The following is a 144,179-nucleotide window of genomic DNA, read 5'->3' as shown; positions in this document are numbered from 1 at the left end:
CGACACCAGTGTCTGTAACAACTCATGAGCACATTTATTCTAAACAATGGCCAACAAAACCAAACAATTAAACAATCCAATAAATCAAACAAACACAATTTCCACAGCAAACAGTTACAATGAGTGTAGGTGTGTGTGAGTGGTGCATGTGTGACTGGGTGCATGGGAGAGAGTTAAGTTACTCTGAAATGAGTGAACTGGACAGCGCTTGGTCAGGAGTGTTTACATGTACCTGAGAGTGAGGTACTGGCTGGCAGGTGTGCAGAGGAAAAGTCACAAGAAGGAACTTGGCAGGTCAGAAGACCAAAGCGGGAATCAACCTAAAACACTGACTCCAGCACAACTTGACTGCAGAGCACTTCGGCAGGTCAGCAGGCTGCTTGCAGTTTCCCGTAACTCATGCCACTCCACATTAACTCAAGTAGCCCAGTCGCAAACGCCTTTATGGCCAACACTTTTTTCTCTTTTAATCAGTCCTTTTATCGTCTTTTTCTCAATCCTCAAATCACGTTCCTTATGCACAACACTTGCATACAAAAGGCAACCTTTTCACTCTGCCATAACAGCATACCAATTTTGCATCTTTCCGTTCGGACTTGCACTGGCACCACGCACTTCCACAAAATGCATGGTTGCAGCTCTGACGCACTTGAGGCTTCAAGGCATCCACGTTTTGAATTATCTCACTCACAGACTTTGGCTGCCCAACATCAAGATGTCATTCTCAGCCATCTGAGCAATCTAATGCTGTGTGTAAACCTAGACAAGAGCATCCTTTTGCCAAGGCAACAGACACTGTTTCTAGGAATGGAGCTGGACTTGCAGGCGATGTAGGTTCTTGTCTCCAGCTCGCATTCTTTCATTACGCCAGTGTCTAGCAATATTCAGAGTGGGACGTGTTCTCCCTGCAAGAACATTTCACAGGATTTTGGGGCTCATGATCATGGCGTCTGCTGTCATTCCCCTGGGCATGTTGCATGTGAGACCTTTTCAGTGCTGGATAAACTCCACAAAGGGACTTCAACCACTGACGCATGCTCTTTATCCCTTCAGAGTGACTCATGGGTGCTACCAAACTCTGTTGCCATGGAAATGGACCCACCTTCTGATGTCGGGTGTTCCATTGGGACAGGTGTGTTGCTGCGAGGTGATAACGACAGACGCCTCCTCCACAGGTTGAGGTGCTGTACAAGAATGTTGTCCAGCCTATGAAGTCTGGACGGACCAGCGGCAATATTGGCACATAAACTGGCTGGAGATGCTCACGGTGCTGCTGGCATTATTGTTTATCCTTCCGGAGATTCAGAACAGCCATGTCCTCATCTAGTCGGACAACAGGACGGTGGTGTCCTACATCAATCGCCAGGGAGGGGTGCACTCTCATGCCATGCTGAGGTTGGTATGTCACATTCTTCTGTGGGCACGGAACAATGTACTGTCTCTACGAGCCGTACATGTTCTGGGCCGGTTGAACTTGGGGGCGTATCTCCTGTCCAGACAGGGTCTGACACCTGGAGAGTGGACATTACATCCTCAGATTATGGAACAAATCTGGAGAAGGATCGGCAGAGTGGAAGTGTACCTGTTCACTTCGATCGAGTTGGTGCACTGTCCCCTCTGGTTTTCTCTCTCGCCTCCAGCACCACTGGGAATCAATGCAATGGCGCATCAGTGGCCAACAGCACGTCTTTACGCATTTCCACCAATCAGTCTGCTGCACGCAGTTCTGCAGAGGGTTTGGGAGGATCGGGTTCAGCTTCTGTTAATGGCGCCGTATTGGCCATATCAAGTATGGTTTTCGACTCTAGTCTCTCTCCTGTAAAAGGCGCCTTGGGAGATTCCAGTCAGAGCAAGCATGCTGTCTCAGGCATGAAGATTCCAGTCAGAGGAAGCATGCTGTCTCAGGCATGGGGCAGTATTTGGCACCACTGGCTGGACTTGTGGAAGTTATGGGTATGGCCTTTCAATGGGGCACTCTTTTGAATGATGGTTTATTCCCTGAAATGGTTGATACCATTCTAAATGTTAGAGCTCCATCAACAAGGAAGTTATATATCTTTAAGTGGTGAATTTTTGCTTCTTGGTGTACAGTGCGAAGTGAAAATCCAGTTCACTGCCCTGTCGGTACAGTGCTGGAATTTTTGCAGGAGCGTTTCAGGGCCAGGGTTGCCCTGACAATGCTTAAAGTCTATGTTGCCACTATAGCGGCTGAACATGCGCTTATCAATGGAGACTCTGTTGGTAGACATTCTCTTGTCTCTCGATTTATGCACGGGGTACGCAGGCTTAGAACTTTTTGTCCCGTCTGCATTCCATTATGGGATTTATCTGTTGTTTTAGAGGCGCTCTCAGGTGCTCTGTTCGAACCCTTGACAACAGTTACTGATACGTTTTTGGTTCTCAAGATGGCATGCCCTGTCGGTCAATCCTTTGTGTATGGATTTTGCACCAGGGTATACAAAGGTCATGTTAAGACCACGTTTGGGCTATTTGCCCAAGATTATTTCTACTTTGTTTCGCTCACAGGCCATTAATTTTCAGGCTTTCTCTCCCATTTGAGTCAGAGGAGCATGAAAGATGACATATGCTTTGCCCAGTTCAGTTGCTGCGAGTTTATGTTGACCGTACTAGCCAGTGGCATAAGTCAGAACAGTTGTTTGTGTGCTTTGGTGGCCGCAACAGAAGTGTTTTGGTGTCCAAGCAAAGACTGTCTCATTGGCTTATTGATGCAATTTTGAGTGCTTACAAAGCGCACAGTTTACCTTCACCTTTGGGTATTCGAGCCCATTCTACAAGGAGCACGGCATCCTCATGAGCTTTAGTTAGAGGTGCAACCTAGGAGGAAATTTGTATGGCGGCAGGGTGGTCCTCTCTGCATCCATTTGTTAGATTTTATAATCTGGATGAGTGATTGACTCCTGCTTCCCAGGTTCTCTCTGTTGGAATAGGAGTAAATTCATAATTCCTTTTTATTCAGACGCTTTAGCTTGCTTGTATGCCGCTATATGCTTGCCACACGGGCTTAGACTGTTGGCAGCTACTGTTCGCATGGCATGAATGTATTCGTTTCCACAACGATCATACGCAGCTCAAGTTCTCTGAAAGAGAACATCTTGGTTCGGGGGGGGGGGGGGGGGGGGTGGCGGCGTTGGGGGTATGTGACGAGGGTTGGGGGTAATTTTTTAAGTCATGATAATTCTCAAATGAAATGTATACACACACACACAACAGCTGCACACACACGAGCATACACACAAAAGCTCACATTCTGCAGCCCTGACCCGGTGGCAATGTATATTTAATCAAGACAAATTTGCCATCTTTCAAATCTTCATTCTTTTTGCATATAAGCAAAATTTATATTTGCATATAAAAAAAAAAAAAAGTTTGTTTGAAATGTTTACAGGCATCCCATCTGGATTTGTTCCATGAGGTTTTGATTGTCTATGCATCTATCTTTCCATTCTAAAGATATTCCAGTCAAATCCTACAGTATATTCAGTAATGGGCCAGGGAAAACGGGGGAAAATACAGGACAGAGCCCAAATGACATGCCCAGATCTTTGTACCAGAAGTCATAGTTTCTTTTTATGGACATTGACACCCACTTCCTGTAATCTCCCAATACTCGGTTAGGCTAAGTGTAGATTAATTTCACAATGAGGCAGACAGATTGCCCCTGTGCTGTGCATATAATAATCATCTGAAAATTGATTTCTATAACATCTCAATAAATACACATTCACTATTGTCCAAATTCAATTGAGCTTAATAGTAAAAAAATACAAATAAAAAAATAGATAAGGGTCACTCTTTCAAAGCTGTATCTATTGAGGTGTACAGAAAGGTGACAACCCAAAGGAGAAAAAAGTGTCAGGAATATATAACCATAGCATAGAATAAAAAATAAGTACCAGTGTGAATACAGGAAAGATGTGAGGCTCAGATTAAAACATTTATTCATATTTCAAGTGGAAACAGCCACGCTCTCTCTCTCTCACCTCACATTACTTGCATACAGGGTCAGGCAATAAATTGTTGACCAACTGTATAATGCATCAATGTCTGACTTGAAATAGTCAGAGTTCAAGTCTGCTCTCTCTGGAATAAAGAATAACCTGCTTTCTGCTGTGTTGCAATTAACATTTGAAAAGGGCACACAGAAAGAATAAAACCCTAAAAAAGGAGGAGAAGAAAGGATGCGAGCGAGGTCACGATGTGATTTAAGAGCCACAAACCTGAACACCTTTCAAGCTGCTAAAATTACTTGGAAGAGGCTCTTTATTTTTGCACAGTGATGTCAAGCATGAGGCACAGATAGATGCACAAACAAACCCACTGAACACTCTTCACCTTACTAATATAACAAGATAAAATTATATATTGATTTTCACCCAACAAATTTGATTATAAGATGTTGTCCTTGGGAAATGGGAATAGAAATAAAAATATGCATATACTGTAAGCCTACTAAAACAAATAAACATTACAGAACATAGTTTGTTTTTGTATGTTTGAAAATGCAACTTTCATGTAATTTCTGAGGAAGTGCTGTAATTTGGCCTTGTGTCATACAAAGACAAGGTTTGTTCTCTGAAAGTTGAGAAAGTACTTTGATAATCATCACTGAATTAATTGGTTTTCCCTTTGCTCAAAATATTATTTGAGGTCAAAGTGAATGTTTTAACCATATTCTTTTTTTCTTTTTTTTTCCTTTTTTTTATAGATATTCCAACAAAATAAAAATATCTTTGCAATTAAAGCAACACAAATGTGGAAGCTTTGATACCAATCTTTCATACCGATGAAAATGCAGCTTGGATGAATTCAAGGGCACTGTCTTTGTAATCTCAGTTACATATACAATACATTTTTAATCCATTGTATATGGACTAAAAAAGGGAATAAGAAGCATCATTTGTGAGTTGTTTCTGCCCCCCTGTGGTCAGAAAGTAAAACTGATCTTGCATTAAATTTACTACAGTAACTTGACCTTAAATAAATTAGTTATGGTCATAGAATACAATAATGGTGTGATACCCTAAACATCCTTCAGATTAGTCTTTTTTTCTTTTATTTTTTCAACATCTAAGAGAGAAAAAAAAAAAAAAAAAAACATTATTGAAGGCAGCAGATGTTACACCCCTGAAGAAGGAGAAAAGCAGACAATTAAAAGAACTGGAACATGACACAGTGCTGTTTTCTTGGCACATGGAAGTGTATTGATTTCAAGTCATTTTCAAATACATGACATGGACAAACAGGTAAGTATATGTAAATGTAACTCTTTGCAGAACTTATGCATTAATACATTAACGTTTCCTTTAACTCACTTGACACACTTTTGTTAAAAAAGACAGCTTCTCACAGTAGACAATATAAGCTCTTGAAAAATGAAATAAATCTTTTGTACAACCCTATGAATGGTATCTAATGTCACCACATGAATTTGAATATTAATGCTGAATAAATCATGAAACTTCTCCAATTGTCAATTGCGTTTTAAATACACTTTTCCTTAAAGGCTTCTCTTAAACGATGAATAATATGAACCAACACTAAAAAAACTGTGATTTCATACAAAAAATAAATAAAATAAAAAATAAAAAAATGCATTTCACATCTATCAATCTTTGTCTCACTATCTTTGACTTAATATATATATTTCATCATTATCAAACATCACACAATACAATAGAGATATTCGAGTTTCACCCTTGTTTTCCTCTGGTTCTAATAAGCATATATTGGCAGCAAGGCTAGCAATAACTTGCAAAACTGCTTTTCTCCGTGAATTTAACTTAATATCCTGAACATATGAAAACAAAACAATAACTTCTTTGAACAACAGGTGACTCAAGTTGTTAGACATTCAAAATGACAAAATTAATTAACTTTCTGTACCTGAAGAAGGTGAAAAATAGACAATTAAAAGAACTGGAACACGACACAATGCTGTTTTCTTGGCTAATGGAAGTGTATTAATTCCCATGCACGGCACACCTTGTATTAATTACCACATACAGCACAGTTCCCCCTCTACAGGACACTCCCGGAATTACATCAACCTTTTTCTACTCAATTTCAAACTAAAAGCACTTCAATCTTGTATAGAGATGACTTCTTAACCCATTTTTATTCAATAAATGAATTGTTAATTCTTCACTCCTTGGGTAAATCATATTGATTTCCTAACGTATTCCATAAGTTCCTTTGGTTATATAAATCATATTGATTTGATAACTTCTTCTATGAATTGTTTTGATTATGTGAATCATATTGATTTCATACCACTACACACTCCCCCTAAAAAAACAGATGTCATCCCAACATCAGAAGACTCAAAACTAATAAGCCTGGACATTCTGCTTAATTGTTTTTGTCTCTAGTATTCTTTGAATTTGACTAAGTTAGTGTTAAACACTTTCCTTTTTCAGGTTTGCTGCATGATCTACCACTAGTATCCATACATAAAGCAAGGCTGATAAAGTGGCATTGGACTTGGCCATGATGTGAATGCATGCTGTTCAATATAAGGGATATTGTGATATTGTTGAACTTTACCACTACAACTTGTGGTATAGCAAGTGGGAGTTCCAAGATGATCATAAGTGAAAAGTTTAGGAGCTCTCTCTCTCTGAGGCCTTGAATTTCTTTCTCCCATTTCAACAATATCTTGACATGGCTCAAGTGATGCTGGAGCCTCCTCTCTTACAGGTTCCAGCTCTGGATTGTCTCTTACTAACAGTTGTCTCAACTGTATCTTCCAGGCCACCTATAGACTCCATATGCTCAGTCTGGCTGTCCAGTTCAATTGTTTCCTCTTCCCTTTTGTCAGCGTCTCTCTCACACCCTTCCTCATGACGCTGGTAGATAGGCGAGTAGTAGCAACACATTTCAACATCCTTCTCATGTTCATCTTCCAGAGTCTCTTCAACGTCTTTGTTGTTTTGTTGTCTTTTTCTTTAGGCTGGTCTCTTATACATATTTTTCCACAAGTGGCAACTGATCCCACAACAGCAAAAGGTTATGGTGGAGTATCCTAGATCGTCCCTTTCCTAGTTCTGGCTTAACTTCATAGATTGGGAGATCTTTGTTAACTTGCCTCACAACAGTGTGGATGGTCTCTTCCCAATGGTTGCACAATTTGCTGGTGCCACCTTTAGGGGTCAGGTTCTTAACAAGTACATGGTCACCCAGATTCAAAACAGTGCTTCTCAATTTCTTATCATAGTGCTTTTTACCTCATACCGCTGCTTTTTCCATATTATCCCTTGATATTTCATATTTCATATGCTTCTTGCATCTGTTCTCTCCATCTCTGAATGCATTCCTGGCGGCTCACAGTATCAGTGCTTTCTTCTATCAGTGCTACTTATCTAAGTGTAGGAAGTCAACAGATACAAGCTCAAAAGGTTGTGTTGTGATGATATTCGTTAGAGGGGCACTTATTTCTTTACAGGGCTTCTTCTGTTTCAGACAAGGACAGCATTTTGCAACATAATGCTCAATCTTTTGTTGCATATGAGGCCAGAAGAAATGGTCCCTGATCAGCGATGTCGTACGCTCATAGGACCCCTTGGTGTCCCATCTCATCATGCAAATCTTTCATTGCAACTGCCTTGTATTTTTCAGGTAAAACCAGTTGGTTTCTAGTGGCTGATTTTCATTTCAGGATACCATCTTCATCAACATGGAGCTTCTCCCATTCACGAAGAAGACACCGACTCTGTGACGTGAGAGATTTCATTTGGTGGCCATGAGGTCCCATGTCAGTCAGTTTACATTTTATTACAGGCCCAATATGTGGATCATCCCTTTGGCACTCTTTTATCTCTGCAGCTGGAAGAGGTTCAGGTTTGTTCCCAGCTACTGGACACTGAACAGGCACTGCCCATGATGAGGTATTTTCCTGCACTTCCACAGCTTGTACGGTTGCTGCAACGCAGTCTGATGACAGCTCCTCTGTGCATTGCTCCATCATCGTTTCAATGTCTAAAGGCATCCTGGATAAACTGTCAGCATCAATGTTCTCACGGCCGGGGCGGTACTTTATTGAGAAGTGGAAATCAGCTAGTTCAGCTACCCACCTACACCCAGTGGCATTGAGTTTTGCACTGGACAGGACATATGTACAGTGCATCCGGAAAGTATTCACAGCGCTTCACTTTTTCCACATTTTGTTATGTTACAGCCTTATTCCAAAATGGATTAAATTCATTATTTTCCTCAAAATTCTACAAACAATACCCCATAATGACAACGTGAAAGTAGTTTGTTTGAAATCTTTGCAAATTTATAAAAAAAATCAAATAAAAAAAAAAATCACTTACATAAGTATTCACAGCCTTTGCTCAATACTTTGTTGAAGCACCTTTGGCACCAATTAATCAATTTGGCCTCAAATCTTTTTGAGTATGATGCTACAAGCTTGGCACACCTATTTTTGGGCAGTTTCTCCCATTCTTCTTTGCAGGACCTCTCAAGCTCCATCAGGTTGGATGTGGAGCGTCGGTGCACAGCCATTTTCAGATCTATCCAGAGATGTTCAATCGGGTTCAAGTCTGGGCTCTAGCTGGGCCACTCAAGGACATTCACAGAGTTGTCCCATAGCTACTCCTTTGTTATCTTGGCTGTGTGCTTAGGGTCGTTGTCCTGTTGGAAGATGAACCTTCACCCCAGTCTGAGGTCCAGACCGCTCTGGAGCAGGTTTTCATTAAGGAGGTCTCTGTACATTGCTAGTCTCCCAGTTCCTGCCGCTGAAAAACATCCCCACAGCATGATGCTGCCACCACCATGCTTCTCTGTAGGGATGGTATTGGCCAGGTGATGAGTGGTGCCTGGTTTCCTCCAGACATGACGCTTGCCATTCAGGCCAAAGAGTTCAATCTTTGTTTCTCATGGTCTGAGAGTCCTTCAGGTGCCTTTTGGCAAACTCCAGGCGGGCTGTCATGTACCTTTTACTGAGGAGGGCTACCGTCTGGCCACTCTACCATACAGGCCTGATTGGTGGAGTGCTGCAGAGATGGTTGTTCTTCTGGAAGGTTCTCCTCTCTCCACAGGGAAACGCTGGAGCTCTGTCAGAGTGACCATCAGGTTCTTGGTCACCTCCCTGACTAAGGCCCTTCTCCCCCGATCGCTCAGTTTGGCTGAGCAGCCAGCTCTAGGAAGAGTCCTGGTGGTTCCAAACTTCTTCCATTTACAGATGATGGAGGCCACTGTGCTCATTGGGACCTTCAATGCCGCAGAAATTTTTCTGTACCATTCCCCAGATCTGTGCCTCGATACAATCCTGACATCAGAGGTCTACAGACAATTCCTTGGACTTCATGGCTTGGTTTGTGCTCAGACATGCACTGTTAACTGTGGGACCTTATATAGACAGGTGTGTGCCTTTCCAAATCATGTCCAGTCAACTGAATTTACCACAGGTGGACTCCAATCAAGTTGTAGAAACATCTCAAGGATGATTAGTGGAAACTGGATGCACCTGAGCTCAATTTTGAGTGTCATGGCAAAGGCTGTGAATACTTATGTACATGTGATTTTTTCGTTTTTTATTTTTAATAAATTTGCAAAGATTTCAAACAAACTACTTTCACATTGTCATTATGGGGTATTGTTTGTAGAATTTTGAGGAAAATAATTAATTTAATCCATTTTGGAATAAGGCTGTAACATAACAAAATGTGGAAAAAGTGAAGCACTGTGAATACTTTCCGGATGCACTGTAAGAGGGTTATTATCACTGAATACTGTGAATGTAGGTGCGTAATACAAGTAGTCTCGAAACCTCTCTGTCACTAACCACTTGAGAGCAAGGAACTCCAGTTTTCCAGAATGGAGGTGGTAATTTCTTTCTGAAGCGGTAAGTGTTCGAGACCCATACGCAATTACCCAGAGATTCCCATCTTGCTTTTGATATAATACTGCACCCAAACCTTGGTTTGAAGCATCAGTATGAAGGATGAACGGCAATGAGAAATCGGGGAATCCAAGGACAGGTGGTTCAACAAGGCAGTCAATCAGCTTCTCCAAAATCTCCTGATGCTCTTTTTTCCAGACTATTGGTGTAGTTGAAGGTACTCCTCTATTCTCCATTTTCCTTTCTCTTGGTTTATGTCCTGCATTTTCTTCCTTTGGAGTACCCTTAATTAAGTCATACAGTGGTCCAGCAATTCTCGAGAAATCCTTAATGTACTGCCGGTAATAACTTAAGAGGCCCATAACAGTTCGCAGCTGCCCTACAGTACTGGGTCTCTTTTCCTTTAAGGCCCTCACAGCAGCCGTGTCAGCTGGGTCCACTTTGCTACCTTCAGCAGAAATAATTCTTCCAAGATAACGAACTTCTTGCTTGAACACTTCATACTTGCTTGATTTTAACTTAATGCTGTACCACCATAGCTGCTGTAATACCCTCCTCACATGGTGAACGTGGTCTTCAAAGGACTTACTGTAGACCAGGGTGTCATCCAGGTAGGGCATATAAATCTTGTCTCTCAAACCTTCCAGGCATTCCTCCATGCACCTTTGGAAAGCTGCTGGGGCATTCATCAAACCAAAATGGAATTCGTATCCACTCATATAGCCCCCAGGGTGTCACAAATGCAGTTAAGGGCTTACTTTCCTTGGCCATAAAGCCTTGATGGTATGCTTTACCTTAGCCTAACAATGAAAACCATGAGTTTCCACCCAGGCCATCAAGGATATCTTGCACCCTAGGGATTGGCTGTCGGTCAGGATGGGTTTTCTTATTTAACTCTCTGTAATCTACACAAAGGCGCATACTTCCATCCTTTTTTCTGACACAGACAACAGGTGATGCATAAGAGGATGTTGATTTTCCTACCCATCCCTGTGCAATCAGGTCATGCATGTATTCTCTGACCTCTCTATACAGTGGCTTTGGCACAGAGATATACGAGCAGGCAACAGGAACGGTACCTTTTAGTGATATTTTCAGTGTTAGGTTTTCAACACACCCAATGTTGTTTTCTGATTTGGAGAAGGAAGCACTTTCCTCTCTTAACATTTTGCGTACCATTTCCTTTTCAGGCTCAGTCAGGTGATTCAGGTCTACTGGAGGATCGAAATGTGCTGTGCCAATGACTGTTTTACTTGCAAGAACAATGTCATGATCTGTGGGATTCAGTGCATCAGTTATGATGTAAGGTGGAACACCTTTCTTTAACTGCACAAGTGTCTGCTGAAACTCTAGCCCTTCAGTCCATTGGGGATTGACATCAGGCTCAAACATCAGAGTGGTGTCCTCCTTCAGTGGGCTTATCTTTACTCAACACTCAACTTGTACAGAGGTGTGCTTGGGTACCATTACTTTCTCTTTTGGAGCTCTCACCACATACTCTTTAGATTTTTCAGTTCTTACAAGGTCTACGAAAGCTTGAATGTTGTTTGTCTCTAATTTTGGTAAAGCTGTTTTAACCATCTTTTTCAGCTGTTCTCTGCTCATTGGGTCCGCATTTCCATCTTTGCCTATAATCACTATGAGCTCAATGGCATTGTAACCATTGATTGAATGCCAGAGATGTTTACCCTTTGTCACCAGCATGGGGATAACAGGATCTCTGTTCTCACTGTCCTCCTGGTAATCAAAATGTGACTTCTATCCAACCAACATATGGTATGTTTTGTCCATTAGCAGCGACTATCTGAAGTGTGTCAGGGGCATCAATAATCTCACATTAGGTAAGACTTCACTTTTCCACTGTTCGTCAATGATGCATACCTGGGACCCTGTATCCCACAATGCTGTTGTTTTCACCCCATGTATGTAACAGTCAATAAGACATTGCTTTCCCACTAAAGTGGCCGTGCTTGAAGGTTTGTTTACTTTTGTTCTCACTTTGACATTTAACTCTTTCAAATCGTTGTGTCTGTTTGGCTTGTATTTTTTCTTGTGTTCGCCCCAGTGACTGGCTTGACATAACTTGGAGCAGTAAAGAGCTTTATGACATGATGTACACATTTTCAAATTATGGCCATTACCAGTCATGCTGCAGCACTAGCACTGTTGGTGGGACTCTAGCATCTGGCAGGTCACTCCCTGTCCCGTTGAAGCAACCCTCTCCCGTTTAAATGATCCACTCCAGATCAGTTCAAGCACCTTGCTCTACAGCCTGCAAGGAAATGTTCACTGCTTCCACATCTATAACAGTGGGTACAGTAATCATCATTGCCACTCTGCTGACAGTTTAAACATCTCCTCAGACGGCCCCTATTTTGGGTGAAGTGAGGTTGTGGTGCGAATCCTTGCTGAAAATGTGCTGTTCTACCTCTCCGTCCCGGTCCGTAATTAGGCCAGTAACCTGGGGGCATGTATTCAAATTGATTGACTGAAGCAATATTTTGCAAACCAGTTAAGGACAGGCTTTGATCTGGAGCAACTGCAGGCAGCTGGATCAACTCTCTGATCTGTGACACTTCAGCACTGAGATTCTTTAATAATGCCATGTCAGATCTGATTTCTTTGAGTTCATTTAATAAATCAGGATTGTTTGATTTTACTTTCCTTTTTTTTTTTGACAGTGGACTCAGTGGACTCAGCAGTGTGCACCACAACTGGCCGATGCTGGACTGTAGTTTTCTTTTTAGTTTGTCTCTCTGCCTCTGTCATGCATACAATGTTCAATTTCTCCAGCAACAGTTCATCACTTACATCTTTTTGTTGCAGGTACGGCTTGAGATCACCTCTTATGTAGTCAGTCTGCAGGCCAGTAAGAACAGTATGTAAGAACATATTTTGTACTAAAACAGGATCATACTTGAGGCTAGACTCAGCTTCCTGTGAGGCAAACAGAATTTTCTGCCTCAAATCTAAAGCATAGATTAGTAAGTTCTGAGGAGTCTCTTTACTGTCTTGAACCTCTGACATCAGTTGCTTGTATAGTTCCGTTGCACCCCTTTCCTAATAGTGGGAGTGAAGGATCCATCTCAATGTGGGCAGTGTTAGGTTTGCTTTCCCCTCCAAATAGCTGCGTAATTTCATGCCAGGGGCAATGGCTTTTATGACTGTATGAACAATTTCATAATCAGGAACATTCTTCTTGATTCCATTTTCAATCTGATGGGCCAAACTAGAGAAGCTAAATTTATCTCTTTGTCCTGGTTCTACAATCTGACCAGATATTTTAAACTCTTTTTAACACAAAAGTGATTGGGTATGATCTGGTAATGTGACACTGCTCTGTTTTTTTGGATTTTTTTTACTTTCTGTCTGAATTACATCTTTTGATTCACTCTGCTTTGGTTGCAATGGCAATTGTAAAGCTAACTGTAGTGCTTCAACCTGTTTTTTCAATCTTTTTTTTGTTCTGACATCTGAGTTGCATGTAGCTCTTTTTGTTGTGACTCTACTGAATTTTGGATTGCTGGTTGAATCTCAATTGGAATCTGAATTTCAGTGATTTTGTCTTTCAGATTAAGTAGGAAAGACATACCCTGGTCCTCAAGTTCCTCTACCTCATCCTTTTCGATATAGTTCACAATGTGTTCAATCAAAAATGAATGACTTTTTCCAACAACTTACTCAGGTCCAGTACCAGCTATGTTTAGAAAGTCACACACTGCAATTAAATGATCACTGGTAAGTGTGTAAAGTTTCCCAACTACTTCAAGTCTCAAGTCCTCTAAAGTGTCAATGTCTGTGATAATGACATGGTCTGTATCTGTGTGGAGCAAAATGTCTACTTGGCTGGGAGGAACTCGCAGTTATCCTGGTACTGATGAGGAACCTCAGATCACCTGCACTTCTGCCCGTCCTGTCGTTCGACCACTACACACTGCTGGCCTCCTGGATGGTGGAGGCAGAACTGGATGTAGGGTATAACACTACATCTGGGAGCTGGACCACCGACCATTTATCTTTGCTGAGCTGTGGTTGAAGGGCTGAATGTAGGAAATGGCACTCCTTCTTGCGGCAGAACCAAGGAACATTCAATTCCTTGCTGGGGCCTCCAAAATGTATCCAAAAAAAGAAGGGGAAAAATAGACAATTAAAAGAACTGGAACATGACACAGTGCTGTTTTCTTGGAGTATGGAAGTGTACTGATTTCAAGTCATTTTCAAATACATGACATGGACAAACAGTTAAATATATGTAAATGTAACTCTTTGCAGAACTTATGCATTAATACATTACCGTTTCCTTTAACTCACTTGACACACTTTTGTTACAAAAGACAGTTTCTCACAGTTGACAATATAAACTCTTGAAAAATGAAATAAATCTTTTGTACAACCCTATGAATGGTATATAATGTCACCACATGAACTTGAATATTAATGTCGAATAAATCATGAAACTTCTCCAAGTGTCAATTGCATCTCTTTCATTTTAAATACACTTTTCCTTAAAGGCTTCTCTTAAACAATGAATAACCTGAATGAACCAACACTTGAAAACTGTGATTTCGTACAAAAATTGTTCAAATTTAATTAGAATGCATTTCACATCTATCACTCTTTGTCTCACTATCTTTGACTTAATAAATATTGCATCATTATCAAACATCCCACAATACAATAGAGATATTCGAATTTCACCCTTGTTTTCCTCTGGTACTAATGAGCATATATTGGCAGCAAGACTTGCAATAACTAGTAATACTGATTTTCTCCGTGGATTTAACTTAATATCTTGAATATGAAAACAAAAACAATAACTTCTTTGAACAACAGGTGACTCAAGTTGTTAGACATTCAAAATGACAAAGTTAATCAACTTTCTGTACCTGAAGAAGGGGGAAAATAGACAATTAAAAGAACTGGAACACGACACAGTGCTGTTTTCTTGGCGCATGGAAGTGTATTGAGGCACATCTTGTATTAATTACCAAATACAGCATAGTTCCCCCTCTACAGGACACTCCCGGAATTACACCAACCTTTTTCTACTCAATTTCAAACTAAACGCACTTCAATCTTGTATAGAGATGACTTCTTAATATCATGGTTACTGGTGTAACCTCCGTTCCCTGATGGAGGGAACGAGATGTTGGTGTCGATGTAGTGACACTAGGGGTCACTCTTGGGAGCCCGAGACACCTCTGGTCTTTGATAAAAGGCCAATGAAAATTGGTGAGTGGTATTTGCATGCCACTCCCCCGAACATACGGGTATAAAAGGAGCTGGTATGCAACCACTCATTCAAGTTTTACGCTGAGGAGCCAATATAAGGTCCGGCCATTTCAGCGGGTAGTTCAGCATTGTGGCAGGAGGGATCAACGTCTCGTTCCCTCCATCAGGGAATGGAGGTTACACCAATAACCATGACGTTCCCTATCTGTCACTCACTCGACATTGGTGTCGATGTAGTGACACTAGGGGTCCCTATACAAAACGCCACAAGGCTGAACTGTGTTACGTGAAATGGCGGTGTGTGTTGGGCACATTTGCTGTGTGCCTCATAGCCAGCACACCAGGTCGACATGTAACCTCCCCCAACACAGTTATGAGTGTCGAACGGCCCTTTCTGGGGACAAGTCAACTACCCAAAGATAGAGACAGGCTTAACCCAGTCGTGGCCTCTTTTCCCCTTCTCTTTTTCCATTCCCTAAAAAAGAAGGGGGATTATCCGACTGGGCCGCCAGGTCTAGTCGGGGGGTGTCCCTCCCAAGGGGAGGACACCGCGGAGACCACACCTCGCCCCAAGAGAGGTGGAGATATTTAAGTGGAAGAATATGTCACATGGTCTTTCCAACCATGTGGAGAGCCTTCAAGGTAGATCCTGCCCAATGGGGAGGAGTTACTACAACATGGAGACTGGGGCAGAGGGGCTCTGCCAAAGGAAGATGCAGTTTGCCAGCAGGGAAACGAATTAGCGGAAGATATAGATCGCATGGGGTTAGCCTTACAGGGAACCGCCACATGCAGAGCACCTACCCCAGAACCGGGCTCTTAGTTAGCGCGTGTACTGGGCCAGCAGCGAGTCTCTCCGAAAACTCGACTGCCACAGGGCTCGGAGGAAGTCAACAAGGGAACAAATTTTGTGAAAACTACTGGGAATTAACAGCACAAGTATTCAGCTCAAAAGGAGGTGGAAGGTGCTATGTGCAAGCGATACACCCGGCCGGCTATCCCGGGCTTATCCGCTTGTTGCGTGCCACTACCTGGGACGAAACCGGTTCCACCCGGAGGTTGTAGAACCTTGCAAAGGTGTTGGGTGTTGCCCAGCCCACTGCTCTGCAAATGTCTGTTAGAGAGGCACCTCTGGCCAAGGCCCAAGAAGCCACTACACCACGGGTAGAATGGGCTCGTAGCCCTACTGGGGGCGGCATGTTTTGTGTGAGATATGCCATAGTTATGGCGTCAACGAGCCAGCGGGCGATCTTCTGCTTGGAGACAGCACTTCCTTTCCGCTGTCCACCAAAAGCAGACAAAGAGCTGCTCAGAGATTCTAAAGCTCTGCGTACGATCCAAATAGATGCGTAAAGCACGCACCGTCACAGCGACGACAGGGCTGGGTCTGCCTCCTCCTGGGGCAGCACTTGCAGGCTCACCACCTAGTCCCTAAAGGAGTGGTGGGAACCTTGGGCACATAGCCCGGTCAGGGTCTCAGGATCACGTGAGAGTAACCTGGACTGAACTCCAGGCACATTTCGCTGACAGAGAACGCTTGCAGGTCACCTACCCTCTTGATGGAAGTGAGCGCAGTCAGGAGGGCAGTCTTCAAGGAGAGTGCCTTAAGCTCGGCTGACTGCAAAGGCTCAGAGGGGGCTCTCTGTAGACCCTGAAGAACTACAGAGGTCCGATGAGGGAACGAGGCGCGGCCTAGAGGGATTCAGCCTCCTGGAACCTCTAAGGAACCTGATGATCAGGTCGTGCTTCCCTAAGGACTTACCGTCGACTGCGTCGTGGTGTGCTGCTATGGCAGCAACATACACCTTCAAGGTGGAAGGGGACAGCCTCCCTTCCAACCTTTCTTGCAGGAAGGAAAGCACTGATCTGACTGCACATCTCTGGGGTCTTCCTGACGGGAAGAACACCACTTAGCGAACAGAAGCCACTTCAAGGCATACAGGCACCTCGTAGAGGAAGCCCTAGCCTAAGTGATCATGTCTACCATCGCAGGTGGGAGACAGCTTAGGTCTTCCACATCCCATTCAGGAGCCAGACATGGAGATTCCAGAGGTCTGGTCGCAGGTGCCGGATGGTGCCCCTTCCCTGAGAAAGAAGGTCCTTCCTCAGGGGAATTTGCCGGGGGGAGCTGTCACGAGGAGCGTGAGGTCTGAGCACCACGTCTGGGTGGGCCAGTAGGGTGCTACCAGGATGACCTGCTCCTCGTCCTCCCTGACCTTGCACAGGTCAGTGCAAGCAGGCTCACTGGGGGAAACGCATATTTGCGAATGCCAGGGGGCCAGCTGTGTGCCAGCGCATCTATGCCGAGGGAGGCCTCGGTCAGGGCATACCAGAGTGGGCAGTGGGGAGGATTCTTGGGAGGCGAACAGGTGCACCTGTGCCTGTCGAATCGACTCCAAATCAGCTGGACCACCTGAAGGTGGAGTCTCCACTCTCCCCTGAGGGTAACTTGTTGTGACGGCACGTCCGCCGTAGTGTTGAGGTTGCCCAGGATGTGAGTGGCTTGCAGTGACTTGAGGTGCTGCTGACTCCAGAGGAGGAGACGGCAGGCGAGTTGTGACATACAACGAGAGTGCAAACCACCTTGGTGGTTGACATATGCTACCGTTGTCATGTTGTCTGTCTGAACACGTGCTTGCCCTGGATCAACGGCCGAAACCTCCGCAGGGTGAGCAGAATTGCCAGTAACTCGAGGCAGTTGATGTGCCAATGCAGTCACGGACCCGTCCAGAGGCCAGCGGCTGCGTGCCCGTTGCAAACAGTGCCCCAGCCCGTTTTGGAGGTGTCTGTCGTGACCACGATGTGCCTGGAGACCAGTTCTAGGGGAACACCTGCTCGTAGAAATGAGAGGTCTGTCCAAGGGATGAAAAGACGGTGACAGACTGACGTAATGGCCACGCGGTGTGTCCCATGGTGCCATGCCCATCTCAGGACTTGAGTCTGGAGCCAGTGCTGAAGCGGCCTCATATGCATCAACCCGAGTGGGGTGGCCACCGCCGAGGATGCCATATGCCCCAGGAGCCTCTGAAAAAGTTTCAGTGGAACCGCTGTTTTCTGTTTGAATGCCTTCAAACAGGCCAGCACCGACTGGGCACGCTCGTTCATAAGGTGCACCGTCAAGGAGACTGAGTCCAACTCCAAACCAAGAAAAGAGATGCTCTGAACCGGGAGGAGCTTGCTCTTTTCCCAGTTGACCCAAAGCCCTAGTCGGCTGATGTGTGAGAGCACCAGCTCCCTGTGTGCGCATAACACATCTCGAGAGTGCGCTAAGATTAGCCAGTCGTTGAGAATGCGAATGCCCACCTCCCTTAACGGGGCAAGGGCAGCCTCTGCAATCTTCGTAAAGACACGAGGAGACAGGGACAGGCCGAAAGGGAGGACTTTGTAGTGATACGCCTGACCCTCGAACGCGAAACGCAGGAAGGGTCTGTGTCGAGGAAGGATCGAGACGTGAAAGTACGCATCCTTCAGGTCTACCGCCGCGAACCAATCTTGATGCCGGACGCTCGCTAGAATGCGTCTTTGCATCAGCATCTTGAACGGGAGTCTGTGTAAAGCCCGGTTCAGTACTCGCAGGTCCAAGATTGGCCGCAACCCACCCCTTTTTTCGGTACGATGAAGTAGGGGCTGTAAAACCCTTTCTTCATCTCGGCTGGAGGGACAGGTTCTATTGTGTCCTTCCGTAGGAGGGTAGCGATCTCCGTGCAAGGTAGCAGCGTTTTCATCTTTCACCAAGGTGAAGTGGACACCGCTGAACCTGGGTGGATGCCCGGCGAAGTGAATCGCGCAGCCGAGTCGGACGGTCCGGACCAGCCCTCCTGACGGATTGGAAGGCGCAAGCCATGCGTCCAAGTTTCGCGCAAGGGGGACCAAAGGGACGACGTCATCAGATGTACCGGCAGGTGGGGCCTCGCGGTGGGGCGGAGCTCGAGGTGCCACACCACGTCATGGCCGTGCTGAGTCTAAGGACATCGAAGCACTTACCTGGCTCCTTGTGACCACCCCCGGAACAGCCTGGGACAGGGGAGGAAGAGGCTTATCCTCGTGACCCGTGGAGACTGTCACATCGGGGGCAGATTTGTGCCACAGCTGGGCACTCAGGGGCTGGAGACCGCCGCTGGAGCGCCAACCTGCCAAATGGAGTGGTGGACGGTGGTCGTGATGCCAGCTGTACACACTGGATACGTGACCCAGGGAACAAGGAAACCGCTCTTGCTGAGCTCTTGAGTACTGCAGCCACTTGGGCATGCAGTGCAATTAAATGCAAAAGGTAACAAAAAGATGAAGATCTGCTTACCAGCTCCAGAGCAGCGGGTTTCGTTGTCCCTGGGTCGCCCATCTCAGGGGTGCTTTGAAGCCTTTCACGGGTTCTGGGCGGCCGTGAGATGGGTGGCGTCTGCTTCCTGCAGTGGGCTCCACGCCAGGGCCGGGCCGAAGGGGCGTGCTGCGGCGGAGCCGGTGCAGTCACCGCAGGGGGACGCCCTTGGTGATGAGTAGACGGGGTGCAGGATCTTGAGCCGTGCCGGGGCAGGATATGCCGGCTAGCATCCATCTACTGCTCTACCATCGAGAACTGCTGGGCAAAGTCCTTGACGGTGTCGCCGAATAGGCCCGCCTGGGAAATGGGGGCAGCAAGGAATCGTGTCTTGTCGGCCTCCCCCATCTCGACCAGGTTGAGCCAAAGATGAAGCTCCTGGACCACTAGTGTGGCCATTGTCCGCCCGAGAGACCGCGCCGTGACCTCCGTCGCTTGGAGAGGAAGGTCGGTCGCCGAGCGCAGTTCCTGCATCAATCCTGGGGCAGAACTACCCTCGTGCAGTTCCTTTAGCGCCTTGGCGGACTTGCAGGAGAGCCATGGCATGCAGGGCGGAGGCGGCTTGTCCAGCGGCACCGTAGGCCTTGGCCATCAGAGACGATGTAAACCTACAGGCCTTGGACGGGGGCTTTGGGCACCCGCGCCAGGTGGCGGCACTCTGTGGGCATAGGTGCACCGCGAGCGCCTTTATCCACCAGGGGATTGCCGAATAGCCCTTGGCCGCCCCACCATCGAGGGTAATGAGGGCGGGGAAGCTGAAAAGATCGGGACCGGGCTCTAAAAAGTGTCTCCCACGACCTTGTAGGCTCTTCATGCACTTCCGAGAAGAAAGGAACGGGGACGGGACGTGGCTTTGAGCGGCGCCACGAGCCCAGGAACCAATCACCGAGCCGCGAGGGTTCAGGGAAGAGCGGTGAAATCCACTCTAACCGACGCTCGCGGCTGCCCGGGAAAGCATGTCGTCATCTCCGCGTCAGCCTGTGACTGGGTGATCGACCCCGAAGGGAGGAGCCCAGTTGAGGCTTCCGACTGGATGAGCCCGCTCTCCGATGCTGCGCTCGAGAGCTCATCACTTTCGCGGGCTCTGAATAAGAGGTCGAACTCGCCGTGAGACGAGCCGGAGGACTCATCTGGAAGCCCGATCGGGGCAGACGAGCATGCTGGGGAATGGGAGGTCCACGGGGGGATACCGGGCAGAGGCGGTCCCATTGGGGCCCCCAAATCGCCCCCAGTGCTAGCCGCGCTGGCCTCAAACCCGTGGGTAAAAGGACCGAGGCGGGAGCCTCTGGGGTGGCTCACTTTCTTACGAAGGCAAGCCGCGACCGCAACGTTGCCATGGACATATTCTCGCAATGAGAACATGACCGTCCACGAACGCTGTCTCCGCGTGAGCAGTGCCCAGACACGAAAGACAGTGATCGTGACCATTAGAAGGCGAGAGATAACGAGCACAACCAGGAATAACACACAATCAGAAAAGCATCTTTAAAAAGACGCGTCTTTAAAAAGACGTTCCATGTGTGCACTCTTTTAGAGAAATATGTACTGTTTTAGAGGAGAAAAATGCTCTTTCAGAAAATATACTCTCTAGTTTTTCTGCCGATGCGCCCAGGGGCGTTCTCTGCAGTGCACCAGTGCAGAGGAGGGAGAAGCCGCTGAAATGTGCCGTCAGATCCAGCAGAGGTGAATGAACAGTAGTATTCAGCTCAATGAGCATGACCGTTCGGCTCCGAAGAGAAAATCTGAATGAGTGGTTGCATACCAGCTCCTTTTATACCTGTATGTTCGGGGAAGTGGCATGCAAATACCACTCGCCAATTTTCATTGGCCTTTTATCAAAGACCAGAGGTGTCTCGGGCTCCCAAAAGTGACTCCTAGTGTCACTACATCGACACCAACGTTGAGTGAGTGACAGATAGGGAACCCATTTTTATTTAATAAATGAATTGTTAATTCTTCACTCCTTGGGTAAATAATATTGATTTCCTAAAGTATTCCATAAATTCCTTTGGTTATATAAATCATATTGATTTGATAACTTGTTCTATGAATTGTTTTGATTATGTGAATCATATTGATTCCATACCACTACACAGACAGATTTGTAGTAGGCAATTGTATGAGGCAATATATATATATATATATATTTTTTTTTCCAATTTAAACTTTCTACTTTTAGAGAGTTATAACATAATAAGTATATTGTAAAATCTACAGTATAATCAAATATTAATGTTGCATTAGGTAAATATATGCCTTGCTGTTTTCAGACAACAAACAACCCCTTTCAAATTAAAAAATAAATAAATAAAATAAAATCGTTAATCTGTTCAATAAGTATCCTTATTATGTTGTTATCAGGTTGAAGCTCACATTTCTAAGATATGAAACCATTAATCAATAAACCAAAGTCCTATCCGTGGAGACTTTCCCCAGAGCAGACCAATAAATGAGTTACAGATTTTCGCTTCGCGGTATTTGGGGGCACAGTTGGTGTTCAGGTTAATACAGCTGGTAATGTATCACAACAGAGCATGCATGCATTCAAAATTACTACAGAATTCATTATCAAAAGATTCTTTATACATGACAAAGGATGTCTTCTTTGATAAACCTTTTTAAAATTATTATTTCTTAAATTATCCTTACAGGCAGCACCAAACTACATCAGTCCTGACAGATCTCCTTAAGCCACTAATAAACTAATAATGTATTGATGACACTTTATACTTCCATTTGTCATTAACAAACATTTAGTGTAGGTATGCATAATTATTAACAGATTAGTAGCTAGTTCATCAACATTTAAATCTTTCAAATCAAAATTTCATGACATTAATAACTACATTAATGTATTTTCAATTTTAATTGTCTTTTACATACAACAGCTCTCCGTGATCGCTACTTCACTACTAAAGTGAGGAAATAGCTTTAAACAAACAACTTCAGCATTACGGCTCATCACAGCTGTGAGACACAACAGACTGATTGATTACAGAACTCAAGGCGCTTACCTCTTACTGGAGTTTCCACATTAGATACACACTGTTTAAAATGGCAGAGGACATTGCGGTTTCTATAGTGATCGACTCGCACCGGCTACTGCGAAATAGAGAGGAATACCCCTGCTTGGACAGTTATTTTACCACTCAGGAAGCTGATCTTCAGAAAGCTGACAGCATCTCTGCTTGGGAGTGGCAACAGGTGATCGCACACACTCCGTCTCTCTCTCTCTCTCTCTCTCTCTCATACACACACACACACACACACACACACACACACATCCTTGTTTATCCAATAACTTGTTTGAAACAGCACAAGCCGTGATACTATTTCTGAAGTGACATTTTTGAATTACTAACGGAGGCTTAGACACATCATTTGGTTTGAACCAGCAACGGCAGATTCTGATCCGCCGTGTAATAAAGTAGTTCCATGCACAAATGCGTTTTTATGACCGTACTCAGTTTTTCCAAATTTTTTAAAATGTACTTGTTCATTGAGCTGTTGTATGTAAGCAATATTACACTTGCAATCATGCTATATGGCCCTAAATCAGCATTGCTGTGATTACCTGTGGCCTCGTGCCTGTGGTCGAATCACAGCAGTGCTGATGTAGGGTCATATCGCACTCTTGCTTGTGTGATATTGCTTAAATATATTATACACTGGTGGAATAATGTGGATTATTATTATTATTGAAATATTTTGTTGTTGAGTCCCCTATTTGGATAACTGGTAATGCAATTGATTATATGTATAGATGTATATTTTATGGATATATCAATATTTATTTTGACCTAGCTTATGTGTGATAGGTACAACTAACAATGTATTTTGCTGTGGTTCATAAAATCCTATAAACCCACACTACCCAGTTTGCTGAGCCTGGCTGGACTTACCTGCAAAGAGCAGGACACTTGACAGATGGTGAGAGTTATATTGCACTGACTGACGAGAGAGGAAATCCAACGATAATTACTGAAACGATGGTGAGACTTTAAATAGATCTTCAGAACAATGTACATTTATTCCAATGTTTTCTGTATAATGTATACACATTCATATTCTGTTTTGCTTTCTTTTCCAGACCCATGACCACTCATTGTTTATAAGACCTCATCTATTTCCCTATTATGTCACAGCCCAGAATGTAACATTTCATCTAAAAGGATCTTTTGTAAGTGTTGTTGCTGTGGTTTAGATGGTTTTATTAAAATAAATTAAATGTAATGACAGTAAATTACATTTATGTAACACTATGGAATAACCTTTTTAACAGGCTTCAATTAGTGAGCTGCAGGTGTGGCATTCAAAATTTGATTTCAAGACAATGAACACTGTAATTTTCCGAAATCTCAAGCCTATTAAATTAAGTTTATACACAGGAAATTAGCTATTAGCTATGACACTAAAATAATTTTGTTTGTGCTGTGCAACAAACAAAATGTCATGACTTGAATTCTTAAATCTTCAGACCGACTTTAAGATGTTACAGTGGTGGCCAAATATATTGGCACCCTTGGTAAAAATAAAAAAATCTTTTGATCTTTCATTCAAAAAATTTACAAAAATCTAACCTTTAAGTAAAACAAATGAAAGATGGGAAATATCTCATTATTAAATAAATATTTTTCTCCAAAACATGTTGGCCACAATTATTGGCACCCCTAGACTTTCTTATGAGTAAAATATATCTGAAGTATATTCCCATTCATATTTTACATTTTTTAGTGCACCTGGGTGACTAGGAACATGGAATTGTTCAGCCATATCTTCCTGTTTCACAGGGGTATAAATATGAGGTAACACACAGGCCAAATTCCCTTAATCATCAATCACAGTTGGTTAGACTAAAGAATATAGTTCTGATGTACAGCAAAAGGTTGTTGAGCTTCACAAAATGGGAAGTGGCAGTAAGAAAATAGCCAAAGCATTGAAAATTGGAGGTTGGAAATTGCCTGAAAATTGGAGGTTGCAAAAAGTATTGAATAAAAGGGTGCCAATAATTATGGCCAATGCATTTTGGAGAAAAACTTTTTTTTTTTTTTTTAATAATTAGATATTTTATTAGATATTAAGGTTAGATTTTTTTTTTTTTTTAATGAAAGATCAAAAGGATAAACAATTGAGATTTTTTTCACAGCCATCTTTGCAAATATTTGCCAAGGGTGGCAATATTTTTGGCCACCACTGTATATATTATACTTTTGTGTGTGTGTGTGTGTGTGTGTGTGTGTGCAAATGTCTTATTTGCATGTGGGAAAGAAAAAAAAGTTCTGCAATTTTTTAAAGCAGTTTTTTAAGTGTGTTCAGTATGTTTCACTTTATTTTCATAATCCATTGATCCATGACACATCAATGATACAGTATGATTTTTCATTATATGAACCCTTAAAAAAACAGACTGATCTCACAGTAAAATTGGAAACAGTAAGTTGACTTTGGCAGATGCTATTTGCACCATGGTGCTAATAATGTTATTTGCTATTTACACCCCAGTGCAAATAGTGGCAGATACTATTTGCATCCATATTTAAATACTAACATACAGTATATGGGCATCACTGCAGTGTGTTTATTGCAGACTCTACAACAACCCCTACCCCTAAACCTAACCTTAACCCTTCCTTAGAAAAAATAACCTTGGTTTTACTACAGTGACCATAGTTTCACCATGGTATTTTTTAGTAAAATTATAGTAACCACAAAATTAACCATAGTTAATGTATTGCATTAAAACTATGGTTTCTCCCAAAAACATGGTAACTACAATATTGCTATAGTAATACAGTGATGCAATCTACACACAAGCAATGACGAGCCATGGTAACGAGTGTGATCGACAGACCCCGCCTCCGGATCAATCCCTTCTCTGCACTCACCGACATCACTGCGATGAAATCAACATTTATATTATAAATTATTTTTATTTATGTTTCTCCCCTTTTCTTCCCAATTTGGAATGCCCAATTTCCAATGTCCTCTATATATATAAGTCCTCGTGGAGACGTAGTGACAATCCGGGTGGCGGAGGATGAATCTCAGTTGCCTCAGTGTCTGAGACCGTCAATCTTATCATGTGGCTTGATGAGCACATGAGTGTTTACCATCGCCAGTTTTGAATCAAAAATAAAGATGTCCGATCAAAAATGAATCACTCATCTGAGTCGGTTCTTTTAAATTATTTGGTCACAGGTGATAGGAAAGGAGTCTGAATCGGTTCGCGATTCAATCTGAGTGACTCAGAAAGCTAGCACGCACGCTGCTGAATCATTTGTGCATGCTTTCAATTGCCAATAAGCTCGCGGAGTGTTTTATAACACGGAAAATAAAGATAACGCTGGTTGCAATGGATCTACAATCCATGGAAACGAAACTTGCAAATGCATCCTATCGTTTGCCAGTGATGAAGAAGGTCTTTATAAATTTCAACACGTTTGCAGTTTGTAAACGATTTCTGCAGGTAAAAACATTTTCCAAAAAAAGAGTATCAAAACATGTATTAGCCTACACAAAAACACATAAGTACCTTGGCATTACCATGTATTTTGGACATGTACCATTACCTGGACGCTCTATGTTAATACAGTGGTAGGCTATATGAATATGGTAATCATATAGCGAAGTACCATGGTATTTTTTTAATTACTTTTAAGCACCATGTAAATACAATAGTATATGAATATGGCAATCATATATCAATTTACCATGGTAGTAACATGGTATACTTTGAAGTACTTTGAAGCACCATGCAAATACAGAACGGTACATAGATATGGTAATTGTATATCAAAGTACCATGGTATTACCATCAGATACCATTAGATATCCCATTGTTATTGCCCAGATGTGCTCTCACACACACACACACACACACACACACACACACACACTCACATGTTGGTGCAGCTATCATTATGAGGACTCTCCATAGACATAATGATTTTTATACTGTACAAACTATAGATTCTATCCCCTAACCCTACCCCTAAACCTAACCCTCACAAAAAACTTTCTGCATTTTTACATTTTCAATAAAACATCGTTTAGTATGATTTTAAAGCAATTTGAATTATGGGGACACTAGAAATGTCCTCATAAACCACATTTATAGCATATTACCCTTGTAATTACCAGTTTGTAACCTAAAAAAAAAAGTCCTTGTAAACCACTTAAACCTGCCCACACACACACACAAGAAATTTGGTCTATTCTGTAATTCTGTGTCTAGCTGATGTATTTCTGTATTATACAGATGAATATATAGATGGATAGTATACTGTATGTACGCAGAGTTTTAATGCAGGAATGTACAAATGGTGTTCATTTGAATACACTGAGCTGAATGAGTCTTTCTGTAATTGATCTCTGGGGAACAGGGATGTCTAGGCCCACTGAACCCATATTTCCACCAATTACAGATGCAGTCGCTCTCCAAAAACAGAATCAGAGTTCACATCACAGTCAGAACCCAAATGCTACTGACATGACCTCACAAACCCTGAATGCAAACAGCTACACTAATGTACCACTGAGCACACAGCACAATTGTTCTCTCTGTCTCTCACTTTTGCTGTCTGCCAGTGTTTAAATGACAGCTAACTGAGTGCTTAGAGAATGGGTATAGACTGGATGACAAGAAAATGGAAAACAGTATGCCAAGATTGCCAAATGGAGGTCAGTCTGACAGAGGCAGGACTTCCAGGAATAAATATAAATCATCATCAAGAATTAACAACAAAACAGATGTTGCCAGGTATGTAGGACGTGGCAGCCTTACTCGGTTCAGACCCAAAGCTGTGGTGATGGAGTGGCTGGGAGTTAATTACTGATTACCTCTGGGGCCGTTTTTCACTATAACAGTGTGCATCCCACGTGACCCACCTGTCTACAGATTGTGTGATTATGATGGCGATGTCATCGACGGCGTATTTTATGAGGAATTACAAAAAATATTTGTGAACAAAAACAAGACATTTAAAGTGGAAAAAATTTTAGACAAGAAGATACAAGGCCAGAAAATGTTAGTGTTGGTTCACTGGCTCGGATGGCCTGCAAAATCCGCATCATGGATTGACCAGAAAGAGTTGGTTGATGTACAGAAGCCATAAAAACAAAAGACCTACATAGGTCGCACACATTCATGTAAAAACCAACCATGACTGAGGATGGATTTTATGTCACGCTGCCCTGCAACGCCTCGTTATCTGTTTATCCGGAAAACCGCATATCTAGTTATACAACCAGGTTAGCGAGAACTATAAACCTAAAAGGAGGATGGCAAGTTGGATTGATCAAATTTGAATATCCTTTGTCATGGTACACATTTAATGAGGAAGATGCTGCATTCATTCTCAACTATGGTGAAACAACGGCGACAGACAGTGAGAAACACATCACCGAATATCCTGTTGAAGGCAAAGAGATAGAGATTTTCATCAGCAGTGATCAAAAGATATCAAATGTACCTTACAGGTTAAAGACTGGATATTATGATGACATTGTTTTTTTGATCAGGGAGATCAACGCAAACCTGCTATAGCGGGTGAGTCTTGGTAATGACCATGTTAAAAACAAAGTGTTTCTGAAAGCCCCTCCGAAGACGTCACTGACATTTTATGGAAAGTTGGCTAATATTTTAGAATTAAAAACCAGGGGTTGCTATAGAAACTGGTAACCAAACTCATGAAAATCATAGTGTTGGGTACAAGCCTGTGACGTATGCGCCCTATCAAGCAGACATAAATGGTGGGTTCTACACCATGGATATCTACACGGATATTATAGAATATCAATCAGCTGGTGATCATCATGTTCCGCTACTAAGGTGTGTACATATAGATGGTAAGAATAACAAGATTTTTAGTGTTAGATATGACAGACTGCATTACGTATCAGTTAATAAATCGTCCATCACCGAGATAACCATACAAGTGAAAGACGATCAAAATCAAGATGTACGTTTCAGTTACGGGAAGGTGTGTGCTAAGCTACACTTTAGACCTGTGAAACTATTTGTTTAAAAATGGCATATTTCAACAATCCAACGCCGATCCTATGCGTTATGTGGCCTATTACCAGAATAAGGCCGGCAATGGACTCCCCAGCTATGCCGGGGGCAGGGTTATGTATGGAGCTGGTTTGGGGGGGATGTTTAGAGGACTCTTTAGAATGGCTACACCATTGCTAAAACGAGGATTTAGCATAGCCAAGCCACATCTTAAATCAGCTGCAAAAAAACATACTAAGTGACATTGTTAGCAACACATTATCATGGTCTTTTAATAACAACAGTACTCAAGACGGATCCGGGCTAATGGTGATGGCTCGCAAAAGAGCATCTAGGCCGTCAGGGGTGCGGAGGAGTGGCCAAACGCAGAAGAAAACAAAACATACACCTAAGAAATCGTCTGTCGTAAAACGCAAGCGCAAGGAGACAACAAAACGTGCTACATCAAAAAGACCAAAGAGCTCTGTTAAAACAATATTTTAGATCATAGCTTTACTACACAACATGTCAGAAGAGTGTTTAAAAACCGAACTGGATCTGTTCACAGTGCCATTGACTCAAACCGCTATTGAAAAAATACTTATATAGAAGTACCACCATTATCAGCGATATCGGACTCAACTTCTTTGGAGTTTTTTATCGCGGGGACTGGAGAGGATTATGTAGACCTAAACAACACATTGGTGTTTTTGCGTCTCAAAATCACTAATGCTGACGGCACAGATATTGCAGACGGAGCTCCAGTGGGTCTTATTAACTATGCAGGGGCAACAATATTTTCACAAGAGGATGTGTCGCTTGGAGACCGTCTTATATCACAGAGTTCTGGCACACATCCTTATCGTTGCATAATAGAATGTCTTACCAATTATGGTAAAGACGCCCTTGAAACGCTTTTCTCTGCAGGGCTCTTTTACAAAGACACGGCTGGACATATGGATGTGGCAGACCCCGCTGGACGTAATTGCGGTCTGACAAAGAGATGGCGTTTACCAACGGCAGTAATGTGGTTGAGTTACTCGCACCCGTTCACAGTGATATTTTCTTTCAAGAAAAGCTGATGCTTAACGGGGTGGACATTAAAATTCACATGACGAGAGGTAAAGATTAATTCTGCTTGATGACGACATGGTAGCCTATAAACTAAACATCCTGTCAGCCTCGCTATTTGTGAAAAAAGTGTCTGTATCACCAGCCGTGAGATAGGGGCATGCACAAGCACTGCTCTCAACAACTGCCAAGTACCCCATCAACAGAGTGTGCCTGAAAAACTTCTCAATTCCTGTAGGCTCACGTGTCTGCAATCAAGAAAACTTATTCTTAGGAACTCTACCAAAATCTGTTGTTCTAGCGATGTCTGATAATGATGCGTTTACAGGATCCTATAATAAAAACCCATTTGCATTTAAAAACTATGACCTAGTATTTTTGGCCATTTATCTGGATGGACAACAGCACCCAGTGAAGCCTCTGCAGCCTGAATATGAAATTGGTTCTGCAGTGCGGGAATTTTACCAGTTAGCGTTGGCTTCTGGAAAGCATCTTAAAAATCAGGCTCTATCTATTGATAGGGAGGACTTTCTGCATGGCTATACCCTCTACGCATTCAATTTCACACCAGATGAGGAGTGCAGTCAGCACATATCGCTTATCAAGTCTGGAAATATTAGACTAGAAGCTCATTTTTTAGACAACCACTACTCCGAATGATCAACTTAATTGTTTATGCCATATTCGACAGCATCATCGAAGTGTCAAATCGCCGACAGATCCTGGTTGATTACTATTAATATGTAAAAATGGACACTGTCCAGCTTACGACTATCATGGATAAGATCTCATGCAACATCCATTTTCTCGGTGTACTCCCATGTGACTATCTACTAAAAGACCCTTTAAGAAAATTACCATCAGTGGTTATAATCAACACACATCCTTCAGGACTCCCAGGTGAACACTGGTTAGCCATCTACATAAATGAGGATGGTATGGGGTGTTTTTCGACAGCTTTGGTAATAAACCAGATTACCTCTGTTTTCCGCCGATTATCAAAAACTTTCTAAACCGCAATTCTAGTGAGGTACAACATTCATCAGTGCAAGTCCAAGATTTTTCATCAGAGACTTGTGGTCAGCATTGTGTGTTCTTTCTCTGCCACATGGCAAAGGGGTATGATTATGCTTTTGTGTTAAAGCTGTATACCAATGATTTTATTAAAAATGACAAAAAGGTGTCAGCTTTTGTGAAAAACTCAAACTAAAACAATCTCATTGTAATGAAAAAGTGTGTTCAATGTGTTCAGACAGGTGAAATGTTTATGTCTTATGCTTAATATTTTCAATAAACAACTAAAGACTTTATTATTCATACATCACATTCATCAATACAGATAATAACAAGATCAAAACATGAGAACACAGAACATACAAAACTCTGAGATTAAAAACTTAGCCACTGACTCTAGTCAAGAGTGGGTGACTTGAATACATGGCCATCTGAATAATTTGAATGTGCTGATGGCGAACTCGGGTGCACTTTCTGTTTTTTACTCTTCTTAGATGAGCTGGTTATAGATGGTGTTGATTTGGTTTTGAAAGAGTTAATTGCGTGTCTGACATAATGATTTGGTACCATTGAGTATGGTATGTTTAAAGTAGCAAAAGCCTCCAGAAACTCATTCCATCCAACAGGTCTCCATGCATCAGCAATCTTTTGTGGAGCCGTGATACCTTTAAATCGAGCATGTGTGAACCAGGGATTGCTCTACCTTTAAACACAAACTCGCCCGACTCAGCCCAAGAAGTGACATCTTTCATTTTAGACATTTTATATAAAATGTAACAAACGTTTTTCACACTCCTCTGTGGAAAATTCTTTAAAATGTCGTCCACAACATTATCTAAAACATTATTACATCACATGTACGCATTGGTGGGATAAACTGTGAAAAGCAGGGCTCACACTTAAAATCATTAACATAAATACACCATAAACAATCATTGACATCCGACGACTGGCCAATACATTCCAGGAAGATCTTGTCCAAACATGTTCTTTAACATGTCCGGACTATCTTCTACCTGTCAATCAGGGGTGACAGGGGGGTCATAAATCACATGTCATACATACCTGTCAATCAGGGGTGACAGACAGGTCATAAATCACATGTCATAAATCAATCAATTTGACATTTTGACACATAGTATAGGTTATAACTACTCAAGTTACATCATCATAATCCAACCACAGCTCTGCATGAGGAAATGGCCACGTTTTCTGGGCCAGAAATGTTCATCTTGGTATCAAGCATTATAACATGGGCTATTATTTGTTTTTTAAAAAAAAAAAACATTTTATTAAAGATAATATTGTCAAATACTATTTAACTTACACGGTTAGGATACTGTAAATTTCATGAATTATATTATACAATAATCAGAGCTCTACAGCGCGAGCGTTTTAATTGCGTTTGTGAGTGAAAATTACTGCTTGCCAATGCAGAAAATTATTTGGGTGCACCTGAGCGAGTTATAGCTGATCTAATGCCTAAAGTTATTAACTTATTATTGCAGCCTACCGTCAGAATAAAAACTCCCTAATATATCTTCCCTAATATACCAAATACTTTTAAAAGAGGCGCGTTAGTTATTTTTGCATTAAAATCGGCGTTTTTCACTCTCACATGGCTGCCATCGCTGTCCTTTCCCTCTCTCTTTCTTTCACACGCATGCAGAGACCGAGGGAGAGATAAACCATGTGAAGATGGTTTAAGCGGAGTTTCTTGCTTATTTTTTATGTGCCAAAATTACAGACACCGTTTTAAATCATGCAAGATTCTGAGAAAAAATAGCGAGTCAAATTAAAATGTGCAAATCCATAAAATGTGCGATAACAGTGAACAGCATGTCAGCGTCCTCGTCTAACTCAGCGTGATAAGCAAAATATCAAACATAAAAAAATAAAGAAAAAAATCATGAAATGTCACTCTACCATGCAGATTCTTTGCACAACAGCGTGAGGACGACGTGCACCAAATTTACAGTGTTCTGCTTTTAACACAGGTGCGCTGGCTGTCACGTAGATGAGTGCTTGTGGGTTTGTTTTTCTTGGATCTTCAATTGTCATGAAAATTCTATAACATCATAATCACGCACTGCGACACTGTAAAAACTCTTAAAGGGGCATACCTTGTTGGTGCTTTATAATGAGACCATTAAGCAGCTGCACGGCTCTGCGTCAATGTGTAATAGACCAGTAGAAATGTTAACCACTAGAAATGTATCAAGTATCATGCCTATCGCGGTTATGCAAAATCCTTGGCAAAGCACGTTCCCAAAAATCATTGTATTAGAATCATAATTTTGCATTTCTCACAGCCATCGATGATGCTCTCTCGGGCACGCACACAAACAAACACATAGTGCGCGAGGAGAGAGAGCGTGCATCCATGGTGTGAGAAATGCAAAATTGTGATTAATACAATGATTTTTGGGAATGTGCATTGCATAACCTTTGTATATGCTGCATGTGTAGATATACAGTATATAAGTAGAGGGGGCTTCAAGGTAAAAAGTTTGGGAACCACTGGTCTGGCTCCTATTTTCATAGAAAAACAATTAAAAAACAGCATATACAGTTGCAGAATTGCTTCTTTCTGGTAGTTTATGTCATATAAAATATATTAAAATTGTATAACTTTCATGAATAACCCATTAAGCATTATTGCATTATACAACGCTTAATAGACAGTTAAAACTGAAAATACATTAATGTAGTTATGAATGTCCTGAAAATTTGATGTCCTGTAAGTTTGATTTGAAAGATTTAAATGTTGATGAAATAGCCACTAATCTGTTAATAATTACTCATACCTAAAGTATGTGTTTTTTTTTTTTTAATGGCAAATGGAAGTATAAAGTGTTATCAATATATTACTAGTTTATTAGTGGCTTAAGGAGATCCGTCAGGACTGATGTAGTTTGGTGCTGCCTGTAAGGTTAATTTAAGAAATAATAATTTGAAAAAGGTTTATCAGAGAAGACATCCTTTGTCATGTATGAAGAATCTTTTGTTAATGAATTCTGTTGTAATTTTGAATGCATGCATGCTCTGTTGTGATACATTACCAGCTATATTAACCTGAACACCAACTGTGCCCCTAAATACCGCTAAGCGCAAATTATACATTTTTAGGAGGATTGGATGACCAAGATGTAATCCGTATAATGAGGGACAAACTCTAGACCAAACACTGTATGAACAAGGGCTTTGTTTTGGCATTCCGAAGACATTTGAACAGGCACAGGAGCTATTTATCAGTAAGAAATGTACTCATTCTTCTTTTAAGTGATTCATTAATTCATGATTCTGATATGTAATGCATCCGTTTTGATTTGCTGCATGATTATTTAAATATTCAACAGGTGAGGAAGAGCCTGAAGAGAGATCTAAACATGACCAAAATATCATCCCAGGTCTGTAACTTCTAAAGTATAATGCAGATTAGAATATCTATCTATCTATCTATCTATCTATCTATCTATCTATCTATCTATCTATCTATTTATCTATCGATAATCGATGTTCAGTTTAATAATGGCTTTAATGTTGCCAACATTTGTGAATATATTCTTTAACTTTGCACCCATAGAACGAGAAAGGTTTGAGTGCATTGCTTAAATTACATGTTGTTTGAAATCCAGCAAAGCTTTTTATGTGGCTCTAAAATAACTATGTTAATAAAACAAACACCTCTCTTTTCTTCAGAATTTGTTTTCACTCTTGATGCCACTGATCCAGAAAAACCGTGTAATGAAGCTGCTCGAGAATCTTGTAGAGGGAACTTCCTACACTCCACAACAGTTCCTTCAGTGCTTGGCTGGTTTCATGGAGAGAAATGTAGAGGATGAGTCTGTGCTTAACTACTTTGAAGACCTTGAGATTCATCCTGAGCACATTGGTAAATTTTAAGGAGTTAACAGAATCCTCTTTTAAAGGACAATAATCCTACATATATTGAATTAGTACAAATTTCTAAATTTGTCCCAAAGATTATTTTCCAAAGATCCATGTTGAGTTGGGGTACTCGAGTTTTTATGGAATTTTAATGGACTTGGACTTGTCATAGACTTGAATGCATTTTTACTCAGACTTGACTCGGACTCGAGCCTTTGGGACTCAGTATTTTTTTCCGAGTCCAGCTGAGTCCATGACATTTGTGATGCAATGAAAAAAAAAATAAATAAATAACAAAAATAAATTTATGAATACATCTCTGTCTGCAGGCAGCTGTATTAGCCCCTGAAGTCGTAGACGGAGCCAGAGCTGTTTCACTGTGTTTAAGCAAACACATGCACACAAACATATGCACGTGCAATGGCACACTCATCAGTCAACCAATACACTTGAATGTTACTACAGAGACTACTGTATAACATCGACTTGTGCTCACATTGCAGTTTCATCTTGGTTAAAAACTTAAAATCAAGAACTTCATTGAGTCAAGTCACCCACATCATGTCTCTCACAGTTTACTAAAAACAGCATATCGAAATAAAAATACACAAAAATAGTATTAAAATTGGATATTAAGTCTTTTTAGGTGTAATGTATCTACACATAGTCTTCTGTAGTCTGTTGTGGTCCATGCAGTGTTGTCAGCTTGAACTGGTCCATAATAGCTTGATGAATTAACTGTGTAAATTTTTAAATAGTCAGGGAAAAAAAGCATTATTGCTAAAGCAGACAGCAACTCTAAACAGATTAACAGCATTGATGAGCTGCTTAAAATACATTCTTTTACAGCATTTGTCCACCATTCACAACATTCAACCATATTTTGGGCAGTGAAATGTTTTGTTTATAATTTAATTAGAGACTATACAATAAATGTATTTTGTGTATGAAGCTAAATTTCATGTTACGAGATGAATTTAGTTGGTTATGACGTTTTTATTTTAAATATTTTTTTTATTTTTTTTATTGTAAACGACCGGGAAACTTATGCACATCTTTTTTAGCTTACATCTCTTACACTTTTGAAGTACAATTCTGTTAAATTTATGACTCAGAATCATTATTCTCCATGTTTATGTGGTTAAAGAAGAACTCAATGAAATTTTCTTTGGTTTGAATTTAAAGATTGCAGACTGATTGCAGACCAACGCGGCTGCCGCTCAAGAAAATTTAAATTATTATTTATTTATTTTTTTTATCTTCTGTGGCAGCAGCTGCGAGACGCACACGAAAGCATCAGGGATTTAGGTACACCAGCAGCACGTAGAACTGCCCTTCATTGTGCGGTTTCCCGCAAATTAACTAGAAAATCACGTCCGTGAAGACATGGCCATAATATTATCAGCTTTTCCAGTATTTTTGGATGTAGCATTTGCAGTCAAATCGTGAGATGTAACTTCTCAGCGAGTGCTAATTACTACTTGTGTTGACTCATTTGTATGTACTGTATTTTCTCAAATCAGTCGGCAGATAGAGAAAAAAGATTCAGAAAGAAATCTCGTATAGACTATTATTTCTTTAGATAGGGATAATTTTAAATAAAACTAAATTAAATTGAATTGACAAATTGAAAATGAAGTAGAAATAATAACTAAATTAAAATTCAAAACATAATAACCTTGGTTGTAATGACTAACGCAGCTTTCACTTTCTTTAGTCTATGTTTGTGTGGATGGGAAAACAACAAATAACTGAAATGTCCACAGAACGCAAAAAGGATTGTGTTGAAGGACAGTTTTGTCTTCATACACCTAAAGCGTATGCTTTCATTCTGAAATCACTTTGAAGTTTGTTCAGCAGGATACTAATCAAAATATATATATGAAAGGCAACAGAGGTGTTTTTGTTACATTTATATTGACAAACTGTTTTTCTTATTTGTGAAGTTTAAAATAAGCTTAAAATATTGATGTTGAGTTTACAGTTACAGTTTTAATTCAGATTCATGAACAGATTCATTTGGACTCGGAATCGACTCAGACTCAGCCTGTTATGAACTCGATCTTGAGTCCGACTCGGACTCGACTAAGGTGGACTCGAACCCAACACTAGATCCATGCATTGAAGGAATAGTGCACCCCAAATTAAAATTCTGTCATTATTTACTCACTCTAATGTTGCTTCAAACCTGAATGACTTTCTTTCTTCCATGGAACACCAAAGGAGAAATTTCAAAAAGTCTTCACAGGGTTATAATTAATGTGAATAGTCAGCCCAGTCTGTCATCGTAATGAGTCATGCACCATATTCACTTCATTAGGCAAATAAAATCTGTGAAGACTTTTTTCAAAATTAAAAAGGAAATGACAGAAATTAAATGTTTGGGTGAACTATTCGTGTAAAGGTAATGTCTTTCAGCATTGTTTTATTTCTTTCAATGGCTCAACATAGCAACAGTTAGCATGTTTACATGCACATTCTTATACCGATTATGCTTAAAGGAATAGTCAGTCCCACCAGAATTTTGCAGCACTTTTTCCTGATGATTTACTCACCCTCCTGGCATCCCAGATGTGTATGACTTTCTTTCTTCTGCGGAACACAAATTAAGCTCTGTAGGTCCTCACAATGGAAGTGAATGGGTGCCAAAATTTTGAAGCGCCACAGTCCACATAAAGGGAGCATAAAAGTACTTCAGACGACTCTGGTGGTTAAATCCATATCTTCAGAAACGATATGATAGGTGTTAGTGAGAAACAGATAAAAATTTGTATCATAAATTCTCCTCCCTGTCCAGTAGGGGGCGATATGCCTGAAGAATGTGAATCACCAAAACAGAACAAGGAGAATGTGAAAGTAAAAGGAAAGTGGAGATTGACTGAACAGGGAGGAGAATTCATAGTAAAAAAGGACATAAATATTGATCTGTTTCTGACCCATACCTATCATATTGCTTCTGAAGATATGGATTTAACCACCTGTCATCTGAAGTACTTTTATGTTGTCCTTATGTGGATTTTGGAGCTTAAAAATTTTGGCACCCATTCACTTGCATTGTGAGGACCTACAGAGCTTAAATATTCTTCTAAATACCTTAATTTGTGTTCAGCAGAAGAAAGAAAGTCATACACATCAGGGGTGGCATGAGAGTGAGTAAATCATGAGAGCATTTTCATTTTTAGGTGAACTATCCCTTTAATACTTCTTAAAATATTTAAGAATTGAGTTCTTCCATTGACTTTCTGCAAAAATGTTTGGAATTTAAAATCTAACTGCTGATTTCTCAACTATAATTGGTGAGTCTAAGTCAAACTTGATTGACCTGCACAAATCCCAGAGCTGAACCCCATTTAAGATCTTTGGGATGGATTTAAATGCCGATTGTGAGCCAGGACCCATCGCCAAACATCAGTGCCTGATCTCACTGATGCTCTTGTGTCTGAAAGGGAGAAAATCCCAGCTGCCATATTCTAACTTTTAATGGATGAATGGATGGGATTGTGCATAGAAAATGCAAATCTAGTTTATTTTTATTTATTTTATTTTTTTTCAATCCCCTTTTTCTCCCAATTTAGAATGCCCAATTCCCACTACTTAGTAGGTCCTCGTGGTGGCGTGGTTACTCACCTCAATCCGGGTGGTGGGGACAAGTCTCAGTTGCCTCCACTTCTGAGACAGTCAATCTACGCGTCTAATCATGTGGCTCATTGTGCATGACACCACGGAGACTCTGCATGTGGAGGCTCATGCTACTCTCCGCGATCCACGCACAACTTACCACGTGCCCCATTGAGAGCTAGAACCACTAATCGCGACCACGAGGAGGTTACCCCATGTGACTCTACCCTCCCTAGCAACTGGGCCAATTTGGTTGCTTAGGAGACCTGGCTGGAGTCACTCAGCACACCCTGGATTCGAACTTGCGACTCCAGGGGTGGTAGTCAGTGTCAATACTCACTGAGTTACCCAGGCCCTGCAAATCTAATTTATTATCTTTTGTCTGAATGGGAGAAAATCCCAGCTGCCATGTTCTAACTTTTAATGGAAAGCCTTCCCAGAATATTGGAAGCTGTTAGGGAGGACTAACTCACCATTAATGTCAATGGTTTTGGGTGCCCACATACAGCACTTTTGACCATATAGTGTATGGATATTTTTAAAAATTGTGTACTGTGGTTGGGTGGGCATGAGTGGATGGGCTTGTGCACAGAAAATGCAAATCTTTTGTATTATTTTGTGTTTTAATCAAATGATTCCCAAAAATATACCATAACTGCTCGTTTATGAGACTTTTGTGTGTGTGTGTGTGTGTGTGTGTGTGTGTGTGTGTGTGTGTGTGTGTGTGTGTGTGTGTGTGTGTGTGAGTGAGTGTATTATAAGAGTCAGCATCTTGAGGAGGTGAGGAGACAAGAACATGACCTGTTGGAATCTCAGTCAGTGCCTCACAGAAACTACCTGATGAAACCTAAATTCCAGTAAAAAAAAAACTAAAATAAAAATAATAATAATAATAATAATAAAATAAAATAAAATAAAAATTTATTTTTCAGGCTAAGTACCTTTTCAAAAATAATCCTGAAGCATAATTAAACATGGATGTTTTGGACCTGGGGTGCCAGCAGCAACAATAACTTCTGTTGTTGTTTCTTGAGATTATTATTTAAATTTTAATGTTATTTTAAAATCTATATCTTTCATGCATGGAGGAGTCATTCAGCCCATGATTACAGTCAAACTACTGTATGCTCTTGTTAAATTCAATGGAAATCAAATGGGAAAAGTGGAACAACAACTAAAAATTAAAAACTTGATGCACTAAAGCTGCTAATTAGGGGTTCATTTATGTAATGTACTTGCTATTACTTAATAATAAGGAAAGGTTGTCTATCATGTCATGATTACTTCTGCTTTCAAAGGATTGATGTTACAAATGGCAGATAATTAACACACACTATCTAATTTTTAGAGAGCACATAATTACATTAGTAGAGCAAACAAAATATTACATTTCAGGAAGTACTGTAGTTCTTTCAATTCACTGTTTAGAGACTGAACTTGCCCCTTTCAAAGTTTTTTCTTTCTAAGTTTTACAGACACAAATAATCCAAGGAGACAGATGATCACAGTACAGTTAATACAACGCAAAACAATTCTAAGGAATAAAAAATACACAAAGTGTGCAAAAGTCCAATTTTCCTTGGGCTATAACAGAACACCAGTGCGTGAGGAATTATATAGTTAACAGCAGCAGAATGTGGCAATAAACAGTAAACAGGGCTGAAATTTGCAACTAGGCAAGTGCAACGATAATAGATGTACAGCCACTAAAGATGAGATTGTGTGTGACAGAGCACAGGTGCGTGAGGTTAGGCAGATATATTGGCTGTCTGTTATATGGATGGCCCAGGGGTGGAAACTGTTTATGAATCTGTTTATCAGCACTTTTGATGTTGCTCAAACTTAATTGGAGTTTTGAGACATCGGCCCTCTGCCTGTATGTCAGTATCAGGCTTTTCAGTTCAGGCAAACATTAGTAATCTGAGATTATTATCAGAAGTTATTGTTTATGCCATGTTTAAAGGGATAAATGAACTATATTTTATTGAGCATGAACAACTGGGAAGAATCAATTTAATGGAAACCATTTTTAAAAACTACAATTATTCCAAGAATTTGGTGGATTACTGAAACTACCACTAGATGGCTCTCCTACCTAAGCAATATAAGACATTTGGAACCTGTCCTTCAGCACGAGTTGACCACAAGTGCTACCTTAAACAGTAGCTTAAATTAATTATTAATTCATGTATGTTAAACAATTAGGCCTAAAGAGTATCATAACAATTGCAAACTTCAGTAAATATCACACTTACTGTGCACTTTGTGTTTGATTATTGATGTTGTTTCTCAACTATATTTTTATGTAATGAATACCTATTGATTATGTTTATGTAATCTAATAATCAAATATCAAGAGCTAAATTAACTTTGTTAGTTTGAATACAGAATCCTCTGTGACTGTTGTGTTTACTCCTGTAACTTCATTGTCTGCAAACAGTCAAACAAAACCTTGTCTGGAAAAAAATATCTGTTTTGTTGCTTAGGAACGGTTGTGTCTCAGTGGGGGTCTCCTTGTGAATATCATTATGTTCCCTTCAATCAACAACAATTACACCTTTTTTTTTTTTTTTTTTTTTTTCTTGTTTGCCGATATTTATCAATGGCAGCACTCACTTGCAGGGCCTGAAAATGTCTTTTTATCGATTAATGGGCAGAGTCTGGGATTACAACTAACTTTGTATCAAAAGAATATTTTAGATGTCTACAAAGAAAGGTCTTTTCTGGTCGACCAACTAGAAGAACATTAGCTAACGTAAAACACATAAAACGCTTGCTGATTTGGTCGATACATTTTGTTGATGTTGCCCATAAAAAGTTTCAATATTGTTGTGGCTTTGTCAATACCATCAAAAAAAAAAAAAAAAAAAAAACATAAATACAAAATAAATAAATAAATAAATAAATAATAAAAAAGAATGAATGAATGATTGAATAACTGAGAGAAATAACAATTTAAAACAAATTGTTCCTTCCATTGTCTTAACGGGTCAATTTTGGCCCGTATGGGACGAACCAGTTGTGACCTTTCACATTCTGACTTTCTGGATGTTATACAGCTCTAAATAGTTTCTTGTACATCTAAGAATCAAATTTGACCTAAAAAATATTTCATGTGTTCAATATGTTCTCAAATTTATTCCCTAGCCCCATTCTGTTCTCCAGCTTCCACACTTGCTCCACTGGGAGCTGCATTTCCCCCCGCAAATTGCATACTTTCCTCTCAAACGGGGTTTGTGCACACATGTCCACAAACCCAGAGAGAGTATTTTTATTTAATTTATTTTTTACAGTTTTGAACAAGTAATATGTTAAATAAGTTTAAGTTTACTAACATGATTTATAGGGTACAGTGTGACCAAATGCCCCCAATGATAATAAATACGTAAATAAACTATTGCATAAATTTCTCCTTATGCAATAGTTAGATGAATAGTTATTTTAGACTGCAATAAATTGACTTTAGAGGGGGAAAAAAATAGATTTGCTGCAATGGATGTGCAAAGTAGGCCCATTTTGACTGCTGAAAAAGATATAGAGATTCATTATGGAAAAAGCTTAGGCATACACTAAAATTGTAACTCTAAAATGTTCACTATTTCTTCTCTACAAGCAGAATAAATCTGTATATCTATCTGTCTGTCTGTCTGTCAGTCTTATATATTTATTTATTTATACGATGGACGAGTCGAAATTTCCAGTGGCAATGTCACGCCACAAATGCGCTTAACTTTTATTAAACCCGGAACATTCCTTGAACTAACTACCTCCTTGAACACTCCCTGACTGAAAGAGCGAACGAGAGAATAACGAAGTGGAAGAGTGAGCTGTTTTTGCTGTAACAATACTACAGCACTGATATGAGATTCATTATGAAGTTGAAACGGGAATGCCAGAGGACGCGGCGCGGCATGCAGCGGAATTGTACCCAGCGAGTCCGCACCCCGCGACTGATTATGTGCAGGATCATGTTGACAGGGGGAGATGAGATGCAGCCACACATTCAGCAGGGATGCTGGGTGCTTAGGCCGGAAATTCATCAAAACGGGGGAACACCTCCAAGCAGTGTGCGTCAGACGGTGCATGCGTGCTCTTCACAAACTGTATATCGCCCCTTTGTAAAGTCAAAGGAGATTTCTAGTGATCGATGACAGATAGGAAGGGGGTCAGGAAGAATAATGTTCATTAATTAATGCTGTGGACTGTCTCTATAATTTCTTACCTTGATGTCAAACTAATATAAATTATACATTCAACCTCTGCAACACATTTGAACCTGTCATTGCAGCTTTAGATGGCCTACTCCTAATGTATAAAGTTAGGTAGTCTATACTGTAACTATAATCAAAAGAAGTACTATAAATAGGCTACACACTGGGAAGTAGTCACAAAGGTTATATCTCAGTAACTAAAAAGTTTGGATTCAAAAGTCCAGTTGCAAAATGCTTGTTTTCTCTATCAGTGGTTTTGTGTGTTGGTTTTGAACTAGAGCACACCTTAAATTTCAATTGACTTATGGTGGGATTTTTTTCATTAAAAAAAAAAATAAAGGTCAATTTTAAATGAAACATTTGTTTCTGTTCTCAGTAGGCTACGTGGGAAGTTTCCATAAATGTCAAGTCAGGGTAAAGTGTCACATGTTTTTTAATTGTTGTAATTTTCTACAATTTATAAAGATTTCTGCAAATCAAAACAATGGTTGATATTTTTGTATGCTACCTTTTACATTTTTGCTGTTTCATTAATTACTTTTTTTTTTTTTATCTTTCAATTTCACTAAAAATAAAATATTTATTTAATGGCAGGTTCCCAATGAAACAGTTTAAGCCATATAGTGAAACAACACGCCCTGCTTTTCAATGCAAGTTAAAGGAACAGTTCACCCACAAATAATAATTAACTTCAAAACATAATCACACCAAGCAGACTGCAGATGCATAGATTTATAGTGAAAAGGGGGGTTTTGTTCTGTTTCTCACCCATTGTATCACATCAGAAGACGTTAACCCACTGGAGTTTTATGAATTACTTTTATGCTGCCTTTATGTCTTTTTTGGAGCTTGAAAGTGTTAGACCCCATTGACTTGCATTGAATGGACAATACACCTCGTATCTCCATCAAAATATTTTCATTTGTGTTCGGCAGAAGAAAGGAAGTCATATGAGTTTGAGACAGCATAAGATTGAGTAAATTATGAGAGAATTCTTTTTAGTGAACTATTCCTTTAAATTAACTGTATTGTGCAATGATGGTGGAAATGTTCTGAAGAATGTCTGTCTGCGAGACTTTTAAGGTATGTGCCAGTGCAGAAATTAATTTTTTTTAAAAATCGACAAATAAATATTAACTACGGTAAAAAAGTTGGACAACTAGCCCCGATGTCTCCTAAATAAAAAATATGTATAATAGAAAACAGGCTTCCAATACCCGCCTGTCAGTTGCTACCAAATTCTCACTAACAACTGCCCCTGCCCATTTTTTTGGGCTGAATTGTTTTGTTGACATTTTATCTTTGAGTACAGCCGTACACACTGCATCACTCCCAGTGTCTGTGCATCTGTTTCCGGGCTGGTTCCCAACACCCTTGCGATCAAGTTTCAAAGTCTGTTTGTTCCAGAGCCGGGGTGGGTTGAAGCTGGCTGGGCGATGTTCGGCAGCGGAGTTGGTGAGATGGAAGCCTTTGTTAAAAACATCAGGTAGAGCGCGACTATTGCTCCCATGCTGTTCTGTCAATCTGCCCCTGCCCCGTGCTGAGAAAAGAAGGGGGGCAGACACCGGTGTGGGGCAAGCCTCCATGAGACCCAAATCACGCAAGATGAGTAAAGATCGTCCCTGGCTAAATACAGTTATCCCCCCTCATCTGTCTTTAAGAAGTCTTTGAGTAATTTGGGATTTGCCAAGAAAAGCATTCAAATCTGTGAGTGTTCAGTACTGTAGGTTTTGATATGCAATGTGTGTTGGTGCTGAACAATACTCAGTTCTTTCATTTTCCTATTTTAGAACAGCCTTTCATATCTGGAGGAATATCAAGTAGCATTTATATATATATACAGTATTAAAGAATGAATCAGTAAACACCATTAATTGGTTAGGCTATAAATTAATGCATGTTGTTGGAAGAATTAAATATAATTGATTAAAAAACACAAACCATAAGCACTGCAATTAAAGAGGAACTGTTAAAGGAAATTTAAATCAAATTTACAAACTCTCTGTTCAAGCTCCTATTTATTGCTTTTCAGAAACTAAAAAAAAAACAAACAAAAAAAAACAAATACCTTAAGTTTACAGACACCGTTTTGTAATGCAGCAGATGGTATTTCACCTGAGTTTCATTCACACCACCTATATTTACTGATATAACTTTTATGTGACTTCACAATGTAAACCATTAGAAATGGGGGATACAGCGATTTTTAATACGGTTCTGCACCGCAACGTGTTAATTTGATGTTGGCTACTGTTGGATACTGTAACACATGTAAACTGCACAAAGGTAAATCCCTGCTTCTTAAATTTAACCTATGTTCTCTTCCCACACATTGTGATTTTCTCCACCGCAAGTAAACGATACATGCAAGAGAGTTTGAGGTGCTCGGCGATGTTGTCTTGTCATCCATGCGTTGATACGGTACATTAGCAGATGCAGGCAGGGAAGAAGCCTCATACATAAGTGTGAATATTAGGGTAGATGGAACCCGAACAAACAGGATTTACAGCACACCTCTGTATCAACACAGATTTAGTCAGCGTCACCCTCCAGGTACACAAGAGAAAAGAAAGTCTTCGAAGCAGTTCTCTTCATTTCTTGATGATTCACATTGGGAGTGGGCTTTCGAAATTGCTTTATGGAAATTGGAGGAAACCTCGGCGGGAACATTAGCAGGAAACAGCAGGAGGGCCACTGTTTCATTAGGGAGAGAGGCTTCGGCTTTATTACTAGGATTTGGAGTTTTACGGTTATCATTATTTGCGATAGAATTGTTATGCTTATATGTCTTCTAGTCAGCTGTTTGGGTGGGGTTGCGAGGTGGTCTCGCTGCAGTTGGGTGGGCTTGGAGGAGCAGGCTGCAGAGCTGTACCCTTGGCGGCAACTGCGTTCACTACGCACAGATCTGAAATCCTGCTCAGTAGCATTTTCTGCGTTTCAATCAGGAACTCCTCCTACAAACAACAGAAAATTATATACTCTTAAGTGTGCTGCCATACAAAGGCAAAACCCAGTAACTACACATTTCATAGAAAATGAGTTATAACCAGGCCCAAATGAAATCTGCAAACTTCTTTGGCATTTTCTGTGCTAATTTTGTTTAAAAATCTGTAGATTTCTGTGGAATGGATTTAAACCACCACACTAATACGTTTTTGATTGAAAATGCATTAATTTAGCTAAGTTTATGCCTCCCATCCATTCTGGAACTGCATTTTACTCCACAAAAAATGGAGTGTTTCGAAATCACAAATCTTTTAAGTTAACAAATCTTTCTCGTTCACTTCCATACATTGACTCAGATTTCTCGTTCACTGACGTCTCTCCTTTTGGAAGTCAATGAGCTATAATTTGAAGCACAAGACTGCTTTTGTGGCTTTTCATGCCTGTAATTATCACAAGCCAATAGCATTCAAGTGTGGGCCTTGAGGCAGCATATCATTGGTTCGACTCCTGAATGAATACGCCCCTTTACTGAACCAGTCGACTGGGTCATTTGAGTCTGAATGAGATGAGACGTCTCATACATGAACTAACTGAATGTACTGGTAAACTCGTTCGAAAATTAAATGAATCACTCAGTCATCTTGTTTGTGAATTAGGGTCTGCTGAACAACTGAACGAGAGGAGGCATGTTGTTTGTTCAGTTCAGAATGCGAGTCAATCGCGTTCAAAAAGGAGAAAAAAGGGTGAAAAACATAATCCCCAATTTATGAATGTGTAAAAATGACTGAAGACCATACAGTTAAAATTACATGAATTACAAATGGAAATTTTTGATTTGGTACACTGTGTAAGATATTATTAGGCTTTTCTTGAACTTTTTCAATGTTTTGGTAAAAGTTAAGTCCAGCATTTGACAAAATATAGGAAAATAAGATTTACTATTTATGGTGAAAGTGGTTATTGTGTTTAAACTCCATTTTTAAAGCGTCTTCATACATTTGTAGACATGCAAATTCCATTTGTGTTGCTCTTAAAGAATTACTTTTGAACAAGTCAATAGCATCAGAGTACTGGCTGTGAAGGAGCATATCATTGGTTTGACCCACTGAAGGAATACACCCTTCACTGAACCAGCTGGTCATTTTATTCTTGAACGAACTGAATATACTGGTAAACTCATTCGCGAACTAAATGAATGAATCAGTCATCATGAACAAGGTTTAGGCTAGTATTGTTGTCTTTTTTATATAACTTGATAAAAAGTTGTGCTCAGCAGTTCACCGTATGATAGATTTGTTGTCATTTGTGGGGAAAGGCTTATGATGCTTAAACACTGAGTGCTCAAGTTCTTAGTTGAATTGTAGATGTGAATTGTAATAAAGGATAATTAGACTTGTTCTGTTTGTGAATGACTGCTTTTGGTTCATGCAATTACTTAAAGAAGGTCATTTGGTGCCATCTACAGGCACAAAGGCGTAACTTGCAGAAATGGTCAATGAACGAATCTGAATGAATCTTTTTGGTAAACGGAATCAAAAGAATTGAGTCACTGAAATTAATCAAAATCACCACCAATAATTACCACATACTTTGGAAAATGATGACATTAGGAAATTGAAAAAGGGTTACTGTGGATGTAGCCATAAAGCTGGCGCCACACTAGCAGACTCAAAACATCTAGATTTTGTCAGACTGTCACATATGCAGACTATTTTGCTGTGCCTCCGCTTTCTGATTTCATTATTAATTTTAGTATAAGAGAAAAACACAGGAAAAATGCTTGGTGACAGAATCACAATGTATTACAATCAGTGCTTGAGATTATATGCAGCTGAGTGCGATCACAGATGAAAACTTTCAGATCAGCTTGATGTCTTGGCAGTTCTCCAATAAAAGAAGAAGCGCAATGGTCTTTTGAAGAGAACACAAGAGCCCACCTCTGCAACAGAAAGATTTTTTCTCTCATGTTGGGTTCTTTTTTTCCTGTTGCTGGAACCATTAATTCAGCAGGTATGGTCAAGTGATTAACGACCTCTAGCTGGTAGACACTAATGCACGCTTCATCTCATTACGCCTGGCCAGCAACTATGTAAATGAATCTCACACCTGAAAATCACTGGAAAAATCGGCTAGTGTGGCGCCAGCTTAAAGGAATTCTCCAGGTTCAATACATGTAAAGCTCAATCAACAGCATTTGTGGCATAATATTGATTACTAGCATTAATAATTTCAACTTGTCCCTCCTTTTCTTTAAAAAAAGCAAAAATCTGGGTTACAGTAAAGCACATACAATGGAAGTGAATGGGGCCAATCCGTAAACATTAAAATACTCAATGTTTTAAAAGTATAGCCACAAGACGTAAACAATATGAGAGTTAACATGATTTTATCAGTGGCGGGCCGTGCATTTAAAGTATAGGCCTTCAGTGTGATTCATGCCATTAAGAAAACACAGTTTCACAATGAATAAGAAACCGTATGCCTTTGGGCGTCATACATTATGTCACAGCTAACTAGTAATACCACTTGACATTTTAAAAACATGTCCACGCATGAAAAACACTTAATGCTCAAGCAAGCCTAATTTTAACTGCAGCATGACTGTTTTGTGAAATGAACGTCTCCCGAACAGACATTCAAAAATCATAATTTTTCATATGAATCTATCAAGGAGGTCTATAATAAAAATCTAAACCTGGAAAAATTTATACCAGCAATACCAGCAGTGATGACAGCTGACTCCTCAGCAAGATCTGGAGCTTTTCGCTCATGAATTACGTACATCACTTAAAAGGCCTCAACGGACAGATCCTAAAGATCACACCCACCAAGAACAAATAAATCAATCTGACTGGCTGATGAATCTGACAATCTGACTTTGTTGCTCATTCATTTGCACTGTTGAGGGATTCTGTGGAAATTCTGAAGGCCTGAGGGGGTGGAGCTCAGACTCACGCGCTGCTTCGGCTAATAAGCTTGGCTTCAGGCATGCGATTTGTGAAGCAGTTATCATACTTTGCTTGTAAGCATCAAGTAGTAAATTCTGACTGGATAATTTTTAGTTTTTCTCTATTTGTTTGTAGATTAATTAAGAGTGGAAAGGGATTAAAAATACATTGGCAAAAAGGTGATTGAGAATGAAAGGATGAAAAATATTGATTTATTTGGCATGTTAGGCCAGCAGAGAAGGCTTTGATGGCCCTGAGAAATCGCCACTGGATTTTATGATGTGATAAAATCACTTACAGTAACTAACCTTTTCTGTGTGAAGCTATATACAATTTTACAATTTTGTTGCATTACGATTTAACACCACAAAACCTGTAATCCCTAATCTTAACATTTTTGCCTTTAAACACTGCAAAAAAAAAAAAAACAAGAAAAAATGGGCCCAATTCACTGCCCTTGTAAGTGCCTCATTGTAAAATCGATTTTTTTTCTTTTGTGGCCATAATGCCAATTTCAGGGTGTTGGTGTAGTTACTGTGTTTTGACTTGGTAAGGCAGTGTAACTTATTCATATGTAATGTGATAAAGTCCTGTTTTATGTATTTCTACATCAATGTTCCATCTGACATGACTTCGCCATTAGCCCAAATGGAACTGACATATGAGTGAAGAGAAATGGAAGGGATGTATAGTTAGCATGCAGACAGCATTTCTGATATATGGCTTCCCCGTAATGAATTATCACCAGGGACGATCAGGCCTTCGATGCCACTGGTGTGATTCATAGATGGGCATGGAACCGACGCTGTCTCATGGTGCCAACCTTCCGACCCCAGCGGAGCACGGTATGCTGCGGTGTACCATGCAAGCTGCCCACCCGCCTTACCGGGTGGGCCGTCTGCAGCAGAGCAGTTAATAAAGAGATTGATTATCAGCCTGTCAGGAAGTGACAGTTGGACAGAGCCACTCCACATGAATGACAGAGGGCATGCACTGCTCTCAGCAGCCCAGAGTGCCAGAACCAGCATCGCACCACCAGCACCTCCGCATCATGCCAACCTTGCTGCAGGGAGGAAGAGCCATTGCCTTCTGGAGCATCAGCTATATGGCTGCTGACTTCACTTCCTCTGCCAGAGTCAGAGTTCTACACCTCTGCCTGCTGCAGCCTCCGAACATATGAGCGACTGACTGCCGAACGTGCTCCAAACAACACACACGTACACAAACACTTTTAATGTGATGTACAACTTTGACACTAGACCATTCGAGTAAACATCTTGAAACTCTGTAGTAGTTAAGGGTAGGAGCGTGCATCTCATTTACACTCAGTAGGGAAAACGAAAAGGACATTTTCTTTACAATGTTATGTAATTGGAATTTGGTATTGCAGCACCGCTAATATTATTGTCTCATTTATGATCGATCAATTGCAATTGTAATAATTTGTGAGTTGCTATAGGTACAAGTGTTTCCCAAATGTAAATGTAATATTGTAATATTAATATTGAAATAATGTAATATTGATAATTTTTTAATGATTTCACAAAATTTAAGGGTAAGTGTCCATTCTGTTCCCCCCAGATCTGCACCCTTGGAGTGATCACATGCACTTATGAATCTTTAAGGAATAGTTCACCCAATAATAATAATAATAATAATAATAATAATAATAATAATCTGACACTAATTACAGTACTCAGCCTCAAGTTGTTCCAAACCCATATGACTTTCTTTCTTCCATGGAGAACATAGAAGCATATGGAGATCATCAAAGCAGCACGATATGGTTTGGTTGCTTCAGAAATTGTGCTTTTTATGTTTAAGCATTGATTAATTAAGGGTGTCTTTTTAACATCTCATATATACAGTATTTTAAAACACTAATGGTTAGGTTTAGGGGTTGATTTGGTAAGGATGTCTTTTTAAAACATCTCTGTGACAGTTCACTATTTCTCTCTTTGAAGGAGGAAGCGGGAGCTGGATAAACAATCCATGTAATCTTTTATTCACACACTTTTCAGTCTAAACACATAAAGCTTTGCTTTTCAGCATAACAAATGCACACACACACACAAGAACTCTCTCTCCTCTGGCAGTTTGGATTGCCTCTTATATCCTTCTCCAGCTCTCACTGCAACACAAAACAGCTGTTAGAGGTAATTTCCCACAGGTGTCAATCCTTACCGTTCTTCCTTTCTTGGCCTCACTCTCAACAGACGTCACTCGGCCATGCCCCCCTCTCCACATACCCCTATTGCCCGACTCAGGGCAGGGAGCCATCTGGGCTGTCCCCCCCCCCCCCCCCCCATTTCTGGAGAGGAAATCTGCTACAGCCATCTGCACCACCGGCCTGTGGACCACCTCGAACTTAAAAGGCTGGAGAGCTAGATACCAATGGGTGATCCGTGTGTTGGTATCCTTCATGCGATAGAGCCACTGGAGCAGGGGGTGGTCCGAACAGAGGGTGAAAGCACACCCCAACAGATAGTATCGGAGGGTGAGGACTGCCCACTTGATGGCCAAACACTCCTTCTCAATGGTGCTGTACTTAGTCTCTCTCAGCGAGAGCTTACAACTGATATACAGCATGGGGCACTCCTCCCCCTCCACCATCTGGGACAGTACCACTCCCACCCCCCTGTCCGATGCATCTGTCTGCAATATAAAAGGGAGAGTGAAGTCAGGAGAGTGCAATAACAGCCCTCCTTTTTGGTCTTAGGTCTCGGGCAGGCTGCAATCACTGTGGTTTTATCAATTTGGTGCTGCATCAGCCCATGACCCAAGTGTAAGCCAAGATACCATAATTTAACCTGCCCAGTTGCGCATTTCTTTGGGTTTTCTGTGAGTCCCACCCCTCTCAACAACCTCAGGACAGCCCTCAGATGCTGCAGGTGCCGCTGCCTATCATTAATGTAAATAATGATATCATCCAGATAGGCAGCGGCATAAGTAGTGTGCGGTCTGTGGATCCGGTTCATGAGCCGCTGAAACGTAGCCGGGGCCCCGAACAAACCGAATGGAAGGGTCATGAATTGGTGTAATCTGAACGGTGTAGAAAACACTGTTTTTTAATGGGACATGAGAGTTAAGAGGATCTGCCAATATCCCTTCGTTAAATGTCGAATAAAAACGAGCCGTGCCTAACAGATCGAGCAGTTCATAAATCCAGGAATGCATAAAATTTAGACACCACATTGACTTTTCTATAATACACATAGAACCGGATCGCACTGTCGCACTTGCAGCCAAAACCACCGGGCTGGCCCAGTCACTGTGGGATTCTTCTATTACCCCCATATCCAGCATGGCCTTTAATTCCTTTAAACAATTTTTTTGTGCTCGGGTAATCGGTAGGGATGACCACATACCACTACCCCTGGGGTCATCTCGATATGGTGCTCAATGAGATTAGTTCAACCGGGAAGAGGCGAGAACACATCAGAGAATTCTCCTTGCAACCTGGCAGCTTCGATGATTTGGAATGGTGAGAGGTAGTCTCCACAGGTGACCGGGGTGACTCGATCGGTGACTTTTAAGTTCACCTTCAGTCCGAGATCCTCCCTCTCCGGTACCACCATCGCCAAAGTCACAAGGACTGCCTCTCTCCATGGTTTTAGGAGGTTGAGGTGGTAAATCTGACGTGCTCCGCCTCTATCCATTCATTTCACCTCATAATCGATTTTCTCAAAGGGTCCTTGCCACTTGGCGAGTAATTTAGAGCTCTATTTGGGGAGCAATACAAGGACTTTATCTCCTGGTGTAAATTCTGGTAGCCGAGTACCCCTACTATACAGCTGGTTTTGATGTTCTTGAGCCTGGAGCAAATTTTCCTGTGTTAATTGCCCCAGTGTGTGGAGTTTTGCTCTCAGGTCAATAACGTATTGAATTTAGTTTTTGCTGTTTGAAGGTCCCTCCTCCCAATTTTCCTGTAGGACATCGAGCACGCTGTGCGATTGACGCCCGTACAATATTTCAAATGGGGAGAACACCGTGGAGGCTTGCTGGATCTCTCGTAATGAAAATAATAGGGGCTCGAGCCACTTGTCCTGGTTTCGTATGTGTTTGTGCATGAACTTACGAATCATATTTAAGTCTGATTAAATCGTTTGACCAAGCTGTCCATTTTGGGGTGGTAAACGCTGGTCCGAATCTATTTAATCCCCAATAATTTGTATAGTTTGCGTAGTGTACGTGACAAACGTAGTGCCCTGATCTGTGAGGATTTCTTTTGGAATCCCCACTCGCGAGATAATTCTGAAAAGTGCCTCCGCAACACTTCGTGCTGAAATGTTGCACAGAGGCACAGCTTCTGGACATCGGGTTGTGTAGTCCACCAGAACCAACACAAAGTGATGCCCATGTGCCATCCTCTCTAATGATCCGACGAGGTCCATACCAATTCTTTCAAAGGGGACCTCGATTAATGGAAGGGGGGGCAATGGCGCTCTTGGGGTGGCCAGCTGATTCACCAGCTGACATTCAGAGCATGCCACACACTGCCTGCGAACATCCCGTAAATGCCCGGCCAATAGAAACTGGTCATTAGATGGTTCAGTGTCTTTTCCTGCCCTAAGTGACCCACCATCAGAATGGGCCGTCTGGAATAACATTTCCCGACGGCTCCACAGTATTAATAATTGGGGTGTATCCTCCTTTGTCTGAGTGTCCTGCATCAACCGATTCTTGATAATTGAAAACTACGGATATGCGAGTGCAATGACTGGCTGTAGGCATTGACCATGAATCACTTTCACTTGATCAAAGGCATGCCGAAGGGTCTTGTCTCGCATCTGCTCCAGAAGTAAATCCCCTGCTGGGATTTCTCTAAGGGCTGAGGAAGCCGAGACTTCCCCCTCCCTAATGTCCTCCTGACGTGGACGTAGATGGCCCAGGGCACTGCCTCCCCAGCCAGCGAATCACACATCACACACCGAAACGTTTTGTTGCAGGACCCATCCACACACATCCCCCTTAATAAAGTTGTAAATGCCGGCCAATTTGTACCCAAGATTAGTGGATGGGAGAGGCAGGGACTAACTGCACTAACGGGTAATCGTGAATATCCCTGTGCACACACCTCACCTTCACCCGACGGCTTGTACCCAAAGCCTCGTCTTGAACCAGGTATTGGTGAATGGAGGTTTGGTTACAACCTGAATCCACCAAGGCTTGGACTGTACCCCCCCTTAATACAGGTATACAGTACACTCCTGCTCGATCTTGGGTGGCCTGTGGCACATCGGGGACCCGGACCAAGGTCTCCACCACCATTGTGGTGCATCGTCCTGGAAATGTCTTGGTTCCCTGCAGCTCCAGCAGATTGGCCCAGACTTCACGCCCACACCCGCGACAATGCCTGTGGGGGAGAGCGGAGAGGTTAAGGGAAAACTGGAAGATTGAATGGCCCATGGGACCGGGAAAGGTTTTGGGGTAGGAATTCCCCATTTCTGGGGAATAGGAACAGGATGAAGGGAAGGAGAGTGGGAGGGAGGAGAGAGAGAGAGAGAGAGAGAGAGAGAGAGAAAGAGAGAGAGAAGATGGCTCGCCGGCCCCCGAATATGCCACCATATAGTCCTCTGCAAGCTGGATCGCCTCATCCAGTAATGCCATGTGGTGGCACTGGACCCATTCCACCATCTCTTTCAGTAGTTGGTTAATCAGCTGCTTCAGCACCACCAGGTCGACTACGGCTTGTTGCAAGATGGCACGTTTCAAGTCCTGATACCCCAGGAGGTTGGCGACGGGTAGTTGTTGGGCTGCAAGTTGCGCTTCTCCTGACAGCAGCGGCAACAGGCGTACCGCCCACTGGGACTCTGGCCATCCCACTGCTTCCACCGCACACTCAAACAGCTCCACGAACGCCTCTGGGTCGTCCTCTGGCCCCAACTTGGCGAGTGTGAAGTGGGTCATGGTGGGAGTGGTGGCCTAGTTCGCGCCAGTGGAAGCCCCCTGGGGTATCAAGATCCATAGCCCCTGCCGCTCCTCTGCTTGAGCTTGAAGGATGACCTGGAATTGTTGCTCCTGTTCCTGGCGCAGCTCAAGCAAGTAGTTTCAGCACCATTGTGACTCCACTGTGGAGTCAGATAAACAATTCACGTAATCACACTTTTCAGTGTACAACATAACGGGGTGCTTTTCAGCACCACATAAAATACACACACTGCTTTTCAGCAGTTACATTAAACAAATTGACACACACAGACAGCGTCATGCATTTCTCTCTTCTCTGGCAGTCTGGATTGCCTCTTTTATCCCTCTCTAGCTCTCACTGCAACACAGAACAGCTGTTAGAGATAATTTCCCACAATCTTTACCGTTCTTCCTCTCCCGGCCTCACACTTTACAGACGTTGCTCAGCCATGCCACCATCTTCACAGTCTCATTTATATTTTAAAACACTATTGGTTAGGTTCAAGCAAAATTTTTAGGTTAGGAAGGTATGTTTTAAAAAAAACGATATCTAAAATTCACCTTAAAATTGCGTCTGAATATGACACCATTTTACTTGCTTTTGGTGCCCCCCAGTCAAGTCAATTTTTTTATTGCAAAAATGTTGTCATGTTCATGTAAATTTCATGAGACCAGGCTGAAAAAAAAGAACAACATAAAACCGCAATAAAAGCAGTCAATACGACTCATGCACTATTTTCCAAGTTTTCTGAAGCCATATAATCATTTTGTGCGATGAACAGACATTTAAGTTGAGAAACTGAAGTTGTTATTCACTCTTAAATCAAATCACTGATCAACTCCTGAGTGACAGTAGGCAGAGTAATCAATGACATAATTTACATTTTTGGGTGAACTATTCTATTCAGTTATTCTATTTTTATTCCAAACTTCTAATAATGCATTATTGTATTATTGTAAATATTTAGGGTGACAAGGCTTCTAAGCAGTTCTTAACAAATAATTAAATGGACATGAAATATCGACTATTTTATTATTTGCAAAGAATGAGATAGTAAAGTGATACAAGACACATAAAACTAGCAGAGACATATAGGAAATTGGTTGCTTGGGACAATGGTCATTTATTCTGTTTAGTGGTCAGTATACAAAAATATTGTACCACGGAATGCTGTGATTGGCTAGTCAGACTCAAGTATTCCAGAGAGCCAGCTAATAATCTCATTTAATTATATTTTGCCTTTGTTATGATGCTTCTTTGTTTGTTTTCTTCTTATTTCTTTTTCTGTATGCTTCAATGTATGGTGACCTCTACAAGTAAACATAACTGCTGACCCATTCAGCCTGTTGGAGTAGCTTGATTGTGGGACCATATGTTTTCATGCTCATGGATTAGCAACAGTGCATTAGAGAGTCAGAAGTGTCTTCCTTCTAATTAATGATTTAGCACCTCACAGGTACACACACACACACTTCTACGCTGCATCCGGCCCTGCTTTGTCAGTCCCCCGAATGAAGGGCTGTCTGTGTGCTGTGGCAATCTCACGACTGGCTTTGTTTGAAGTCACTCTTGTCTGTCTCTTTGCCAGTGCGCCTGTCTGTTGGCCGCGTCCCCCTTTTTTAATGAAACAGAAGCGTTAATGGAATCACTGGGAAAAGCAGGTGATAAAAGTCGATCCGTCGAGCACGCCTGTATCCTGAGTTGCTTGTGCACTGTTCAAACAGAGCATTGTTCAAAGACAATGCATGCAAAGACAAACGGGCTGCCGAAGGAATAAAAAAAAAAAAAGAGAGAGAAAGGGGAAAAAAAGCTGCTCCCTGTCTTCAAGATCAAAACAACTCTAAGGTAAAATATACAATGAAGGGCCCCCTGATCTGACAAGCATTTCAGATTAGAGGAAGATGCAGACTTTCTGACATGTTACAGAGAAAGAGAGAGAGAGAGAAAGAAGGAAAGAAAGAAGGAAAGCAAAATCAAGAGGGTAAACCATCAGGCTGCACAAAAGTTTGAGTAGAAACATTCTACTCTATTTGGGTCTTATGAATGCATGCATGTAACACTGTACATGCATTATAAATGTCATGGTCCATGACCCTCGAAGAGGTGAAAATATCCAAAATCATACATTCACAGACAACTTGAGAGGTAAACGCAGAATTTTGTGCATTGATTTTGGCTTTAATAAAGATATCGCACTCCAGCCTGACAATACGAATACGTTTTGGGCAAATGTTTTTGAAACGTCACCCTGGGATATCTGTGATCAAGTGCGTCGACAGACAAGTTGTCATTTTTTCATTGCGGGAAAAACGAAGTCATTTTCACACTTCATTGGCCATCACAGAGATCAATACAGTCCCCGGTAAGAGGAATATCCATCAGGATGGTGCAGAAGTGTCTTTAGAAACTAGGGGAAATGACAAAGAGGAGAAGGAGGAGGGAACACTTCACACCAGAAAAAGGGAAGCTGTATTATGGCGTTAGAAGGCGACACAGATGGACAAGAGCCTTTATGGTGGCGGCTTCTGCTGGCATGGTGCCACCAGCCCAGACTCCCTTTGTTTGCCAGGCTACTAAACTAATAGAGATAAAAGCAGGTTCCTGCTGGCCGGGAATTATAAAGTCATTAACAAATACAAATAAGGCTGAGATTGAAGTGGCAGTGAGAGGAGGCATTCTCAGACCAGCTGAGTCTGAGAGGAAGGACGCATTTTGGGGACTTTGTCCGAGGTTGGACGTCTCTGAGTGGGGACAACCAATGTGTAAACAACCCATCAGGACTGATGAAATACTGCTGACTTCCACTTCTACTAGTTGGTCTCTAATAGCAAAAATGTACTGTATATAAACAGTACTTGACATAAAATACTCAGTTTGACATCCTACGTTGTGACATGCTTTACTCCACCTAAAATGTCTTTTAAAAGCATTTTACTTATTCTTTTATAATTATTAACAAGCAATTTTGTTTTTTCATGAGCTCATATGAGGTTCTACATGGAATATTTGTACTTTGCTTTTTTTTTTTTTTTTTTTACAGTAAATGCATCAATTGCCTGTAAACATTTATGCAAAAACTGTGATAAACGTTGTCCTGCCTGTCCACAGCACCCATTTCTTGGCAGTTGTTTCTCTCTGTTTGTTTTTCCTTTTTCCCCTCTAAAATCTTTTAATTTCCATTTTCTTTTTATCTGCACAATAGATCCTCAGCATGTCTTTCTGTCTCTTGTGTAATCTCAATAATATTTAAGGTAGCCATTGCACAATGGCTGTGAAAATGGGAGTCATTTAAGCCCTTCTCCCCAAGCAGTGGTCTTGGCAGCTAAACTAGCTAATTTGTTCACTCTGCATTCCCTTGGACAGCCTTATAAATGGAGGCACTATCCAATTATTACAGGGGATAAAACTAGAGCTCCAGCAAACCATAGCAGAATCTATTACCAGCAAGAGTTTGTATATATGTGTGTGTGTGTGTGTGTGTGTGTGTGTGTGAGAGAGAGAGAGAGAGAGAGAGAGAGAGAGAGAGAGAAAGAGACTGTGCCCATATGCTTCAAAAACTGCTAAGCACAGGGCAGCTGACACATCACCAAGTAAATTTTGTGAATATTCTTCAACCTTCACAGCAATGTTTTCATTTATGACATATTGTAATAAATCATCATGACATTTAATCTTTACTTTACCTTAAATGTTGTGCCTAGAAAGCCCAACTATACATTCAAAATACAATAAAAAAAACTTGTAAGATATTTACAGATATATTGCTTGGATTAAAATTGTTATAGCCTACGACACCATTGAACATTTAGAAAGACTAAAAGTTTTCTTATGCACACATAACAAAGGAGTTTTTGGATTGGACATGGAATCATTGCCTATTCGTATGAAGCTGGCTCTGGGTTCATATCCAATGATGAAAAAAGGGTTACTTTTGAAACTCTCTGATAATTGGCTTCTTTAAAGCATCACATTTTTTAACAATGTCACTGTGGCTGGTGGATGACAATTAATCTGTTTTCCAGTGTTTTCTTGGCATCTGTGCCAATTACTTTATATGCTAATATATGTAAATTACTCAGCATTTGAGATGCCAGTAAAAACTATACTTGTAATGTAAATTATTTTTAATTCAGACAATACGATAAAAAAAAAAAAAAAAAAAACACACTTTAGAACATAAGATTGAGAAAGTTTTTTAAAAAATATTTTTAGAAAAGTGGGAAAAGTAAGACAGGAGCAAACCTATTATAGAAACTAAGCTCTTAAATGCTGTGTCGTGTTTTCAAAAAATAATTTCAGAAAATGAACCAACACAATCAGTTAAAGCTTTGCAACAGGAAGAATTTTTGAAACAATTAGCCTTGTTTGAGAATTACTGTCACTTCATTTATGAAAACAGTGCCACATTAACTAGAACAGTCAAACTGAATTTTTGCACTTACCATACATTTAATTTGAGGCTGTCCCTGTATTCTGAATTTGTCATTGTGTCGACACATTAATATTTTCTTTTTTCCCTCTCTGTTAGTGGGAAAGAGGATAATGACTTCACCGCTAAGTAAATGTTAATGAATGCACTTCGCCATCTGACTAGGTCTTTTCTCTTAACATAAATAGCTATAATTACTGACATATTCCCCCCCCCCCACTCAAACACACACATACATACACACACTTTGAAATGCACCATAAGTGTGCTTTTCATTGTCTCCTTTAAATTAAGCTGATCTTCATGTCTGACTGTAGATGTCACTATTGCATACAAAATGGAAATGTAAACTTCAGCAGTCTGAGAGATGACGGACGTTTAATGTTAGGTTCAATTAACACAACATCTTTTATAAGATTAAAAAAATTAAGTGATCTGAGAAATATATTAGAAAGATGGTTAAACTATAAGACAGGACCCTGTGTTTGCTAATGTGTAATAGCACTACTTTAAAAAGAAATATAATTAATTTAATATTTTATACATTTTTAATCTTACAAATATGTAAAATAGACACACACTCTACAGAATTTGTATATATATATATATATATATATATATATATATATATATATATATATATATATACTGGCAGCCAAAAGTTTGGAATAATGTACAGATTTTGCAGAAATTATAGTACAGAAATTAGTAATTTAATGCAAAAGTGGCATTCAACTGATCACAAAGTATAGTCAGAACATTACTGATGTAAAAAACAGCACCATCACTATTTGAAAAAAGTAATTTCGTATCAAATCTAGACAGGCCCCATTTCCAGCAGCCATCACTCCAACACCTTATCCTTAATCATGCTAAATTGCTAATTTGGTTCTAGAAAATCACTTGCCATTATATCAAACACAGTTGAAAGCTATTTGGTTCGTTAAATGAAGCTTAACAATGTGTTTGTGTTTGTTTTTGAGTTGCCACAGTATGCAATAGACTGGCATGTCTTAAGGTCAATATTAGGACAAAAATAGCAAAAAAAAAAAAAAAAAACTTTCTCTAGAAATTCGTCAGTCAATCATTGTTTTGAGAAATGAAGGCTATACAGTGCTTGAAATTGCCAAAAAAACTGAAGATTTTATACAAAGGTGTACACTACAGTCTTCAAAGACAAAGGACAACTGGCTACATCAAGGACAGAAAGAGATGTGGCAGGCCAGATGTACAACTAAACAAGAGGATAAATACATCAGAGAATTAGACGCCTCACATATCCTCAGCTGACAGCTTCATTGAATTCTGCCCGCTCAACAGCAGTTTCATGTATAACAGTAAAGAGAACACTCAAGGGTGCAGGCTTTATGGGAAGAATTGCAAAGAAAAAGCCACTTTTGAAACAGAAAAACAAAAAGAAAAGGTTAGAGTGGGCAAAGAAACACTGGACAACAGATAATTGGAAAAGAATGTTATGGATCTAAACCCCATTGAGATTTTGTGGGATAGTTAGACTGTAAGGTGCGTGAGAAGTGCACAACAAGACAGCCACAACTATGGCAAGTACAACAGGAAGCGTGGGGTGAAACATCACCTGAGTATCTGGACAAACTGACAGCTAGAATGCCAAGGATCTGCAAAGCTGTCATTGCTTCACATGGAGGATTTTTGATGAAAACTCTTTGAAGTAGTTTAAAAAAAAAAAAAAAATCAAATTGTAATAGTAATTTTTCACATTATTAATGTCCTGACTATACATTGTGATCAGTTCAATGCCACTTTGGTGAATAAAAGTACCAATTTCTTTCCATAAGAGCAAAATCTGTACACTATTCCATATATATATATATATATATATATATATATATATATATATATATATATATATATATATATATATATAGATATATATATATATATAGCTGTATTAATAAATGTTTTCCTTAAACTTTACTATTTCTTGCAAATTATACTAAGGTTTAATATTCGCCATTCATTTTTCCGTTTTAATCTACAGTGTGTTCTCTTGTGTCCTTAATGATTTGCTAATGGTCAGTAAATAAATACATATTAAAAAATAAAATTAATAAAGGCTTATATAATAAATATATATAATATTTTTTAGCGGTATAGCGATATCTTTCACCAAGTTATCCATTCTTGATGGACAAAATTAGAGACTACTAAACTACATACTTTACACATTTATATGAGTAAAGCTCATATAAATTCATAAATCCTACCCCAAACTTGCTTATTATAATAGTAAAATAAAAAGGAAAATGCACCTACAGGCCAATTTCTACTTTTAAATTTGTCTTAAACTAAAATGAATTGATTTAGTTTAACAACAGATTTTCATAACTAGTACATTTAACTCATACAGAGCACAATGAATGTGCAGTCTGATAATTATAATAAGTACACTTATATCGGAAGTGTACCAGACAAATGTGACATTGTTTCAAAATAAAGTTATAGCACTAAAGATGAGTGGCATAGCTCATCACACCTTCATAAACATATTCAAACAGACACACACAATGAGTGAATCATCCGAATACATCTTCTGTGTCAGTGCTGTGGAAGACAGCAGCCAGCTCTGTGATCTGTAGCTCTCCCAGCTGATTCAAAAATGTATCTTTCAGGCATTTGTTATCAGTTTGACTTCTCTTTACCAGAGGTGTGAAATCTCAACCTCATACGTGTAATTAAGGTGGGCCATGGTGTTTAAGAGAGGCTTGATTTGAAGGGATTACCAGAGGCGAGAGCTGAAAAGTACACCGCTGTGACCTCAGGGGCAGCCTGGAGAGCTGCTGGCTGAAGCCACAGCTAATTTAATTGATCTGCACAGCTTTACATTTAAATATCATCACAGTGCAATGAGCTCCAGATAGGCTTTGTTCTTATGTGTGGCTGAAAAGAGATTATTTGCCGTGCAGATCTAACCTAATGGCTTCCCTCCCCACTAAACTCCTCTGTTTATTTAGCCTAAGACAGTCTGAGACATCAATCCACCCAATTAGAAATATGCAACACTGTGATATTAGGTTGGAATGAGACTGTATCTTGATGTTGCAACTGCTGGTAGATGCCGTAACTACAGCATCATGCTAGCAAAAAAAACAAAAAAAAAAACAGTTTGTGCATTGATGTCCACTCAAAAGTATTTCTGATGAAGCACATGGAGCGCATTAAAGTCAGCGTATTTGTCGTGCTGTCCATAATGGAGGGGTTTGAGCACAGACCTAGACTTGATCCTCCCCTGGACTAACTAAAGAAAAATAAAGTACATTTTAAAACGACTGGTATAGGCGATATGAAATATAAAAGGTGGGGATGGAGAGGTTGAGTGATGCTGGAAGAATCGTCGCCGGTCAGGGGTGGGGTCAGAAAGGTGGCACAGCGTGATGCCTCAGTAGACAATTCCCACACACCCCCGCCCCAACTCCTTTTGCCACCGCTGGCAAAATATCCCGGACCGGTACCCTGTAGCCGGTGCGAGGGAAGCAGCCACTTATATATCCTTGCCATACAACTGGCAGGCCTAGATGAGCATGCTCCTCCCGATCTTATGTTTGGAATTTTATTAAATGTCAATGCATGAATGCATTAGGTGAAAATGTGTGAATGTCAATGAATGTTATATAACAAAATATTAATATAACAAAAGTGACTTATTTTAAAGAAGAATAGCACAAGTCAAACTCAGTGGAACATGTCTTAATTTAATGAAGTATACCTGTGGTTACTATAAGGCAATTATGTGAACTTGAGGGTCACTGACTTCATACACCCACTAAAAATACTGACGCTAGAGCCTCCTCGTTAGCGCACTTGCCTCCCATGATAGAGACCCCGGTTCGAATCCCGCTCAGAGTGGGTTGAGCAGGACTGGTTACAGTGGTGCCGTTGACCTGGATGGGAGTGAGGTTTAGGGGGGTGAGTGTAATGAGAGCCAGATGGTACGTGATAGCTGTGCGGTATGTGTAAACTTCACTCCCCTGGCCTCAAGAGACGCACAAGTGACTGATCCTAGAGGCTATAGCCTTTAGCCTCTTTGTTAGTGCACCTGCCTCCCATGCCGGCTCACGTTGGTTCATATCCCGCTCGGAGTGGGTCGAGCAGGACCGGTAACATTTGCAGATGCTACTTGATATGATATTTTGTAATTTAATGCAATGAAATGTATACATTGTGTGGCCAAAAGTGTCCAAATACTTCACTGTATGAATATTTCATTGTTTTATAGACGATGTTGTTTGGAAGGCTCTTAAAAGCATGTAATGGACTTCTATTTTACTGGACAGATATTTGCTAGTGAATGGCTTTGGAAATTCTGCTAAGGACTGCCAACTGTTAAATGTTGAATCCATCAAATTATGGTCAGCATTTAGGTCCAATAATTGCTCTGCATGATTGTACCGATAGGTCATAAGATGCCAAGTAATCTTAGCTTCTAAGAGCTCTCATTAAAAGTTAGTTATGGCTGTACCACCTGTTATTATGCATTGTAACTTTATGGTTGTGATAACCCACACAGACATTTGCAGGCATACTTTGAGGTCCAGATGTCTATATTTCAAGAATCATCTCAGATAATAACATTTCAGCTCATTATTATAGGCAGACCGATACTTCTAGACTGTCTTTACATCACAACTGTTGTTTTTTTTATGTGTGAATATGTATGTCACATTACATGCACCAAGTTTATGACATTCAAGGGTGGGGGAGGGCATTGCAAATGACAAACCTTTGAAATTGGCACACACTCCGTTCCACAAGAGGGGTGAATTCACAAAGATAAAAGAGAAGACCAAAACTGCAACAGTGAAAAGCAAGGCTCAAGAGGCGTGCTATTTCATTTGAATTTAAAAACAGAAATGAAAAACTGCCTTTAATTCAAAATGCATTTCCCTCTGCTCAACTATGACAATAACATCCAATCATTCAAATGGGGAGCATTGAAATTCCACATTAGAGAGTGAGAGAAAGACAGAGAGGTACTGTAAGTGGAGGAGAGAAAGGTTTTAATAAAAGGATGAAGCCATACTTTAGAAGAGGATAAAGAAGCCAGGGACATGCACAAGAAAGAGTGAGAAGAAGCCCACCCTAGCCACATTGGCCAGCACATAACGATGGGTGCCCTATCGTCTATTCTTGCCAGTGCAGATTTTAAGTCATTTCGATGCACGTTATGAAGATTGGGTGCTGGTGATGGCACTGTGCCATCTGTAAGGTAGCCATCTGTAATGGTCACAGTAATCCATCTAACACTCTCTGTCTGGAGGAGAAAAGGCAGGGCAAAGTCACAACAAGTGGAACCGTGAACAAAAAACAATCAATGTACTGAAAATCTTTTCCAGAAACGCACCTTTTACACTGCAAAATAATCCAATTATTAATCAGTATCTTTAATTTTCATTTAAAGTTATCTAGTCATCCTTAAAAAAAGATAAAATCAATTGAAAAGCAACATTAAAACTTGTTTTCAGGAAATGTGTCTTGAAATTCACATTTCAAGCAGGGGCGGAGCTAGGGGGTGGCCAGGGGTGGCCGTAGCCATCATGGACCGAAGCCTGGCCACCCCACTCGCAATTGCCTTTTTGGTCATTTTTTGTCTTGGGCACAATTTAGTTAGTCTTTCTACAGCAACAACCACCAAGTGGTCAAGCGGTGACATAGTTATTACCGGGTGAACAACCTTTTTTGAAGAACAAGATATTCTTGATAAAAAAAATTTGTGTAAAAAAAAAAACAAAAACAAAAAAATATTGTCAATTTTATTAGAAACATATACTACATGTTTCAAATGTTTGTTTCTACATATACTATAGAAACAAAATGCCCCTTTTGAAACAAGCAAAACAATAAATATCCTACTGGGTAAGCAAAACAAATAAACATAAACAAATAAATAAGTAAAAATAATGAATAAAACTAAATATCTAGCCACAAAAAATATTAATGAATCTTAAAATTATACAAAAATTCTTAAAATTAGCAAGTTTAACTTTTTTCTTTTTTCTTTTTAACTAAAAAAATCTATTATTATTATTATTATTATTATTATTATTAAATAATATTTTAGTCACTACATATTTATGTGAGTTTCAATTCTGCTTACCTTATTGGAAGATTTTTCTTTCTTACTTTTTTTTTTTGTTGTTGTTGTTGTTTTTTTGCTTGATTTAAAGACATTTTAAAAAGTGTTAGCTTCAGTCACCATTCACTTTCATTGCATATTATTTCTATACAAAAAAAAAAGAATGGCGAGTGAGGCTAACATTATGTGAAACATCTTCTTATGGGTTCAGAATAAAGAAATTCAAGTAGATTAATTTTCATTTTGGGGTGAACTAACCCTTTAAATATAGCAACAATCTCCTTTTGGGATCCACAGAAGAAATAAACTTATTTGGGTTGGAAAAACATCGGGGTGAGTAAATTATGACATAATTTTCATTTTTAGCTGAACGATCCCTATAAGTGTGTTTTGCTTGTTTTAAAGAAAGGCATTTTTTGCAGTGTAAAAGCTTTTGAAGACTTAGTACAATATTTACCGTGAGGTTACTATTTCCTTTCAATGTTTGAGATCAAAATTCCAATCCTTTGGCATTATTATGTATCAGTTTAGATTTGCACAAAGTTCTAGGTGACCAGTTAGAAGGGACGCTATGAAAAGTTATGGTTTGAATTCTTTTCTAAGCGATAAACTGGAGCCTCAATGTATATATGGAGTGTTTTTCATTTGCTAAGTGTCAAGGATCTCTGAGCAAACTGTAAATCAAGGATGCACCTTGGCTATTTACAGCAAATTATACAGCATGAATGATTCATTGATTAGAAACATTTTGGCATTCATTACTTTCGCAAGGTTTGAAGGACCTAAACACTGCTAGCTCTTTACACTACAAATGCCCAAAACCTTGAAAGAGAGAGAGAGAGAGAGAGAGAGAGAGAGAGAGTGAATTACAAGAAATAATTTATTTAAAATATGTGCTTGGAGAGATATAAATAACACTTCAGACTTCAGATCAAACGTACAGGTTTCTGTTAGTAAGACTTTTTGTGTTTTTAAAGGGATATGCCTAATTCACACAAAAATCATTTACTCACTCTCATGTTGTTCCAACCTGTATGACTTTCTTTTTTCTGTGGAACACAAAATAAGATGTTAAACAGAATGCTAGCTTCAGTCACCATTCACTTTCATTGCATGGAAGAAAAGATGCTACCAAACACCAAATTTTATGTTCCATGGAGAAAGAAATTAATACGGTTTGGAACAATGTTGGTGAGTATGATGGTGAGTAATTGTTTTTTGCATGAACGATGTTTAATGTGAATATGTAAAAAAAAAAAAAAAATGTTACCTGCTTGTGTTCAAAGACAAGCACTCCACTCCAAGCACTTTTTTTTTTTTTTGTAAAGGTGTGATTAAAAACATGAGGAAGGAGGTAAGACAACAGTCGCAAAAGATGAAACCTCCACCTGTCTGTGTAAATGCATACAAATTGCCACTGATGAGGTCTTTATTGGGACATACTGTTTATCCCGTAATACTTTTTTTAAAAGCACACTGTCCCTGCTCTTATGGTGTTCATTTGAATACACTGAGCTGAATGAGTCTTTCTGTAATTGATCTCTGGGGAACAGGGATGTCTAGGCCCACTGAACCCATATTTCCACCAATTACAGATGCAGTCGCTCTCCAAAAACAGAATCAGAGTTCACATCACAGTCAGAACCCAAATGCTACTGACATGACCTCACAAACACTGAATGCAAACAGCTACACTAATGTACCACTGAGCACACAGCACAATTGTTCTCTCTGTCTCTCACTTTCGCTGTCTGCCAGTGTTTAAATGACAGCTAACTGAGTGCTTAGAGAATGGGTATAGACTGGATGACAAGAAAATGGAAAACAGTATGCCAAGATTGCCGAATGGAGGTCAGTCTGACAGAGGCAGGACTTCCAGGAATAAATATAATTCACCTTCCCATTCCATTGAAGCACCTGAACTGCTCTTCATTTTCTTTTAAAAGTCCCTTTAAAGTTCCTAAAGGAGATCTCCTGGCTTTTATTATTTATTTATTTTGTAAAAAAAAAAAATATCTCGAGACTTATAGTAACCTTTAAAAATAATTCAAACTCACAAACTCAAAAGTCAAATCAAACTGTATTTTGATGCAAATTAATCTGGCACTTGGTAGAAGCTTGACAAATTAGGCAGATGCTAACATGGGCAGACTGTGTGACATCAGAGACTATTTAGTAGAGACAGGTCACTTCAATTAAAATGAATGGGAGAAACTGGAACACACTACGGTCAACGGATGTAGAAAGGAAGTCCCGCCTTACAGATAAAATAGCCAATCACCTTTTAGATACAGAAATCACCTGTCAGTCAACTCGAGAGAGCGCATTAGCTATACAAGCCGATATACATAGTTTACGCATAAATTAATTACTCACCATCATATTGTTCCAAACCTAAAAAATGTTTTGTGTGTGTGTGTGTGTAATCTGAGGTAAAGAAGCACAATGAATGATACCAGTGTAGTCAGATTTGACTGCGGATTTGAAATATGTTCTTTGATCGTTATCTTGACCATTATTTTATTTATTTATTATTTTTTTTTTTTTTGCAACTGATAACAAATCATCATCAAGAATTAACAACAAAACAGATGTTGCCAGGTATGTAGGACGTGGCAGCCTTACTCGGTTCAGACCCAAAGCTGTGGTGATGGAGTGGCTGGGAGTTAATTACTGATTACCTCTGGAGCCGCTCACCTGCGAGTCCATCATTACCTCACACTCACGCCAAGCAGGTGCCATCCCTGGTTGTCTGCCATGCTTGTCTACTGTGGCATGATGCCCTGGTCTGGACCTAAAACACTTTCACAGGAACTGCAGGGCACATGTAACAGCTCAAATCAAACATCAAGCGCTATTCAGCCAGAGGTCAACTTCCCTTATTTCTTCTCCTCTCTGCTGGATCTGGAGCCTTGGCAAAGTCGGCATGGACATATGCCCACTTTCCCCCCACTTCTGGCAATCTTTGGCCTGGCCTGAGGACATGGGCAGGGAAACAGCTGGCCTATGCCTGTCCGCTTGGACATGGCAGTTCTGGAGCATTGATTGTGGTGCCCAACACACAAGCTGATCCTCTCCCAGGATTCCTGTCATGATGATGTCTTCATCACTAACCGGAGCAGACGCCCGCTCCTGGCAGCAACTGGAGGTGACAACAAATCCAATTATCTCCCCTCCATGGAGCCCAGGCAGCCCATGCCGGTGTGACAGAGATGCGGACGGGGACAGGCAATGCCCTGCCCACCCCAACCCCCCCACCCCCCCCACCTTTAGTGGGCACACACAATAACTACTGCCCTATCACTACAGTCATGGGGACAAACAGAGGGCTCCTGTGATCTACCCAGGGAAGACAGACACAGACACAGATAGAGAGAGAAATCTAGATAGATAAAAGAAAAATAGAAACTCAGAGAGATAAAAGGAAAAAGAGAAACCTGGACAGATAAAAAAAGAGAGATCTGGATGGATGGATGAATGGATGGATGGACATAAAAAGGTAGATCTGGATGGATGGATGGAAAGAAAAAGAGAAATCTGTGTGGATGACTGTATGGATGTATGGATAGATGTATGGATGAATGGATGGATAGAAAGAAAAAGAGAAATCTGGATGGATGACAGAAAGAAAGAAAAAGAGAAATCTGGATGGATGGGTGGATGGATGGAAATAAAAAGAGAAATCTGGATGGATGGATGAACAGAAAGATAGAGAAATCTATATCGATAGAAATAAAAGAGATCAGGATGGATGGATGGATGGAAGGATTAATGAAAGGATGGATAGAAAGAAGAAGAGAGATCCAGATGGATAGAAAGAAAAAAGAGAAATCTGTATGTATGGATGATGAATAGAAAAAAAGATAAATCTGGATGGATGTATGGATGGATGGATGGATATAAAGAAAAGGATAAATCTGGATTGATATAAAGAAAAAGAGAGATGACAGATAGATGGATGGTTAGATGGAACAACAGGCAGACAGACAGAGAGACTGAACGACAGACAGACAGATAGACAGACAGACAGACAGAAAGACAGACAATGCATCTGCTAGAAGCTGAAAGTCTTTTTTTCAGACACTGTTTAGGCTTCTGATATGTGACCACTATCAACACCCACTGCTCAGGAAATGCATAACAAGCCAGGAGTTGTTCAATTTAACTGTTAATTTAATTTCATTATTTTTAGTACACCAAGACAAACGGGCAAACCATAATCCTGTCGTAAACCTGTCGTCAGTCATGGTGGCTTGTCATTGACACAAATGTTCCACAACATGGTTATATATTACCCACAGTACCTACATAAGACATTAGCCAGAACATCGACTTAATGCATGCTGTGAACAAACCTGATTTGTGATGTGTGTTTGTAGGTAACGCCCCGAGTTAACCTTCATAAACCAATTAAATATACATATACAATATGAGTTTATACTGGAAGCATAAGAGGTGTGTTAAATGCATATTCAAGATTAAGTATTGATTGTTTATCAGTGTTTATAGGTCATCTTCACCTCTGAAGATTAGCCATAGAGAGAGAGAGAAGATGGATGGAGGTAGAACTGGGCATTTTGACGGTAAGTGAAAGGCGTGCATATTTCAACTATTTGCAATAATTTAGAGTCAGAACTATCTGTTTTATATCCATGTTAGTTTTACTATTTTGAGTCTTTTGTTTTAAAAGTAATTGTTACATAAAAGCTGTTTTTGCTGTGAGTAATCATATCTTTTGTTTTGCATCCATCAAGAAAATGAACAAATGAGATGAATTACCTTTTTATTGAATACCATTTGTAAAGATTTCGTTAAAAAAAAAAAAAAAAAAAACTAAAATGGTCCAAACAAACCCAAAAATTATTTTATTTAATATACATGTGAAATGTTTTCTAGATTTTATTTTTGTAATTGTATTTTTAGGTATAAATATTTTTTTTCCACTGAATTTCTATTCAAAATAATTATATTGTGATATGTCATTACTGATATATAAAATTACTCATACTGTGATATAATTTTGGTCATACTACTGTACCAGTATTCTAGACTGAGGGTGCTACATGACTGTTTCTAGTAGTATGCAGAGCTCAGAAGCAAAGAGGTTGGATTCAGGGTGAACTAGGCCAAGAAGATGGAGGTTCTCTCCTCGACAGACAGACAGACAGACAGACAGACAGACAGACACACAGACAGACAGGATGAAGACCTAACAGAGCCTCCATATTCATACCGAGGCCATGCCACTGTCTCAGCTCTATTCATTTGAAAGGGAAAGGAATGTTCTTGGTGGCTAAAGCCCCCTGATCAAGGCAGTGACTCAAGGGTTTCATGATATTCAGATGAGCCACAGCGTGGGTGACTGGTGACTCAGAGCACTTGAGCATGGATTTGGAGGACATGCCCAGAGGGATATTCTGAAATTCTGATGGACCAACTCATCCAATGGGCCATTTCTAGTGGAGTAGAGGGAAAAGATAGCATCCACTCCTATCAAAATGTGAGCCAATGTGTTCCAGGTAAAGGCTTCTGAGACAGCTCAACAAAGAGGCACTGAAGCACGAGAATCTCACACTTTACTGGACATTTACTGCACCTGTCTGTATGGCCACATGCAAAAGCAACTATATGCATTAGTATATAAAATTAACGAAAAGATAAAAATTCTATTATAAAAAACATTATTTACTCACACTCATGTCATTATTTACCTAAACCCTTAATATATTTCTTTCTTCTTCTTACTTTCTTTAAAAATAGTATACAAGTTGTTTATACTTTTCTTAGATAATACTATAAGTATTAAGACTTGTGGCTAGCTGAAAGTGACTATTTGCTGAAAATCTTCCCCTCCGCCTTAGCTCTCAAATATCATATGATGATCATGATTGTGATGATTTCTGCATTTCCGCTACAAACGCCGACACCACGGCCTCTAAAAAGGCATCCATCGCTTGTCATTTGCTCTACCCACAAGCCTAAACTCTCATCCCCCTTTTCACCCTCAAATGGAAAAGAGGATGAAAAAAACCCAACAACCTCTACTTCCTGTGAAACTGTTGGTCGCACCTCTGACTGCACTGACGTGGGAGTGTAAAACCATTAAAATGACAAAGAGACAGATCGTGTGTGGCACTTCAAAGGGTCTGGAAAAAGCTGGAAAACTGAGCAGCATAACCTCCTCATCCACCCTCCGGCGGGGAACAGAGAGTGAGACAAAACACAAAGCCGACAAGCGCACGCCGCATGGTCAACACAAGCACCCAGAGACTCCCGCGCTCTCCTCTCGGCCTCCCCTCAGACCCAAACACAGACACGTCCCCTGCGACTACACGTCCAATGATTACACTATTCCCGCTCTAGTGCTCAGAGGGGCTAATTAATGCTTTACTATGCAAATGAGTGCCACAGTAAATTACACAGCTGGCAAATATGCCTGTTTTGCCCCCCAAACTACACTAGGAAATGAGCAAGACTGCGTGTGGATTGTGGATGCAAAGAGACAGAAGGTTTATTTCTAAACTGCGTTGATAATTCCTCCTCAAAGTTTTGTGGGCACAGGGGTAAACTTTATGAAGAGTCTATTTACAAGTATTCTGTACTGTTTTAGTGATTCTAAAAGTCAGTATGTCAATATGATATTTCATTTTTTTTTTTCTTCTTTATAATAAATTTGCAAAGTTATCAAAAATCTGGTTTTTGCTTGGTCTTTATGGGGTATGGAGTGTAGATTGATGTGAAGAAAAAAAATTATATATATATATATATATATATATATATATATATATATATATATATATATATATATATATATATATAGTGCATTCATAAAGTATTCAAACCCCTTCATTTATTTCACATTTTTTATGTTGCAGCCTTCTGCTAAAATACTTTGAATTATTTATTTTTTTTCACATCAATTTACACTCCATAACCATTAATGACAAAGCAAAAAACTGATTTTTGATAACTTTGCAAATGTATTATAAAGAAAAAAATGAAATATCACACTGACATAAGTATCCAGACACTTTGCTATGACACTTGAAATGTAGCTCAGGTGCATCCCATTTCTCTGGATCATCTTTGAGATGTTTCTACACTTTGACTGGAGTCCACTTGTGGCAAATTCAATTGATTGGACATGATTTGGAAAGGCACACACCTGTCTATATAAGGTCTCACAGCTGAAAATGCATATCAGAGAAAAAACCAAACCATGAGGTCAAAGGAACTGCCTGCAGAGCTCAGAGACAGGATTGTGTTGAGGCACAGATCTGGGGAAGGCTCCAAAACATTTTCGGTTGCATTGAAGGTTCCCAAGAGCACAGCGGCCTCCATAATTCTAAACTGGAAGAAGTTTGGAACAACCAGGACTCTTCCTAGAGCTGGCCGCCTGGCCAAACTGAGCAATCGGGGGAAAAGGGACTTGGTAAGAGAGGTGACCAAGAACCCGATGGTTGAGCTCCAGAGATCATGTGTGGAGATGGGAGAAACTTGCAGAAGTACAACCATCACTGCAACACTCCACCAATCTGGGCTTTATGGCAGAGTGGCTAGATAGAAGCCTCTCCTCATTCCAAGACATATGAAAGCCTACTTGGAATTTGCAAAAAAGCACCTAAAGGACTCCAGACTGTAAGAAACAAGATTCTCTGGTCTGATGAAACAAAGATTGAACTGTTTGGCCTCAATTCCAAGCGTCATGTCTGGAGGAAACCAGGCACTGCTCATCACGTGCGCAATCCCATCCCAACAGTGAAACACAGTGGTGGTAGCATCATGCTGTGGCTGTGTTTTTCAGTGGCAGGGACTGGGGGACTGTTCAGGGTTGAAGGAAAGCTGAACGCAGCAAAATACAGAGATATCCTTAATGAAAACCTGGTGCAGAGCGCTCAGGACCTCAGACTGGGCTGAAGGTTCACCTTCCAACAGGACAATGATCCAAAGCACACAGCCAAGACAACGCAAGAGTGGCATAGGGAGAACTCTGTGAATGCCCTTGAGTGGCCCAGCCAGAGCCTGGACTTGAACCCAATCGAACATCTCTGGAGAGCCCAGAAAATGGCTGTCCACCGACAGTCCCCATCCAACCTGACAGAGCTTGAGAGGATCTGCAGAGAAGAATGGCATTAAATCCCCAAATCCAGGTGTGCAAAGCTTGTCGCATCATACCCAAAAAGACTTGAGGCTGTAATCGCTGCCAAAGGTGCTTCAACAAAGTACTGAGTTAAATGAATAGTTCCTGCCTCCTCCTCCACACGTGACCTTACCAACGGGCTTACGTCATCCCTCTCATGAGCACGCATCACAGAGATGTACAGAAGCGAACATTTGTAGTTAAAAAGTATAAGTATTGTTTTGTTTCTAAAAATAATCAATCGCTTGCATTCAGAAGAACTTTATTTGTGAACTGGAGTCATGTGGATTATTTTGATGCACCATAAATATGCATTTTGGGCTGTCAAAAAAATGGAGAACATTCACTTGCATTGTTTAAAGGAGGAGGCCTGAAATGAAATCCTAAAAATCTTAAATTCTGTTTTGATGAAGGAAGAAACTCAGATATATCTTGGATGGCCTGAGGGTGAGTAAATTATCAGCAAATTTTCATTTTTGGGTGAACTATTCCTTTAAGGGTCTGAATACTTATGTCAATGTGATATTTCAGTTTGTTCTTTTTAATAAATTTGCAAAGTTATCAAAGTTTTTTGCTTTGTCCTTATGGGATATGGAGTGTATTTTAGCATAAGGGTCTGAATACTTTATGAATGCACTGTGTGTGTGTATATATATATATATATATATATATATATATATATATATATATATATATATATTTAAGCAATATCATATATATATATATATATGATAGACAGGTGTTTGGGGCTCCCAAGAGTGACCCCTTGTGTCACTACATCGACACAACGTTGAGTGAGTGACAGATAGGGAACTGGAACCAGTATGGTTCAATTCCTTCCGATTCCCATCCCTCTTAAACAGACTGCATCCTTCACAGCCTCGTTATCGTTTGCATCAAATTCAATATTTCATCATCTCTAACTAAAGTCTATAGCATGCTAAGCAGATTAACTTCAACAACAAGATACTGGTGACAAGTTCTATTTTCTCTGTGACAGTGAAAGCAGATGCAGATAAACAGAGATTTCTGAGAACTGTGATATGCTAGCTTTGATGAGAATATGACACATGAAGACTGACTGCTTTGCTATCGACGGCTGTTGTTTTCATGCCCTAAAATAATGAGAAGTTGATAGGGGAAGATTCTGTGAAAGTATTACTAAAATATGGAAGATGTTGCTCACAAACTTTGTTTTTTTAATTAAACTATGATGCCACAAAGAACTTTAATCATATTTTTTGCAGTCAGCGAGTCTGGAAGAGTGTCAGAGAGGTAAAAGTACAAAAATAAGTCAAAGCTGTGGTGGAAAGGTAGTGCTTGCCACACATAAGAGCTGTGGTGCTCCCATGGGACACATTTTTTGGTTTTATGCCAAATAAATGGCATTAAGCCCTTAAACTTTTTTTTCAATAAAAATAAAATAATTAAATTAAAATAAATTAATACTCGCTTCCAGGCAAATACAGGTACTTTTTGTGCAGTGTGTCTACCAGCCAGTTTGTAAGGTGTCCTGTGAGCCCAGAAACATATTGCAAAATGCAGATGCGAGCACTTGGTCACCGCATTACCAATAAGCGGTCCAGTTGAACATATTTAACATGCAATACAATCTTACGTTGGCGGTAAGAAACCTTTGTACTCAAGGGGGCAAAAGTTTGTGCCCTAAAACTGGATGCTATTACTCAGCACGTAGCTAAATATATACTGCATTATGCTGTTATGAATTACGGTCTGATGCATTTCAGAATGCAACAACACACAAAATCGAGCTTGTGCTGCTAATTGTGTCAAAAGAAACACATTCTATTTTTTTCGTATGCTTTATTTCTCTCTAGTTCAAAAATTTCAAAAAGAAAAGAAGCATCCTAAATTGGTTTCCTAAACACAACAGTGGGAATGGTGTGTGTGTGTGGGTGGGTTTAGGTGGTTTACAAGGAAAAAAAATTAGGTTACAAACTGGTAATTACAAGGGTATTTTGCTATAAATGTGGTTTATGAGGACATTTCTAGTGTCCTCATAATTCAAATCGCTTAAAAAAACATTAAACACTGTTTTTTTTGAAAATGTAAAAATGCAGAACGTTTTTTGTGAGGGTTAGGTGATAGAATCTATAATTCTTACAGTATAAAAATCATTATGTCTATGGAGAGTCCTCATAATGATAGCTGCACCAACATGTGTGTGTGTATGTGCACATGTATGTGTGCTAAACCCATCATAAGCACCTCATCAGAGGTCCCATGAGCAGGAACCTGCTCTCTGTCTGCTCACTCACTCAACTCAAGCCATCAGAGAGTCAGACGCCATGACCGACCACAAACACTAACCAACTCTTAGTTCTACTTAGAGCCTTTCCCAAAAGACCACCTGCCCCTCCACAGCCCCACCTGCATCTTTAATGATGCTTTATGAGAGACATCACAGCAACCTGACTGCACCCTGCCCAAGCAAAAAGCAAGGGGAATAATTTGATTGCACTGTTGTAAATCTACAGTATGTTGAAGAACGAGACAGCTTTTAGCATTGCCTGGTTTGAAATTAATACCTGAGTGGCAAAGAAAAAAAAAATGTATAACCAGAAAAAGAAAACATGCAAAACCCTAACTCATAATTAACTTAAAATGAATATTCTGTCATAATTTACTTATTCTTATGTTGTTCCAAACCCATATGACTTTCTTTCGTCTTGGAACACAAAAGGAGATATTTGGCAGAATGACAGCCCCATTCACCATTCACTTTCATTGTATGGAAAAAAATACAATGAAACTGAATGGTGATTGAGACATAACATACTGTCTAACATCTCCTTTTGTGTTGCATGGGGAAAAGAAAATCATACAGGTTTGGAACGACATCAGGATGAGTAGATAATAACAGAATTTTCATTTTGGGTAAACTATCCCTTTAAGTGCCAGTTCTGTCTCAGACCTTTCTCCTAAAGTTCCTTAGGAAAATAGGCACAAATGAGACAATTCTTGACACACAATACAGCAAATTAAATTAATATAGATAGCATAGACCAGAAAATGTGGTCTTGGGACAACTTGATGAGAAATGTTTTAGTTCATAGTTGAGTTGATAGTTGAAATCTCTGACTTTTGATTACAGACTTTGATATCTTGGCAAATCTGAGCACATCTGAGATCTGTTGAGATCTCTTCTGAATCTCTAGAGAATAAACATGTAAAATTACTAGGATCTTTTCCTCATGAGAAAAAAAAAAAGCATATTTCATAAAAAATAGTCTCCATTTGCTCTCCATATAATCTCATTACCAGTGAAAATTGAGATATTAGATATGATTAGATCATGTTCATTTCTTTCCTATGTGTTGACTTCCCTTATAAAATGTATGAATTATTTGTATGTTAAAGGAATAGTTCAAAATGAATATTCTCTCATCATTTACTCATCCTAATGCTATCCCAGATGTGTATGACTTTCTTTCTTCTACTGAACACAAACTAACATTTTTAGAAGAATATCTCAGCTCTGTAGGCCATCACAATGCAAGTGAATGGGTACCAACATTTTGAAGCTCCAAAAAGCACATAAAGGCTACATAAAAGTAATCAATAGACTCCAGTGATTAAATCCATATCTTCAGAAGCGATATGATAAGTGTGGGTGAGAAACAGATCAATATTTAAATCTTTTTTACTATCAAACTCCACTTTCAAATTCTTCTTCTTTTGTTTTTGCTGATTCACATTCTTTGTGAATATCACCATCTACTGGGCAGGGAGGAGAATTTATAGGAAAAAAAGACTCAAATAATAATCTGTTTCTCACCAACACCTATGATATCACTATATGACACCCTTTACTTAAAGAAATAACTCATGTTCTCTGAATACTGTACTTCATAAGGCTCACACAATGAATATTTTAGGTCAGTAATCCATTAATAATTAACGCCAAATAGGCCAGTGATGATATAGATTTGGGCTTCAACAGACATGCAAAATAAAATGTTGTAAACAAAGACCCATGGACCTACATTCCCTCCCTGCCACCTTCCTCACATTTAAATATGCGCATGTAAAATTGTGCCGCACACACACTTATTCACATGCACTTTTCTTTTGAAGAATGACATTTTCGCTTTTCTCAGGCCCAGGGAATTTCACGAAACTGAATCAGAACACTTGATCTGACCACCCGCTGATTTCTGATGGAAAGATTTGCTTTTTAATACAATCGTCCCACGTTGTGCCTGGCCCAGACAAATCCCAGCAGTGTATCTTCTTGTACTGCCACACTGAAATGTCTCATTCTCCATTGGTTAAATACCATCCTGCTATAATCTATCATGGTGGAAATGTTAATAATGTCGTCCTCTGTTTCAGCTGAGCTTATATATGACACATTTATACACTTTTAAGACAGATGGCATGTTTTTAGCCATTTATCGATGAAAATATATTTTGAGGTGTAACTGTTTGACGGGGCGACATCATCCAAAAAAAAAAAAAAAAAAAAAGACTGATAAGAAAAATACAACAAGTTCAGTTTCAAGCAGGAGGAGCTTTAAAATCTGTTTAAAAGAGAACATTCTGTCCCATCAAGACTTTAATTAATGCTTTAATATGCAAATAAGAAAGAGGAGATAAAATCATGACAAACAGATGGCAACTTTTTTTCTCTCTTCTAGCAATGGCATGTTTTTAAATTGTGGTATAATTTTTTCAGGGCTTTTACGATGAGTGAAGCAGCACCTCTGATACACCAGCAACAATTTGTAGATCTTTGCGTGTATTCAGATGGTAAATCTCCTCTTTGAATATGAGCTTGGGGCAAAGATCTCATTTTAACTTTGGAAACAAGAAATTTTCTTCATAATGATTGTGATTGTAAAACTGACAATTCGTCCCAAAGTTGGAGAAATGTACGAAATTATCTTTTCTAAGTCTAATTATCATCTGTATCCTGAATCACCATTCTGCCGCGCCAAGGCAAAATGCAGTGACTACACATTATTTTGTCAAAACTGAGTTATGACCAAAATCAGGTCTCTTAGACTATGACTGACACTGCATCATCCACAGAATCAACACTAAAACCAAGTAACTTTGGAGCCAATTTTGCTCAATTTCAGTGTTGGTGTAGTCACTGTGTTTTGCCTTTGTGGGACAGTATCAACCACATAATCTGGATTAAGTAAATACTGCTGAAATCTGACCTTCTCCTCTTTGACATTCTGGTCCAGGTCCAGCCTGATAAGTGAATGGTTGATCTTCAGGGCCAGTGATAGAGCCATGAGCCCTCCAGCTAGCACCTGGTTGTGCCGTACGTCCAGACGTTGGATCTGTAGATTTTCAGCAAGGATCTCTGCCAAAGTCACAGCACCTGGCATGATGAGTAAAAGCACAACCTTACAGGGAGTGTTCACCCAAATATTAAAATTCTGTCATGTACTCACCCATATGTCATTCCAAACAGATATGACTGAAGGAAGACTATAAAAGATGATATTAGCTTGACTGTTAGGTTCAGTCACCATTCACTTTCTAAATATATTTTTCCATACAATGAAAGTAAATGGTGACTGAGGCAAAAATTTGCCCGTTTGTGCTCCACAGAAAAGTCATTCAACATGGGTTTGGAACTATATGAAGGGGAGTAAATGATGACAACATTTTCATTTCATTGTTGAACTCTCTTTAATTATAAAGTGAAACAGAGATGCACCAGAAAGAAAAAGAAAAAATAGAATCAGAGGAAGTGCCAACGAGGTAGAAAAGCAATATTCAGAACCGTACCCTCACATGTAATTCCTGTGGAAGCTAGGCCAAGTTGCAATAAAGAGCGATTGATCATTAGGGACTCCTTTAACATGTGAATTCCTCTGTTCTCAAGGTTGTTGTTGCCAAGGTTTAACGTTTCGAGCGTTTTTAAGCAGGGCTGAAAAAAGGAAAAGAAAAACAGGATGTTTAAGAAAATGTTCACTGTTGAGCATGTTTTTAGAATTCAAAAGTGTCCTTTTTTCTGTGCATTTGAATCCAATTATGGATGGTGAATTTGTGTCACTTTGAGAGCTTTAAGAGTCACGCGTGCAGCCATGTCAGTAGATTGACTCTCAAGAGCATATTAGCCACATCATTTATGAAGCACGATTAGCAGCCATATAAAGCAGGAGATAGCAGAGCACATGAGGGAAAAGCCATGTTGCATAACAGAACGTAAACCATGCCAGTTCGCTACAATCATTATTCTCACTTAGTCTCCTGCTTAGAGACTAAGAAAGCAAGCCCAAATATCAAGTTAATTTGGGTCACTGTTACAACTCTCAAGTAAACACCCACATAGACAAACATATACATACTTTATATACAAACTTAACTGACAAGCACTGTCAAAGATTCAGAGAACGTAACAAATAATAATAATAATAATAATTAAAGCTTATATTAACTTCAAAGTAACAAAAAACAATAAATAATACAGTTAAATAAATCAACTTAATGATATAATCATATTAGAGTATAAACATATTAATAATATCAACTTCAAGGAACAAAAGTCATATATATATATATATATATATATATATATATATATATATATATTATTTTTATTTATTATTTTTTTTTTACATTTTAGAATAATAGTAAAGTCGTCAAAACTATGGAATAACATAAATGGAACTTTCGGAATTATGTTATGTATATGTGTTATATTTAGCATCTTCAAAGTAGTCACCCTTTGCCTAGAATTTGCAGACATGTACTCTTGACATTTTCTCAACCAAATTCTTGAGGTATCACCCTGGGATGCTTTTAAACAGTATTGAAGGAGTTCCCATCTATGTTGGGCACTTATTGGCTACTTTTCTTTATTATTTGGTCCAAGTCATCAATTTCAAAAACGTTTTTTTTATTTTATTTTTTTTATTTTAGTTTTATAATGAAATAAATGAATATGGTGGCACAAATATATTTTTGTCTACAAAACTAATTTCAAACATTTAAACATTCGCCTTCAGATCAAAATATTTTTAAGATCATGAGAAACATTTCAGTCAAGTGTTTCAAAACTTTTGACTAGTAGTGTATATATATATATATATATATATATATATATATATATATATATATATATATATATATATATATATATAACTTTAGGGATAGTTAACCCAAAAATGAAAATTCTCTCATCATTTACTCACCCTCATAACACAGTGGTTAAAACCATATCTTCTGAAACGATATGATAGGTGTGAGTGAGTCCTTTTTTTTACGGTAAATCTGCATTTTCACTTTCCCTCCCTCATTCTGGTTTTTCACATTTTACATTCAGACACCTAATGGTTGGGGCTGATCAAAGGTGGAGATTTATAGTCTGTTTCTCACCCACACCTATCATATAATTTCAGAAGATATGGATATAACCACTGGGATGATACGGATTACTTTTATGCTGCCTTTATGCCTTTTTTGGACCTTCTGAGTGATGGTGACCATTCACTTGCATTGCATGGACCTACAGAGCTGAAATACTCTTCTAAAAATCTTTTTAGACATTTGTGTTCTGCAGAAGAAAGAAAGTCATACACATCTGGGAATACATGAGGGTGAGTAAATGATGAGAGATTTTTTTATTTTGGGGTGAACTATTCCTTTAATAACATAATTACATTACAGAATAAATACACTAACATTATCAACTTTAAAGAAACAAAAGCCATAAATAAATAAATACGGTGACTATAGAGTATTAACATACAAATACCAACTTAAATAGAACAAAAGCCATTAATAAACAAACACACAAATACATAAATAAATGAACACAATACAATAATGATATAAAAGTTTAAACATACTAACAGTATCAAATTCAAAGTAACAAAAGCCAAAAGCCACTAAACAAACAAATGAATAATCAACTTAATAATATAAATCGAGTAAAAACATATTAATAATATAAACTTCAAAAGGAACAAAATACATACATAAAAAACACAAATAAATAAACTTAATATAATTGCACTGCACATACTTATAAACATACTTATATTATCAACTTTAAAGAAACAAATCCATAACTAAATAAATAAATACATAAACAAATAAACGCAATGAAATAATGATATAAAAGTATAAATATACTAACAGTATCAACTTCATCATTTTTATTTGTATAGCGCTTTTCACAACACACATCATTTCAAAGCAGCTTTAGAGAAAATCATGCATAAAAAAAAAAAATGAACTGTAATATCTATAAAGTCATTGTGTAAGGGAACAAAAACAATAAATAAATAAACAAATGTAAAAGAGTTTGTATTTTTAGGGCAAGTGGAGGTGTCAGGAGGCAGCGGAAACAGTCAACATGAGTATTTTATTACTCTTCAGCATTGTTCACAAAACTCAAACAAAAGGGCACTCAGTGGCCAAGTAATCACACACAAACGAGTCAATAGTTCTTGTCGCACATACAGGAACAGTCTCTCTCTTGTCTCTTTCTTTCTTCTGACTAATGTGCTTTGTCAGCCTTTCAAGTCTCACTCCACCATCACAATAACGAGAGACAGGTATTAATGATAATGACAGCCCAGGTGACGAGGCTTACCGCTCTCCCTCTCCCGCAGACAGACACACGACCACACCCCCATCCCCACATACCCCCACCGCCCGACTCAGGCCGGGGCAACATCCGGCCTGCCAACTCCCCCCCCCCATTTCTGGAGATAAATTCAGCCACAGCCACCTCGAATCCTCGTGAATCACCTCAAATTTAAATGGCTGAAGTGCCAGATACCAACAGGTGATCCGCGCGTTTGTATCTTTCATGCGGTGGAGCCACTGGAGTGGGGACGCCCCACTTGATCACAAGACACTCCTTCTCGATGGTACTGTACTTTGTCTCCCTTAATACCTCCTGCGAAAGCACCACCCCCAGCCCCCTGTCGGATGCATCCATCTGCGAAATAAAGGGATGAGAAGAAGTTAGGAGCATGTAAAAGTGGCCCCCCACAAAGCACAGACTTTATTTTTAGGAAAGCCTGTTGACACGACCCTGTCCACGGGACCGGATCGGTGGCCCCCTTTCTAGTAAAATCAGTCAACGGGCTGGTGACATCAGAGTAACAAGGCACAAAACTTCGGTAATAGCCAGCCAGCCCAAGAAACTGTCTTACATACTTTGGTCTTGGGCCTTGGGCAGGCTGCAATCACTGCGGTTTTGTTAACCTAGGGTCACACCTGCCAGTGACCCAAGTGGAACGCCAGATACCAAACTTCCACCCGCCCAATTGTGCACTTCTTCGGGTTGGCCGTGAGTCCCGCCCATCACAGCGACCTCAGGACAGCTCTCAGATGTTGCATGTGCTGCCGCCAGTCATTACTATAAATAATAATATAATCTAAATTCGTGGTGGCATATACTGTATGTGGTCTGAGAATTTTGTCCATGAGACGCTGAAACGTGGCCAGGGACCCACTCAACCCGAATGGAAGAGTCACAAATTGGTGTAAGCTGAACGGTGTGGAAAATTCTGCCAATAATCCTTTGTTAAGTCCAGTGTCGAATAAAATTGAGCCGCGCCCAACCGATCGAGCAACTCATCAATCCGAGGCATTGGGTATGCATAAAATTTGGACACCGCGTTCACTTTGTGATAGTCTACACAGAACCAGACCGCTCTTAGGTACCAGAACCACTGGGCTGGCCCAATTGCTGTGCAACTCTTCTATTATGCCCTTCTTGAGCATTGCTTCTAATTCTTCCTGAACAACCCTTTTCTTGTGTTCAGGAAGGCGATAGGGGCAGCTACAAACCACCACTCCTGGGGTGGTCTCAATATGGTGTTCTATGAGGCGGGAGAGGCGACAACACGCCCGCGAATTCCGCTAGCATCTTGGCCACATCTGTGAGCTATGATGGTGAGAGGTGGTCTCCACAAGGGAATGAATTTGAATTTGCCCGCTCCGGAACTACCATCACCAAGGCCACAGGGACCGCCTCCCTCCATGATTTTAGGTGGTTGAGGTGGTAAATTTGACGTGACCCGCCCCTGTCCATTCGCCTAACCTCATAATCAAGATCTTCGACTCTCCATGTGACCTCAAAGGGCCCTTGCCACTTGGCGAGTAATTTAGAGCTTGAGGTGGGCAGTAATACAAGCACTTTATCTCCCCATGTGAATTCCCGTAGTCGAGTGCCCGTCATACAGTCGGCTTTGACATTCCTGAGCTTGGAGCAAATTCTCCTGCGTTAATTGACCCAAAGTGTGGAGTTTTGCTCTAAGATCAAGAACGAACTGAATTTCATTTTTACTGTATGAAGGTCCCTCCTCCCAAGCTTCCCACATCATGTCGAGCACGCCGCGCTGCCGATGCCTATACAGCAGCTCGAATGGGGAAAACCCTGTGGAGGCTTGTGGGACCTCTCTCACTGCAAATAACAGGGGTTCGAGCTGCTTATCCCAATTTCTAGCGTCCTCGTGTACAAACTTACGAATCATATTTTTTAAGGTTTTATTAAATCGTTCCACCAACCCATCTGTTTATGGGTGGTAAACACTGGTGCGAATCGATTTAATACCTAACAATTCGTACAGTTCGTGTAGTGTTTGTGACATAAATGTAGTGCCTTGATCAGTGAGGATTTCTTTTGGAATCTCCACTCGGGAGATTTTCTGAAGAGTGCCTCCGCAACACTACATGATGAGATGTTGCGCAGGGGCGCTGCTTCTGGATATCGCGTTGCATAGTCTACCAGAACTAATACAAAGCGATGCCCTTGTGCGGTCTGTTCTAATGGCCGATGAGGTCCATGTCAGTTCTTTCGAAGGGGACATCAATTAGCGGGCACAATGACGCTTTTGGGGTGGCCGGTGGATTCACCAACTGACATTCACGGCACGCCGCACACCACGTGCGAACGTCCCTGTGAATGCCCGGCCAAAAAATAAACGGGCCATTATTCGGTTAAGCGTTTTCTCGTGACTTAAATGGCCAGCTACTGAATTATGGTGAGCCACCTGGAAGAGGGTTTCCCGGCGGCTCTTTGGTACTAATAATTGGGTTGTATTTTCTTTTGTTTGAGTGTCCTGCATCACTCAATACAACCATTCTTTAATAACTGAAAAATATGGGTATGTGAGTGTGATGTCAGGCTGGAGCTGTTGACCATCAATAACTCTCACTTGGTCAAATGCATGTTTGAGGGATTTTCACGTGACTGCTCTAGAGGGAAATCCCCCTCAGGGAAACCCCTGAGGACAGGAATTCCCTCTCTTCCATCATCTTGATGTGGAGCAGACATAGACGGCCCTGGCACTGCCTCCCCAGCCATAGCATTACATGTCACACACCGATAAAACATTTTACAACACCATTCCACACATATTTCCCTTAATAAATTCCTAAACTCAGGCCAATTCGTTCCCAAAATCAGTGGATGGGTGAGGCGGGAATAAACCGCAGCCTCTACTCTATGCTTTTCCCCCCTAAATAGTATCTCAATGGTAACCACCGGATACCTGTGAATATCCCCGTGTACACACCGCACACTCATCCGTTTATTCATACATAATGCTCCTCCTTGCATCAAGCGTTGGTGGATAGAGGTATAGGTACAACCCGAATCCACCAAAGCTTGATATGTATCCCCTTTTAAACTCACCGGTATCCGATACCTCCCTGCCCAATTGGGGGCAGCCTGCGGAGCATCGGGGATCCAGATCAGCGTCCCCACCTCCCTCACTGGACACCAATCCTGGCAGTGCCCGGCTTCCCCGCAGCTCACACAGAATGGCCCAGGCTTCCCTACCATGCCCATGGGGGCAGTCTCAACAACCTGGGGGGGAGAGCGGAGGGAGACAGGGGAAGGGTGAGACACAGACAAGGTGAAGGGTTTGGGGTTTTAGGGTTTGGGCAGGAGGAGCCGGAACAGGATGGAAACGGTGTGTGTGTGTGTGTGTGTCTGTGTGTGTGTGGGGGGGGGGGGGCAGGAGAGAAAGAGAGAGAAGGGAGAGAAGAAAGAGCCTCTGGTTCGCTGCCTCCTGGAAATGCCGCCATGTAGTCTTTCGCCAGCTGGATGGCCTCTTCTAGCGACGCCGGGCAGTGGCACTGGACCCACTCGGTCATCCCCCGAGGGAGTTGAGAGATGAACTGCTCCAGTGTCACCAGGTCGATGATATCCACAGCACCATGGGTTCCCTCAGCCAGCAGCCATCATTGTCTTTTTAAAACAATCAATCACTGTTACAACGATATGGTTAACATGCTTAATATTGTGATTTAAGTGAAGTAGTATAATTCAAAAAGCAGAAATGCTTGACTCAAAAATGTGGATGACATGGTGATTTAATTATGTTCTTCTGACATCAGAGAGTTCTGTGTCTGCCCAAAGAACCCATTTATTTACTCTCGCTCTCTTCTTCTGCATTTAAAGACACCCCAGGAAAAAAAAAAAGAAAGGTTAATAACATCCCTTCCTGTGTCATATTTGACACGACCAGCCATTGGACTAATTATATTCATTATGGACGCATGGATGTCTACTTATCCTTCTTAGTGACAGACCACATGAAAAAGCCCTCTAAACACATATCTATTATTTAATCAAACTGTTCCCATTTGGCACAGGCAAAATGGAATGAGCAGGCTTTATTTTTGGCCTGGATGAATTCTCTGTGAACACGCCAAAGGCCGAGAGTAGAGAAAGCATGCCTTTAATTTGCAGCTTTTGATTAGAAACGCCATTCAGATGACAGAAAGGTACAGTTTATTCTGACAATCAGAGCTGCTGAAGAGGAATAGATATTATTAAGGATTAGAGATGAGCTTTCCAGTGAAGATGAGACAAGCTATTTCCTTTTGTTCTCATCTCTTTTCTCTCAGTGTGTCAAACTCTGCTGTAGACCCTCCCGCCAAAAAAAAAAGAAGAAAAAAACTCCAGTAGCTGTCGTGTTGATGGGTTGGGTGCTTCCTCTCCCAAGCCAAGCAGGGGCCACATGCAGTGTCACTGTTCATCTTTAATCAAAGCAACACTCAGATAAAATAGGAATGAATAAATAACTGATAATCATAGTAACTTACAGAGTGAAAATCATTGTGTTCACTGGAATGTGCAACCCACAGTTTTTGGTAAAAGAAAATGCACTGTTAGAGGCAATTGTGGAAATTATTAAGTATATAGCTGAGGCATCATCTTCCAGATGTGTTATTGACTTTTTTTAAAGAATAGTTTACCTAAAAATACAATTCTGCCATCATTTACTCTCATATCATTCCAAACCAGTATGATCTTCTTCTTTTTCCACAGAACCCAAAACTGGTGAAATTCTGAAGAATATCCTTGGTACTCTTTTCCATGTAATGAAAGGGAATGTGGACTAGGGCTGACAAACTCCAAAATGACAAAAAGGAACCATAAAATTACCATAAAAGTGGTTCATTGGATTGTATTTGTTATATTCCAAGTCTTTTGAAGTTATACTGTATGGCAGACCAAATTTAAGTTGTTGTTTAGTGATAATCTTTCCTTCCCCCTTTTGGGTGAACTATTCATTAGGTGAACTTGTTCATTTTTATTTATTTTTTCATCACAACTCTTGAAGTGCTGCTGTAATTATTATTATTACTATATATCTCTATTATCTTGCCTGAGAGGACATCTCACCAGAACATTATGTAGATGGATCATGCCATGATGAGTGATGTGATTGTTACTCAGTATCAGCATTCTCAAACCAGCCTTTTGGATGCTCAGTGCATCACAAATCTCCTCCAAACCTGTGGAACAAAAAGAGATGACTTCACAAAAGCAAATTGTGTATCTTAACCACAAAAACATCATTCAGCCGTGGTATTCGCTGACTACAGTTGAAGTCAGAAGTTTACATACACCTTAGCCAAATACATTTAAACTCAGTTTTTCTAGCCAAATACATTTAAACTCAGTTTTTCACAGTTCCTGACATTTAATTGTAGAAAACATTCCCTGTCTTAGGTCAGTTAGGATCACTACTTTACTTTAAGAATGAATTAAAGAGAATTATTTCTTTCAACTTTTATTTCTTTCATTACATTCCCAGTGGGTCAGAAGTTTTCATACACTTTGTTAGTATTTGGTAGCATTGCCTTTAAATGGTTTAACTTCGGTCAAATATTTTGGGTAGCCTTCCACAAGCTTCTCACAATAAGTTGCTGGAATTTTGGCCCATTCCTCCAGACAGAACTGGTGTAATTGAGTCAGGTTTGAAGGCCTCTTTGCTTGCACACGCTTTTTCAGGTCTGCCCACAAATTTTCTATCGGATTGAGGTCAGGTCTTTGTGATGGCCTCTCCAATACCTTGAGTTTTCTGTCCTAAAGCCAGTTTGCCACAACTTTGGAGGTATGCTTGGGGTCATTGTCCATTTGGAAGACCCATTTGCGACCGAGCTTTAACTTCCTGGCTGATGTCTTGAGATGTTGCTTCAATATATCCACATAATTTTCCTTCCTCATGATGCCATCTATTTTGTGAAATGCACCAGTCCCTCCTGCAGCAAAGCACCCCCACAACATGATGCTGCCACCCCCATGCTTCATGGTTGGGATGGTGTTCTTCGGCTTGCAAGCCTCACCCTTTTTCCTCCAAACATAATGATGGTCATTATAGCCAAACAGTTCAATTTTTGTTTCATCAGACCAGAGAACATTTTTCCAAAAAGTACGATCTTTGTCCCCATGTGCTCTTGCAAACTGTAGTCTGTCTTTTTTATGCTGGTTTTGGAGCAGCTTCTTCCTTGCTGAGCAGCCTTTCATGTTATCTCGATAAAGGACATGTTTTACTGTGGATATAGATACTTGTCTACCTGTTTCCTCCAGAATTTTCACAAGGTCCTTTACTGTTGTTCTGTGATTGATTTGCACTTTTCGCACCAAACTATGTTCATGTCTAGGAGACAGAATGCGTCTCCTTCCTAAGTGGTATGATGGCTGCGTGGTCCCATGGTGTGTATGTGGTACCTTCAGGCATTTGGAAATTGCTCCCAAGGATGAACCAGACTTGTGGAGGTCCACATTTTTTTTTCTGAGGTCTTTCTTTTGATTTTCCCATGATGTCAAGCAAAGAGGCACTGATTTTGAAGGTAGGCCTTAAAATACATCCACAGGTACACCTCCAGTTGACTCCAATTAGCCAATTAGCCTATCAGAAGCTATTTGGCTAATTGCCTAAAGGCTTGACATCATTTTCTGTAATTTTCCAAGCTGCTTAAAGGCACAGTTAACTTAGTGTATGTAAACTTCTGACCCACTGGAATTGTGATATCATCTATTAAAAGTGAAACAATCTGTCTGTAAACAATTGTTGGAAAAATTACTCATGTCATGCACAAAGTAGATGTCCTAAACGACTTGCAAAACTATAGTTTGCTAATATCAAATTGTAATTACTTCAACCTAAATATATGTAAATTTCTGACTTCAACTGTACCCTTAGATTGACTGGTACCTGTGTCAGATATGGTATTGTTGCTTAGGTCCAAGGACCTAAGAGTGCTGTTGTATTTGAGGAGGTCACCGAGTTGCATGGAATCCTGGTAGCCATTAAGGTTGTTATCAGAGATGTAAAGCTCCTGTAAAGCAGCATTCCTTTTCAGAGCACCAACTATAGGGCAAGAATTTAGAAAAATCTTTAATACGCATGCTGTTTTGTCCTTGTACAAGATATTTGTGCCAAATAACCTGGCCATAGTTATACAAGAAAAGATGCCATGTAATATAATCTGAAGAAAAAAAGGCAGAAGAAAACAAGGAAGGCTAAACATAAGGGTTTTCTATGAATGCCTCCTGAAGTTCTTCCAATTCACAACAAAGGCTTATTGAAAACTGTGAGGTTTTGGAGGACTAACTTATTTACATCACTGTGATTATTATAGTCATCATTATAATCGTCAACATCATTATGTGTCCATTTTAGGGCCAGAGAAGCTTTCATGGGCTTTTTGTCTGTGGCCTCACAGAGCTGTCTGTCCAAATCAATGTGGCAGATTTGATCAGACCCTGTCGGTTGCATGTGGAATGCCAACATTGTCATCATTCACAGTAGGAACCAAATAGGGGGATCGTTGAATTGATCAGAGGGACTCCACTGTGCGAGCCAGCGAGTCCCGCAATCAGGGCCCCACTGATCGATAGCAATGATCAGAAGCGTGGCATCCCGCTGGGAAGAATGAAGGGGGTGGCCGAGTGGCCCCAAAATATCAAATGGATCAACATGCAGCTTAAATTCACAGAGGCATGAAGACAGAGGATGTGCCACTCCACTCCTCTGTCTCATTTCAGGTCATTTCGCTTGGGCTTTGTTAATGGCATATGTCTACAGCATCTCTCTCGTTTTTTTTCTTCATCTCTCTCTCTCTCTCTCTCTCTCTTCCAGTTATTTACAGATGCAGGTGTCTTAGACATTAGTCAGATGAAACAACAGTGGCTGCATTCACTCTATTGAGGTATTCCTCAATAACAAATTATATTGTATTAGAAATGCACCAATACATATTTGTGTGCAGAAACAATATTTGATTATTTATAACAACATCTGTCGATACCGATAGTTATTTTATGCTACCTTGTTTTAAACCACTAATAATTATTTGCACAACTTTTAAATAAATGTTAATAATAACTTTATTCTTTATGTCTCTATGTTTTTTAAAAAAAAAAATTCAGTTACTGGTCTCAGTTATAAACAAAACACTGAAACAACACATTATTAACATTCTAAACTAAATTCTGAATTCTCTTGTAGGCTCACATTTTTTCAATGTTCTGAACTCACATTTACTGAATTCTGAATGATGAAGCTTGTCCCTTTTTATATGAAGCAGCCTCCACTTTAGCTTTAACACACTCATCATATTTCTTGCTGTATCATGCTTTATGGTGAGTAATCAATTTAGTTGTTAAAATTAGTGTTAAAAGTTTTAAAGCTTGTTCCATCTCATGAAAAGTTTACAAATTGCAACTCTGTTTTAATTGTCATCCAATTCAAAGTAATTCTACAGAAGAGACACTTTCCTTTACACACAGCAGGAGTTGTAGGCTAATTGTGTCACATTTTGCACCCTCTTTTGGTTGAAATAATCTGCCCTGATCATTGGCTGTTTTTAAACAAAAGACAGATGCCTAAAGTTTGGCCAGTACATTGGTGCATCTCACAATCGAGTTATTCATAAAAAAAGTACTTAATTGCATCACATTGTCATTTTATGGACAGTAACTGAGTAGTTGATGCACAACATGTGCAGGTACTTTCTTTTAAGCAACATCAATATTTTTTGTTTACAATTTACATCAGTGTATAAGGATAAGTGTATATCTGTGTTGTGTGACAACCTTATTTGTAAAAGTACAAATATTTCATGTAATCTCTGAATTAATATGAGGTCATAAAATAATGTCTAATAATTTTAAAATAATTATCAAAATGCTGTTTTCATTTGGAGTATAGTACATACATTCTCCAAAGGTAATTAATGTTTATACCCAACTATACTTGTGCTTTATTTTTCCAGAACTGTAAAGCAATGCTTGACACACAAGTATTGTTCTATGTCAAAGTAGTATTTTTTTGTGATGAATAAGTGTTTGAGTCCCCAACATAAACCCGTTTGGTTGTTGTACCACTTGAAGAGTTGACAGCATTGCTGATTATAATTATAACAATACATTTTTTTTTTGTATCACGCCGCTTGCTTGTAGTATAGACACAGTGTCACATGCATTGTATAGGCCTCCTCAACTAGAGGTTTTCAAACGTATTTGTCAGTAAATGTAATAAATAGAAAAATAATGTGTGTTACTTATTGGAATAAGCATATCAGGTATTACGATACACACTTTACTTGTTACTTCCAAACAGTAATCTGATAGCATAACGCATGTACACGTTACACGTTACCCCAATACCGGTACTACACACGAGGGCTCAATTGTGCTAAAACTATTCAACCGAGTATTATTCAACTCTGAAACGAAACGTATTAGGGCCATAGATACCACAGACATTGAGGTGAACATGCTCCCCCAAATTCAATCAACGTTTTTCAGTGACTGATTTTTAAACTTTTGTATCTTGAAGTATTTCATCCCTCCCTATCATGAATAATTGGTTACATCCATGAAACCTTAAATGTTTTTTAATTGAGTCTTCTTTGCAGGTTTTGTAAAAGTCATGGCTACAGCCTTTAACTCTGCAGTGCTGTGGGAGAGACTTGGTCTCACAGTGAGCTGGCTGAAGTGCCCTGAACGGATCAGTGCAGCAATGTGTAAAGTGACAGGCAGAAGGTTAGGACATCTAATCCAAGCCCAGTCTGGCTGTTAGGTTCACTGGGCCAAAATCTGCCACTCCTTCCCTTGTCCTGCATCATCTGTTCCTGATTGCCCGGGCTGCTAATGGAGAACGCCTATTTCAAACACATACTGTCTGTACTTCAAAATTGGCTTTTTTTTTTTTTTTTTTTCTTTTACTCCCAATTTGGAATGCCCAATTCCCAATGTGCTTTTTAAGTCCTCGTGGTCGCGTAGTGATTCGCCTCAGTCCGGGTGGTGGAGGACGAATCCCAGATGCCTCCTCGTCTTAGATCGTCAACCCGCGCATTTTATCACATGGCTTGTTGAGCGCGCTGCCACGGAGACATAGCGCGTGTGGAGGCTTCACGCCATCCACCGCGGCAACCAAGCTCAACTCAACACATGCCCCACTGAGAACGAATCACATTATAGCGATCACGAGGAGGTTACCCCATGTGACTCTACCCTCCCTAGCAACCGGGCCAATTTGGTTGCTTAGGAGACCTGGCTGGAGTCACTCAGCACGCCCTGAAATTTGAACTAGCGAACTCCAGGGGTGGTAGCCAGCGTCTTTACCACTGAGCTACCCAGGCCCCCCCAAAATTGGCATATTGCAGTACTCACATAAGAGCAAGTGAAAGAACTCGTAGACTGATATTAGCACTTTCTGCATTGTTAAAAAAAAAGTTAAATCTTTGTGAAAATAAGGCGTGATTTTTGAAGATAACATGCCCTTTGGAACAGTATGTGGTGCTGTCATGATACAGTCTTTACAGGTTTCCAAACTCCGCCTGCAGTACAAGTACTTATGCAGTGGCAAATTTTGCACAGAACTAGCTAGACTAACACCAAACCAAATGTCACAACAAAAACATTTGACCCTCCTTAAAGAGGGATATTAGATCTAAATTAGCACATATCTCATGTGGTTGCAGTATTCCAAACAATTTATACATTTGATCAAACAACAGAGGAATAGTTTACCTTCATGTCATTCGATAACTGTATAAAGTTTATTTTATTTTTGTGGAACACAAGAGGAGAGATTTCAAGGAATGTATTGGTTGCTCTTTTTTATACAATTAGAATCAACATGGGGAGCTTTCCAGCTTAAAAATGACACAAATCCACCATTAAAGTTTATTAAAAGTGATCCATATTACTCATGCACTACATTCCAAGTCTTCTGAAGTCACACGATAGCTTTGGGTGAGAAATAGGCTGAAATTTTGTAGACAAATCACTTTTAAAGTCGGATGTTTTAATGAATCCTTTTCACAAAACCAGTATTAATTGTTAGCTCACAAATCTGACATTGCTACTTTAATAATAAACTATTAATCTACTTTTCACTGAATAACAACTTAAATTTACAGAGAGACCAGTGTATTCTTCTAAATTTCACCTTTTGTATTCCACAGAAGAAAGAAAAACAACTTTTCTAGTTTAACATGTTAAGCAAAGTGAGGATGAGTAAATGATGACAGAATTTTCATTTTTGCATAAACTATTTCTTCAACTTTCTTGGTAACAAATAAGAAGTAAAGCCAAGTATGGTAATGCAGTTGATCCCATTTCCCACAATGCATCTGCTAAGGATCATTAGCATATCACAGCACAGGTTCATATTCTCTAGCTGTGAGCACCCAAAATTTCTTTATGCACCTCAAGTGTGCATATTGTGTGCTGGGCATACCAAGTGTGAAGAGAGGTTTGCCACTCAGGCAGGTGTTTTCAAGGTGTAGCACTGTCAGCCTACTGGTGAGAAGGGCTTTTGACAAGGCCTGCGCGGCGTAGTCCACCATGGGCATGTTGCAAGCATCCAGTCTCCACAGGCATCCACTCTGAAGAGACCAGACAGCAAGCCATGAGAGAGAGAGAGAGAGAGAGAGAGAGAGAGAGAGAGAGAGAGAGAGAGAGAGAGAGAGGCCTTTTTCTGCCCTTGCTGCGGACTGGCCTCTCTATCGCATCCCCTCTCATCAAAAACCACCCTGTCTAAAGAAACGGAAACATCAAAACTGGAAAACAATTCTGACGGGAGGTTCCCAAAAATCTGCGGGCCATTCCTGAGTTTCATTCTTTAGTCCACCACTTCAAAAAAGTCCAGATTTTCTTTTCCTTTTCCTTTCTTGGGAGATTTCGATTGATCTCATATATACTGCCTGAGAGCATGCCTTTGGCTTTGCTATTGAAGTTATTGTCACCATGAGGTGATGCTGTCTTTCATCTAAATGAACATACATTGTCCAGAGTTTTATGAGGCCTGTAATTATAGCCATTAAAATCAAAGTGTGAATATAGTGTTATTTAGTATTGTGGACATTTTCATCTTTGATGCATGATAATTCATTGCTTCCAAATGCAGTCTGAATACCAAAACAGTAGTACATGGAACTAATAGAAAGTTATACACTGCAAAATATCATTTTCTTTATCAGCTTTTTTTTATGAGTATCTTTAAAGTATCCTTTAAAAAGATGAATTTGCTTTAAAACCAAAGTTTTACAAGATTGAAAAAATTTAAAATATAAGACTTTTCGCTTTGTAAATCTATAAAAGATTTACGCTGCTAAATACGATGAAAACGAGTCTTTACAGGCTGTGGAAAGGATCTATTTATGGAAAAAAAAAAGATGCAATGAAAGTGAATTGCACCCAATTCTGGATCTGCGTGCCATGAACAGGGCCTTACACAGGCTTCCGTTCAAGATGTTGACGCAGAAGCGCATCCTGGCATCAGTATGACATCAGGATTGGTTTGCGGCCGTCGACCTGAAGGACGCGTACTTTAACATATCAATCCTTCCTTGACACAGACCCTTTCTTCAGTTTGCCTTTGAGGGATGAGCATACCAGTACAAGGTCCTCCCTTTCGGACTGTCCCTGTCTCCTCGCATCTTTACCAAAGTAAAGAGGCTGCCCTGGCCCCGCTAAGGGAGAAGGGCATTCACTTCCTCAATTATCTCGACGACTGGCTGATCCTAGCTATTTCGCAAGATCTATTGTGTGTGCACAGGGACCTTGTGCTTCAGCACCTCGACCGACTGGGGCTTCAGGTCAGCTGGGAAAAGATCAAGCTCTCCCCAGCGCAGAGCATCTCTTTTCTCGGTATGGAGTTGGACACTGTCACCATGATGGCACGCCTTCAGGTGGAAGGTAGCGCTGCCATTAAAACAATTTCAGAGGCTCCTGGGGCATATGGCATCCTCGGCGGTGGTACTCCCCCTCGGGTTGATGCATATGAGACCGCTCCAGCACTGGCTACAGACTCGAGTCCCGAGGTGGGCATGGTGCCACGTCACCCAGTGTGTGACTATCACGCCACGGTGCCGCCATACTTTCAGCCCTTGGTCAGATCTGGCATTTCTATGGGCAGGGGTTCCCTTAGAGCAGGACTCGAGGTGCGTCGTGGTCACGACGGATGCCTCAAATTTGGGCTAAGGCGCTGTGTGCAATGGGCAGGCAGTATCGGGGCTCTGGACAGGGCCCCGCCTGCAATGGCACATCAACTGCCTAAAGTTGCTGGCAGTATCGCTGGCCCTGCGGAGGCTTCGGCCACTGATTCATGGCAAGCACGTGTTGGTCTGGACAGACAACACAGCGACCGTGTCATACATAAACCGCCAGGTCACGTCGCATGTCGCAACTCGCCCGCCACCTCCTCCTTTGGAGTCAGCAGACATTGAAGTCTCTCGGTGGTGCATGCCATCTCCTTTTATACCCGTATGTCTGGGGCGGAGAATGGCATGCAAATTCCACTTGCCAATTTTCATTGGCCTTTTCTGAATAAAGCAAAGGTGAATGGGACTCTCAAGAGCGAACCCCTAGTGTCACTACATCGACACAACGTCTTGTTCCCTCCATCAGGGAACAGAGGTTACATCAGTAACCAAGACATTTTCAGTTTATTGACGTCAGTTTATTTACGTCAGTGTTTTCGAAAGTCTCCGTTTTCGGTGGAAGTGTGGATAAGAGGCATAAATGTTGCAAAATCTATGTGTTTTCAAACCAAAATTAGTTTTATTAGGATTAGTGTGGACGTGGCCAGAGACTGAACATTCTGCCTTACATCTCCTTATGTGTTACATTGAAGAAGAAAAGTCATATTGGTTTGAAACAACATAAGAATGAGTAAATGATGGCACAATTCTGGCTGAACTAGGCCCTTAAAAAAATTACATTATTCTAACTGAATTACATATGCCACAACCTTTTGGGCAGCAGGATTATGTGTGCAATGTGAAAATATTCAGACTCTACCTGTCTGAGAAGGTGTGAAAGTGACAGCCAACCTGAGAACCCCATGCCTGAGTTTGAGGACACATCAAGGTGTGTAGCAGATTCATAGTACAAAAACATATCCAGCAAAGATGATGCTCCCTTGTGATGAAAAAAATGTATATTAACAAAAAATAGAACCTTGACATTTAAACAATGCCATAATGAAGACTTTTTGGTCATATAACATATTGTTATCTTAAAAGTGAAGTGCATAATTGTAAATCTCTTAAGTAAGCCATTTGTAGGTTGATTCCCCAAAAAGTGTAACACTATCTGTGGCACTATCAAAACTCTTTTTGTTTGAGAATCCCAACCAGCCCAACATAGCAACACTGGCTCAACCAATGGTGTGAGTTTGGGGTGAGACTCTATTTTTGCCTGACCAGTGACAGATGGGCTAGGTTTTTGAAACCTTTTTGAAAACAGCCATTATTTTTGAAATTTTGCTTGATACCCTTTGTGACGTACAGCACTTACACACTTCACCTTTGTGTATACATACAATGACACTATAGGCCTATATAGCTTTAATAATGTATACAGAGTTTTGAATTTCAGATTTAAATGTTCTTCACACACTTACACTTACATTTTCCTCGAGCTCAGCACCCTGCAGACTGATAAAATCAAATTGCACTGATTTCAGGATCTCTTCAAGTGACTCACAGGAGCAATAATCTAACTGTTCACCTGGAAAAGCAATCAAAATGGAGATACCACTCTTTACACTTTGGGCCCCCCATAGTCGACTGAGTGTCAAAGTAACTTTGCAGTGATAAACATCGCAAGCACTGGATAAACACCGAAACTTACACCTCACAACAAAATCTCAGCCCCTTAATAGTAAGACATATTAGACATTAACGCACATAACACATCCCATCCCTTCCCTTCAGTGAAGGAGATAATCAAAGAGCTAGTGATTATGCAGGAACAGATGACTTTTAAACAAAGCCCTGAGAAATACTTTGATGGCCACAGCAGTCCTTCTATATTAGACACGCATCGCAAAGGCCCCCTTCCCATCATAAGCCCTTATCTTCCTGGTTTGGGAGAAGCCAGTTCGCTCTGAGCTGCATGTTTGGGAGATAATAATGAATTCATCATTAGCATAATCATTTGTAATTTTTTTTAAAAAAATTTTAATTTTTTTTTTTTTTTTTTACAATAATCACTTAACTATACCATAGGAAGGGGGATCAAAATTCCCATTTTTCTAATCCCCTCTGCCACGTGCAGATAATAACACTGAGACTTGGAGTTAGATGTCATCAGTGCGTGACAGGGCGCGGGAAGCCAGAACATGCTGACCCGTGCTTCAATCTCGCTTTTACTGGTATCAATAACCGCTGTTTCAGTCATCAAAGGGACAGCAGTTTAATCCCAAACTAAAGCCCTTCAGCATCGGGATGTACATTTCAATTAACAGGCTCGTCAAAGTTCTGATCTTATCAAAGTGTGGTAGCTCTAAAAAGTACTGTTGTGGCTGGCACACACTTCAGGGATAACTGAAACAGGCTACTGTCTTTCTAGATATCCAAGGGAATTCAAAATACACTTAAAATCTGTTTAAAACACACAAAATAAATCCATAAATCTGTTGAGGCTGTCAGAATAACAGTAGTCAACCATATACAGTATACTATTTTGTAGTACATTATATTTCTAATGTTTATTCTGAAATTATTCTAAAAGTTTTACGTTACATTTAATTGTAGCATGCATGTTGCTTTGCATTTCCCTGTGGCTTAAATTATAAAAGAGCATTACACGGGCTATGTCAAGGTCATGGATTCAATTCCCAGGGAACACACATAATGATAAATATACCCCAGTGTAAATAGCATCTGCCACACAGTGCAGCTATTTGCACCCCAGTAGTCTGATGGAACCACAGAAATATATGACAAACTAAACATTAGGTGTCGCTGCAGTGGAGTGGGGTGTAAAGACGGTGTGTGAATGTGTACTGTTGTCCTAGCAACCGCGGTTTGAATCCGCGTTTTGTCCCACTATTTTTCCCATCCGATTTCCTGTTTCCCATCTTAATATTTCCTTTAATTCTACTTAGAATAATAGATAAAAATGAATATAAATGTTGATTTTATCACAGTGATTTGATCACAGTGAATGTCGAGGAGTGCAGAGAAGGGTTTGATACGGAGGCGGGGTCTGTCGATCACACTCATTACCACGGCTCGTGTAGATTACAACACTGTATTACTAATGTTGTAGTAACCAGGTTTTTTGGCAGAAACCATAGTTAATGCAATTAACCATGATGTAAGTACAGTAATATGGTAGTAATATAGTTACCATGGTTAATTTTGTGGTTACTGTAAAATAAAAAAAAATTAAAAACACATGGTGAAACTATGGTTACTGTAGTAAAACCAAGGTTTTTCTGAGTTAAGGTTAAGGTTAGGTTTAGGGGTAGAGGTTAATGTAGTGTGTCTGTGGGACTCTAAATAAACACAATAAACACACTGCAGTTGTGCCCATACTGCATGTTTGTATTTAAATATGGTGCAAAGGTGCAAATAGCATCTGCCTAAAATATATACCTTGAATGCAAAGTTTTTAAAAAAAAAAAAACATCTAACTAATGCATACATTTTTATAAATAAATTCCATTGATTTTTTTTTTATTATCATAATTTTGTTTTATTTTCTCCCCAATTTGGAATGCCCAATTCCCAATGCACTCTAAGTCCTCATGGTGGTATAGTGACTTGCCTCAATCTGGGTGGCAGAGGACGAATCTCAGTTGCCTCTGCATCTGAGACTGTCAATCCGCACATTTTATCATGTGGCTTGTTGAGTGCATTACCGCGGAGACATAGTGCGGAGTGCACAGTGTAGAGGCTTCATGCTATTCTCCACGGCATCCACGCACAACTCACCACACGCCCCACCGAGAGCGAAAACCACATTATAGTGACCACGAGGAGGTTACCCCATGTGACTCTACCCAACCTAGAAACTGGGCCAATTTGGTTGTTTAGGAGATTTGGCTGGAGTCACTCAGCATGCCCTGGATTCGAACTCAAGACTCCAGGGGTGGTAATCAGCGTCTTTACTCACTGAGCTACCCAGGCCCCTGGTAATTCCATTGATTCTTATAAAAACAGAAACATTTCCACATGCAAGTACTGCATATAAAGTCCAGTTTTTACAAGTTTTCCAACTGAAGAAAACATAAATAAAACATTGCTAAAATGCATGATTGAACCTTCTATTATGTTGTCACGTCTGGTGAGCGTCTCCTCCCAGATACTGTATGTGTCTATGAATTTGAAAGTTCAGACCTAAATTTCATGTAGGGGGATGGGACAGCTTTTCTGTTTGTTTAAGGATTCATGGTAGCACATTTACAGCAGGTCAGACTGGTGATGCCAAAAACATGCTGATAGAAAGATGAATAATGCTGGAATACTATGACAGATGGAGATATGAATGTCTCACATAAATTGAAAATAAATAAATAAATAAATCAACAATGCACAAGTCCAAAAATGGTAATAAAAAGAGAATGAATGCACCTACCTGACAGGTCAAGATACCTGGCTCTGTCAGAAACACAAGTAATTTGCTGCATGAAAGAGAGAGAGAGAGAGAGAGAGAGAGAGAGAGAGAGAGAGAGAGAGAGAGAGAGAGAGAGAGGTATAAAACAAGATCAAAGTAAACAAAGGTAAATAAAGGAGTCAATTCCATTAGGTCACATTTACACAGAAACCATGAAGTATGAGTTTCACTCATGTTTATGACTTATGATACAGATCTTTAAGACTCTTCTTTATCTTGAAGAGTGTATTACCTTATACTAACTTTTTTTTTTTTTTCTAAACAGAGTGATACATTGTTCAAAAGGACATATAAGTGTCATCAAAATCAAACATATTAAATAAACATAAATAGACATATGGCACTGGTCTCTGTTTAATCAACATTGCAAATATATTGCAAATATGTATGTAAAGTTGAAGTCAGAAGTTAACATACACTTAGGTTGAAGTCATTAAAACTCATTTTTTAACCACTCCACAGATTTAATATTAGCAAACTATGGTTTTGGCAAGTTGTTTCGGACATCTACATTGTGCATGACACAAATTATGTCAAGCCTATAGACAATTAGCCAATTAGCTTCTGAAAGGAGGTGCACCTGTGGATGTATTTGAAGGCCTTGTTTTCAAGCTCAGTGCCTCTTTGCTTGACATCATGGGAAAATCTAAAGAAATCAGCCAAGACCTCCAACAAAAAAAACAACAACAAAAAAAAAAACAATTGTGGACCTCCACAAGTCTGGTTCATCCTTGGGAGACACCATGGGACCACGCAGCCATCATACTATTTAGGAAGGAGGCGCATTATGTCTCCTAGAGATGAACGTAGTTTGGTGCAAAAAGTGCAAATCAACAACAGCAAAGGACCTTGTGAAGATGCTGGAGGAAACAGATAGACAAGTATCTATATCCACAATAAAACGAGTCCTATATCGACATAACCTGAAAGGCTGCTCAGCAAGGAAGAAGCCACTGCCTCAAAACTGCCATAAAAAAGTGCACATGGGGTTAAAGATCTTACTTTTTGGAGAAATGTCCTCTGGTCTGATGAAACAAAAATTGAACTGTGGCCATAACGAACATTGTTATGTTTGGAGGAAAAAGGGTGAGGCTTGCAAGACTAAGAACACCATCCCAACCGTGAAGCATGGGGGTGGCACAATCATGTTGTGGGAGTGCTTTGCTGCAGTAGGGACTGGTGCACTTCACAAAATAGATGGCATCATGAGGAAGGAAATTATGTGGATATATTGAAGCAACATCTCAAGACATCAATCAGGAAGTTAAAGCTTGGTCACAAATGGGTCTTCCACATGAACAATGACCCCAAGCATACCTCCAAAGTTGTGGCAAACTGGCTTTAGGACAACAAAGTCAAGGTATTGGAGTGGCCATCACAAAGCCCTGACCTCCATTCGACAGAAAATTTGTGGGCAGAACTGAAAAGGCGTGTGTGAGCAAGGAGTCTGTGGAGGTGAGGGCGTGGTCGAGCACCCGTCTGGAGAGAAAGTGATAAAGACATCCCCCTGAGATGAACTGTGACTACTTACCATTTTTATGGTAATTACCATAACATTTTACCATTACCATCATAATTACCAGATATGTCTTATCTTTTATGCTGCAAAGCAGACTTTTGGTTGAGTGTGAAGCTGCAAAGCGATTTTCTATTATTTTTGTTAATAAAACTCTGACTCACGTGGACTGTGAATACCGCCTCCCGCTTCCTCCTTTGATCCAAATATGAACATTTGCTACACTGGTGCCGAAACCCAGGACAAGGAGGAAGAGTACGCTGCTATGGAGTCATCTTCACCACTGGAGGATGTGTTCCGATCCCTCGCCAGCATCCACCAGGCTCAACACAAGGCCCTCATGGATCTGCAGGCGGAACAGCAACAGCGCTTCGTGGCGTTCCTTCGAGGCCAAGAGGAGGACCGACAGGCGTTGTGGATCTTGGTGCCTCAGGGGGGGCGCACGCTACATCCGCAGCAGCAGCAGCGAACCCCATGTGTTGCTTGTGAAGATGGGGGTGCAAGACTGTCCGGAAGCCTTTCTGGAGCTCTTCGAGCACACGGCCCAAGCTCTGGAATGGCCGAGGGCACAATGGGCAGTCCACCTCTTACTGCTGCTGACCGGGGAGGCCCAGCTCGCGGGCCAACAGCTCCCGGTTGACAACCTCCTGAGGTACACCGAGCTGAAGAAAGCCATCCTGCAGCGGGTCTGCCACAGTCCAAAGGAGCACCACCAGCGGTTCTGATCCCTGACGCTGATGCAACAGCTTCATGACGCCTGCCGGCGGTGGGTGCTGGCTGAGAAACCCAGCGACGTCGGGCATGTCATCGATCTCGTGGTGCTGGAGCAATTAATTTCCTGACTCCCGAAAGGATCGTCGGAGTGGGTCCAGTGCCACCGCCTGGCATTGCTGGATGAAGCAGTACAGTTGGCAGAGGACCATTTAGCGCTGTACCTGGGGGCCAACACGCCCCGCTCTCTCTCTCTCTCTCTCTCTCTCTGTGATCCCTGTGACTATCCCAGCCCTTAGGGGAATTCCTGCTGGGGATTTTCCTCTGGAGCAGATGCAAGATGAGACTTTTAAGCACATGTTTGACCAAGTGAAAGTAATTGATGGTCAACGCCTTCAGCCATGCATTGCACTCACATATCCATATTTCTCAATTATAAACAATCAGTTGTATCGAGTGATGCAGGATGCTCAGACAAAAGAAAATACAACCCAGTTGTTTGTACCAAGGAGCCGTCGGGAAATGTTGTTCCAGGCGGCTCATCATAGTCCGATGGTGGGTCATTTGGGTCAGGAGAAAACACTAAACTGCCTGATGGCCCGTTTCTATTGGCTGGGAATTCGTGGGGATGTTAGCCAGTGGCGTGCGATATGCCGCGAATGTCAGCTGGTGAATCCGCCAAATCTGCCACTCCAAAGGCGCCATTGCACCCTCTTCCGTTGATCAAGATCCCTTTGAAAGAGTTGGCATGGACCTCGTTGGGCCATTAGAATGGTCAGCACACGGGCATCGCTTTGTGTTGGTTCTGGTGGAGTATGCAATGCGATACCCGGAAGCAGTGGCTGTTCAAAAGGCCCTCAATGAGTCAAACATGTATATAGTTAATTTGGAAACATTACTTATTATGTCCAGTAGGTGGCAGCCTGCCCTTACTCAAGTTCATTGCAAGTATAGCATCAGCCATAACCTAGGTTGTGTTATGAGGAAATTGGCCGAATCTCCAGTCAAGTGTGGACTGTTAGTGCCTGGTTCCTGAGAATTTACCTTGTTCTGATAATTCCTGAGTGGTTTTAGTTGGTGTGTGTCAATGGCGAGATGTCAGTGCACTGTTCATTATTACTGTTTCTTTGAGAGTGTCTCTAGCAACTATTTAATATATTAATGTGTGCCGATTCATCCTAATGCTAAGCTAATCATGACTGTTTGTGGAGGACATCATTTGTATAATGTTTGTCTAGCGTTAAGTGAATATTCACGCTGACTGTTCACACTGTAATCATTTAATGGCTACCATTGATTACTTTATTATGAGAATTGTTGTTCTATTTCTACAATATATTATTATTCTAATTTATTCTGATAATATTGTTATAATGTCCTAGCTTATGAGCATACTGCTGTACTATTTTGTGATGATGATACTATTGCAGTTAGTAATTATTCCTTCTCTCTGTTTATTTTAGAACCACACACACACACACACACACATACATAAATGCATATTGTGTAGACTGGAACAAAAGAAAGAAATCCCTGTATGACATACCGTGCTGACTGCTGTTTCTTTATTCCTAACTATTGAAGTAAACCCATATCAACCTGATTCTGAGTCATGACTGACATCCTGTAGCGAATGCAACATATTACCACCTGACTGAGTCATACCTACTCCTTCTTAACAGTGGCTCTTCGCAACATCTCAGCATGTAGTGTTGCGGAGGCACTCTTCAGAATAATCTCCTGAGTGGGGATTCTGAAAGAAATCCTCACTGATCAGGGCACTACTTTCATGTGTATTAATTATTAGTTATTAAATCGATTTGGACAAGCGTGTACCATCCACAAACGGACGGCTTGGTCGAATGATTTAATAAGACCTTACAAAATATGATTCGTAAGTTTGTGCACAAAGATGCTTAGAATTGGGATAAGTGGCTGGAACCCCTGTTATTTGCAGTGCGAGAGGTCCCGAAAGCCTCAACGGGGTTTTCCCCGTTTGAATTATTATATGGGCGTTACCCTGTGGCGTGTTAGACATCATGAAGGAAAACTGGGAGGACGGACCTTCACAAAGTAAAAATGAAATTCAATACCTCCCTGACCTGAGAGCAAAACTCCACACACTAGGGTGTATATCACAGGATCACACTCAAGAACTTCAGTCCCGTCTGTATAACAGGGGAGCTCGGCTACGGGAGTTTGCACAGGGAGATAAAGTACTTGTATTACTAGCCACATCAAACTCTAAATTACTCACAAAGTGGCAAGGGCCCTTTGAGGTCACACAGCGAGTTGGGGAAGTCGACTATGAGGTAATGCGTACGGATGGGGCGGGGCTCGTCAAATTTCCACCTCAACCTACTAAAACCAAGGAGAGAGGCAGTCCCCGTATCCTTGCCGAGGGTAGTTCTGGAGAGGGAGGAGCTTGTTCCGGAGGTGAGTCTAAAAGCCAATCAGTTCACTCCGGTTCCTTGTGGAGACCACCTCTCGCTGTCACAACATACGGAGGTTGCCAGATTGAAAAAAGTTTCTCTGACATGTTCTCGCCTCTCCCTGGCCACACTAATCCCCAGGGTAGTGGTACGTAGTAGGTCCTACCGGCTTACCCAAACACAAGAAACAGGTAGTACGGGAAGAATTGAAGGCCATGCTCAATATGGGAGTAATAGAAGAATCCCACAATGATTGGGCCAGCCCGGTGGTTTTGGTAACTAAGAGTGATGGCTCGGTCCGATTCTGTGTGGATTATAGAAAAGTCAACGCAGTGTCGAAATTTGACGCATATCCAATGCCTCGTATTGACAAACTGCTTGATCAGTTGGGCACGGCTCACTTTTCCTCGACTCTGGACTTAACAAAGGGTTATTGACAGATCCCCTTAACACCGATATCCCGTGAGAAAATGGCCTTCTCCACACCGTTTGGACTACATCAATTTGTGACCCATTAGTTTGTTTGGGGCTACATTTCAGCATCTGATGGAAAGAGTCCTCAGACCGCATGCTGCGTACGCCACTGCTTTTTTGGATGATATCATTATTTACAGTAATGATTTGCAGCGGCACATGCATCTGGGGCCATTCTGATGTCGCTGCGACGAGCGGGGCTCACAGCAAACTCGAAGAAGTGCGCAATTGGATGGATGGAAGTACGGTATCTGGGGTTCCACTTGGGGCATGGGCAGGTGCGACCCCAAATTGATAAAACTGCAGCAAGGCAGTTCTTGGGGCTGGCTGGCTATTATCGAAGGTTTTGCCTAATTATTCGGACGTCACCAGCCTGCTGACTGATCTCACTAAAAATGGAGCTCCAGACCCGGTCCAGTGGACGGAGAAATGCCAACGGGCTTTCACACAGGTAAAAGCTGCACTTTGTGGCGGGCCGCTTCTGCATTCCCCTGATTTCTCTCTCCTTTATTTTTTTGCAAATGGATGCATCGGACAGGGAGCTGGGTGCTGTTCTGTCCCAAGTGGTGGAGGGGGAGGAGCACCCGGTGCTGTACATTAGTCAAAAGCTCTCTATGAGAGAGATGAAGTACAGCACCTTAGAGGAGTGTTTGGCCATCAAGTGGGTGGTCCTCACTCTCTGCTACTATTTGCTGGGATGAGCATTCACCCTCTATTCGGACCACGCAGCGCTCCAATGGCTCCACCGCATGAAGGATGCCAACGCCCCGATCATCCATTGGTATCTGGCACTCCAGCCATTTAAGTTCGAGGTTGTCCACAGACCAGGGGCGCAGATGGCTGTCACAGACATCCTCTCCAGAAAAGGGGGGGCAGTCAGTATGTTTCCCCCGGCCTGAGTCGGGTGATGGGGGTATCTGGAGGTGAGGGCATGGTCGAACGCCCGTCTGGGGAGAAAGAAAGCAGTAAGGACATCCATTTGAGATGAATTGACTAATTACGTTTCTATGTTCACAGTGAGAGTCAGGGGAGATAAAAGATGGCCCAGTCCAGAGAGAGAGAGTGAGAAATACAGACCAGAGACTACATGTCTGTAACTAGAGTGTTTATATTGAGTGTTGTGCTGAAAAGTGGACCTGTCTTATCTTTTATGCTGCAAAGCAAACTTTTGGTTGTGTATGAAGCTGCAAAGTGATTTTCTATTCTTTTTGTTAATAAAACTCTGACTCACGTGGACTGTGAATACTGGCTCCTCCTTTGATCAAATTAAAACCTTTGCTACAGAGGCCTACAAACCTGACTGTGTGTGTGTGTGTGTGTGTAACATGGACACTGTAAATGTAAAGTTGTAGACCATCAATAAACCTTAAACAAAATATAATAGTCAATATTTCAAAGTGACACTCTAGATGTTGAATTCAAGTATGCCACAGCAAAGATTATTTCAGCTCCATCTGGCAATCTAGTCGTTAGACTGTAGCTAGCAGATGGCAGTTAGCATCAATCAGGCAACGGACTGATAAGTCTCGCAGTCAACCTGCTGTAAACAAGAGCAGGACGTCATTAATGGGATTTTGTGTTTAGAGCGAAACAAATTAAGCATTTCAGTGTGCGAACACTCTCTCGGTTTAATATTATTCCAAAACCAAAGTCCCGACAAGGATGACTTAGGGCCATAGATTTGTACCTCTCCGTCTTTGTTTGATGTTTTCCATCTTAATAAATGTGGAAACATCTGAAGCCCTTCGCAGCCAAGCAATGTTCTGTGCTGTGTATTGAGGAAAATGAAATGACAAAGTACAAAATGTATTGATGTGTCAGGAGGGAGAGGACAAAATGAAGTGATAAAAGAGCTTTGCTTCCTCCAGGCAGAACGGGACACAACTTATAAACTTGACTTCCACAGACGCCATCTCAAGTGCATTTCCAATTCTTCACTCAAAGACTCCTGGCGAACCACTCCAGCACACTGCGGTCTGGGTGGCTTTGTATTGGCAACTGTTTGAGAGCATATTTTCGCCTTTATTTCTTTATTTAATTAGTTGAAAAAATTATTTCGAAACATTTTATACAGTAAAAGCTCTCAGGGATTAAAATCACCCGCACATTTTCCTTTAGCATATTTTCTGCAATAAAGGATAAATTATTTAAAATAACACAACCTTTTATCTCACACTCTTTGAAGGCAGTAAATTAAAAATGTAAATTGGGACCTAATTAATATGCAAATATATTCGTTCCCAGTTAACAATTAGCAATTAAACCTGCAGTGTCTAGAAAGAGCATAGACCAAATTAATAACTTAATTTATCATTAACGAAATGAAAATGTACACACAATTTTTATTTTTTAAAACTGTTACGCTGTCACTTCATCTGCACCAGTGCATATGTGAAAAGACATTTAATTAGGAACACTTCGGTGGTTGTCATAGAAAATGATAAAAAACTAGCCTATATAAAACATGATTGTCAACATGGATGACGACTACAATGTTGCACAGCTGAGAAAAAAATAAACATGCATTTCATGCTGTACAGACAGAGAATGTGAGAGATTGTGGCAAATCTAGAGGGTGTGATGGACATTAAAGATTAAATGTGTGAAAGTTATTTATACTCCATGGTGTTCAGATGTGAGAGATTGTGAAATTTTATTCCATATTGGGGGTTATTTCACATCAGAAACTCTGTGGCTTTCTGATGATTGCTGAATGCTCAGAGCTGAGCAGCTCAACAGAGTCAGGCTGGGAACAAGGATGTTTTGGGGGGAAGTGGCACAACATTTGCTCTAATGGGAGGACGGCTCAGTCTAAAATACAAACTTCTCACAAAATCGACGCCTTATCCTGCAGGGAGATGTGAAATGCTAAATCTTTTGATGATGCTTCCTCGGCTTCTGAGGCAAGCACTTATACTGTATGGGCTCTTCTGTAAGTCTTTTCTATTTCTTACTTTCTGTTTCTACAATTGCCACCACCTCCACAAGGATTTGCACTTCAATGGCGGTGACACTTCTTCAACAAATGTTACTCATTTACAAGCCCCTGGCATAAAAACTCATACTGAGAACTTTCTGTGTGTTCCAAGACTGGGAAACCAGATTGGACACAAATAGAAAACTTGCAATGATAAACTCTAAAACTGTGCTAACATTGCTAAACAAAGATAATGGGAATATGTAAGGGATTATTGCAAAATAAATCCAAACATGGTGATCAGGATTTGTAATTTTCCAGTATATTATGCAATAATTTACCAAATCAGTAAATAAATGAACAAGAAATATTAATTAATTTGTTTATGTGGAAAAAAGAGAGACCGTGAAGTATTACAAATTTATGAAAGACATGAGACTAGCACATTATAGGATAGTCAATTGTCTAATATACAGTTAATATATAATATACAATAGTCAAATATATACAGTTTAGCGGTCATTTAATAATTTGACCATAGAATGCCACAATTGACCAATTGAAATCATTGAAATCAAGTAATCCACAGAGCCGTGTATAATGTTATGATGATGAGGATGATAATAATAATAATACTTTAAGCATCTGACCTGTGTCAAACTTTGAGGGCCCTGGGTCCTCCACACAAGCTCTTGTTTGTTTACCACTTCTATGAAGATACCAAAAACAGCACTGTTTTACCCACACACAAAAAAAATAATAATAATAATAATTCAAAGAAAAACAAAATCAAAGAAAAGAGAAGGCCCATGGGTACAATAAAAGCTTTAAATAGTTTTCAACTGCCATCCTCTAGGGATGACCCTGCCTAAAAAGAATAAATAAATAAATAAATTGATAAATATGCTCTTTAAGCAGCAAATTTCATTTAGCGTTCTCTTATTAGAAATTCACACACAGTCTTCAACTAAATATTCTTCCTTTTAGCTCCTACTTAACCATACATATTTTACTCTTTTAGGGGGACCACCTACATTCCTTTCAAATGCAGTCGGGTTCATTAGCGGCATGGAGATAATGCCGAGTGTGAGTTTAATGTAAGCACTGCTAAGTACCTAATTTTCCACAAATAATTCTCCTTGATCTAATCGTAGATTTATGCAGAAGAGAAACTGGTGCTCTTAACGTCGCTGGTCAAAGTGAAACAAGTAAGTGCAGAATTTTAATTATGCATGCATGTTCATGTGTGTGTGTGTGTGTGTGTGTGTGTATGAGCGTGTGTGTTTGTGTGTGCATGCCTGAGTGTATTTGCCTCTCATTTCCTTTCATTTACCTGTTTGTTATTGTATTGTTTTCTTAGTTCAATAAAATGTGATTGGCTAATTAACCTGCTCCCTGAGAGGGATTTAAATGCTTTCTTTTCTTTTTCTTCCTCTTTCTTCCTTTAATTTGAAAGCTATTTTCTTAAAATACTATTTTCATTACACATAGCTATTTCAAACCAATTGTTCTGTATAAATAAGCTAATAATAGCAAGAAATCAAAATGAGAGAAGAGCTGTGTTTTAATGCACATTACTCCACTGTACCTTTAATTGATCAAGAGCCTTTGTGCTTGGTTTCACATGGTGTTTTTCACAGTTCTGCTTGTAGGCCAGAATTATATCGGTCAGAGTGAGACCATCAGCTGAAAGAGAACAAACATTAACCCACACACAGTATAAAATTCACATCTAAAATAGTCCTTACATATAAAAAATATCCTAAAATAAATAAATTAGCTCATGGTATTTTGTTGAGATATAGAATGGAAAAAAAGCCCATTAAAATATTTTTTTGTTCTTATGCATTTTTTTTTTTCTTCTTTACATCAGATATATTATAGCTCAAGAGAAAATTCATAGCAAGAATCCTAACTCATGCTCTATCATGGATAAAAAAAGAAGGACAAACAAACCAGAAAAATGTATTATGTTCTAGGAGGGCAAATATTTCTAATCACTGACATACTTAAATTACTTAAAAATATTAAAAAATTGTATAAAGCCTCATGTATAACCCAAGGTGTCAGCAGGCACATTGCAAACCCTAGTCAGGTAAAACTGGGACTTCTTATTCTACATATTTATTAAAAGTGTATGGAGTATTTTCTTTTATATTTATTTATAATTTTTTTTTTTTTTTTTTTTTTTTTTTTGTCAACCACCTTTAAATGTTTAATGCAAACCTTGTTTTTGTCTTTTGGTTGATTTTGCTACTCTGTTTTGGAGTGCTATTCTGAAATGGTTGAGTTGGCAGATGTTTTTGAGCCAAAGCCACTACATGAGGGCTTCTCCATCTTTCAGGGACATGTTCCCCTTGTTTTGCCAGATGCATTGCTCAAATCCCACTGAAGAAATCAAAATTATGCCAACACCCTTGACTAACTGACATAATATTTAAATAATATATGTAGGTTTATGAATTAATGACCAACACATAAAACATAATCTCACCATTTTCAGTGTGACGGTTGAGCCTGATTCTGAGAGAACATCATGCAGATCTGATGTTCAATGATCAACACAGCTAGTCATCAGTCATCCTTTACTGTCAATAAACGTTAGCGGTAGGTAGTCGCTTTTAATGTGAGCCATTGTTAGTTTTTGTAAGTCAGCTCTGACTCTTCGTAAAAAAAAGCCAACTGGCTTCTCTTTCAACGTCGGGTGTTTGGTTTAAGCATCTTAGTAGTTTCACATGTCTTAAACTGTCACTTGCAAGCACCTCAGAACATACAGCACACTATGGACATAGTTCATTATGTAGCACAATGCACGCAAATCCATATTTTATGTACTGTTCATAAAACACAACTAGTTTTGTGTGTGTGTGTGTGTGTGTGTGTGTGTGTGTGTGTGTGTGTGTGTGTGTTTGTGTGTGTGTGTTATTTAATGAATCGGTTGAATCAACGATTCGTTGACTCACGTAACACGTAAAAAACACGCATTTGTCGCTGGTCCTAGGTAGAGATTACAGAAAGCCCTGAGCAACCTGGTGATAAGTGTCTTTCATTATGGTTTTGCCTGGTTTCTGCACTTAATTCCACAACAAAAATTGAGTGTTTCTTTCCACACATTCCTATATTTTCTTGGCTGTAATTTAACAACTTTTTAATCTTGCTATATTGCTAAGTTTGGTGAAAAAATGAATGGTATTACATACATAAAGATGAGCAGCTGAAAAGGCCACCATCATAACACTCAACACTCATTCAACATTATCTCACCCTCTTGAAGTGCAGTCTTGATTTCCACAAAGTCAGACACCATCTCCTCATCTGGGGGAAATGATACTCGTTTTTCTCCTCTGCACCCCTTCATAGACTGAGATGTGTATTCCTCTGAGTACCCTGTCATTCCTCTGCTTTAAGTTGACTATCAGTTGACTAAATGAAGAAAGTTTTTTCTATCTCAGTGACATGCCATATGGTAGAAGTCAGTCCTCTGTACTATGAAAACCATCATGCATGATAACATCTGTGGACGCATTGTCCATCCCTCATTGCAACAGAAAACAAACCCATAAAATCCACTAAAAATTATGCTTGTGATATGCTTGTGTTGTCATTCTGTAGCCTAGCAATCACTGGGCAGAAGGAAACTTAGACTCGCAGCATTGCACTTCTACAAAACAGTTACAGGATACCACATAGTCAATTATTCATAGAACTCCACATAAGTCAACATCAAATATGCACATGGGTAAATAGAGCCAAACATTTTTTTTCGAAGGCTACTAACTGTAAGTTATGACTTTACGTGAAACATATAACGGGATGAGATCATGACAATTTATGGCTAGTTTACACTTTAACAGAGGACTAAAAATGTACTGTAGCCTATATACAGTATGAAGTTTATGGAAGAATATATGCATAAATAATAATAATTAAGATTAAATGCTCCACACTTTGTACATTATACATTATGGTATTCATTCACCCTACTTGTAGTGGTAGTAGTAGTAAACACAAGACTGTTAACGTTTACAGCCCTTGTCATGTTGAGGAGTTTACATTTTAGTCAAATAATTTTATTCAGACATTTCCCATCAATGCTAGCTCTACTTACCTAATGGCTAGCGTCCTTTTTATTTTCTATGCATGCTTACCAATTAAGAAGCAATTTGACTGTTGACCAATATATCCTAAATCTACCTTTTTAATTCATGGGGAGGGGTCACTTCCTTATATTTAGAATTGATAAGAAGTATATGAAAGAAAATGCTACAACATAATAATGATCAAATAAACATGATCATTATACTTTTTGCGAAAAAATAAATAAAATAAATAATTTTAACTACATATCCCATAATGCCTTGCAAAACTCGGAACTACGCAATGCTCTGTCTGGCCAATCGCCGTCCTCGACCCTCACACTGAAGTGCAGTTTTGCGGGAACTTTGGAGAGGAAGAACTGTTACATCCTGCTAGCGACCGTGATAAGGTTAGTGGAAACGTATCTGTTCGCTTTGATGAAGCATCGTGTTCGTTTGCGTGAGGCAGCTAATCATCGTAAAGAGGCAGCTATCTCTGCTAGCATGGCGATATAAAACACACGTGTCGCAGTTTCCACATTCCCCTAAAACACAGGATAAACAATTCGGTGTCACTCATTCTGATAAGAATGTTCGGCATCAACAGAGTGTTTTATTACTCTTGGATCACTCCTGAAGGAAACAACAATGGTTCTTAATGTCTGTGTTTCTTTTAAACGGAAAAGTGAAACAAGCCGCATAATTGGAAATAATGCAAAGTGAATCTGTGCATCTGTTTCCAAAACACAAATGTTATCACAGATCAGACAAACAATTAATCGTTTGACATGTCCTTATTTGTATTAAGTGTTAATAGGTTAGTCAGTATAGATACCTTTTATATGTGGTGTAATACATTATATTAAATAACTACCGTAAAACAAATAATACAACAAAAATAACTGTATACATACATAATATTAAGGGGTAAGGCACAAATATACTGCTGAAAGTTAGGAGGGTAATTAAATGCAAACGAGAGAATGTACTTGTCTATTAGATGATTTTACTTGCCTGAATGTTGTAGTTTCAATGTAGTTCATTTTTTATTTATTAGTAGACACTAATGTATCATTTCCTTACTTGTTCTGCAACTATTAGTAGGCCTGTAATGTCAAAAGCCCAGTTTTGCTGTGTAACTAAAGTTAATATGGCAATAATGCATAATGATATGAAAAGATCTAATGAAAAAAATCTGTGATGTAGATCAGACCTAAACCCATTTGCTAATAGTAGAAAAGAGAGATTATGTAAATTGAATGATTTCACTTTACTTGCATGCAATTTTCAGTTGTAATGTAGCTTATTAATGCTTTCTTTTGATTTTCTAAAATAATTTCAGCGAAATGTCTCCCAAGGCCAAGGCAGGTGCGGCGAAAAAAGAGAGAGCTCTGACCAAGAGGAAACTGGCTGAAGAATTCCCACCAGGGGAAGTCCTGACAGATAATGCAAAGAAAAGATGGAAACTTGGGCCACATGTTGGGCAAGGAGGTTTTGGCCTGCTGTATCTCGGTAAGATTCAAATAAGCTGAAGCATATCAGGGTTCAGCAATAAATATTTATTTATTTATTTATTGCTGGCACAACCAGGGCAGTAGTTCGGTTATTAACTGGCTCTGCAACAAATATAAAAAAGTATATAGTAGTATTTATTTATTTTTTTTCACTGACTTTTAATGTTTTTATTTTTTTTCTGTTAAACAAAAAAGGGACTGACAGTTATTTTCACAGTAACTCTATGACAGTTCTAAATTCATGAACTTCAATTTGGCAAGAAAACAATGCCACAATGTAATCACCTTAATGACTTCTTTCTAATTTTCAACTCATCCTTACTTGTGCTTGCAAGACTGTCACAAGTTATTATTGCAATTTTGACGAAACCTAATTTATTTCAGCCAGCGAGATAACATTGCCCTGTTGACATGTTCACATCAGCAAAATTCACAACAACAATGCTCAGTGTATCAATGAATGCCAAATGTTTAAGTCTGCAAGACTTCTCTCTTCATCTCTTGCTTCATTTGACATCAGTTACTCAACTGTGAATGTGTCATAATTGTCATTCTTTCAGCAAACGAGGACTCTTTGAGATCTGTCAGGTATGATGTGCCTTATGTCATTAAAGTGGTAAGGGATAATCTAACATTTTTTTTATTTTATTTTATTTTTTGTTACTGACAGCAGGTGAATGTCAGATGTCTTAGACTGATTGTATGACTTCAGCAAGGGTTGTGCCGATAGACAATGATCTTGGGGATCAATGATGGTCAGAGTGATCGCCAATAGCTGATGCTTTTGATGATGTCAAGACGATATTTGGCTCGTTTTCCCATAAATGTATTAAATTATTATCATTGTTATTATTATTATTATAAGGCTATTATTATTATAAAATTAATATTACAAATAATTTGCCCTGTGGCACACAGACACGCACTTGAAGAAACACTCTTTATTATATTTTTAAGAACAGATGCCGGAAAGTTGCCGTGTACATGTATGACACACTGTTTGTATGGAGGCGTGCAATCTCTTTTTTTGGCAGGAACAGTATCGTCTATGAGTGCTGCAAATGACCTCTGACATCTCAGCTCAGGAGGTGCTTTGAGTTCAGTTCACTTTATTTCCACAGAGAAGTTCATTGTGACCACAACTCTGCAGCCTATACATCTGTGATTAAAACATAAAATAATACAAAAACATGTTCACCTCAAACCATGATTTATATTTCAGTGATTATTATTATCATTATAATTATTATTTTTACATTTATAATTGTTTTTATGTCTTCATTTGTATAAGTAATTTTCCACCTGCATGTTTAGACGGATACTTGCCTGACCGTAAATGGAAAGGTGGTTACTTATATACATATAATTATTTTAATTGCTTTTTTGTTTCGTTTGGAGTGCAGTTTGAATTTAGAAATGTAATGGATTCAAGTTTTTCGTTTTTTAAATAAATTAATGTAATTTTCAATGCAAAATCATTAAAGCAAGAATATTCACCGATCCCTCAGCCCGGGGGTTATATATATATATATATATATATATCGTGAAGGAGGGAACAAAATGAATTTATTCATACACACAATGTATTTTCCCGGACAATGAAATACCCAACTGGTAGAGAATGCAAAGATGAAGTAGATTCTTTGCCAAAGAGATGTTGCCCTTCATAACTGTTGTAAAGCCATCTTTCAAAAAGTTGAACAACACACATTTTAATTGCACTTAATTTTTTTCCAGTTTCATTTAATTCTTAGTTAAAATAAATAAAAAATAAAGTTCAAAGTTTGAAATCAAGGTGTCTTGCTTTATTGTGTAGGCTTAACACTAACCCTGCTTAACGAAAATTACCCCATAGTACCACCTCGCGTCCAACCAGCGGTAATACTGGTGTTCATCAGTTTGAATGTGAACACCGCATCCCCCCCTCCGCGAGCATATCGTGTATTGGCAATATCACAGGCTGACAATAGGACGATTTGACTATGGAGAAGATCGCCCAACCCTAATTGTTAATGCAATTAGTACTAATTACCCTGTTATTTATTAACGCTTACCTGGAGATTTCCCTGCCATTAAATGGTCATCAATAAACCAAGGAAATTCCAAGACATTTGTAAAAAAAAAAATGCTTGATAAACAATCATGCTTGCCTTTAAAATGCAAAGAAAGGATAAAAAGGAATTCGCTGATTCTTGAGATTAGGAACAAAACATTTCCTACATACAAAGGTCCTCTTTGTGTAAAATTAAGAAAATTCATAATAAAATACTGAAAAAGTTAAATCTAAAGGAAATGTGTATACTCAAGGGCATTTATTACTTATACTTTTAAATAATTCCATTAGAGTTTTTTCTTTTTTTAAATAAATGCTCTATACTTGAAAGCACATGTAACTTAACCTGTCCTCAGCAAGAGGTTACAATGTTAAACTGCCAAACATACTGTTTAAAAAGGCAACAAATTCATAAATATAAATTTCAAATGAAAGGTAGGATTGTTTTTATAATCCTGAATAAATCGGACAATGGCATGGTCAGCTATAACTTTGAGTACCACTCTCCCGCTTCCTGCTCATGGCGGATGCAAAAATATGACACATGGTCTAATAAGTTTTATATTGTTTTAGATGTTCACAGCTTTAACATGTCAGCACCGTCATCCCTTTGTGATCATTTCTGTTAAGAATTGTGGAATAATTTTAGTTTAGGTTATAGAGGCAGCTTCAACTGACGGAAAAAAAAAAAAAAAATGGCTCCAGTTTTCAACACATGGTTAAGATGGAAAAATATTCAAATTTGTCTATTCCGTCAGACTTTTTAGAATAGCATGACTTTTTTTTTATTTTTTTTTTTATTTTTAATTTTTTTTATAGATTGTATTGTATCACTTAACTCCTTTACTAAACATCATTATTAGTTAAAGACTTCAAATTTTTGTTAGATGGATCAAATTAAAATAGCAGTGTGTCTGACAGAGTTGACAAATTACAGAAGAAGATGTATGTTATGAAGTGAATAAATGTCAAAAATAGTGTTTTTTTTTGTGTAAAAAAAAAAAAAAATGTCAATCCATTTTGATTATTGTTTTTACTCTCATCTTGCAGGAGCCAAGTGACAGTGGCCCTCTCTTCTCTGAACTGAAGTTCTACATGCGAGCTGCCAAACCTGATCTAAGTAAGCCCTTGTGACTGCAAACACGCCCTCATATGCATGATGAGCTGGATTAAAAAAAGTCGAAGAGCAACTCTTTTAATTAAAGAAAGTTCTGAGCTCACTATTGAGGGCCTTATGGAGACAAACTAACCACAACTCCTATGCCCTTAGTGGTTCCCATGGCTGCCCCTAGGCCACAGCATTGCGCTTTATTTAATAACAATCCAAATGTCAGACTCCCTTGACAATTAACTGCTATATTACTAAGGGATGCTCATGTTTTATTCATTGGAATATTGTAATGTTGGTAAATATTTGTCCCACCAGCAGATTACCTTGCAGCACAGTCAGAATTTGGTCACTAAGGAATACTCTTATATTACTTTGAGCATCAACAAGTTTAAGCAATAAAAGTTCAGAATAATTTGTCTTCTTTACTTATAAAATTATTGTTTAATTGCATGTAATTTAGTGTCATTGTTAGCGTGATATTCTTACATTGTCATCTCATAATGTGCCAGTTTATTTCATTGTTAAGTGAAATAGTTAATATATAGTGAATTATGTTTGTGGTTTATATGTTACTTCAGTTGGGGCTTGGATGAAGTCGAAGAAAATTTAGTATTTGGGAGTTCCAAAGTATTGGGGATCTGGTTTTCTTGAGAAAGGTGGTAAGAGGTATGCAAAAAAATAAAATAAATCTTGATAATCCTAAATACTGTTTTCCGAAGAATTACATAATGAACAACATGGCAGCTTTTGTGTAATTTGTTTCTTATTCAAATATTTAAGACGTTTCAGACGTTTTTTATGACCAGGCCTTCGATTAAAGTGTAATCATTTCACTGAAATCCTCATGACAGGTACAGATTTATGGTCATGGACCGATTTGGAACAGATCTACAGAAGAAGTTTGAGGAAAATGGAAAGAAATTTCCACGAAAGCTGGTTCTTCAGCTGGGCCTCAGACTTGTAGGTTTCCTCTATGATTGACTAAATAAAGAGTCACAGTCGCAGACTATGAAAATTTGAAGTATGCACAAAATTAATTGCAACATGTTTGTTGTGGTCTGTGTTTGTTATGGTTTGCGACATTACAGCCAGTGGGAAACATTTTTATATTACCATATAATAATAAATTCTAATTTTAAAATATCTTTCATCTCTCCAGCTGGACATTCTTGAGTACATCCATGAACATGAATATGTGCATGCGGACATCAAAGCCTCCATCCTCCTCCTGTCCTACACCAACCCCAATCAGGTTTGTTTCAAGCCTTCTACGTGTTTAGCAGATGACTGTTGCTATGGCCGTACAGCTCTACAAGCGTAGAAGAGAGTCTGTGTGTGTTTAAGAATGCAGGACTCTACTGGAGCTCCTGCTCTTTTTAATTGGAGTACCATCATTTGCAATGTAAGAAACTACTTGTCTTATTTTTGCCATCTGTTAATGAGATTTGTGTGGGAAAAAAAGAAAAACAATTTAAGCCTTTAATACTCGGCTCATAAACTGGAGCGATTAGAGACAGTATTGGAGCTGTCTCTAGCAAATAAGGTTTGGGAGTTCTGGGCAGGGGCAAATATTTAATTTGAGGATTAATAATGTATCAGTGGTGTTTTATTAAGATGCTATATTTAAAGTCACAATTTGAAACTTGGCGTCTTGGGATTTGCCGCTGCTTACTGTGTGACTACAGGGCTTGACATTAACACTTGTCCGAGACAAGTGGATTTTTGCAAGGGCAAGTCAGAGTGACTTCTTGCCCGACCGGACAAGTTGCCTGACTGAAAGCTTAATAATAACAAATACTGGGTTTATTTGTGATTTAGCATATGCCTGTATAACTTATTAAAAAATTATATCCTGCTGTTGAAAATAATCTACAGTGCCTGAAATTCTGCGTGGGATTCTTAGTATTGTCTTTTAATAATTCCAGAATCTGCACGAATACAGGAAATCAGCTTTTGTGCATCATTCTCCCTCTCTCGTGCAGCAGCGCTTGTTGAATTTGGTGTGAGTGCACGAAGTGGACGCATTTTTTTTCGACATGTGAATGTCATTTGTACTGCGCCTGTGTTAAGAGAGCAATGCGGTAAAACTATCGCACCTATTTATAAACAAAAATGCTGTCAACGTTGCAAGCACGTAACGTCGGAGCGAGCCTTTCATATCGTGGTGCTCCGTCATAAGTCATAATACAACACCTTTGATAAGAACTGCAGAAAATAGCAAAAATGCTTTGTGTAGTGCTATCTGCTGCAGGATGAAAAGAAACATTTAAACACCTGTTACATTTCTCATCTCCATCTCTCTGGAGCTCTGAATCAGTCAATTTTAATATGTAATATGTAATAATATACAAACATGAAAATAAAATGGTAATATAAACACTAATATTAACAATATACATAAAATGAAAATATATTATCTGTCTTTAAAATACATGGGTCAGTCAAAAATAAGGTTCTCCTCAATCCTCTTCTCAATCTAAAAAGTAAATAATAATAATAAAAACAATCTTAGAACTGTAATACTATACTATGTTTATATTGGTTTCATGTGGTTTTGAACATACCAAACATTTTGAACACATCCCAAAAAAATGTCAAGTCGTACAACCATCAAGTAAAAAGTAGTATCATATTTTCCTTACACCCGATTCTAATTTTTAAAAATATTTTATTTAAATGTAAAAATAAATAAAAATGCTGAGGTAAAAGTAATTTTATCAAATACTATACATTTTTATGTCATGAATATTATGACTTTTTTTTTTTTTTTTTTTTTTTTTGGGTTATTCCATCTGACATTTGATATCCTGCTGGGACATGCCAAATGTCTCTCTTTCAGGGGTGTAAGACATGTTTCTAGAGAGGACATGTGAAGTGTAAAGGTGTGTGGTGGTTGATTCATTTTCATATGTTGATAAATCTTCAATCTTGATAAAAATTCACAGTTATGGTATTTGTCAACGACCCACATATTAAATAAACAGGGTACTTTCTCAGGATTTGTTTTGAATTTTAATGCATTTTGTTAACATTAAACAGCCATTTTTACTGCTAATTTTAGAAAACAACAGCAAAAAAAAAAAAAAAAAAACTTTTCAACTTTTTTTTACTGTGACATGTGAATGACCAATTTACTTGTCCGAAGGACAAGCACATCACAATGCTTAATGTCGAGCCCTGGACTATGAGGGCTTTTCTGACAAATCAAAATAAATTACTACGGTGTTCTCTCTGCCTCTGACATTTATAACAGTTTGTTATTAATATAAGTGTATATTGTCTTATCTTCCTGATATTGTAGAGTGTAAATCTACATGATCTTGTAGTCTTTGAGATGTGGTCTGTGAAATTTAGTCTGTTGTTGATGGTTACCCCTAGATTTCTGACTGATTTGGAAGGCGTTACTGTAGTTGCACCCAGCTGCACAGTGATATTGTGTTCAACAGCAGGGTTGGCTGGAAAGACAAGGAGTTCAGTCTTGGCTGGGTTGAGTTGCAGGTGGTGTTCCTTCATCCAGGCCGAGATATCTGCTCAAAATTAATGTTAATTTTGTCAATTGTTAAAAGTTTCACCATAGCTCAAGAAGTAAAGCCACAAGCACCATGATGAATGTAGATGTCATCTGTGCTCCAGAACTTCCTAAAAAAAATCCTTTGAAACATACGTCTTTTAGATTGATCAGCCAATGAAAAGCATTTGAATGAACCTGGTGTTAATGAAGCCAGAAGTGTCTATTGGGACATTATCACCGTGCAGTGGACGTTATTAATGAAAATTGTTTTAAGCAGTCCCATAACAGGGCTCCTGCGGATCCTTAAAATGTCTTAAATTCAGTTTTCCAAAATGTAAGGTCATAAAAAGTCTTAAATATCTTAAATGATACAACAAAAGTCTTAATTATAATTTAAAGAGGTCTTAAATTTGGGGACAGAAATACAGGAAACTTGATATGACAATGTGATTATCAAACTTCAAAAGATTATGATCTGATTAAATAAATGCATGCGCTGTGTCATTCAGAGTTTTCAGTTAACATTCACCTGTGTTTTGGGCACTATTTTGGTATCTTTGGAACTTTGTTAGGTGCTTCCTGTTGCTTTGAAACTTGCATTTCAAAGTGCTAATTTTCAGACCTTCTATATGTGCTAATTGGCAATCAATCTGTTTGCTGATGCATTTGCAGTTATTTTTCAGTAGCTTTAAAGTTCAACTTTATTGTCTGATTTAAATGTGTTGTATCTGTTGTTAATATTATATTTGCAAATTATTTTTGAAATGTTCCGTAATTGTTTTAGCGGTGCTTCGCAGTTTTGTTGCACAATGTGTCAGAAGCACATGGTTCTAATTTCGCTTCATGGTTTTGTTTCGAAACCTAGGTGTATTTAGTAGATTATGGAGTGGCTTATAGAAACTCTCCAGAACGTGTTCCAAAAAAGTACAAGGAAGACCCAAAGAAGTGTCATGACGGGACCATAGAGTTCACAAGTATTGATGCACACAAAGGAGTTGGTAAGGAACTGGATTAATAAAATCTGTAAGTTGCTGTTTAACAATCTTGCATTTGAGTTGTCAATCTACAGATATACTAGAGAACATTCAGAAGCTCCAACTTAATTAATATACACCACAGCGGTTTTCCACAGTCTATAGTTTGGAATGAAAATTGCAATACAGATTTCTGATAATTTGATTGGGGAGCATTGCATGTTAATTAATTACTAATCATTATGGATTTCTTCTCTTGTGAGCTCTGGTAGTACGCTGTCATAGCCACGAGACTTACAGTACTCGTAATACGTATTTGCCCCCATCCTGATTTCTTCTGTTTTTGTGTATATCTTTTACTAAATTGTTTCAAAAATTCAAACAAAATTTAACATAAAACTAATATAAACACAAAATACAATTTTAAATGATAATTTTACTCATTGAAGCAAAAACGTTATCCAATACCAATTGGACCTGTTTGAAAAAGTATTTGCCCCTTAGTTACTAAATCCCCAAATCTATGAAACTGCATTCATAATGGGGTTCAGCTGGACTAGACACACTCAGGCCTGATTACTGCCAGCCCTGTTCAATCAAATCAACACCTAAATAGAACTTTTTCAAAAGCATGAAGTTGGCTAAAAGGTCTCACCCAGTAGCACAAATTTCTCCAAGAGCACAGTGACGACTCGTACAGAAAGTCACAAAAAAGCCAAGGACAACATCCAAGGAACTGCAGGCCTCTCTTGCATCAATAAAGGTCACTGTTCATGACTCCACTATCAGAAAGACACTGGCCAAAAATGCCATCCATGGAAGAGTGGCGAGGCGAAACCTAGAAGAACATTAAGGCTCATCTGAATTTTGCCAAAACACACTTTGATGATCCTCAAAAATTTTGGAATAATGTTCTGTGGACTGATGAGTTGAAAATGGAACTGTTTGGAAGACAGGAGTCCCGTTACATCCGGCATAAATCAAACACAGAATTCCACAAAAAGAACATCATACCTACGGTCAAGCATGGTGGTGGTAGTGTGATGGTGTGTGGATTCTTTGCTACTTCAGGAACAGGGCGACTTGCAATAACTGAGGGGAACATGAATTCTGTTCTCTACCAGAAAATCCTAAAGGAGACCGTCCAGTCATCAGTCCCCGAGTTGAAGCTCAAGCGCAACTGGATTATGCAGCAAGACAGTGAACCAAAGCGTAGGAGTAAGTCCACCTCTGAATTGCTCAAAAGAAGCAAAATTAAAGTTTTGGAGTGGCCTAGTCAAAGTCCTGACTTGAACCCGATTGAGATGCTTTGACAGGACCTTAAACAGGCAATTAATGCTCAAAAACCCTCCAGTGCGGCTGAACTAAAGCAGTTCTGCAAAGAAGATTGGGCCAAAATTCCACCACAGCATTGTGAAAGACTGATCTCCAGTTATTGGAACCGTTTGGTTGCAGTTGTTGCTGCAAAGTGACACAACCAGCTATTAAGTTTAAGGGGGCAGTTAGTTTTTCACATGGGTGATATAAGTGTTGGATAACTTTTTTGCTTCAACAAAAAATTTAATTATATTCGAAAACTGTATTTTGTGTTTACTCAGGTTGCCTATGTTTTATGTTATATCTCGTTTGAAGATCTAAAACAATTTTGTATGAAAAATACACAAAAATAGAAGTAATCGGGACTACACTGTACATAGTGTGAAGCATACTTGCATGTTTAAAATATGACAATTTAGAGTTGTTTCTGAAATTTTTTTCTTGCTATTTTTAAATACAGCCTGATACTGTGAATTCATATTTAAAACATGAAATATTCCTTCAAAATAGCACATCAGGTTAACCATTGTTAAGTGAAATTCCTCTCTGTGGGGGTAAATATCAATTTCAGCTCCTTCAAGAAGAGCAGATCTTGAAATCATGGGCTACTGCATGATCCAGTGGCTCTGTGGTTGTCTGCCCTGGGAGGACAAACTCCAGGATACCCTCTATGTCAGAGACTCCAAACTGAGGTGAGTGTCATTGTCTTACTTGTGGCTGTTTAAGTGTAAGTGCTTCTGTGTAAAGCAAGATGTGATTTACCTTATTGTTTGCCAAGGGCTAATGAAAATCACCTTATTAGATGAAAACAATGCTCTTTTCAGACCTCCACCCCCCCCCCCCCCCCCCCACACACACACTTTTTGATCCACTTTTAAACATTCCTCTCCTCAGGCGTAGAGACAATATTGATGAATTCATGAAAAGCTGTTTCACCTCAGAAAATAAACCAGGTGAGATAAAGACCAAATTTTCTGTAAGATTACATCAAAAGATTTGGTGTATTAAATAGGAATGCACCGACACCACTTTTCCTTTCCGATCTGATTCCGATATCGGAAAGCTCCGTATCGGCCAATACCGATCCCAAGCCGATACAAGTGTTGTTTTTTTGCATAATCAGTTTAGAATATCTTTACATTATTGTGTGGAACTAATTGGGAGTACTCTTTAATATGTAAATAAACACAAACCTCTAACTACACATAATTTCAATATAAATGTATAGCTTATTAAGAAACACTTTATTATGAGCTAGTATACTGGATAATGTAGCAGCAAAATTCCAGTAATTCCAGTCTTCAAATCTTCGGTAGAAAAGAAACCAGTGTTTTATTTTTTCCTTTTTTTTTTTTTTTTTTTTTGTTCAAAAATGTTTCAACTTGCATCTGGACTTTAAAGGATTCTTTTTTGTTCAATTTAGTTGTAAGACATCAGTTCACTTTTCATTCACACAGTTATTTTTTGGAACCCATTCAACTTAAATATTGTTATAAATTATAAACAAATACTAATGATGACAATAATAATAATAATAATAATAAATTGTTATTAATATTATTATTATTGACTTTTAATTTTAAATTCAACAGTAATATATTTAAAGGAGACCTATTATGCCCCTTTTTACAAGATATAATATAAGTCTCAGGTGTTCCCAGAATGTATCTGTGAAGTTTCAGCTCAAAATACCCCACGGATCATTTATTATACCATGTTATAAATGCCTCTTTTTGGGTGGAATCAAAAACACACTGTTTTCGTGTGTGTCTCTTTAAATGCAAATGAGCTGCTGCTCCCCGCCCCCTTTCCGGAAGAGGGCTGTGCCTTTACAGCTCGTGTTTCGGATACTATAGCAACAACAAATCAGAACCAATATGACTGACACCGTAAATACTGGAGTTCAGCCATATATGTATGAGCAACCGTAAATGCTGCAAAACATAGGCATTTTGAGTTTGTGATAGTGCTTCTTATGTAGAAAATCACTTCCTGCCCTCCATCTGCATTTCACGCCACAGCAACACGGTGATGTGACGTCATGTGCAAACAAGCTATAACGACATAGCTCTGGTCTCCGTGAATACAATCAGAGACAATGGTAACTTTAGCTGCATTAGCCGTGGAATCAGCTAACAAGCACATTCGGAAAGGCGATTTGCAAACATTCACAAAATATAAAGTGCGATACTTACATCTTCAGGATATAAAGCTGGAACACGAACAGTTGGTACTGATCCATGCTTGAGAGTCAAATTTTTTGAAAATCCTACTTTATATTGACCCTCGTTCACAAAGAAGTCCGGTGTAAAATGATTTGCACAAACATACACGAATTTTGGTATGTTTTGGGGCACATTTTCTTCAAAAACAAAACTTGTCCACTGCGTCTTCTGTGGCTCTGATGCCGGGAGTACATGAAGACTCTTATGTTCACTTTTACAGTCAACAACAGAATACTTATGACGCTTACGAAGCTGAGACATTATTCTTCTCACTGTAGCTGCTCCAGCGTGGAAAAAAATGGCAGACTGTGTGTCGATCACTCGGGAGGATCTATGATAATAGGGTGGAGTCGTGGGTGTGGCCTGCTCTAAAGTGACATCACTTTAGAGCGGATACGAAAACCAGTCATTTTGAGACATTGTTTTTGATTAAAAGAAATATAAGAAAGAGGAGTGGGTGGACTTTTAACATTGTAGGGTGGTTGTGTACACACTGCCGACTCACATTTATGTTCAAACACCATGTAAAAGTGGATTTTGCATAATAGGTCCCCTTTAAATCATGCACTTTTTAAACTCTTGTGCTTTTATTTTGACATTCTAAACTCTCCAGGAAGTCCTGTATGTGTCTGTCTGTAGGCAAGTTCACAGTAGTTTAATTAGCTTCTTATTCAAATTCGGGTAAAATGCACCTCTGGTGCCGTTCTAAATTCATATTATAAGTGAACCGAACTATTGAGCAGTCTACATCTGAGATGCTGTTCTTGAGTAGCGTTCAAATATTGTGCGCTGCTATGAAGGCTAAAAATAGCTGTGAGTGCATCACCAGCCTGTGCGTAAGTTTGTGTCAGTAGAGCAGCACGATTCACTAATGCGCTGGCGCTGTGCATACTATATATTTACTTACTAAACAGCCTTTTGTGATTCACAGAGCTATCACACGTCTTCAAGTAGCTTTGAATTAAATGCACGAGTCATATGAACTGCTTTGATGGTGTTTTTATGGTTCTTTTATGTCATTTTTGGAGCTTGACGGTAGCGAACACGACTAACACACAGTATCGGATTTGGATCGGGCTCGTCGGACCGATACCCGATCTGTCTAAAAGCTTCAGTATCGGAGCCAATACCGACGGTATTAAAGTGTGAATGCAACTTGGTGGTAAAATATCAATTACGTAGATTGTCAGAGTTTAGTAATTTTAAATCTTGAAACAATTATCTCAACTAATTGGGATCAAAATGGACTTGTTTTTTTTTTTTTTTTTGACTGTTGAGACACCAGAGGCACCTGTGAGTTCTGCAGTATTGCTTTTTGTTTGTCTGCCAAGAGGTAATTGGGCTGACTCACGTTCTAGTTCTAATGCGCAAACGAGCGCAAGGGCCTCTTTTTATAATGTGTGTGGACCCAGCGATTTAGCCTTAATTAGAACTAATCTATCAGCCTTGTGCTTATTCCCATCAACTTCTCACACTAACTTTAAACTGAGTGGAAGGGGGCACAGATACATGGTTTATGCATTTTCTTGTGGTGGGATGCATTCAGCATGTTGCACGTTTCTGTACGTTGTCTTACAAAATGACATTCTCCCAAGTGTAAGAAATTTTGAGATTATTCTCAAATTAATGTTCTAATGTTTCAAATATATTTTTTTAGTTAATTATAAGAAAAAATAAAGTGTAAAATAAGCGTATGCTATCATTAAAATGTATTTTTCCAGTACAGCAGCACAGAAATGCTTTCTGAAAAGAGTTCCGCTTTAGACGACTTCTCCATTAATAAAGAACTGAAGGAAATTATATGAATGCATACATACATATGTAAATATCTAGTTATAAATAAATAAAATATCAGTACAATAAAGTATCAGTATTTTATTGCTGAAGTATAGTGTGTATATATATATATATATACAGTGTATATATATATATATAAATACACACACACACACAGTTGAAGTCAGAAGTTTACATACACCTTGGCCAAATACATTTAAACTCAGTTTTTCACAATTCCTGACATTTACTCTTAGAAAACATTCCCTGTCTTAGGACGGTTAGGATCACTACTTTATTTTAAGAATGTGAAATGTCAGAATAATAGTAGAGCTAATTATTTATTTCATCTTTTATTACTTTTATCACATTCCCAGTGGATCAGATGTTTAAATACACTTTGTTAGTATTTGGTAGCATTGCCTTTAAATTGTTTAACTTGGGTCAAACATTTTGGTTAGCCTTCCACAAGCTTCTCACATTAAGTTGCTGGAATTTTGGCCCATTCCTCCAGACAGAACTGGTGTAACTGAATCAGGTTTGTAGGCCTCCTTGCTCACACACACTTTTTTAGTTCTTCCCACAAATTTTCTATCGGATTGAGGTCGGGGCTTTGTGATGGCCACTCCAATACCTTGACATTGGACTCAACATGGCACAGAGTATGGCTGCTGCGTTGCGAGATCCGAAACAACATTGTAGTTTTTTGTTTGTTTTGTTTACAGTTCTTATGTTTTTTGTCTTTGATGTTGTCTGCCTTATTGTCTACAACAGACAAACACTTTTGGACATTGGTTCTGCAATTACACACCGTAAACCGGACTTCAAATTCCTCAATGCCGACCTGCTGTTTACAAACATGCCAGCGGAGCCCTTTGTCTGGGCTACTCGGCCGCGAAAACGCAGAAGGAAAAGGGGAAACCGAGCCGGCGTTCTCATCAGAGTAAGACGTCGTGCAAATCGATCCCCGTTACCCAGTATTCTACTGGCAAATGCTCAGTCTCTGGACAACAAGCTTTTTCCAACGAGAGACGAGGGACTGCTGCATTATCTGCCTTACAGAAACTTGGATGTCTGCGGAGATCCCAGACTCAGCCATCGAACCTGCGTGGTTCTCCGTGCACCGAGCGGACAGAGCAAAAGACCTCTCAGGTAAAGCAGAGGTGGTGGTGTATGTTTTATGGTCAACAAATCCTGGTGTGATCAGAGGAATGTACATTCTATCAAGTCTTTCTGCTCTCCTGATCTGGAATTTCTCATGCTTCTGTGTCGACCATTCTGGCTACCGAGGGAATTCACAGCGGTCATTATCACAGCTGTGTACATCCCCCCACAAGCTGACACAGACCGGGCACTCAAGGAACTGTACGGGATTATAAGCAAGCAGGAAACCGCGCACCCTGAGGCCGTGTTCATTATGACCGGGGACTTTAACAAAGCCAATTTTAAATCAATTGCACCAAAATACCACCAACACATCAGTTTTAACACACGAGGGGACCGGGTTTTGGACCATTGCTACTCTCCCTTCTGGGATGGCTACAAATCCCTCCCCCGTCCACCATTTGGCAAATCGGACCACTCTTCCATTCTGCTTCTGCCCGCTCACAGGCAGAAACTGAAACAGGAAGCACCCACCCTCAGAACGATCCAGTGTTGGTCGGACCAGTCAGACTCTATGCTACAAGACTGTTTTGATCACGTGGACTGGGAGATGTTCCGGTCTGCCTCTGATGACAACATCGAGGTTTACGCTGATAGCGTAACATGTTTCATCAGAAAGTGCGTAGAGGATGTTGTTCCGTCCAAAACAATACGGATCTACCCGTACCAGAAACCTTGGATTAATAGCGATGTTCGTGTGGCACTTAATGCGTGGACCTCCGTTTTTAATTCCGGGAATGCGGAGGAGCATAAACAATCCAGTTATGCCCTCCGAAAAACTATCAGAGCAGCAAAAATGCCAGTACAGGAACAAGATTGAAGGACAGTTTAACACCACCAACTCTAGAAGCATGTGGCAGGGAATTAATATCATCAGGGACTTTAAAAGGAATAAAAATTCTGCCATGAACACCGCTGCCTCTCTCCCGGATGAGCTAAATACTTTTTATGCACGGTTCGAGGGAAATAACACAGCCCTCGCAGAGAGAGCTCTCGCGGCCGAAACTGCAGAGGTTAGTTCACTCTCCGTCTCTGTAGCGAATGTAACCCGATCCTTCCGACGGGTGAATATCCGTAAAGCCACGGGTCCAGACAGCATTCCGGGCCACGTCTTCAGAGCGTGCGTGAACCAACTGGCTGGTGTTTTTATGGACATTTTCAACCTTTCCCAATATTTGTCTGTAGTCCCCACATGCTTTAAATGTCCACCATTGTGCCTGTACCAAAGCAATCCAAAATCACTTGCTTAAATGACTGGCGTCCTGTTGCTCTGACCCCCATCATAAGCAAATGCTTTGAGAGACTAATCAGAGATTACATCTGCTCTGTGCTGCCACCATCACTGGACCCATTGCAGTTTCCTTACCGCAACAACCGCTCCACTGATGATGCCTTTGCATCTACAATACACACTGCTCTCTCCCACCTGGAAAAAAGGAACACTTATGTGAGAATGCTGTTTGTAGACTACAGCTCCGCATTCAACACCATAGTGCCCTCCAAGCTTGATGAGAAACTCCGGGCTCTGGGCTTAAACAGCTCGCTGTGCAGCTGGATCCTGGACTTCTTGTCATGCAGATACCAGGTGGTTAGAATGGGCAGTAACGTCTCCTCATCACTGACCCTCAACACTGGGGCCCCGCAGGGCTGTGTTCTTAGCCCACTCCTGTATTCCCTGTACACACATGACTGTGTGGCAACACATAGCTCCAATGCCATCATTAAGTTTGCTGATGATACGATGGTGGTAGGTCTGATCACTGACAATGATGAAATGGCCTACAGAGAGGAGGCACACACTCTGACACACTGGTGTCAGGAGCACAACCTCTCCCTCAACGTCTGTAAGACAAAGGAGCTTGTGGTGGACTTCAGGAGAAGAGAAAGAGAACACAGCCCCATCAGCATCAATGGTGCACCAGTGGAGAGTGTCAGCAGCTTCAAGTTCCTGGGTGTCCACATCACTGAGGAACTCACATGGTCCGTCCACACTGAGGCCGTTGTGAAGAAGGCTCATCAGCGCCTCTTCTTCCTGAGACGGCTGAGGAAGTTTGGAATGAACCGCCACATCCTCACACGGTTCTACACCAGCACTGTAGAGAGCATCCTGACTGGCTGCATCTCTGCCTGGTACAGCAATAGCACCGCCCACAACCGCAAAACCCTGCAAAGGGTGGTGCGAACTGCCAGACACATCATCGGAGCTGAGCTTCCCTCCCTCCAGGACATATACACAAGGCAGTGTGTGAAAAAAGCTCGGAGGATCATCAGAGACTCCAACCACCTGAGCCATGGGCTGCTCTCACTGCTGCCATCAGGCAGGCGGTATCGCAGCATCAGGACCCCGCACCAGCCGACTTCATGACAGCCTCTTCCCTCAAGCAATCAGACTTTTGAACTCTTGATCTCTCACGATCAGTATACATCAGCACTGCACTTTATTAATCTTATTATCTCACACTGGACTGTCACAAATTATATTCTCTTAACAACACACTGGCAACTGACTATCAACTGACAGCCTGAATGTCAATACAGTACAATACAACCTATTGTACATATTATATATACAGGTGCATCTCAATAAATTAGAATGTCATGGAAAAGTTCATTTATTTCAGTAATTCAACTCAAATTGTGAAACTCGTGTATTAAAGAAATTCAGTGCACACAGACTGAAGTAGTTTAAGTCTTTGGTTCTTTTAATTGTGATGATTTTGGCTCACATTTAACAAAAACCCACCAATTCACTATCTCAACAAATTAGAATACATCATAAGACCAATAAAAAAAAATGTTGGCCTTCTGGAAAGTATGTTCATTTACTGTATATGTACTCAATACTTGGTAGGGGCTCCTTTTGCTTTAATTACTGCCTCAATTCGGCGTGGCATGGAGGTGATCAGTTTGTGGCACTGCTGAGGTGGTATGGAAGCCCAGGTTTCTTTGACAGTGGCCTTCAGCTCATCTGCATTTTTTGGTCTCTTGTTTCTCATTTTCCTCTTGACAATACCCCATAGATTCTCTATGGGGTTCAGGTCTGGTGAGTTTGCTGGCCAGTCAAGCACACCAACACCATGGTCATTTAACCAACTTTTGGTGCTTTTGGCAGTGTGGGCAGGTGCCAAATCCTGCTGGAAAATGAAATCAGCATCTTTAAAAAGCTGGTCAGCAGAAGGAAGCATGAAGTGCTCCAAAATTTCTTGGTAAACGGGTGCAGTGACTTTGGTTTTCAAAAAACACAATGGACCAACACCAGCAGATGAAATTTCACCCCAAATCATCACAGACTGTGGAAACTTAACACTGGACTTCAAGCAACTTGGGCTATGAGCTTCTCCACCATTCCTCCAGACTCTAGGACCTTGGTTTCCAAATGAAATATAAAACTTGCTCTCATCTGAAAAGAGGACTTTGGACCACTAGGCAACAGTCCAGTTCTTCTCCTTAGCCCAGGTAAGACGCCTCTGACGTTGTCTGTGGTTCAGGAGTGGCTTAACAAGAGGAATACGACAACTGTAGCCAAATTCCTTGACACGTCTGTGTGTGGTGGCTCTTGATGCCTTGACCCCAGCCTCAGTCCATTCCTTGTGAAGTTCACCCAAATTCTTGAATCAATTTTGCTTGACAATCCTCATAAGGCTGCGATTCTCTCGGTTGGTTGTGCATCTTTTTCTTCCACACTTTTACCTTCCACTCAACTTTCTGTTAACATGCTTGGATACAGCACTCTGTGAACAGCCAGCTTCTTTGGCATTGAATGTTTGTAGCTTACCCTCCTTGTGAAGGGTGTCAATGATTGTCTTCTGGACAACTGTCAGATCAGCAGTCTTCCCCATGATTGTGTAGCCTAGTGAACCAAACTGAGAGACCATTTTGAAGGCTCAGGAAACCTTTGCAGGTGTTTTGAGTTGATTAGCTGATTGGCATGTCACCATATTCTAATTTGTTGGGATAGTGAATTGGTGGGTTTTTGTTAAATGTGAGCCAAAATCATCACAATTAAAAGAACCAAAGACTTAAACTACTTCAGTCTGTGTGCACTGAATTTATTTAATACACGAGTTTCACAATTTGAGTTGAATTACTGAAATAAATGAACTTTTCCACGACATTTTAATTTATGGAGATGCACCTGTATATTATATATACTTTTTTTTAATATTGTATAATGTGTGTTGTATATTGTGTGTATTGTATAATGTACATTGTTATTATTTGTATATTGTGTTGTGTGTAATTATGTGTATATTAGATTTTAAATTGTGTTGTGTAAATTTGATGTTTATTGTAGATTGGTATATGTCTCATCACTGTCATGACTGCTATGTTGCTCGGAACTGCACCCAAGAATTTCACACACTATTGCACTTGTGTATATGGTTGTGTGACAATAAAAGTGATTTGATTTGACTTTGTTGTCCTTAAGCCATTTTGCCACAACTTTGAAGGTATGCTTGGGCGTCATTGTCTATTTGGAAGACCCATTTGTGACCGAGCTTTAACTTCCTGGCTGATGTCTTGAGATGTTGCTTCAGTATATCCACATAATTTTCCTTTCTCATGATGCCATCTATTTTGTGAAGCACCAGTCCCTCCTGCAGCAAAGCACCCCCATAACATGATGCTGCCACCCCCATGCTTCACGGTTGGGATGGTGTTCTTCGGCTTGCAAGTCTCACCCTTTTTCCTCCAAACATAACAATGGTCATTATGGCCAAACAGTTAAATTTTTGTTTCATCAGAACAGAGGACTTTTCTCCAAAAGGTAATATCTTTTGTCCCCATGTGCACTTGCAAACTGTAGTCTGGCTTTTTTATGGCAGTTTTGGAGCGGTGGCTTCTTCCTTGATGAGCAGCCTTTCAGGTTGTGTCGATATAGGACTCGTTTTACTATGGATGTAGATACTTGTCTCCCTGTTTCCTCCAGCACCTTCACAAGGTCCTTTGCTGTTGTTCTGGGATTAATTTGCTCTTTTCGCACCAAACTATATTAATCTCTAGGAGACAGAATGCGTCTTTTTCCTAGTGGTATGATGGCTGCATGATCCCATGATGTTTATGCTTGCGTGCTATTGTTTGTACAGATGAACATGGTACCTTCAGACATTAGGAAATTGCTCCCAAGGTTGAACCAGACTTGTGGTGGTCCACATTTATTTTTTTCTGAGGTCTTGGCTGATTTCTTTTAATTTTCCATGATGTCAAGCAAAGAGGCACTGAGTTTGAAGGTAGGCCTTAAAATACATCCACAGGTACACCTCCAAATGATGCCAATAAGCCTATCAGAAGCTAATAGGCTAATTGCTTAAAGGCTTGACATCATTTTCTGGAATTTTCCAAGCTGCTTAAAGGCACAGTTAACTTAGTGTATGTAAACTTCTGACCCACTGGAATTGTGATATAGTCAATTAAAAATGAAACAATCTGTCTGTAAACAATTGTTGTCCTAAACGACTAGCCAAAACTTTAGTTTGATAATGTGAAATCTGTGGAATGGTTAAATAATTTTTAATGACTTCAACCTAAGTGTATGTAAACTTCTGACTTCAACTATATATATCAGCCACCCAGTTCTCTAAACATTGGCATCTGTCGACCACAAAAAAAATGTGTGCCAGTATATACTTTGAAATAAGTTTTTGTTTCAACTTTCTCCTCCTCGACCTCTGTGTTGCCTAGTTTTGCAGTTACCGTGTGGCAGCATGTACTTTTGCAGAACTTTAGGGCGTTCTTTCTTTGTGTCATTTAAAAATCAAAGATGTCATTGGCTCCCTTTGCTCAGTCACTGATGTGATGGCAGTTCTTAAGCCCTGTGACAGCCGCGCGGCAGACAGAGAAATCCCTCCTCGGGCTGTTTTCTTGTGCGTACATGCTGCATCACAACACTGAGGTGATAGGAGGCAGCACTGTTAGCACGGCCATCACGACTAATTCTGTTTTGTGTGACTATTTTAGCAGCCGACAGTAAACAACAGTTTGTGAGTAGAGAAGTATAAGGAACAAAGTGACAAACGTCAACCCCTCTCCTCTAAACTTAGCCTGAAGGTTAAAGTGTGAGCATCTTCTGTGAAGACACTGCCCTACAGGGAATGCTCTGTCTTTCCTGCACTATTCTAAAAGCACAAACACACATACACACTTCTGTATGTTCAGTTTAGTAGAACTTTGAGGTGGAGGTCCATGTAACTTTGTCAATCGCTCTTAGTTTATTTCTCGATCCAGATTTAGTAGTATACATCTTAATACATCTTTAATCTTAAATCAAAGTATGAGTAATTTATGTCTTAATAAAAGTATTTATAACGTTAAAGTCGGTTTACTAGAAATTCAAAAATGTTTTACATGTTACATTATCATGTCGTAATGCCTATTTAGTGCCTCGAATATGCAGTGGTTATACGGTATAGACAAGTCTTTATTGGTTTACACATTTCTATCCTTGTACGGTATATACTGTCATGGCTCATATCCCTAAGTGTGCTGTCCAATGAAATAAATGCATTCTTGTATTTACAGATTCAATTGTTCTATTTAATGTCATTCTCAAATTTCAGATGAAATGGGGAAGTTCATGCAAGAGGTCAAGACTCTTGGATACACGGACAAGCCAGATTACGCAAAACTGCGAGGTATTTTACTGCAAGGGCTGAAGAGCATGGGGGCGACTGATGACAGAAAGCTGGACTTCACGGTGTCGGCCAATGGCAAGGGCCCGACCTCAGTTAAGGTGAAAACCACCTTCAGCAAAACATTAAAAAGCCAGCCTCTATCGCACATCCTCATTCACTTCCCCCAATAAAAACACGGCACATTCAAAATGCTCAGGCATTCTGCTTTTAAAGCCTGCCTTTTAAAAATGGGCCCATTTCAACATCCTGTAATTTGTTTACCTGTTGAAAGCAGTTTCAAATGTAAAAATGCCCGCACACGATCCAAGACTAATTTCTCGGGTGAGTAGGAACTGCTATCAAGTGCATTGATTTTCAAATACAATTAAAGCGTGATGCTTTTCACAGATCTGTCTTGAGCTTATTTAGATTCCTTCTTTCGATCAACACACAGAGTTGCTTACCTTACCTTTGCAATGAAGTGCCATGATGTTAATATTTTAATATATTGTCCTTCTGAAATCTCCATTTCTTCAGTATTTATCTTTGTGCCATATAATTTATTTTCATAGCTAGATTGTGTTTAATGGAAGGGTGTCATTTGGATCTGCCCGGCATACCTCAGTTTGTTTTATCTTAGATTGCAGTCAGTAGATCTCACTCTTCTGAAATATGGCGATAATACTTCTCTGTTTGAACACTTGTGAAGTTACAGGTTGAAATTGGATCAGTGCAAGTGGAAGCATCAGCATTTATAGGGAAAGTTCACCTAAAAATGGGGATTCTGTAATAATTTTTGTCGTTCCAATTAACTTCATGTTGTTCAAAACCTGTAAGAATTCATTTATTCCGTCGAACACAAAAGGAAATGTTAGGCAGTATGTTAGTCTCCGTAACCCTTCACGTTAATTGCATTTTTTTTTATTTTATTTTTTTATACATACAATGAAAGTAAATAGTGACTGAGACTTTTATTCTGCATAATATCTTTTGTGTTCCATGATGTGTATGACTTTCTTCTGCTGGACACAAATGAAGATTTTTAAAAGAATATCTCAGCTCTGTAGTTCCATACAATGCAAGTGAATGGTGACCAGAACTCAGAAGGTAAAAGTCAGCATAAAAGTAATCCATAAGACTCCAGTGGTTAATCAATATAATATTAATTAATATAATAGCTGTGTGTGCAGAGTAGATCAATATTTAAGGCCCTTTTTTCTGTTAATCAACACTTTTATTTCTACATTCTGGTGTGGAAGTGACTTTCACACCATTCCCTATCATATCACATCTGAAGATATGGATTTAACCACTGGAGTCATATGAATTACTGTTATGTTGCCTTTATGTCCTTTTTGGACCTTCTGAGCTCTGGTCACCGTTCACTTGCAATGTGAGGACCAACAAAGCTGATCTATTCTTTTAAAAATCTTTGTTTGTGTTTAGCAGAAAAAAGATCATACACATCTGGGATGGCATAAGGGTGAGTAAATGATGGGAGAATCTTAATTTTTTTGGTAAACTATCCATTTAAGCCTGAATTTCAAGCTAAACCAGCTTTAAAAAATAATTCTGCAACTTTCTTTTTTATTATTTTTTTTTATTTAGCTTTAGTGTAAAACAAAATATCTGAGCACACACAGATGCCTTTGATTGCATATACTTTCTGAAAACGATAAGACTGTGGCTTCATTCATGGGGTCCGTCGTAAGAGCTCTTGGCAACAAAGCCCTATGCATCTCAGGTTCTCCTCAGCGCCCGGGTGTTTATCCCGATTGCCCCCCTCCTCTTCCTCCCACAGACAGGTCCTGAGTGCCTGCGTTTATTCTCTGCTAATGTATCACAAATTTGCTTACACGGTAACCTTGGAGTTGGTGCAGGCCGGCAATCAGCGAGCCGCACTTACGACAGGGGAGGGGAAGGACTCTCCTTGCTTCCCACAATGCAGTTTGCATATGGAAGGTGCCACCAGGGAGCTGGCCCATACCAGCTGAGGGTTACCTGCCCACTGCCGTTATTGTATGTAATTATCAAGCCAATCTGTTCAGCTCAGCAGGGTCTGGATGGTAATCATGAGGCAGCAATTGACAAAATGGAAGGGAAATGTGAGGGGGGGCTGGTAAGGATGATAGTTCAAGTCCGAGAGAGGGGCGAGCATTCATTATGCAGTCTGAGTGAAGAAAAGGGAGAATTTGATTGCTGTCGTTAAGTGCATCTTCTTCATAACCCCTGGTTCGGTTAGTATGATTTCCTTGAATTGAGGACTTTTCCTGTGTTCTATGCTAGAATTTTCATTGGAAAAAAAACAAGGATTTTTGATTGATTGAAATTGTAAAAATTAACTCAAACTACGTGTTATTGTTTGGAATTCTGACAATTTCACATCCAGACCTTTAGTTTCAAGGCTAGCTTTAACATTGAAATCTGATTTGTTCCCAGTATCATCAGTGTCAAAACACATACAGTATATTGCGTTAGACATTTAAATAATTGTCTCTTTCCTTGCCGGATTATATCCGTACTGGTTAGCTGATTCGCAATTGCATATGCTTATGCTTTCAAAAGGCTCAAGGCAAGCGTAATAGTTTCCATATGTAAACTGAGCAAAGGTCCCTCCTTAATATTTGATTTGAACTTCCTACAAGGTTGCTTTAGGCAAGTGATTTGACCAATGCTCTTTCCTTCTTTTCCACTCATATGTTGATTTTTGACTCGAAGAATCTAAAGCGAAAAAAGTGGCGGAGAAAGGGAAGTCTAATGACGAAACTGATGGCAGCCCGGCAAAGAAGAGGCGAGCTCCTCCAAAGAAGGGTAAGCCATCCTCTATATGATGCCATCTCTGTGTCCAGTTGGCTTAATCTTTAAAGTTTAACTCAATCACCAGCATTTGTGTCTGTTTAATGTTGATTATCAGAAAAAATTATTTAGGCTTGTCCCTCCTTTTCTTTAAAATAACAAATCTGGGTTTCATTCAGGCATTTACAATGAAAGTGAATGGGGCCAATCCGTAAACATTAAAAGTCTCACTGTTTCAAATGCATAGCCATAAGACGTAAACAATATGGCTATTAACAATAACATGATTGTGGTGTGATGATATCTTCTTCTTTTTTAGTTTTTTGTTTTGTTCTGAAGGTATATCAAGTCTTACAAATTTGTTGCCATAACGACGTAGCATAGTAAACCCTAAAATAACCGTGAAAATTACAAAGTAAATAACTTTGCAGCTCGAATAATTCCCAAATTTAGTATAAAGTGTAAAATTAAAAGCTTTACATTTCTGCCTTTAAAACCCACAAAAGTTGCCAATTCACTTCTATTAAAAGAGCCTCACTGTAACCTCAATTTTTGCTTCTGTTGAAGAAAAGGGGCGGATGAGTCAAATGTATTTTTTTTGGTCACCAACTAGAACTCTGTATTTGTACAGATTTTCTGATTCAATTCCAATTCACAAGCTTTCTAATCCGATTTTGATTCGATATTGATTCATATGGGTATTTTTCAGTTATAATGTCCATTTTGCCATTTGAGCTCATACTAATGAGAGTTGATTCTAATGGCTATACCTCATCCATGCTATGTGTGATTAGATTTTAGTTTTTGTTGTTTTTGATCAACAACTGATTGTAAAGAACAGAAAGGGTATTAAAAGAGACATTATCCGTGACAAACGGGTTGTCCGGATCTCGTCTTTGGACACACAGAACGAATCAAACAAAACTTTTACTCTTAACACACAGTGAGGGGATCTCGCTGCTGAACTTATTCCCCACTATACTACACAGTCACTGGTGAGTGAAATCTGAACATTTACCAGCCATTGGCTAATCACAGACCTTTTTAGTCGCATAGCGTGAAATTTAGTTGCAAATGTGAGTGATTTTCTCTCATTGTAGCAGAGGGTTGCGCACAGAGTAAAAGATCAAGCTTGAGATTTAAAAATCGTTATCAAATCATTCAAATGAAGATCACAATGCATTGTTTAATTTTTACCCAGTCCTATAATCAACATTATTGCTCAAATGCTGTTGATTAAACTTGTAATAAACCCAGAAAATTCCTTTAAGCACACAAATTATGAATACTATGATGTTGCAAACTGACTCTCTTAGCATCAAGATGTGTAAAAACTGGAATAAGGCAATGAGTTATGTAAATTTATGGACAACTTAAAGTGCTGTGTACAGCAAACTTTCGTAAATGCTTGTTACTTCAGTGGATTATAGTAACATTGTAACATTGTTTGACAACTGTTCAGAAGTCAGTGGGGTGAAGAAAATGGCAAGTACTGCAAAGTGTCCAGCAAAGGAGGAATTTGTGGCCTCTTCTGAGCCTGTGGTGAAGAAAAGCAGAGGAAGGCCTAAGAAGAATTTTTAATCCTACTCTTCATACTATTGCTCTAGTTGTTTCCTTTTTGTATCTTTTAAATTGTATGGTCTGTATTTGTTCTCAGTGGTTGTATTTTTCTTAAACTTTAGCAGGATGTTGGGCACACTCTCAGAGAGAAATGATAATAAAAAAATAAAAAAAATTACAGTGACTTTGAGTTGTGAGTTATTTTCATCTCCTTTGTAATGCCTTGAATAATCAAGCCTGTGCGGATGAGGTCCAGGGGGGATTGCTTTGCCCCTGATAAAGAAAACCCTGAAGGAGCTCAGAGTCCCGACACTTCCCCCGCCACAGTTTCCCCTTGTTGTTGTGCTATGAGAGCGGCTGGCACTCCAATGTCGAGAGGCGAGCTGGTCTTTGATACCTGCATCGAGGCAGGCGAACGTGTGGCAGATGCCGCAAAGACAAGTATGTGTGTTTCGAGAAGGGGGCTCTGCGCCTTTCCGCTCAACTGCCATTTGATCAGGCGGAGACAAAAGACTAGCACTTTGGTCCCACTTTCCGTGTCACTCTTACTTGAGTCTTTCTTACCTTGCCAATCTCAGCAAGGAAATGGCTTAAAAAAGCTATCATTAAAAGTTAGTTGTGGCTGTACCACTTGTTATCATGTATTGTAACTTTGTCGTCGGTTGTGAAAACATACCGACATCATGTGCAGGTGTATTTTTAGATCCAAGTGTCATCACAGATTTTCTTTTTAATACCAGTAAAATTGATATGACATTGAGGACAGGAATAATTTGATGAGTGCTGGTTAGAATACATGAATAATAGATATGGCATGTGTACAGGGTTGTGACTGGAAGAGTAGAGGTATGTTTTCAAAGAGTTTGGGGAAATGCACTTGTAATAAATACTGTTAAACAGTACACTCAGACATGATGTTTTTTTGATAAAGTTCAGCCACATCCTTTGTTTTGGAATTTGTCAGGGTTTCACTGGATTTGCTTTACTGATAGTTCACACCAAATTCAATGAAGTTGGTCAGAATGGAGAAGTAATGCAAACTTAAAGGGATAGTTCACACAAGAATAAATGGTTTTGTCATTTAATCACCCTTATGTTGTTCCAAATGTTGTTGTTTTTTTTGTTTTATTTCTATCGTGGAAGACAAAAGGAGATTTTGGGCAAAATGACAGCCTCAGTCACCATTCACTTTCATTGAATGGAAAAAAAAAGAGATAAAACTGAGACTAACATACGGTCCAACATACCCTTTTGTGTTCCATGGAAGAAAAAAGTCGTACAGGTTTGGGACAATGTGAAGGTGAGAGAATGATGACAGAATTTTTATTTTTGGGTGAACTATCCCTTTAGGATGGTAAATAGAAAGCAAACCCTGACTTTGAGCTTTCTTTCATCTCTTGTTAGATTGTCCATTGTCTTGTGTCAGTGGTCAGATGTAGCATTTCTCTCTTGTCTACACAAAGACTGTCATACATGCTTTTATACCCAATTTGCCCCATTTCCAAGCTCTTCTGAGGCCAATCTCCCAGCCTTCACCCTCTCCTGTTTCCTTGCTGAGGGGGACCGCAGCCTTGGTTGCCTTGTTAACTCTAGTTAGACTCAGTTGGCCCAGCAAGAAAAGTGAAGGTGTAAGATGTGTCTTCTAATGCTTGTTTTCAGAGCGGAGCTGCATGAGCCCTGAGCTGATACCGGCATCGATTGTTCCAGCGGTGAGGACTAAAGTGCACCCCTGTGTGCTTGCTTCCCCTTCCTTGCCACTGACCTTCAGGGCGCACAGCCATTGCTCCACAGTAGGAGGTAGCCCAGTAGTACATAATGATTGCAGAGCTGGGGGGTGGAGGGTGTGTGGGGGAGACAAAACTTAAACAACATTACCACCTGTACCTGACCACCCGGTCACCGGAGGGCATGCTGCTTTAATGGGCCTGACTGTGGCCATTGATTGACCTGCATTTATATACACTCTCTTAGTTTCTCTGAGTTTCTCATGGGTTGGTGGTGTTTGATGGAGGGCTACATGCTGAAAAATATAGTTTTTTTCAGCTAAGGTTTGACTGGCTTTCTGGGTATTGGTTGTTATTAAAGGGATAGTTCATGCAAAAATGAAAGTTCTGTAATAGTTTACTCGGCTAATGTTGTTACAAACCCTGATGACTTTTTTTACTTTTGTGGAACATGCAAGATGTTAGACAGAATGTTACTCCCAGTCACCATTCACTTCATTCCATTTTTTTATTTTATTTTTTCTCTCCATGTAAGTGAGTGGCTTAGATTCTGCCTAACATTTCCTTTTGTGTTTTAGGAAGAAAGTCATACTGGTTTGGAACAACATGCCAAATGTTGCCAGTTGCCAAATGCGTGCATTAATGGTGACAATTTTCACTTTGTGTGAACTGTCCCTTTAAGAATGGTTTTGTATTTATACTTAAAGTGTTATTGACTTATAGTGCTCTCAGAGTTCAACTGTGGGGGTAATGGAATGCCAAGATGGTTGTATTTTATTTATTTATTTATTTTTTACATTAAAACAGTTACAACTGTGACGTGTTTTTAAATAGAGGTTGGCATGTCAAAATGTGCTAACTTTCATATTCAGGGGCTGGCAAATGGTAATTTTTATAAATGTATTTGGAAAGGAGAGTTGGGACATTTTATAACTTTTAGTGTGGCATTAATTGTAGTAGAAAATTATTCAACATGTTTTTTGGGGGGGGGGGGTGGAGGTGTAACATGAAACTAGCAGTTATGTATGATTGGTTGCCTTGGACAATGGTCAGTTATACTATATGGCAGTCATTATACAAAAATACATTCACCGAGCACTTGTACACCTACATATACATGTGATTGTCTAATCAGCCAATCATGTGGCAGCAGTGCAATACATAAAATCATGCAGATACGGGTCATGAGCTTCAGTTAATATTCACGTCAACCATCAGAATGGGGAAAAAATTTGATCTCAGTGATTTCGACCGTGGCATGATTGTTGGTGCCAGACGGGCTGGTTTGAGTATTTCTATAACTGCTGATCTCCTGGGATTTTCATGCACAACAGTCTCTAGAATTTACTCTGAATGGTGCCAAAAACAAAAAGCATCCAGTGAGTGGCAGTTCTGTGGACAGAAATGCCTTGTTGATGAGAGAGGTCAAAAGAGAATGGCCAGATTAGTTCAAACTGACAAAGTCTATGGTAACTCAGATAACCTCTCTATACAGCTGTGGTGAGAAGGATAGTATCTAAGAATGCTATTCGGAGATGAGGGTTGGCACTGTTTTGCGGCACTAGGGGGACCTACACAATATTAGGCAGGTGGTTTTAATGTTGTGGCTGATCGGTGTATATGTCTGTGTGTGTGTGTGTGTGTGTGTGTGTGTGTGTGTGTTGGATTGTGTTGGATCAGGGAATTTAAAATGTTTCATAATTTTTTTTTTTTTTCTGAATGTACTTTTCACAGAAACTTGTAAATGCACCCAGTTCAGACCCTGGTGCCAAGGGAGTTTAGGAACTTTTGGCAGCATTTTGGAATACAAACTACATCTAAGCCTATTTTTGATTTTAGGCTCTATGGCATTTTCTGTACTACAAAAATCAAACACACTGAGCCACAGGTTCTTTGTATCCTAAAAAAAAAAGCGAGGCAGTGAGGTTTGCAGGCTACAGAGATGGAAGGGCTGTTTACAATCACAGACTTTATACTTTTAATCTATTGGGGTCATTTCTGTTCTGCTTGGGTGTCCACTAAATTTGCTCAGATTGCATCTAAATTTGTGTTTTGGGAGCAAGGCAACAACAAAAAATAAATAAATAAATAAGAATAGATTTTTCAATCCGAATTATCAAAACCAGCCCATTTTTTTCTTTTAGATGAAATCAATTTCACTGTTATTGTGCTTGTATATATTCCCGTCCCCATGTGCTCCTACTCCAAAATACCAACACATAGACAAATAAATATACTGATTTTATATGGCAGAGAGGGAAAGAGCTCTTTCAGTGCAGTTATGGTACATTTGCGATTCTAGTTGTGTGTAAATATTAGAAAACAGCGGGTTCTCACATTCGTCGAAGAAAGGTATAGCAGTGGGGCTAAGACGCGCGTTCTTATCGGTATTGTATTCACACTACACCATCCTCCTGCTGTTTCTAATCTGCCGCCGCTGCTGTGAGCAAAACTGGACAGGCATTTATTGTCCCAGCAGGGGTATGCTTGACAAGAGAATGTTGAACACTCCACTACCTGCAATTTTCAAAGGTGATACTACACATGATAAAATGTAGATACAGGCTTAATTTCTGTTTTGGGTGAAACAGTGGAGAAACTAAAAAAATAAATAAAAGAACTGATTTATATATATATATATATATATATATATATATATATATACATACATACACACTGGACTTCAGCAATAAAATACTGATACTTTATTGTACTGATATTTTATTTATTTACAACTAGAGATATATATAGTTTCTTTTCTGTTTTAAAGGAATGGTTCACCCAAAAATGAAAATTCTGTCATCACTTACTTGCCCTCATGTCATTCCAAAACTGCATGTCTGTCTAGTTCTGTGGAACACACAAGGAGGGATTTTAGAGGATATTCCATTTGCTCATGTCAGTACACTGGCAGTTGATAGTGACTCACTTTAAAGCTTCAAAAAAGACTCAAAAGTGTCTATAAAAGTAGTTAATGTGACTTATACATCAAGCATGATGAGCAAATTTTTCAGGGTTCCCACGGTCATGGAAAACCTGGAAATATCAGGGAATTTTAAAATTGTGATTTCAGGCCTGGAAAAGTCATGGAAATTTATAGTTCATATATTATTATTTATTATGCTCTGTCCGAAAATATTTAATCGGGGTGTTGCGTAGCACTGGATTAAAACACACGGTGAAGAGTTTAAAATATATTATGTTATTTAGAATACCTGAGCAATTAGAGACAATGACGTTCCCCTAGTCCCTGCCCATTGGGAACAACATCCTTATCTCATGGCCACAAGAAAATTATCTCGTTCCCTAGATATTTGTCCCACGACTTTTTCATGTTGATGTAAAGGGCTAAAAAAGACCTACAGTTGAAGTCATTAAACCTCATTTTTTTTAACCACTCCACAGATTTCATATTAGCAAACTATAGTTTTGGCAAGTCAATTAGGACATCTACTTTGTGCATGACAAGTAATTTTTCCAACAATTGTTTACTGACAGATTGTTTCACTTTTAATTGAGTATATCACAATTCCAGTGGGTCAGAAGTTTACATGCACTAAGTTAACTGTGCCTTAAGCAGCTTGGAAAATTCCAGAAAATAATGTCGCGGCGCTATTTTGCGGCCCTTTTCAGCCAGTCTCGGCCTGTTCAGCATAACGTGGCGGCCCATTTCAGCTTATAGACGCCTGTTCGGCCCTGTTTCACGGCCGGCCCACCGGGAAAAGTCCCGGTTCTCCTTATAGCCAGTCCGCCGCTGGCTTTACATCGTGGGAAAATCTAAATAAATCAGCCAAAAAATTGTGGACCTCCACAAGTCTGGTTCATCCTTGGGAGCAATATCCAAATGCCTGAAGGTACCACGTTCATCTGTTCAAACAATAGTACGCAAGTACAAACACCATGGGACCACGCAGCCATCATACCACTCAGGAAGGAGACGCATTCAGTCTCCTAGAGATGAATCAATCCCAAAACAACAGCAAAAGGCCTTGTGAAGATGCTGGAGAGAACAGGCAGACAAGTATCTATATCCACAGTAATACCTATATCGACATAACTTGAAAGGCTGCTCAGCAAGGAAGAAGCCACTGCTCCAAAACCACCATAAAAAAGCCAGACTACAGTTTGCAAGTGCACATGGGGGCAAATATCTTACTTTCTGGAGAAATGTCCTCTGTTCTGATGAAACAAAAATTTAACTGTTTGGCCATAATGACCATTGTTATGTTTGGAGGAAAAAGGGTGAGGCTTGCAAGCCTAAAAACACCATCCCAACCGTGAAGCATTGGGGTGGCAGCATCATGTTGTGGGGGTGCTTTGCTCCAGGAGGGATGGTGAACTTCACAAAATAGATGGCATTATATGGATATATTGAAGCAACATCTCAAGACATCAGCCAAGAATTTAAAGCTCGGTGGCAAATGGGTCTTCCAAATGGAAAATGACCCCAAGCATACCTCCAAAGTTGTGGCAAAATGGCTTAAGGACAACAGTGTCAAGGTATTGGAGAGGCCATCACAAAGCCCTGACCTAAATCTGATAGAAGATGTGTGGGCAGAACTGAAAAAGCATGTGCGAGCAAGGAGGCCTACAAACCTGACTCAGTTACACCAGTTCTGTCTGGAGGAATGGGCCAAAATGCCAGCAACTTATTGTGAGAAGCATGTGGAAGGTTACCCAAAATATTTGACTCAACTATTTAAAGGCAATGCTACCAAATACTAACAAAGTGTATGTAAACTTCTGACCCACTGGGAATGTGATGAAAGAAATAAAAACTGAAATAAATCATTCTCTCTACTATTATTATGGCATTTCACATTCTTAAAATAAAGTAGTGATACTAACTGACCTAAGA

At 39.7% G+C, this 144,179-nt stretch overlaps 2 protein-coding genes and 1 pseudogene across 2 annotated transcripts; 2 read left to right on the top strand and 1 right to left on the bottom strand.

The window, feature by feature from the left end:
- Positions 1–33,713: 33,713 nt before the first annotated feature.
- LOC127411575 (adenylate kinase 7-like) lies at positions 33,714–34,816 on the top strand. The gene is made up of 4 exons (XM_051647268.1): positions 33,714–33,743; positions 33,849–33,899; positions 34,192–34,384; positions 34,710–34,816. Exons 2-4 carry the CDS (start codon positions 33,879–33,881, stop codon positions 34,727–34,729), a joined length of 234 nt encoding a protein of 77 aa, XP_051503228.1. The 5' UTR covers positions 33,714–33,743; positions 33,849–33,878; the 3' UTR covers positions 34,730–34,816.
- Positions 34,817–45,004: 10,188 nt separating this feature from the next.
- On the bottom strand, positions 45,005–110,303 carry LOC127410796 (protein phosphatase 1 regulatory subunit 37-like). Its single transcript, XM_051646001.1, has 11 exons — positions 110,174–110,303; positions 108,498–108,595; positions 98,821–98,866; positions 95,864–95,964; positions 95,254–95,373; positions 92,690–92,837; positions 88,154–88,309; positions 86,335–86,447; positions 78,462–78,603; positions 77,882–78,048; positions 45,005–45,163 (listed from the first exon to the last, which is right to left on the bottom strand). Exons 1-11 carry the CDS (start codon positions 110,301–110,303, stop codon positions 45,005–45,007), a joined length of 1,380 nt encoding a protein of 459 aa, XP_051501961.1.
- A 978-nt stretch (positions 110,304–111,281) lies between these two features.
- Positions 111,282–137,485, top strand: LOC127411572 (serine/threonine-protein kinase VRK1-like; annotated as a pseudogene).
- Positions 137,486–144,179: the final 6,694 nt, after the last annotated feature.

The sequence above is a fragment of the Myxocyprinus asiaticus genome, chromosome 20 (assembly GCF_019703515.2).
Source record: "Myxocyprinus asiaticus isolate MX2 ecotype Aquarium Trade chromosome 20, UBuf_Myxa_2, whole genome shotgun sequence".
NCBI lineage: Eukaryota > Metazoa > Chordata > Actinopteri > Cypriniformes > Catostomidae > Myxocyprinus > Myxocyprinus asiaticus.
This window is presented reverse-complemented; position numbering and strand designations above follow the sequence as displayed.

Excerpts from the sequence above, each read along its gene's own strand:
- LOC127411575 (XM_051647268.1), top strand. The coding sequence starts at position 33,879 with ATGACCAAAATATCATCCCAG. Across the intron at positions 33,900-34,191 it reads TGACCAAAATATCATCCCAG|AATTTGTTTTCACTCTTGAT; the intron begins GTCTGTAACTTC and ends TCTTTTCTTCAG. Across the intron at positions 34,385-34,709 it reads GATTCATCCTGAGCACATTG|GCAGCTGTATTAGCCCCTGA; the intron begins GTAAATTTTAAG and ends CTCTGTCTGCAG.
- LOC127410796 (XM_051646001.1), bottom strand. The coding sequence starts at position 110,303 with ATGACAGGGTACTCAGAGGAATACACATCTCAGTCTATGAAGGGGTGC. Across the intron at positions 98,867-108,497 it reads AGGCTCTTGATCAATTAAAG|CAAATTACTTGTGTTTCTGA; the intron begins GTACAGTGGAGT and ends TCTTTCATGCAG. Across the intron at positions 78,049-78,461 it reads CACAGGAATTACATGTGAGG|GTGCTGTGACTTTGGCAGAG; the intron begins GTACGGTTCTGA and ends TCATCATGCCAG.